The 110,562-nt window shown below is 42.7% G+C and overlaps 1 protein-coding gene and 2 long non-coding RNA genes across 13 annotated transcripts; 2 read left to right on the plus strand and 1 right to left on the minus strand.

Moving 5' to 3' along the window:
- LOC110435379 lies at window positions 2,337–7,230 on the plus strand. Of its 4 annotated transcripts, none has more exons than XR_002453039.1 (7): window positions 2,337–2,946; window positions 3,067–3,255; window positions 3,353–4,528; window positions 5,041–5,105; window positions 5,168–5,405; window positions 5,786–5,863; window positions 6,005–7,230. It is a non-coding gene; the product is annotated as an uncharacterized LOC110435379 (long non-coding RNA). The 4 variants fall into 4 exon arrangements; XR_002453038.1 differs by lacking the exon at window positions 5,041–5,105 and having other exon boundaries at window positions 2,341–2,946; window positions 3,353–3,832; window positions 4,309–4,528; XR_002453037.1 differs by lacking the exon at window positions 5,041–5,105 and having other exon boundaries at window positions 2,338–2,946.
- On the minus strand, window positions 32,454–34,765 carry LOC8079720. Its single transcript, XR_002453651.1, has 4 exons — window positions 34,522–34,765; window positions 34,258–34,426; window positions 32,996–33,576; window positions 32,454–32,841 (listed from the first exon to the last, which is right to left on the minus strand). It is a non-coding gene; the product is annotated as an uncharacterized LOC8079720 (long non-coding RNA).
- LOC8072760 (G-type lectin S-receptor-like serine/threonine-protein kinase LECRK4) lies at window positions 36,421–79,164 on the plus strand. 8 transcript variants are annotated; one of them, XM_021461070.1, is made up of 17 exons: window positions 36,421–36,604; window positions 36,684–36,775; window positions 45,835–45,893; window positions 45,977–46,049; window positions 46,136–46,287; window positions 65,281–65,545; window positions 66,234–66,450; window positions 66,545–66,692; window positions 66,818–67,036; window positions 74,166–74,223; window positions 74,506–74,672; window positions 74,760–75,021; window positions 75,131–75,326; window positions 75,423–75,573; window positions 75,686–75,865; window positions 76,669–76,761; window positions 78,534–79,164. In XM_021461070.1, exons 3-17 carry the CDS (start codon window positions 45,882–45,884, stop codon window positions 79,071–79,073), a joined length of 2,733 nt encoding a protein of 910 aa, XP_021316745.1. In that variant the 5' UTR covers window positions 36,421–36,604; window positions 36,684–36,775; window positions 45,835–45,881; the 3' UTR covers window positions 79,074–79,164. The 8 variants fall into 8 exon arrangements, with proteins under 8 accessions (XP_021316745.1, XP_021316743.1, XP_021316747.1 ...); XM_021461068.1 differs by having other exon boundaries at window positions 36,422–36,604; window positions 66,228–66,450; XM_021461072.1 differs by having other exon boundaries at window positions 36,422–36,604; window positions 66,228–66,450; window positions 78,552–79,164.

Genomic DNA, 110,562 nt, shown 5'->3' on the forward strand with positions numbered 1-110,562 from the left:
AGCAGGGATGAAAACGATGATCGAATACGGACGGATATTATTGATATCATATTTGTTTTCATATTTTTGGTCCGACTCGGATTCGAATACAGATAATATCAACCATATCAGATAAGATAGAATTGGATATCGACATCATAAACGATTTAAGTATTCGGATACGGATACAGTATCGAATGTTGAATATTCAGACTCAAATACGGACAGATCTAAAATCTCTCTAAACGAATTCAATCTCGAATATGATCGGAAGATATCCACACCGTTTTCATCCCTACCTAGAAGCAATGATTAAAGAATTCACTCACGGGAGAATGTGATGGGTAGGGAAGAGGATCGATCGATTTTCCTTTTCCCTTTCGATATGGCTAGCGTCCGAACGTTTGGGATGGACTCATGCATCCGCTGGCGCCTGCTGCTAATTTCGAGGTGCAGGAACCCGCACCCTCCCTCCAGTCCGTTCATATGCTCGTACTCCTTGCACTTCCAACACCTGAGCCTCCACCCCATCAACTGTGTCGTCCTAGGAGGTAGGAGGGGCTGAACAAAAATTCAATTTAGCTCTACTATTACTCCTCGTAAATATAGATTAATGATAAAATTCACAAAATATATCTAAAAAATAAAATGTTCAACCCACCCTACCTTATAAATTTGTGTCTAAAATTAGAAGAATAGCACTAAAAATTCCACTAGACCAGTAGCGGTAGGGGGGGCTGGAGCCCCCCTAGCTCCCCTGCTGGCTTCGTCGCTGGTAGTGGCTAGCCACCAACACCATTGTAATGCGAAACATTCAAATAAAACATTTACAACATACGTCATGAAACACTCGAAACATGTGCTTGAAACATGTGTATAACCATTGCAACATGTACAACACTAAGGCCTTGTTTAGTTTCGAAAAGTGAAAAGTTTTCGGTACTGTAACACTTTTGTTTGTTTGTGACAAATATTATTCAATCATGGACTAACTAGGATCAAAAGATTCGTCTCGTGATTTACAGCTAAACTGTGTAATTAGTTTTTGTTTTCGCCTATATTTAATGTTTCATGCATGTGCCACAATATTCGATGTGACGGGGAATCTTGAAAACTTTTTGGTTTTCAGTGTGAACTAAACAAGGCCTAAGGTCTACTTTTGCAACATCTAGATAAAATAAGAGCACTCCCAATGCTAAAAACTACACATAGTTTCTATACCTATTAATTTTTATAGACACTACATATAGAAACTATTGTTCCAATGGATAGTTTCTATAGAATATTTGTTTATCCAATCACATTCATTCTCTCTCCATTTTCAGCCAATAATATCACTTCATGTCTTAGATTTCGTGTAGACATGGTTTCTAATTTAGACTCAGTTTCTATGATTTTTGCTCTATCTCTTCAATAACTACCTTACCACATCAATGGTGCAATGGTGCTAGCCACGTAGTTAGCTCACATAGAGGTAAGAAATAAAAGCAAAGATTATTTTATACAATTTTATTTTTATACTCCCTTCGTACCCAAAAAGAAAGTTGTGTAGGACAACGACACGATCTCCAAAGCCTAACCTTGATTCTTTATTTTTATAAAAATATTTATCAAAATATGGTATATGTATATTTTTATGAAAGTATTTTTCAAGATAAATCTATTTATATGATTTTTATATTTTCAAACTGAACAACTTAAAAGTTATTTATGATTTGTATTGCCAATGTTTGATCTAAACCTTATTCACAACGACTTTCTTTATAGATATGGAAATAGTACGTACTATTATAGACCTACATGTCATTCTATCATATTTTTGGACTATGTGAAATTAAGATAGGCTATGTACTTGTTGCTAGTGATTACTTCCTTCTACTTTTTCTATGTCTACATCAGAAAGCCAAATATAGTTGTTGGAGACGCCTAAGGACACTTACAATACAAGACTCTATTACAGAGTCCAAAATAATTAATTATATATTATTTATGGTATTTTCCTGATGTTGCAGCATATTTATTGAAAAAATAGATAGAAAAATAAGACTCTAAATCCTATTTAGACTCTAAATATATATCATTCGAGGTAATAAATAACTTTAGACTCTATGATAGAGTCTGCACTGTCAATGTCCTAAGGGCTAGAATCCTAGTACAGTTATTAACAAGCTTTATTGGTCAAGGAAAAAGTGGGTTTGGTGGTCAGATCGATGCAAATTGATTGGCGTGTCCGCTGGCATGACTACTTCGGTTAGGCCTTGTTTGGTTAGAGTTATTTTTTTTACCGTTTATCACATCTCCTATACATTACAACTAAAAAGACTAAAAGATGGACATCGTTTTGTTGCGATATTTTACCCTATCGTTTTTCGTCCTGCCTCCTGCGACGCCTCCCTCCGCATCCCGCCCGACTCTCTCTCTTGCAACGAAAAAAAGGAAACAAACTCGCTCAAGGAAAGAAACCACCGCCACCCCTCCCAGATCCGCCTGCGTCTTCCTCCTGATCCGCCTCCTGATCCGCATCCCGCTCGGCACCTGCTGGGATCGCCGCCGTGCGGATCGCCGCCCCGCCTGCGCCTGCGTCTTGCTAGGATCGCCGCCATGCGGATCGCCGTCTTGCGCCGTCGGTTCGCTCCCCCGGCTGCGCTCAGCCGGCAGCTGGCTTGCGGGCGTGCGCGCGGCCTTGCGGTAGGTCCCGTGGCTCCCGGCCTCGGCGAACGACGTGGAGGGCGCGCGCGGCCCGCCCAGTGGAGGCGCACGGTGTCGTCGCAACGCGGATGCCTGGCCCCGACGTGCGAGCGGCTCGGCCCCGATTGGAGCTTCGCGGGCTCGCAGTCCGTGCGCGCAGAGGAGCAGCGAGCGGGTGAATCGCGCGACCACGAGGACGCGCCGGGCTTGGAGCATTCCGACCCCGCGCAGATCCTGGTGCGGCTCGGCTTCGAGTCCTCTGGTGGCGACCCGGCCAAGGTCCGATACGAGCTGCTCTCTCCTGGATCTAATTGGATTTGGAGAAATTTTTTGGGCACAGTTTGCATTTGGGGAATTATTGAAGAACAGGAACTTATAAATCAATTTGGGTCACTGCAGGTCCCCAAGGCGCCTCTTGGGCCACCAAGCTAGCCCCACCGGCAACTCACGCCGCCACGCATGGCCACTGTCGTCGGTCGTCCGTGCCACCGTAGGCCTGCCCTTGTGGAGGAGTACGGCCTTCGGCGACGATGAGGCGAAGAACGGGTTGCAGCAGAGCGATGCCGACGAGCCCGAGGCCAAGCGCTGGTACGTAAGCCTCAGATTTGCTACTCATTCGATCACAAGTTGAGCCGTATTTTCTTGTTTCTAGAACTCATATACATGTATTTGCCTGATCTGGAAGGAGGATGTTGCATCTGTGCCCAGATGGATAGCGATGCACGCTCTCCTTCGATTTGGCGCCTGTGCAGAACTGCAGATGAGATACTGCTATTTGTCTCTTTACGAGTTGATTGTCAATATGTGTTTGCACTTACGTCTGCACTAACTACTTAAAAATGCTCAATCTCTGTTAATTCACATCAATGTGTTTTTAACTGAAGTAATTTTTTATTAATTTGATGAATTTGGGTTTAAATTTACACTGCAGGATAATGGAGTTTATGCAAAGTTAACATATTCTCTTTAGCATGTTTCAGAGTAAAACGATGACCATAAGACATGATATTCATTGATTGGCCATGAAATTTGACATGACTGGAAAATTAAAAAATCTAGCTGGTCCATAGATTTGAGAAAATGATATAAATAGTTACTTTCCTGCAACATATATAGATGATCTCTTTGTGTTCATCTTCATGCCCTGGGCATTGAGATATGGAAGGTATGACTGGCAGCTTGCTTATTCTCCCTATGAATACATACATCAGTTTATTTTCAACTATGTCAACAAGGGTGTCATTCTGCTTTTAATTTTCCATGAGTGTCATTCAGCTTCTAATTTTCCATGAAATTAGCTTTTAGCGCTATGCCGCTATGGTCGTTTTAATTCATGCTTCATATATATATATCTTATACGTCTTATGTATATCTTTAGCATGTTTTTATGCATGGTTATGAGATGAACTTGTCCTGCTTTCACATTGGACATTGGGTGCTCAATTATGTTAGTGCCAATGCCAGCTTTGTCTTAGAAGCATTCATTTTTTTCTAATTACTGTTCAGTATTCTTCCTAGCTTACGTGTTCCAAATAGATCAACCTATTCTGCTGTGAATTTATCCTTTTTAAATTTTGCACCAAAAATTAGAGGATGATGGCTTAGATAAAAATGATTGCCTTCTGTTTAAATGATGCACAGCTTGACCAGTATTGTTGAGTCCATAGTATGGCCACACGACAGATTGATGGCGATGGAGGGACCCGTTTCATTTTTTGGACGCCTGCAATTGCCTTCCAAACTCTATCCTGCTGGCTTTTGGAAGAGCAGAGATCTTGGAGTTGTTTTGCAGAAGTATGAATCCTCACTATGCAGCAAAGTGTCGTGTTGCAGCCGCAGCCTACTCGATCCACTCTCTCGGGTGAGTCCCAAACCATTAATGCTTATGGGTTGGGTTTGAGATATTATTATGTGCCTGAACTATTATTCAAACTCAGAGATTCCCAAACCATCGATGCTTATGGGTTGAGAGTTGGGATATTAGGCGTCTGGACTATTGTTCGATGCATGTTGTCTATTACCTGATCATATAGCTTTTAGATTTTCAATCACGCCAGATATAAAAATATTGAAGATTCAGCAAATATCCAAGTTGTGTTTAGGTATAACTTGAGCTCTCCAAATATACAAATATTCAAGTTTCAACAAATTTTATGCCATGAATTGAGAAACATGTGTGATCTTCTTTCTGGAAATTCACTTATTAGCAGTGGATTTAGAACTTCAATTGGTGTAGGTGTAATAATAATAGATACTATGTACTGAGGTCACCAATCAAAACCAACATTTTGCATCAAGCTTCAGATTCACACATGTACAGTCATGTTTTATTTTCTTTCTTCCTTAGCTGAAATTGAACCCTACTTTTGATAGGCATATGAGAAGAGCCAGCAAACTTGTGTGCTACTGCATTATATGTGGTCATTACTTCGATGGTGGTATGATCCCACATTTTGCAAGTGATATATTAATTTATATTGCTTCTAAATTTTAATTTCAGGAAAACAAAAATTTATCACATTTAAAGAATTAACCGGAATTCGAGTAGAAGCCTGGCAATAACGGCAAGCAGGAGATTGTCACACTCTAGACCAAGCCAGTGTTGAAGATGCAATCCTTCCTCTTCCAAATCTCCAAACACATGAAAATAAAAGGAAACATGGTACAGCACACTCAATGGTGTCATTGACCTTGCGATTCATAGGGACCTCACCACTATAAGGCTATTAATAAAAGAGGTGAAATAATATGTCAGCAGTTCATTGTTCATTTTTCGTATTGTATAAGTAATGAAACACAATAACTTGTGTTTGTGGGTATGCCTTACATAAGCAGTTGTTTTCCAATAATTTCCAATAAGTAATAGAAAACTAGAAGATGACAAGATTGACAACACATGCATCAAAGATATGATGAGAAATCTTCTCTGCAAACATGAAAACAACTTAAGTATGAAGTAAAATATATTTTTTATATGTGTTTCATCGTATGTCAACTAAAGGTCAAATAATAATTTATCATTAGTTGCTGATAAGCTTTTAACACTCTGACCATTCGGGATCTATTAGCATTTTTAATAAACTATTTCACTTTCGATACTTTATTTGGCTCTTTTCAGATGGTGCTCCGCATGAATTTTTGAAGCTCCATGGTCATCATGGCTTATTTCAGATTGAATGAGGATGGCGACAACTTGGTAATCTTGTTAAAAACTAGCTCTGATTCTGAAAGCAAACATATGAAATTATGTTGGCTCATATTGTAGAGTGGCCAGTTTTCAAAATCAGAATTAGTAATGACACTCCAATTTGACATTTGCACTGCATTCTGTTTTCAGTCTGGTGTAAGGCCTGCTGGACAAACTTCTTTTCATGCTAGAAGAGCGGTTGCTAAGGGACTACCATTCCTAGAACTGCAATTATCACGTTTGTTTTTTTTGTTGTTTCCGTTTCAACGCACGGGTATAATCCTAGGCAGTGCTGATGGAGTTGATTGTATTGTCAAAATAGAGCTAAGAGAGTGTGTGCATCTGACAAACCACTTTGGGCTATTTATTGTTGCTCTATCTTAATTTGTAAGTTTGGTTAACCGTGAGAATTGGCCTAAAGTTTTAGAGATATTTTCAATGACTACTTGATGATTCTTTTTCTTTTCCTATTCATGGTTTCATTTTTTTTATTTCTGTATATTTAGATTGCAATATGAACAAGGGAATTATGTCATATACAGAGGAACTCGAATTATGAACTTATGTCATGTGATTCCTGTTCATTGTTCCAGAGTAGAGAGCTAGGATCAGCACCCTTGTAGTTGTATATGTTTATGCCTTTCTTCTATTCTTTTCCTCACATTTACTAAATACTATTGTTCTTCCCACATTTTCTTGACCTTTTAGGATTATTTATTTATTTATTTATTTATTTATTTATTTATTTATTTATTTATTAGTATTCAGTAACATGACCCCCTTGCAATTTAGCTGTGATAATGAACCTTTAACTTTTATTGGATTACATGTTCAAGAAATTGAAAAATATTACAAAATTATCAAGTTAATTTCATGTTCACCCGTCACCACCTATCCAGTTCATGCCTTCTATTTAGATCTTTTATTAGGTTTGTTGTTATTTTTTTGTTATGTCATGTATGCAATGGAATTGCTGAAAATTCCTTGACATAGCATTGTTCTACAGGATGCCCTTGCTATAAAATCTCATGTTTGTTTCTTTGTGATTGTTGATGGCAGAAGATAAGAAGCACTCAGATCATGCTTTTTATTTTCCTATACAATAGTTGAAACTAATTTTGTTTAATATTTCTCTATTATATGTTATGGAGCTATCATTTGTATTTAAGAAAACAAAAATACCAGTATATTGGTGTATATTCTCTCTTATGTTCTTGTTAGTTGTATAGAATGTGAACTGTAAAATAGAGACAAGGAATCCTCAACATACTCAGGTAAAAATCTATTTATGGGATGATAGTATGTGTGAAGTCATTTGTATTCAAACAACATTGGAATTCGAATTTATAGTCATCAGAGCTTTGAATTTGATTTTACGAACTTTGTCTTTTGGATTAAATGTCACTTTAACATCGGTATTTAATTTCGTAGTATTGTTATTTTATCGTGTGATCCGTGTGTCTTTTGCTTAAAATTTTAGTTATCCCGTAGCAACGCACGGGCATACTACCTAGTTGAATATTAAATATTTAGATACATATATAAAATATTAAATATAGACTATTTGTAAAACTAAAAACATAGCTAAATAGCTAAAGAATAATTTAAGAGATGATCTTTTAAGTCTAATTAGTTTATAATTGAACATTAATTAACACCCCCAACCCTACAGACATGAATTATCTACAATAGTCTTAAATCTGACATATAAATAGTTAACAAGATATTAGCTAGTCTTAAATCTAACATATAAATAGCTAAAAATATATTAGGTCGTACAATAAAATTATCTGCAAGCTGTTTAATATTGCGCATACAGTGAAGATCAATCTATTATATCTATGTTGCTATTGATAGAAAATAGATCAAGAAGTAATTATGTTTACAATATTTTTTTAAAAAAAAAATCATCAACCTACACCAACGAGAAGCAAGTAAACAACTCATAATCCAAGCAGTAAACGCCTGATCAAGTGTTGTCATCTCACAAGCCGCAATCCGTGAACTTCCACTACTACACATTTGGTCTTCACCGTTGGCTTCGTCACTAACAGATTTTAAAAAACCAACAGTGATAACCCGTCATCATGACACATCATTACCAGTTTTTTGGCCTAAAACCGACACTGATAGGTCCAACCGACAGTGATATTCGAGTCTTCACTGTTCGTTCACATCACTATAGGTTTTAGCCAAGAACCGACGGTAATAATGAGTCATCGCTGTCGGTTTTAGCCAAGAACCAACATTGATATTATCACTGTCAGTTTGTGGCTTCAACCAACAGTGATATTGCAAGAAAACTTCATAAGTTTCTCATATAATGTTTGATGAAGACAAACTTTATATCAAAGTTATAGTACTCGACGAGATCTACAACTTTGTAATTTAAACCTTTTCAATTTAAGATCGTTTGAATATCAAAATATTTTTATTTGTAATCATCTATCTAACAAAAATTAATTTTGATATCTAAAATTTAAATCAATTTTTAAAATGATCTCGGATGGATAAATGCCCAAAATAAAAATTATAGACCTTAAAAAGTTACACAAGTTTATAGTTGACAACATTTTCATTTGAAATTATTTCTACTTCAAAATATTATTTGAAATTAAACTTTGAAATTGTTGAAGAACTCTGATTTGTTTTTAATCTCTAGCTAAAACTTGTAACTAATTTTTCCTAAAAGTTTCTAAAATTGTGCTCTAGCAATTTATTGTGTTCTTACAGCTATTATGTTATCTTTCTTTTCATGTGACTGTGTTTTATATGTTTGAATTTTGATTTTAGAAAATGGCAACTTAAAACGTCATTTTGGAACACTAAATGAATTCAGTTGAAAATGGCATGAACATAGAAGTTGTAGAACTTATCAAAATCTACAACTTCTATTTTGGTCATTTCTTCATCTGATAAAGTGATGGTAACATTGTTCACAAAATTTACATATCTCGCTTATAGTTTCATAAACTATGAGAGGGATGTGTAACATTTGTGAACAATGATATTACCACTATATCGGATAAATAAATAAATCAGAGTTACAGATCTTGAGAGGTTATATAACTTTATAGTTGATAACTTTTTTATTTGAAATCATCTTGTCTTGGAAAACTAAGTTTAAATTCCTAAAAATTTTAAATTTGAACTTTATAAATGATATCTTGTATGGAGAAACTTCCAAAATAAAAGTTGTAGATCTTGGAAAGTTACGAAACTTTATATTTGACAACTTTTAAATTTGAAATCATCTTGTCAAGGAAAATTACATTTGAATTTCAAAAAAAATTTAAAATTTGAATTTTTTCAAACAATCTCAGGTGGACAAACATCAAAAATAAAAGTTATAGATCTCAAAAAGTTATGAAACTTTAGTTGAAATCATCTTGTCAAGGAAAATTATGTCTGAATTTCTCAAATTTAAAATTCAAATTTTGTATATTACCTCGGATGGAGAAACTACTAAAATAAAAGTTATAGTTCTCCAAAAGTTTTAAAACTTTGTAGTTGATAACCTTTTTATTTAAATTTTTTTAGGGTCCCAAATACTTATTTTAAAATCAAATAAACATAAATGGCTAGAGCAAAAATATCATTTGGACACAAACAAGTTATGTAGTGTTAGGGGTTGAAGACATGAAGTAGAAGGTTGGGGGTTCAAGCACTGGTGCCAATGAAGTGTTTTCTATTTTTCGTTGTATTTTTTGTTTATTTTCTGAAAACCACGTCACTGCCGGTTCAACATCAATGTGGGTCCTGGTTCCAATGGCTAGGGCCCGCAGAGGAACCTTTAGTCCCGGTTGAATGGCTAGGGCCACAGACTTCAATCTCAGTTGGTGGCTCAATCCAGGACTAAGGGGCATCTTTAGTGTCGACCATTTTTTGCTTGTGCAATTTTTGAAGAGTCATCCATCCATTTCTAAAAGGTTAGCAAAGTTTTCATTGCTAGTGTAACTCATTTCATGGTTTAGAAATAGAAAATTTGTAGTTTTTTAGATTGGAATAATGGTAGAGTTTTTTTAATTTATACACCATTTCTACATAACCCTAAACATTTTTAATGATTCTTAAGATCTTTGTTGTTATCTGGTTAGTATTTTTTCAACATTTGTCCGTACTTACCATTAGTTTTTGATGAGAGTTAACAATCGATTAAAGTAAATTCAGAATTTCTATTATGCGCCCCATGTGCCAAGGAGAGGAAGAAGGAGGCCATGTCAGTGCCGGAGAGGAAGAGGGAGGCTAGGTTTTCATGAGGATGTTATCAACGTTAGGGTTAACTTCAGTGGGTTAGGGAATCTATTCTCGACGGGCTTAGAAGGAGGATTTTGGGGTCCGACAACCGTGACATGCTAGTGGAGGCAAGCCAGGTCAGTAGGAGAAGGTAGTTGGGCGCCGTATCGCCCACCACACATGTGTCGCACGCCTAGCGAGGCGAGGCAAGCGACATGTGGTTTTTCTTCCGGTCTCCTACACTAAACTTGAGAAGTGGAAAGGCCTTCTGAATTCAAGCATGGCAAACCTCCACTTTAGACATGACTAAAGTTCATCCCTCTGCACGTGCAACACGTGCATGTTTCTCAAAACTATTTTAATTACGATGAAATATTAATTGAGTTGTCGATATAAAATAAAGGTAGATGATAAGTTCTTGATCGATTTGATTGGGTCATGTAGAACAAGGTTCAAATCATTTATTTGTTTGGATGCCTCAGCCCTCAGCTACATATATCATTGCACTTTGATTTCACCATTTAAAATGGGTCTTCTTTTTCCTATCTTATCCTATTTCTATACTTTTATTAATCCATCATCGTATGGGTGGAGAATCCACATCCTTGTATGGGTCGGGTGGAGAAGTCATCGTAGTCTTAGTTTGCTATTGGAGGCTCTAGGGAGGTCGATCTATCCTTCTCACGTGTGAATTGTGTTTTTATGTGCGACTTGATCTTATTCCCACCTTGTTGACATTTACTACCGTCATCACTAAAAATAAAGATAAACCCTACTCCTAGTAACAACACCAAAAATGCACGGTATTTAATTAACTTGTGAAATAGCAACTAATTAACCACTCAAATATTCCTAAGCACAAAGTAGGTTGTCATCCCTAATTATATTGCTGAAATTTAATATAGATTCACATGTTCTACTGTAAAGACAGAGAATAACATATATGAATATAATTATAAACTAAATGGGTTCTACAAGCGGACGATAATTATACCATTGTATCATTTTACCTAGGGAAGTATCTAGGTTATCGATTTATATTTATACCACTGAGAAGGCTAAGGGTTAAACTATATCTATTATATTGATAAGAATGAATAAATGATATTACCTAAGTCTTTTAGTCTACTCATAACAAGCAGAGGTCATAAGATAAATAATAGTGATAGCATAATCACCAAGTATCATAAATAAGGATAATCATCAGAGCATCTACTAGTTATAATAATAGTTAGCCAATGGATAAACTAGGGAGTTGGATCTAAGGTAATTCTATAACTACGCCAATGAATAACTCCAATTAGTGCAATTACATCTAGGAATCATCGTTAAGTCAACCATATATCATAATTACATGTAAAGAGGCATCAACTAATGAGGGTTTTAAGACGCAACCATCACCCCCTTCGCAACCGCGCCCATGCTAGCATTACATACGGAGGGTGGACTACAGAGGAACCAACGCAGCTGTCACCTACGCGGACTACCACATGTCTGGACATGTCAGGGGGCACTCGGAGACAAACAAGATATCTATACACCACGTCTACATATTGTCTATCATCTACCCAACGATCGATTAGGTAAACGCTATACGAGCAATTACATGAATTCAATAAGATCAAACCAACTATCCTAGATATATAATCAAAGTAGACAATGACTAATGTAATTAAGAACATATAAATCTATTAAGAATAAAGTCTCCCTAATATACAATGAAATACTATAAAGTAGAACTAGAACTATTACCGAACTCTTGTGTTCCAGACCAACGCCAGGGGCTCCAGATCCCGATGAAGAACTAGATCTCATCTACTTCTAATCTAACTAACTAGAACTATGAACTAGAAGGCTCTTGATGAACTTGAAGGCGCTTGATGCTTGATGCTTGATGGCTTGAGGCCTTGATGAATAATGAGCTCTGTCTCCAGGGGGGTTTGCCCACATATTTATAGTCCGGTGGGAGTCGCGCGCGTGGTTGGATCAAACCGACTTAACCAAGGGCCGAGATGACTCCTCAAAGGCGGTGGAGGAAGCTTCCGAAAGGGGGGCACCAAACCCTAGAGCAGGGGGCCGACCGGCGCTAGGGTGGGGCTGGCCGGCCCCATCTGGCAGCCGCTGGCTCCCCCCTCGCATCAGGTGTCTTCTAGAGTGTTCCTGAATCCTCTCGTGCTGTTTCCCGTGGCGGATACGTTTTCGTGTTTGATTTGCATTAAAGTCCCTCTTTTGCAGCTTTCCTGAAATTCACCATGGAAAATACAGAATATACAAAACTCGTGGAAATTGTTAGTTTCAACCCTATACTAGTGCGTATTCATGGTCTCCTTTAGGTTTAAAGTAATAATAAAAGTTGACGCTATCGACCGTCAACACACCTCCATGTTGCAGGTATTGTTCATTCATAGTGTGGTACTATAAGTAATGCAAGGCATAGAAGGTCTTGTGCTCTATTGGGCTGCCTCATGTGACTAGTGAAGGGCCGAGATGGCGGACTAGAGGGGGGGTTGAATAGTCTTTTCTAAAACTTAAACGTGTCGGCTAACCAAAACAAATGCGGAATTAAAACTATCGGTCTAGCCAAGACTACAGCCCTCTATCTAAGTTCTCAAGCACCTTATAAAAGATCCTAAACAAGAGAACAAGGTGCTTCTTTAGCAAGAGCTCACCTAACCAATTCTAGGAGCAAGGTCACACAAACCTATGCCACTAGTACTTTGCAAACTGGGGAGCTCCTATACAACTAGTAAGCGAAAGCACAAAGCTCCTAAGCTTACTAGCAATGGTCAATAACAAGGCAACCAATGCCAAATTAGAGAGCGCAACTTACTTAGCTATACAAACTAAGCAATGTGACTTACAAGGTTACACAAACCAAATTAGCCATGCAAGGGAACTACTTCTAGCTACACAATCGAGAAGGTAACTTGCAAGCTACACAAGCTAACTAATTACAAGAGCAACTACACAAGCACAAGTATATAAAGAATGTGAATACAAGCTTGTGTAAGGCGAATGCAAACCACCGAGAAGAGTAGACAATATTGACACGTTGATTTTTACCGAGGTTCACTTGGTTGCCACTAAGCTGCGTTCTCGTTGTGGCGATACACCCACTTCATGGATCACGAGCTAATTGGTAATCTAAAGCCAAACCTTCAGCAGGTGCCGCACATCCACTCTCAAGATGGGGATCCTCCAAGCCACAAGCAATCCACTAGAGTTGCTCTTCGTAATCCCCGCGGGGTGAGCACCGTACCCCTCACAATCTCTTCTCCAGAGCACCGCACAATCTCCTTGCGTGCTTCGATAGAGTCACAAGCCACCAAGCCGTCTAGGAGGTGGCAACCTCCAAGAGTAACAAGCACCACCGGCTTGCAACACGAACACCTAGTGCCACTCGATGCAATCTCTCAATGCAACGCACTGGAATCGCTCACTCACACAATCGGATGATCACTATCAAGCATATGTGAGTTAGAGGCTTCACTAGCACTCCCCAAGTATGGACACTAAGTCCCAAGGGTGCTCCACATCAGCCAAGGTCGGCCACCACTTCTATTTATAGCCCCACGGGCTAAACTAGCCGTTGCCCTTTTACTGGGCAAAAGTCATGAGCATCGGACTCACTGTAGGGAGCCATCGGATGCTGGAACAGTGCGTCCGGTGCTCTAGAAATAGCCACATGTCACTAGCCGTTTGAACTCGACCATTGCTGCCAACGGCTAACACGCACGCGCGTCTAGAACAGTAGCACCGAACGCTCTGCTGCTTCACACCGAACACGTCCTGTGCACACCGGACGCGTACGTAGAGAGCAACACGAACTCGCAGGGCACCAGACTCACACCACCGAACGCGTCCTGTGCACACCGGACTCGTCCTATGCACACCGGACTCGTCCTGTGCGTGCAGTTTAACTTGTTAGGTTGCTAACTTCTAGCTCCAAACTCCGAATTCGATGATCTTGGACATTTTGGAAAGCTTATTCAGAGTGCTATCCAATACATATGAATACTCAATCCAAATCAAAATGGATCAAAGCAGTATTCCAATCTAAATGCCATCATAATGTTCGGAGAACACCAAAAGACTTCTCTCTCTTCTCCAAGTTGATCAAAATTAACTCCAACACCTTTTCCTTTGCAAATGTGCCAACACCACCAAGTGTACACCACCATATGCAAGTGTGTTAGTATTTTCAAAAATATTTTCCCAAAGGAGTTAGTCTCTCAACTTGCCACGCCACTCGATCCTAAGATGTATGCAAAGTTAGATCGCTATGGCACTAGATGACCGATATACAAACAAGTTTTCCCCTCTTGATAGTACGGCCATCTATCCTAAGTCTGGTCATAAACTTCTCTACACGCCTATGACCGGTGAAATGGAAATGCCCTAGGTTATACCTTTGCCTTACGCTTTCTATTCCATCTCCTCCAATGTTGATGCAACACATGCACCAACCAATCACCAAATAATATGATCCACTTCATATTGTCACATGACCGTATTGGTTCATTGATCTTGACTTCACTTGCTCTTCACCGTTGCATCGGTCCACCGGCGCCATGTCTTGCTCAAGCTTCACCGTCACACGCGATTCCTTGCTTCAAAGCCTCCAACTTGCCCTTCACTCTTCCAACTGGTCCATCAAGCCAAGCCTCATCTTGACCTTCTCCACCTTGGTCACATGACTCTATGTCATGTCTCATATGCAATGAGCTCCTCCATCATCACATAATCACCTATGGACTAATCTCCTGTGTATCTCATATAAACACTATTAGTCCACCTAAGTTGTCACTCAATTATCAAAACCAAACAAGGATCTTTTAACTGGCCTAGTATCCAAAGAGAAATTTAATATGTAGTTTTTAATTATTTGAAAAAACCAAATCCAGAATATCAATATGTTATTCTTGGATCTAGAGCACCATTAGAAAAGGCTTGGTAGTCGTCATCTTCCTCATTTGTTAGTTTTTTTTCTTTTTTATCATATAACAAACAAAATAATGCATGTTCAGATTTTTATTATTTTCCTTTTATAATTGCTAATACATATACGAGGCTAGACTTAAAGCTTATATAGTACTATGTAGCTAACCGTGCGTTGCTACGAAGAGAATAAGTAAAATTAAATAGTAAAATTAAAGTGATATTTTAGACCCCGTTACAGATCTAAAAAGCAAAGTTTGTGAAATTAACACAATCACAAAGAGCGAGGCGCCATAGACTCACAAACTCTATTATATATAGATCTTTTCTGTGATGCGGCTAAGATAATGTTTTATACCACCAAAAAGAAATCTCCGATATCTATTTCTTTCGTGTATCAATAAATCCATAAATAAGTTCATATCATATCTCTATACTATCATTACATAAGTCGAGTATATATATGTAAATATTAATGCCAGTCATATTGGTAATATTGCCAACAAAGATTTGAAAACCTTAAGAAAGCGACATGTTGTCCTGGCTTTGTGCATTGCTTCGTAGCAAGGGAAAAATAAAAAGTCGAACAAATTGATATGGCCTGCACCTGATATTTTCAAGTCTCCATAAGAACATATGAACATTTTTTTAAAAAAATGACGAGACAGCTCTGATTGCAACCAACATATAAATGTTGCAACCCAGTAAACATTAACCAATAACTTCCAGGATGGACTAACTTGCATCATGAAACCATATTTTTTTCCCAGATTTTAACTTTCACTATATCAATAATGGAAATGGAACAGAATTTTGGTCTAACTTACATCATGAGTGAATGAAGCACCCTAAAAATATCAGTCAAACTCGAAACCATGTCGCAGTCATCCTCGAATTACAGTGGCGTTATTGAAAAGGCTTGCACATTAGGGCTTTCACAACCTCAAGGAACAACGAAAACATGCATGTCAATCCTCACAAATGCAACAGCAGTATGCATGATGGTACAGGCCATTCTGTGATTCAGTGATTTGATCCCTTCTAGATTCAATGATTTATTTAATTTTAATAATGCTTTTTTTAGATCATTTACTTGGACTTCAACTCCTGGGATTTACAGAACTGGCAAAGTTGTTTCCAATGATACCATGCTTAGTGAGTGAGCGAGTAAGAAATAAGGAACAGAAAAGAAAAAAATTATAGGTTCTATGAATATGTTCATAGATATAAGCTGATTTAGCATGGACAGTTTGAATGTAACTATAACAGTAAAGCATACCATTTTCCCCATTGGAGCCGAGAAACATGCCATTATATTATAAGAATTGGACAAACTCTCACTATATATTTGAATAATTTAGGGGAGAAATATTCATGTCAGACCACAAGACTCTGTTATGAAATTGCAGTAGTATCTGAGGGAAACACCAGACATACAAATTCAAGTAATTATTTCGGTCCTCCCTTCAGCTATTAAAGACATAAAACATAATAATAGAAAATGGAAGACGTCATCACTCTTTGGCTAGTTGCTTACACCATATCAATGTCACTAACACATTGAACTTCTAATGTCTGCAGTGATGTTTGATCCTGACTAAAACATTTTTCAGGTTTGAACCAGCCGGAGTGAAAATCAGTAGCCGGTATTTTTCAGGTCACATGACAACTCAGCAACTATTACTACTAAGATATAAATTCACAAGCCAACAACTGACCTTCGTTGTACTCACAAAGTGATGCTGCAACTACACACATCTCTTATATTCTTTAGAGATAAGATCCAACCCATCAAGAACTATTACTGCTAGAACTATGGGTGAATAAACTCATAGGTACTGACACCAAGGGACTCGCGCCTTTATCTAGGTGATTGAAAGAGCATCTAGGCCCATAGTGATTTCAGTGATTAATGACAATATTGATTACTATGACTAACGTGTGTTTTGCAGAGGCAAAGTCATAGGTAAGGTCATGGTAAATACGTACTCGATGGATAGGGACGTTCATGCCTACTTAATAGTGGAAATCGTTTCGGTTTTCAAAGGATGGATGGACATCGTCAAGACTAGACTAGGTCTAAGTGCCATATGGTGAAGAAGGGCACTTAGAGTAGTTTAGGACTTTGTTTTCCTTTGACCGTACTATTAAGAGGGGCTTTGATCTAGTAGCTTGACTTAGGCAAGGCTTTAGGTTTAGGTGTGGTGCACACTTGGTAAACCTAGCACCAGGCAGCTCAGAGATAGTCCTTAGATTGAGAGGAACCAACTTCGTTTTGGAGCGATCGTGTTTCGACGAAGTTAGGGTGCCCAAGGGGGCACCGGACGCTGCACCGGACGCTCTGTGAGTGCGTCCGGTGAGGTCCTTAGCCGTTGGCTCAGTGCGGTGCTTAGGGTTAGGCACCAGACGCTGGCACCGGACTCACCGGGCAGCGTCCGGTCCCATACCCAGGGAGGTTGTAAACCTGCCCGAGCACCGGACGATAGCACCGGACGCACCGGGTAGCGTCCGGTCCCATGCGCAGGGAGCATGTAAAACTCCCCGGAGCACCGGACGGTGCACCAGACGCTGGAAGTTAGCGTTCGGTGACCTGTCAGAAGCAAGTACAGTTAGCCATTGTGGAGCACCGGACGCTCGGTGCAGTGCGTCCGGTGCAACATATTGTGCGTCCGGTGACCCCGTTTTCAGTGGAAAACGGTTGGCTGACCTTTGGACTTCATGGATAGTATTTATACTCCTCCACCTCGTCCATGAGAGGTCTCTTGCCCATTTGAACATCAGAGAAACTTGTTGTGGAGCAAGAGAGTAGCAAGAGCCTAGAGAGGATTGAGATTTGAGTGATTTCTTGAGAGAATCCTTCTCTAGTGAGTTCCAAGAGTCAAGTGTGCATCCACCACTCTCTAGAGCCTTGTTTGGGTCAAGTGAGAGTTCTTTGCTTGTTACTCTTGGTGATCGCCATCACCTAGACGGTTCGGTGGTGATTGGAGGCACGAAGACTGCCCGGAGTTCTTGTGGGTGGCTCGTGTCAAGCTTGTGAGCGGTTTTGGGCGATTCACCACGACGGAGTGTCGAAGAATCAGCCCATAGAGAGCACTTGGTCCTTGCGCGGATCAAGGGTGAGCAAGACCCTTGCGCGGGTGCTCCAACGAGGACTAGTGGAGAGTGGCGACTCTCCGATACCTCGGCAAAACATCGCCGAGCACTTTCTTCCACTACTCCTTTACATTCTAGCATTTACTTTGTGCTTTTACATTCTTAGAATTGCCTTGCTAGAATAGGATTGGAACTAGGTTGCAAAACTTTTATCCGATAGCTCTCTTAGTCACACTAGGCACAAGGGGTTGAATTGGAGCTCATAGGTTGCTTAAATTTTTAGAGAAGCCCAATTCACCCCCCTCTTGGGCATCTTGATCCTTTCAATTGGTTTCGGAGCCTAGTGCTCACTATTTAGGCTTCAACGCCTAGAGAAAAGATGTCTAACGGGGATGGACCGCCACCCATGTTCGATGGGGATGACTTTCCGTATTGGAAAATACGGATAGAGTCATACCTTGAGGCATGCGATGTAAAGTGCCTAAAAGCCGCGACCGAAGGGTTTACCCCTCCGGCAAAGGACACCGCTCTTACTCCACAAGAGCAAGAAAACGAGAAGTGGAATGCGAAAGCCAAAAACCACATCTTTAGAGGCCTTTGCAAAGAGGTGTTCAACCGCGTTCGGAGCCACAAAACCGCCAATGCCCTTTGGAAGGAACTTTGTGCGCTCCATGAGGGATCAAAGAGTGAACGCGAGGAACGCTACCACTTAGTGATGAACAAGCTTAATACATTTGAGATGCTTCCTAAAGAAAATGCTAATGAAATGTATTATCGCTTGAATGTCATTGTAGAGGAGTTAAATGGACTTGGGCTCACTCAAATGAGTGCGGCGGATGTAGCAAGGAAGATACTATGTGTGCTTCCCATTGAGAAATATGGGCACATAGTAACGGTGCTTCATCAAGGAGATCTTTCCACCGCTACACCAACCGCCATATTGGGGAAGATCAATGCTCATGAAATGTACATGCACATGAACCCCCAAGATGGCTCCTCATCGGCCAAGAAGGAGAAGAAGGACTTGGCCCTCAAAGCTTCTCACAAGGGCAAGGCCAAGAAGATTGAAGTTGAGTCATCAACTTCAAGTGATGATGACACATCTATTGCCCTCAAGGTGAGAAGAACCAAAAAGATGTTGAAGAAGCTCAACAAGAATGGAGTCAACTTTGACTCCAAGAAGAAGAAGAAGTTCTTCACAAGTAGCAAGAGAAAGCCCATCTCCGAGATGGATTGCTACAATTGTGGTGAGCTTGGCCATCTTGCTCACCAATTGTGGTGATCTTGGACAAATACAAGAAGAAGAATAAAGAGCAAGATGACTCAAGTGATGATGACAAGAATGAGAAGAAGCAATACAAGAAGAAAGGTGGCAAGAAGAAGGAGCACTACAAGAAGAAAAATGGCAAGGCTTACATTGTTGGTGATTGGCTCATCAACATTGAAAGCTCAAGTGGTGACTCCTCCGGCAATGAGAGTGATGATGAGAAGGTTGCCGCCATTGCCATCGATGCTCCCTCACCATCATCTTCACGACCATCTACATCCTCTACACACCTATGCCTTATGGCTAAGGGTGACCGGAAGGTACAAAGTGAGGATGAGAGTAGTGAAAGTGATAGTGAATACGAATCACCTTCTTATGATGAACTTGTAAAATTGCTTAACAAGTACACAAAAGTCATAAGAAAATCTAGAAGTAAAAATGAAAAGCTTGAACTTGAAAATGAAACACTTCTTGCAAAGCTTAAGTCTAGTGATGAGCTTAGAGACCAAAATGAGATCATGACCACTAAGCTCAAGGAGCTCAAACTCTCTCTAAAAGATCTCAAAGAAAAACATGATAAACTTGAGAGTGTTCATGATGAGCTTATCACTAGATATAGAGCAATGAAAGAAGAACTAACAACTCTAAAAGCAAACTATGACAACCTTGAGATTGCTTATGAACTTGCAATTGATGAAACACATGTTGCTACTAACAATGTTGCTAAGCTTGATGTAGCCACATCTTGTGATGACTTACTTGTGGAGAGCACAAGCAAATGTGTTGATTACAAGGGCAAGAAAGTGGTAGTGGCCGAGAGCTATGAGGACACTATCAAGCTCAAGGATGAAATTGTCATGCTCAAGAAAGAGTTGCAAGACCAAGCCAAGCACAAGACCATTGCGATTGAGTCACTTGATCAAGACAAGAAGCTTGCATATGAGAACAAGTTACTCAAGGAAGAAAATCAATATCTCAAGCTTGGTTTGATGTATGACAAGCAAGAAGAGGATGAGACATTCATCTTGGATGAGTTAGCTAGCAACAATGACCCAATCATCAAGAAGCTAACTCAAGAGAACAACAAGCTCAAGAAAGAGAAGGAACACCTAACCATGGGGTTAGCAAAGTTCACAAAGGGGAAGGACCTTCAAAGTGAGGTTTTCATGAACACCGTCATGAAGATGGATAAGAGTGGGATTGGCTACAAGGCTCATCAAACAAAGCTCATCAAGTCACTAGCCACTCATGATCAACCAAGCAAGCCAAAGCCAAAGAGATGTTTTGAGTGTGGTCAAGAAGGACACTTTGCTCATGAGTGTAAGGCACCACTACCACCACCCTTGCCCAAGCATGCAAGACCATTGCCTTCAATGCTCACTACATTGTAAGGAAAGACAAGAGTGCAAGGTCAAGGTTAGCTTGGGGCCGCCCAACAAGCAAAGGCCAAAGAAGATTTGGGTGCCAAAGCAACTAGTAGAGAAGGTCAAGGGCCCTAAGCAAATGTGGGTCCCTAAATCTCAAGCTTGATCTCTTGTGTGTAGGTGAACTACAAGACCGGTGGATCACATTGGGTAATTGATAGTGGTTGCACTCAACATATGACCAGAGATCCCCGGATGTTCACCTCTCTTGATGAAGATGTTGACAACCAAGAGAAGATTACATTTGGTGACAATTCAAAAGGCAAGGTTAAGGGACTAGGAAAGGTTGCTATATCTAATGACAACTCCATCACCAATGTGCTCTATGTGCAATCATTGAGTTTCAACTTGCTCTCGGTTGGACAACTTTGTGATCTTGGATTTGAATGCCTATTCAAGAAGAAGGAAGTGATAGTGACCAAGGAAGATGACAATGAAGTGATATTCAAAGGCTTCCGACACAACAACTTATATATAGTTGATTTCTCATCCGATGAAGTTGATGTCAAGACTTGCTTATTCACCAAGACTTCACTTGGGTGGTTGTGGCATAGAAGGTTAGCACATGTTGGAATGGGAACACTCAAGAAGTTGATGAAGAAAGAATTAATTAGAGGCTTGAAGGATGTAACATTTGAGAAGGACAAGCTTTGTAGTGCATGTCAAGCCGGCAAGCAAGTTGCAAACACTCATCCAACCAAGGCCTATCTCTCTACTTCAAGAGTGCTTGAGCTACTTCACATGGATCTATTTGGACCAACCACGTATGCTAGTCTTGGAGGCAACAAATATTGCTTGGTCATAGTGGATGATTTCTCCCGGTACACTTGGACATTTTTCTTGCAAGACAAGGCCGAAGTTGCATCAATATTCAAGAAGTTTGCAAAGAATGCTCAAAATCAATTTGATGTCAAGATCAAGAAGATTAGAAGTGACAATGGCAAAGAGTTTGACAACACCAACATTGAAGAGTATTGTGATGAAGTGGGAATCAAGCATGAGTTCTCCTCAACATACACACCACAACAAAATGGGGTTGTAGAAAGAAAGAACCGGACATTGATCACCTTGGCAAGAACAATGCTAGATGAGTACAACACATTGGAGAAGATGTGGGCCGAGGCAATCAACACCGCATGCTATGCTTCAAACCGGCTCTTTCCCCACAAGTTCCTAGAGAAGACACCATATGAGTTGCTCAATGGGAAGAAGCCCGATGTCTCATTCTTTAGAGTGTTTGGATGCAAATGCTACATCTACAAGAAGCGCCAACACTTGGGAAAGTTCCAAAGAAGATGTGACATTGGCTACTTGGTTGGCTATTCATCAAAGTCCAAGGCATATAGGGTCTTTAACCATGCCACAAACATGGTTGAAGAAACATTTGATGTTGAATTTGATGAAACTAATGGCTCCCAAGGAGCAAGTGATAATCTTGATGATGTAGGTGGTGAACCATTGAGGGATGCCATGAAGAACATGCCGGTGGGAGACATCAAGCCAAAAGAAGATGATGATGATGTGCAATTTATTGAGCCACCATCCACCTCACATGGTCCATAAGATGAAGACAAGGATGTGAGAGATGCTCATGAAGACACTCAAGTCACTCATGAACAAGCGGTGGCACAAGCACAAGATGTTGATGCTCCCCAACCAACCCTTCAAGTGGCACCTAGAAGAACATCACATCTCCTCCAAGATCACTCTCAAGATCTCATTATCGGGAGTCCATCACGTGGTGTAACTACTCATTCTAGACATGCTTTATTTATTGAACATCACGCTTTTGTGTCTCTTGAAGATGAACCAAAGACTATAGAGGAAGCTCTTCGTGATGCGGATTGGATCATGGCCATGCAAGAGGAGTTGAACAACTTCTCTCGCAATCAAGTATGGACACTTGAAGAGCGACCCAAAGATGCAAGAGTGATTGGAACAAAGTGGGTCTTCCGGAACAAGAAGGATGATCAAGGCAAAGTGGTGCGCAACAAGGCAAGGCTCGTGGCAAAAGGCTTTTCACAAGTGGAAGGTCTTGACTTCGGTGAAACCTTTGCACCGGTGGCAAGACTTGAAGCAATCTATATCCTACTTGCATATGCATCTAGTCATGATATCAAGTTATTTCAAATGGATGTGAAAAGTGCTTTTTTGAATGGATATATTAATGAGCTTGTCTATGTTGAGCAACCACCCGGTTTTGAAGACCCTAGGTACCCCAAGCATGTCTACCGGTTGTCCAAGGCTCTCTATGGTCTCAAGCAAGCTCCTAGAGCTTGGTATGAGAGGCTTAGGGACTTCCTCATTGAGAAGGGCTTCAAAATTGGGAAAGTTGACACAACACTCTTCACCAAGAAAATGAATGGGGAAATCTTTATTTGCCAAGTTTATGTTGATGATATTATTTTTGGCTCTACTAATGAAGATTTTTGCAAGGAATTTGGTGATTTGATGTCCAAGGAGTTTGAGATGTCCATGATTGGCGAGCTATCCTTCTTCCTAGGATTTCAAGTCAAGCAAATGAAGGAAGGAGTCTTCATCTCTCAAGAGAAGTACACTCAAGATCTTCACAAGAGGTTCAAGATGATGGATTGCAAGCCAATCAAGACTCCCATGGCATCAAATGGGCATCTCGACTTGGATGAGGGAGGTAACCCAATTGACAAGACTCTCTATCGATCCATGATAGGAAGTCTACTCTACCTCACCGCATCTAGGCCCGATATTATGTTTAGTGTGTATATGTGTGCAAGATATCAAGCAATGCCTATGGAATCTCACTTGATTGCGGTCAAGAGAATTCTTAGGTATCTAAAATACACACCTTGCCTAGGTTTGTGGTATCCCAAAGGTGCAAGATTCCAACTTGTAGGCTATTCCGATTCGGATTATGCCGGGTGCCGGATTGATAGAAAAAGCACATCCAGAGGGTGCCATTTCCTAGGTAGATCACTTGTCTCTTGGATGTCAAAGAAACAAAATAGTGTTGCCTTGTCAACGGCCGAGGCGGAATACATTGCCGCCGGTGCTTGTTGTGCACAAATACTCTATATGAAACAAACTTTGCTAGACTATGAAGTAGTACTAGACAAAGTACCTTTGTTGTGTGACAACGAAAGTGCTGTAAAACTTGCAAACAACCCGGTTCAACACACCCACACAAAACATATTGACATTCGCCACCATTTCCTTAGGGATCACGTTGCTAAAGGTGACATATCTCTAGAGAATGTGGGAACGGAAAATCAATTGGCGGATATCTTCACAAAACCCCTAGATGAAGCTAGGTTTTGTATGTTGAGAAATGAACTTAATGTGCTTGACCTCTCCAACTTCACTAAAAGATAAAAGTTGTGTGTTGAAACTTGTAATTAGTTTTTGCCTTGCATATCATGCATACTAAAACTAAAATACAACTTGCATGAAGGGCTTGTCTAACATGGTTAAGATAACCCCCTTGTGTGTGTGAAAAAGCATAACCTTGGATCAAACTTGACAAGCATTAGTTTACTTTCAAGTATTGCATTACAACTCATATCATGTGCATGCTTGTTAGTTGACCGTTTCTTTTCAGTTATTCTTTGAGCATCCGCTGTGTTCGTCCATAGATAGGGGGAGCATTCAAAGCTCTTTGAGATTCAAACCCCTAGCTTTATGGCCATATGATGCTCCTTGGTGATTTCTCGAATTATTTTCATAAAAACTACTAAGCCTATGGCTAAATAATTGTGAAAACCTAAGGTTTTGAGAGAAGTCACTCATACCAGTTCCATTTGGTGTTTACTTGTGTGTATTTGAAGATGGAACTTGGTTGGGTCAAAGTCGGGCGTAGTGCTAAGTTGAAAAAGTGCTCAGAGAGGCACCGGACGATGCACCGGACGCTGTCTCGGTGCGTCCGGTGCGGTGAGTGTGCCAGACTGCACTCACCGGACGCAGGAACAGTGTCCTTGTAGCGTCCGGTGCTCACCTTGCGTGCCATAGGGCACCGGACGCTAAAGCCAGCGTCCGGTGGCCATCGTCCGGTGCAATGCCGATTTGCAAACCTCTCTGCGCATGAGTCCGGTGGTCACCGGACGCGTCCGGTGCCACATTAAGAGCGTCCGGTGACCCCACAGACGGCGCATATAACCCGCGCCCGTGGCTCGGTCTCGGGCAGTTTTTCTTTCTCTCTGCCCCGACTCCATCTCCGCCCCGTGCCCTAAGCCGCCGTGGACAGCGCGGCCGTCGAGATCGGCGTCCTCGGCGATCTCTGCTTTCTTCCCCGCGCTCAGATCTGCTCCTCGGCTCCCTCTCTCTCTCTCCTCGCGCAGGAACCCGTGAAGACTTGGATTTGGGGTGAGCCCTAGTTTCTCGCCCTCTAGGTGTTTGATTTTTTGTGTGAATGAATTAGATTGTTGTTTTCGACAGTGATTTGATTTGTTCCATCTCTACAGCACCTTGAGGAGAGGTTTCGTGTTCTCCGGCAGTCTTGGATCGCAATATCTCATCCGGAACGCGTCTCGTCCTTGGTTCGTAAGCCGTTTACGCCCGTTCCTTATCTGTTCTTGCGTTTTATAGGTTTTTCTCACCTCTAGCCTTTACGTTTGCTTATGTATACCCTATCTTGTCTATATTCTGCAGTGCGTTGATCTCCTTTGTCAGTTGTTTTTTTTTGTCGACCGTTCGTTCAGTCGTTTGTTCTTGCGATGGCTCGTTGCAAGAACGTCAGTGGTCCGGCAGCCAGCGCTGGAGGTTCCCCAGGAGGTGATGGTGGAGGTGATCCTCCCCGTCGCCTATCCACGGCAGAAAATGGCAAGGGCAAGAAGTTGGCCACCAAGAAGCATAAGGCCAGCGATAGAGAAGCAGAGGTGGCAGAGGCAGTTGCAGGAGCAGCAGAGGCAACTGAGAGGGGTGGACTGTCAGGTGCCCTGAGGATTGGGGCCGATCTCACGCCACGTCAGAGGCGTGATGTTCTTGAGGCCGAGGCACGTCATGGATCACCTGCAGGCACCATCATGTTAGGAGGACAGCGTGTCCGGATCAATGTCAGAGATCCCGCTCAGGAGGACCAGGACCTAGACACAGAGACAGAGACAGAGGCTCAGGCAGAGGGTTCAGCAGAGGGACAGGAGTAGGAGCAGCCCCTTAGGAGGTCGACCCACACTCGTACTCAGCCCACTCCTCGGACGGGTACGCAGGGCCAGTCTACCTCCGCTGCTCGTGCCACACCAGCTAGAGGCACACCAGCTTCTCGTTAGAGACCAGTCAGGATCCACAGGGATCTCACTCTTGTGTCAGCCAGAGAGATCCAGCAGCTGTGGTTCGTTCCATTTCCTACCTGGTTTCCAGCTGCTAGGGATCCTCGAGCCGATGCCAGGTTCTACACGGTCGTCCAGGAGGACATCTATGAGGCACTGGTTCGCTCTCAGTCTCAGTTCAGAGATCGCAAAGTTATTGACCTTGAGATACTCGGGAATGTGGTTGGGGCAGATATTCGTCAGTACTTCACCTACCTCCACGGCCTCCCAGAGTTGCTAGCTCTCCCTGGTACTTACTGTGAGCAGTGGGTCAGAGAGTTCTACGCGTCAGTGTGGGTGTCTCCAGATCACAGCTATATCCACTATGCACTGGCAGGGACTGACTATAGAGTCACAGCACAGAGGGCCAGAGAGGTGCTTGGGCTGCGAGCTTATCCCACAAGGATTCACCAGCTGTGCTACGGGAACTTTTTGAGCCTCCCCGACGTCCTCACGGTGGTGAGATACCACCAGTTGACTTTGTGGCTCCTTGTTTCCGTCCACCTTTTGGAGAGGGCTCCAGCAGGACAGTGGGAGACTTGACACGTCCAGCCAGGATCCTCGACTTTGTGTTGAGGAAGACCCTTCACCCCAGGACAGGCTACAGAGATGGATTCACTCGTATCCAGCAGTGACTCGTTGCTCACCTCATCTCACAGACTCAGTTTGACTTGTGGGATCTGATAGTCTCAGAGATTGAGGACACTATCTCAGAGAGCTTCAGGGGACGGCGTCAGTTGCCGTATGCACATTGGATCACTCTTCTTATTCTTCATGCTAGACCCGTGCCCCTGCCAGCTCACTTACAGAGGGAGTTGACAGAGTCAGACACCGTCTTCCCCCACTACGACCCCAGGCAGATGCTGCGAGCACACCACAACCTCCGAGCTACTGCTCCTCCTCATGGACCACGTGGACCGGTGCCCCCTCCTTCTCCTAGGGGCACTCGCAGTACAACAGCAGTACCAGAGACCGAGGAGCAGCAGGACATAGCCATTGGGGCTTTCGCAGATGCTGAGGCTGAGGGAGAGTTTGACTTTGCTTCAGATAGCTCGGATGATGACTATCAGCCGCCAGTGTCAGACCTCCCCCCTAGAGCACACGACCACGAGGCAGGGGGCTCCTCTAGTGCTTCAGACCCCACTTTACTTGCTATATTAGAGGGTATGAGGGCAGATCAGCGCCGAGCAGCTGAGGAGCAGGCGAAGAGAGACAGGGACCAGGCTACCATCAATACAGCTATGCAGGCTAGGCATGATGAGCTCCAGCGATAGTTTCTCACCTTTCAGGAGCAGCAGCTTGCGTTCCAGGCCCAGCAGACAGCGATGATGGCCGCCTTAGGGATTCAGATTCCACAGATACAGCTTCCAGGCACCTCGACTGTCAAGCCCCCCACTCCAGCGCCTCAGCCTCAGAGTCAGTCTCAGCAGCCCCTCCAGCTACCCGCTCAAAGTCAGCCGTTTTCGACGCCTCAGCACCAGGTCTCCCAGGGTGCTATCTCCTCTGGCTTTGAGCAGGTACCACAGTTTACACCTCTCCGCTCTGGATTCACTCCACAGTCAGCGTCACAGCTAGTGTTGGACTCGTCGACAGACCCGCACCTCAGCTTCACTTACAGTGCTCTGACTGGTGACCCTACGCCTCCACCTCTATAGGCTCCTGCAGCTTTTACGGCGCCAGTCACCACTACTGAGCGTCTGTCGTCGTCCGTAGCGTCGTGTGAGCAGCTAGCACCTTCGTCTACAGTGCCAGAGACGTCAGCTACAGCGACTGAGTCCGTGCCAGCTTCGTCAGCAGGACTCGAGCAGCCCGCACAGCCAGTGACAGCTTCAGCGCGTCCAGAGCAGACCCGGACTGCTTCGCCAGCTTGTGCAGCTTCAGAGGGTCACTCCACCTCCTCCGCCTCGACGGCCGACGGCTCAGACGATGCAGCTCGCTTTGAGGCCGTGCCGAGGGACTCCGCTGCTTCGCCTCCTCCACCGTCTTCTTAGGTTTTTGGCTGAGTATGAGAGTTAGGAGTTAGGGGGAGCCAGAGAGGGTTTTCTATTCTTTTGAGATACTCTTATGTGTGCTACTCCATCATGCATCACATTTACTTTTATGCATTGCATTTGTGTGAGATACACTTTGGTTGTGAGACATGACTTGTGCTTAATGTGATATCTTAATGTCATGTGCTTTGGCTCATATTACCTTTGCTTCCGCGTCTTACTCTGATGTACTTATGAGCCTTGTGTTTATATCCTGTTGTATATCACTCACATATTTGGATGCAGGATGTTGGACTTGGTTGATATAAGCATGTCTAATCCCTTTGCTCTTATTGTATCATGCTTATTGAAACCAAGTCATTTGAAAACCTCAACTCTTTTCTTACTCGAGGTTATTGTCATCAATCACCAAAAAGGGGGAGATTGAAAGAGCATCTAGGCCCCTAGTGATTTTGGTGATTAATGACAATATTGATTACTATGACTAACGTGTGTTTTGCAGAGGCAAAGTCATAGGTAAGGTCATGGTAAATAGGTACTCGATGGACAGGGACGTTCATGCCTACTTAATAGTGGAAATTGTTTCAATTTTCAAAGGATGGATGGACATCGTCAAGACTAGACTAGGTCTAAGTGCCATATGGTGAAGAAGGGCACTTAGAGTAGTTTAGGACTTTGTTTTCCTTTGACCGTACTATTAAGAGGGGCTTTGATCTAGTAGCTTGACTTAGGCAAGGCTTTAGGTTTAGGTGTGGTGCACACTTGGTAAACCTAGCACTAGGCAGCTCAGAGATAGTCCTTAGATCGAGAGGAACCAATTTCGTTTTGGAGCGATCGCGTTTCGACAAAGTTAGGGTGCCCAAGGGGGCACCGGACGCTGCACCGGACGCTCTGTGAGTGCGTCCGATGAGGTCCTTAGCCGTTGGCTCAGTGCGGTGCTTAGGGTTAGGCACCGGACGCTGGCACCGGACTCACCGGGCAGCGTCCGGTCGCATACCCAGGGAGGTTGTAAACCTGCCCGAGCACCGGACGCACCGGGTAGTGTCCAGTCCCATGCGCAGGGAGCATGTAAAACTCCCCGGAGCACCGGACGGTGCATCGGACGCTGGAAGTTAGCGTCCGGTGACCTGTCAGAAGCAAGTACAGTTAGCCGTTGTGGAGCACCGGACGCTCGGTGCAGTGCGTCCGGTGCAACATAATGTGCGTCCGGTGACCCCGTTTTCAGTGGAAAACGGTTGGCTGACCTTTGGACTTCGTGGATAGTATTTATACTCCACCTCATCCATGAGAGGTCTCTTGCACATTTGAACATCAGAGAAACTTGTTGTGGAGCAAGAGAGTAGCAAGAGCCTAGAGAGGATTGAGATTTGAGTGATTTCTTGAGAGAATCCTTCTCTAGTGAGTTCCAAGAGTCAAGTGTGCATCCACCACTCTCTAGAGCCTTGTTTGGGTCAAGTGAGAGTTCTTTGCTTGTTACTCTTGGTGATCGCCATCACCTAGACGGTTCGGTGGTGATTGGAGGCACGAAGACCGCCCGGAGTTCTTGTGGGTGGCTCGTGTCAAGCTTGTGAGCGGTTTTGGGCGATTCACCGCGACGGAGTGTCGAAGAATCAGCCCATAGAGAGCGCTTGGTCCTTGCGCAGATCAAGGGGAGCAAGACCCTTGCGCAGGTGCTCCAATGAGGACTAGTGGAGAGTGGCGACTCTCCGATACCTCGGCAAAACATCGCTGAGCACTTTCTTCCACTACTCTTTTACATTCTAGCATTTACTTTGTGCTTTTACATTCTTAGAATTGCCTTGCTAGAATAGGATTGGAACTAGGTTGCAAAACTTTTATCCGGTAGTTCTCTTAGTCACACTAGGCACAAGGGGTTGAATTGGAGCTTATAGGTTGCTTAAATTTTTAGAGAAGCCCAATTCACCCTCCGTCTTGGACATCTTGATCCTTTCAGTGATGAACTAACAACAAGGGAGAATCAGTACTGATCTATTTGCTTCAACTTGAACAAAGAAGATATAAGCTACCTGATTAGGTACTTACATGTTCAACTAATGCAATACTGGTGTCGATGTGCTTGCCTGAACTGAGGTCCTGAACTCAGCTCTCTGTACTGGGCATCACCTGGTTCAGGCATATGAATTATGTCAGCTATGCTAGAATAATAGGATTCAGTATCCAAAAAGGCTAGTTCGACAAAACAACAAAGCATATCTCCAAATATTCAGGTTTAGAAAGAATGTTTAGGATCACAGCATGCTAACAGCAAAACCATTACAGAAAAATTACTGGATCAGAAAAAATGATAGACATAATAGGGCTAAAGATCCTTTCATGTTTAGAAAGAATCTTAGCTCATAATATTCTTAGCTCACAATATTCTTCAGAACTCTGGCTAAGATTCTTCAGAACTCTGTTTACAGAAAAATAAACCATTACAATTATGGATAATACTCACCGTGAAAGGAATAGGGCTAAGATTTAGGTATTTATTTGTCCATGATCCCCAACTTTATGTGAAGAGTGCATACATCCACTGTTTGGTGTCTACAGAATGAAATGCTTTATTGTGTACTCTTTTATGACAATGAGTGTCTTGTGAAATACAGAAAATAGTAACGGTCATGATTCAAGAACTATGAACACAAATGTGGGGGAATATACATTTGGGTGATAAATCTTATTTATGAAGCCGATGGACTGGGATTTGTATGGTTATGCATTAGGAGGTTCTACCTTTGAGAACCACCTTGGTAGATACCTACCAGATTGAGTACGAATTCATTAGGCAAAATCCTATGATAAACTATGACCGGACAACCATCTAGATTGCCAGTTTTCCTGAAACTAAACTTCCCCCACTACATCTAGATTAGAAACAGGAGCGTGGATCATCAGTTCAGAGGAAGAGAGGGGAGAAATTGAGATTCGATGCGAGGGTTATTACTTTCGGCTAGCCCCTTGAATTCAGCACAGAATTCCCGTCACTCATCGTCTCCACCTATCATCCTCTACACTAAGAGACCAAGAAAGCTTGCAAGAATGGCTAGATCAAACAGCCAGGACATTTTGAGGAAAATTGGAAAACAAATAGAGAGGTCCAGATCGTCATAGCTTCAAGAGGTCCATTTTGCGATGCATGCTCGAGGACGACATCTCGGAAAGCAGGGAAACAAGAAAAGTAGCAAAAGGGCCCTCCTTTCCTATCCGCTCCGTTCATTGCCTTGGGGATAAGAGGAAGAAAGGGATTGTAAAAACTCTTTTTAGTTGTGAGAGTTGATAAAAAACACCGATACGGATCTTAATAAAAATATATAAATTATAGGTGAACTATAATAATAATTATTATAGTCCATGCATGGACTCTAATTATTATAGTTCTGATAATAATCTAAATCAAGGAGCCTTGCGAAAAAAATTAGAATCACACTCGGTGTTGTCGTGTTTAGATTTCGTGTCTGAAACAAATTCCAAACGCATAGAAAAGCACCTAATAAACATCTAAAAAAGAACAGTACGAAGAAAGAAGACATGACGGTCTGACGGACACAAAAAGATCCAGCAAACATAGCAAAGTGCTCCAGCAAACATAGCAAAAGTGCTGCCGGGTTATTAGGAGGCCACTCCTCCATGGCTCGATGGCGACACCAGCGACCATCAGCATCTCTCACGACGCGGAACCCGCAAACAAGCTGAGCGTCGGTGCAGCCAGCCTGCCCCTGATGTCTCCCAGACTTTGCGCCTAATTTTGGTCACGGATCTAACGAGAAGCACGTCGCATAGGGAGATCTTGGTGCGGAGCTTTGCGGGAGGCCGACGATGCCGCGACCGGGGCAGTGAAGCCTCCTCCGCCTTTCCTCACATCCGTCTCCGTGCCCTCTCCAGTCGCCCTCGTGAACTCCCCTCAAGGAGCCACGCGACAGCTTCTACCACAACAGAGTTCGTTGCCAATGGCACGCGAGCCCACATAGATCCGCGGCACGGAGAGGCCGCGTGGTACGGTCATGAGCAACGCACCTTGTGGTTGGATTCGAAGGCAGAAAACAAGTGCGAGCAGGGCAGCGATGGTGATGGCGAGGCCGAGTAGGAGATGGCGGACGTGGCTCCGGCTCGGGCGCAGCGGATCTCGTGCTCACTCGCATCCAAGGTTTTGGGATTCAAACTGCAAAATATTTCGGTGCCCACCGAATTTGACGAATTTCGGAAATTTCGGAAATTTCGGACTGGTTTTCAGTTAAGTTGACTGGTCAAAATTTTCATGTTTGACCGAAATTTGACCGAAATCTGACCGAAATTTGACAAATTCTATCCGAATTTTTTTAAAAAAAACATAAAACAGCTTAAAACATGTAACATGATATCAATCAAGGCTTTAAAGGCTATAGCTATCATAGATTCAATTTCACAATAGCCCACAACCAATATTTAGACAACAGTCCTTAGGAGTTTGTTCATAGAACTCCATGAATAGTTCAGAATCCAAATTTAATACAAAGAGGCCAAATCAGAGGCCACATGAAGTCTAGTTCATCACTCCTCAAATAGTCCAATGGAGTAGAACTTTAATTACAGTCCAGCCAGCCATACATACACTAACAGAATCAAGTCGCCCACAAGTAAGCAACGCAAAAGAACATGTCAGCAAGCATTGTCAATTGCCACTGACACCTTTGTGTTTCATGGCAGTCATCCACCCATCACCATGTACACACCAAAAAATTACCTCCAGAACCATTGTTGGAGAACCGCTGCTAGACTGTACCTAAATAACATGCATGAAACAACCATTTATCAAATTTCAGATGGTTTTATTGACACCTATGTATTGCTCTCCAGCGAAATAGAAGATTTATCATTTAGGATAATAAATATAGAAGCAGCAACTATTATATATATAGGTACCAAAAGCATATTACCCTGACACAAGAGTCCTACTACTCTCTCTCATAGAGAGTAGATAGGCTCTGGGTCCTCATCCTTTTCTGCTGCAGTCTTCCAGATCTACGGCCATTAGGATTACCATCTTCCTCATCTAAAGCTTCTAAGTCAACTATTGGTGCAGCTACCACAGGCTCATCTTCATCACCACCATTGTGTCAACTTCCTTGTCCTTCTGTTGGTATCCACTATCCTCCCGAATACGCTCCTTCAAGTTATAATGCACATAGACAAGTTTATGCAACTTGTCATAACCAAGCTTGTTCCTAATTTTTGTATGCACTAGTGCAAAAGTGCTCCAGTTTCTCTCACAACCACTAGATGAAACACATTGTGAAACAATACGCAATGCATACTTCTGCAACGTAGGCACTTCTCCTCCAAACTGAAACCACCAATCAGCTACCAAAATAAGAATGGAAGTCAGCCACAAGATGGTCCCTAAACCTTGTTGCACCTCCACCTTTGTTTGTAGTCCCACAGTACCCACATTTGAAACCCTGACCAGCAAGCTTTGAGCCATGCATCCACACCTTGTTAATGTCTCCATCATTATGGTCTACATTCCAGAAGCAAAAATACCAGAAATTAAAAACATGGAAACTTAATTAACAATTTCAAAATTTTGTCTAGAGCAATGCAAGTTTTTCTAATCATAGCAATCCACAAACATTTAATAAAAATATAAACCTAAAGAACAGATTTATATACAATCAGTATACTAAATAGGCAGCTAAGCCACTTAGCAGTTTTGCAAAAAATAAAAAACAAAAAACAAAACCTGATGAAATATAAACTTCACTAATTTATCAGTCATCAGTTCATGAAAGAATCACTTAAAAAAATAACATGTCCATTGGACCATTAGTCATCATTTCATCACAAGAACACTGCCTGCAGAACATACTTGGCATACACTGAAATTCTAGATAGAACACTGCAACGGTCCAAGACAACAACAAAAAGGTCCATCAAAAAATTATAGCCTACAAGACATATCTAGCAGAAAGTAGAAGTCTAAACATGGCTGCCAGAGATACCTCAACTTTTATGATATAAAATAATAAATCTAACTGGGTCATGCTTAAATTTGATGATACAATATTAATAGAACCACCACGCTAGCTATAGCTTCATGAAGTGTATTGTACCACAAATAAACTGATCTATACATACAAATCAGAGATATGCAGTTATGATTTCTATCAATATAAAACAGGGTACTCTGTTTTACATATACCTTGACAAGCTGCTGCTACTGCTGGTCCTGCAGGTGGCGGCGGCAGTGGTGCTGCAGCCCTTGGATGGCCATCTGTAGCACCACCAAGGCCAACGCTTGCACAGGCCCTCATCTAGGTGATGCTGCTGCTACTGCTACCCACCCCGCGCCGGATCTCCATGAGCACCACCTGCAGCCAAAATTGATGAGCTTCAAAAATATCAAATGGTTGAAGCAACGTACAACAGAAATTGCACAACATTCATCACGGACGAACGAACATACCAGAGCTCAGTGATTTGGTTTCGATGACACCACTGAATGAAGAACTACAGCAGCAATGGAGGATTGGGGATTTGGGATATGCCTGTAGGGGAGGAGAGGAATGGAAGGGGAGACGATGGGGGAGGAGTGGAGTGGAACGGGAGATCCGGCGCCGTCTTCACCTGCTGGTCGCTAGGCCGCACGCCCGCGCTAGGCGAGCCGCCGCCGCTGCTGACCAGAGACGAAGAGGAGGAGGAAATATGAAACCCTAGGGTTTCCAGGGTTGTGTTCGTGCTTTTATAGTTACAGGGGATATCAGCAGGGACCTTGGGCCGAGCCGAAAATTCAAATTGGGCCGAAATAATTTGGCCGGTTCAATTCTTTCTCGGGCTTGTCCGAATTGGACGAAAACCACTGAATTTCGGGCCTTTCGGGCCGAATCCCAAATCCTTGCTCGCATCCTCCGCTCTTCCCGTGTCCTCTAGACGTCCGAGGATGGCCGGCAGCGGCAGTGACGTCGAGGAGGTAGCGGCAGTCCTCGTTCTGCAGGGAGAGGTCATCAGGGATGAGGGAGGTGAACGCGTCGTCGTTGTCGCCTGACTCCGTGGTGTGGAAAATCCCCTTCTCCAGCGAGCGGGAGGTGTAGCACAAGTGAGATAGGCGGCGCGATGCCTTCCTTTTCTCGCTGCAATTCTTTCCTTTATCAGTCATAGGCTTGCGGTGATGGCGGGCGTCTTGTGATGATCGCATGCGTGGATGGAGCATGGGGAGCGAGCCGAATGATGATTTATTTTTTTTTAGCGCTTGTTCCTTTCCTTTTCTCGCTCGTTCGTTGGACAGTGGAGGAGGTGGGTCGCACATGGTGGCACACGGACAAACGAAACAATTGTCGCACCAAAAGTTATCCACTCTTTAGTCTTTTTAGTTGTATGTGTGTCTTCAGGACTCAGGAGTCCAAGGAAAAAAGACGGCACAGATCGAGAATAGAAGTCATATTTGACTGATGTACCTAAAATAAACGTGACTTTGAGTAAAAATATCGCTCGAATACGGATATGACTATCGGATATGATACATATCAATCAAATACTTGATACGTTATTCTCAAGAAAACAATGAGACCGTGATACGCTATAAAGATATTAATATTATATTTAGTAACTAAATAACAATCTAACTGCAAATTTAGGGATTTCAGTAAATGGCATTATTTAGGAGGTTCAACTTAAATTAAAGATATTTTAATATTATATTTAGTAACTAAATAATAATCTAACTGCAAATTTAGGGATTTCAGTAAATGACATTATTTAGGAGGTTCAACTTATACATATGAAAAAGATAAGAAATAAAATAGATAGAGGATGTACATTAGTAATAAACATTTAGTGAATGATGCACGTTTGTTCCTGATCCCTGAACATATGCGTGAGGTGTGGGAGAGCTCATGGCGGCGCATCTATGTAGTGTCTGTTTTGTTTTCTTTTCTTTTTTTTTTCAGAATCATCTATGAAGTGTCTAGTGTGTCAGCGCCTCTGCGGGGCGACATAGCTTCGTCGGACTGTACTGTGCGCTAGTCACGGGGGAGGAGTGGGTCTGGCCTTCTAGGACGACGTTTAGATAGAACGGTTATTAGAGAGGGAGAGCTCCTTCAAAAAAACTCGTTATTTTATAGTGTGAGATGAGATGATGATATATATGAATGTGACTTTAATATTAATTTTTTTTAGAATTATTTAGAATTTCTATTCTATTGTGGTGCATAAACAGAGGGCTCCTGCGCCTTCACCGTTCACACTCCATCTCTCCACTCGTGGCGTCTAGAAGCAGTACGGTAGTGTAGACTGTAAAGATGCTGGTGGCGGTTAGGTCGGGGGCGTCCTCGCGCGCGACTTCGTTTCCTGCGGTCTTCGCCTGTGAGGGTCCCGAAGCGACAGCAAATTAATTACTTGCTCGTCCGTGTCCAGTGAACGCGAAGTTCGTTGGCTGCTGCCCGTTTATTTCCTTCCCCGCGCGCAGTCCTCGGTGCTCATTCTGCAGCCCCTCGCTCGCTAGATCTGCCGACGTACGGCGCCACACTGACGGAGGCGTTGTTGTAGGTGAGGTGAGGATGATCGTCGACGTCTTGTCCTACCATGTCTGATGTCTCTCACCTTCCTTCATTTTCCGTTCCTTTGGTGCAGTCTCGATCGATCTCTGTAGTCTCGGACTGTCAGTACTCAGTACAAGGCGCCGCCGGCCGGATCTGTTCTGGTTGCCGCCGGCGCCACCACAGGTGAGGTTCCATTTTTGGCAATGGTTTTAGATCACATTAAATTTTAAGAGACTCAAAGTCTTTCTCAAAGTTTTGAGAGAAAAGCTGTTTCTCCTCATTCAGCAAAAGTTTCTCAAAGATTGATTTTTTCGTAGAAAAGTTTTCCGATCTCACATTAGTTCCTTCAGCGAGAGAGAGAGAAGAGATTGCCTGAACTTCTTTGACCGTCAATATAATTTCGTTATGAATTAACACTGTTTTTAGTATGGCACTTTGACCATTAATAGTTTAAGAATATAGCAAGACGCGAGTGTCTAGCCGTCTCACGTCGCACCGCGCGGTGACCCAGATTCGAGCCCGACGGAACGCATTTTGCTAGGTAGAGATGTATAAGAACCCCTTTATGCTGCGTTCGGTTGCTATGATTTTGGCCCAGAAAATATTCCATACAAATTAGTCAAGTAAATCCATCTGTAATCATTCCAGAGACCCAAACCGGATCAACAAAACGAGGTCTTACCTAGTCCACACTAAAGCACGTGTATAAGACCAATCGAGTCTCACGTGATCCGTGCCACTGTCTATGGGTAGGTAGAGGAGCCCCGGTGACACACTGTGTATGGGTGGACAGAAGTTCAAGAGTTTTGTCTGACTTGCGTAAGAAAGTCTTCTTCTTAAGACCCGTAGGCTGCCATACCTCCACGGGTAGTTTTTTTTACTTTAAGAATATATTATTGTTAATGAAAAGAGTCATGATTATCAAAGTATTTTTCTCAATGTCTGAAGTGGTGCTAATCCACATAATTTTTTTAATATATAGTCATAGTCCAAAAATTTAACTAAATGCAAATCTAAAAGTGACTATATTTTCGACTAGAAAAAATAATTAATTAGGGTCCACTCGTTAGGCGTACCTTTAAGCTCTAGCCTTTGTCTTCTCACCAATGACTATGCATCGGCTAATGTATGTGACGAAAACTACCTCAAAACCATTTTTTGAGTAATATAAATACTTCCTCCATTCAAAATTTTAGTGTGTTTTAGTTAGTTCAAAGTCCTCTCTAAATATCTGTTTGGATCGCTAGAAATTATGATTTATCCAAGCACTAGTGTACGAATCTATCTATCTACTACCTCCACTCTATTCTTTGGATATAGGAGGTATTTCAGACTGCTCTGCTCCACGTTTTTCATCACCGCTCCACGTTTTCTAGCCAAACAGTTTCAGCTCTACGCACTCAGTTTATGGAAAAAGGGTGGAGATGTGAGAGCACATAAAGAGGTACTCCACAAACTCTAGTTTTCTATGGAGCTACTCCATGGTGGAGTTTATGGAGCAGTCCCAAACACCCCCATAATGTGTGTAAAACACCTTCAACCACCTATAATATAATCTCAGTCTATAATCCGTGGACGAAAATAGACCTTATTTTTTGTATTAAGATTCAGAATTCAGATTCTCATCATCTTTAGTACATCCAAACACGTCCCTTTGACCAAGTCATAAAAAATATGTATTAACATCATTATTGCCAAATAAATATACTATAAAAACATATTTCTATGTTGGTGTAATGAACATAATTTATTATAAATTTAGTTAAAAATAGTGAAAGTTTTGCTTATATTAAAAATAAAATGATCTACTACTTTTTAAAATAGAGGGAGTGACTCACGAACCTATTACATGCATGGGCCATTGGGCTGGAAGTTCCCTTTTGGTCTTAGCATATCTAGGGCTCCACTCTAAAGAACATAGATAGCTAGGGGCATAAATAACCTAAAAATTACCACTACAAACTCAAACACCAGACCAAGGTGGTTAGTAAAATAACAAGTCATAAAAGTCACTACTTCCAATAGTTCTAGTTCACCCAAGGAAGCCCCCTAAACAATAGTAGTAGCAATTGAATTATACACTAGTTCACTTCACCACACAAGAGCTACTAGAAAGACAACTCTAGTTCTAGCTAAACTAGTGAAGCAACTAATTAGCTACTTCTACTCACTAAAACTACAACTAACTCAAGAGCTACCCCAGAAGCAATTATGCATCCAAGCTCAAGATATGGTTTATTCCAAAATGGGCAAGAGATGAACCCAAAGATTTATCCTTGATGGTTGGCTGCTTGCAACAATCTATGTCCTGGTTGTGGCGAGTCTTAATGTGATGATTCATGCACTCACTATCCACTCAAGCTAGACCCACAACTTAGGTGTTGCAAGAATCAAACACAAGAAGAAGCACTCCAACTAGCCACGAGCATTCTAATAGAGTTGCTCTTCGCGATCTCCCGCTAGAATGAGCATAGGATCCCCTTTCAATCAACTCGATTAGATGCGACAAACAATCACCATAAGCCCCTCAACAATCCTCCAAGCTCAAAGCTAGCTAGGAGATGGCAATCACCAAGAGTAATAGGAAAATCAAAGTGACCACACTCAACTAGTGCTGTGAGATGCAAATCATCGATGCAAATGCACTAGAGCCTCTTTAATATCACCCAAATGTGATCCAAAGTCATGCAAATGAGTAGAGTGTGTTTCTTAGCTTTAAGTGGATGTGCATAAGTGTATGGAGTGCCAAGAGAGTGGCCAAGGCCAACCACAAGGGCTATTTATAAGCCCTTAAAAATTGCAACCAATACGCTCAACTTGTGCAGGCTACGGGTGCCCTAGAGATCTCAGGTGGTGCACTGGAGGTCACACCAAAGAGCCATAGAATATCTAGTTTCCAATGCTCAAAAGATAGCCATTGGCCGGACAACTTGAGCTCTAGTAACAAATCTGGTGCCACACTGTACAACTTTGTTGAGCATGACTGGTGAAGCCTCAAGGACCACCCTCTCCCTATACCAGACTCAGTCCAGCCCCCGATGGCAAACCAGAGCGATCCGATGAATGTTAGCACTCTAAGTCATGTTTTTGCAACCTCTATGGTAAAATGCACTGATGCCAACTTTGATGACCACACTGGATGGCTTTGATGGAGCTTTTGAATTCTCCCACACATAGAGCTAAACCAGCATTGGATCCCACCGGTGCACCTCTCCGTCTTGCACATTCCCTGGTCCTACACCGAAAGGCAAGGTGTGGGCACCACCATGTTGACGAGGAGCTCTGGTGGCACCTTCAATGCAAAACTGGAAAACTACGGTGAATGCTAAACAACACCACTGAGTGGCAAGCATGCCAACTCTCAACTCTTTTGCCAAACATCTAAGCCATGCTTTACCATTCTTCATCGTGTTTTAAAAAAGATTTATGCGTGCTACTCAACACGCACTAGATCTAACGCATATGCATGTAAATCAACACCTAGTGGCACTAGATAACCATGTCTGCTTTACAATTCCCATCTTAATACTACAACTATCCTAAATTTGACCACGCACTCTATTTTGTCTTGGCTGGTGAAAGCAAAACCCCTAACATATACTTTTGCCTTCGGCCTGTTTTCACCTTTTCATCTTCTCTCCAAGTGTGATCTTGCTCCATTTGGATTGATCACCCCTCATGCATCTCCTAGCCTTGCTCACAATCTTGTTGTGGACTTCACCTAGCTTAGTTAACACATAGCAAAACATTAGTCCACTATGTAATATAACCATCCAAATTATAATAGATTAAGCCTAATAGCGACCATTTGCGCAGTCGAACTATCGAGCTTAAGCCTATATACTCCAGGTAGTTTGTGAAATGTCGAGGGATTTCAAACATTTCTACACACACAACTAAGATTGGAATAAGTTTAGCAGTCACCATCCATAAGTTACATAGAGTTCGCATCATTCCAGAAGTACATCAGAGTTCAAATATAGTTATTACAAACTAGGTTTAATGTAGCAGAAGCATTCAGTTTTTGGAAAATCACACACACTTAGTTCATTACAGCGCCAGAGTCTGATCATTCCCACAAAAGTAAAAGATGAGATTGAGTGACCATGCCCTTGGTCTAGTCGTCACCCATCACTGGGTATAAGCAGTTGATGCAATACCCATAATACATCTGCCCATCTACAAAACAACATGGGAATAGAACCCTGAGTACGAGAATATACTCAGCTAGACTTATCCCTCATAAACCAGAAATAAATGACATCTAAGGGATCATGAAAGGTTGTATAGTGGGGTAGCTAGACACACTTTTGCAGAAAAATCTTAAGCTACTAACTAGGTAACCCTTTCTTTTATTTAGCGCAAGTTAAGTAATATTGTTGTCATCTAGGTTAGCACCTATGCTATAGCAATCAGTTGATTCAATATAATAGTACCAAATTTGCATAACATTCTCACTTCATCATATACCATAACCACATTGTTTTATAGTCCTAACCACGAGGATGAAGCTCAAGTCAAGTGCTCACTATCCAGGAGCAATGGCGATGCGAATCGATTTCTAACCAACTGGCGAGTTATTCCCCACACAAACCACACTCATTGATTAAGTGAGCTACAGGTCACCATATTGCACTAACCAGGACCAATTCGTGGGTTTGGCAGGCACCGCCCGTACCCGAGGACCGTTCTAGCGATCGATGTACCCAAGGTATACCAAGGTTGTGTGCCGTGTCCTCGTCATTCTCCTCAACCATCACCAATACAGCGCATGGTGGCTTGATTCCTGGCCTGGATAGTGTTCAGGGTTCATGATCAGAACGACTTATCCTTAAAGTTAAGTGTGGGGCATGCGTTCAACATGACAGGAGGGCCGTCAATGATCGGTCCTTAATCAACACAGGCAGAACCACTATGGTCCAACACCCCCATAAGACTCTGCCCGGTCTCCACTTCCTTTCCCACACTTGGTTACTTCCCATGATAGCATCAAACAACTACACCTTTTGGTGTCCACCTATATCTCACAGGTGACAGGGAACCACTCGACTTGTATCGTGCTAAGCAAGCTCAGCATAGACTTCGAGCTTACACTACATAGGACAAGGTAAGTAGATAGGTGGTAATCCAAGGTATAACAGTGCATCAACGGTGTCAAGAAACTCCTATAACTTAATGCAACACAACAACCATCATGATATATCAATATAAGTTAGCAGAAGTTAGGGAGACTTAGAATGCTTCGGGGCTTGCCTTTCTCAAAGGAGCTAGGCTAGTGATCGGGCACTCTTGAAGCTCTTCTTCTGGCTCGTGTCCTTCCGGAAGCTCCTGCACCGGGGTCTCCTCCTACTCCTCGGATCCGTTCACGATCTCATTCTCCTGCGAGCCTGTATGATGCGTATGCATAAGTGAGCGGAGGTACAGGATGCTCGTGGTGCGGGATCATGCAGATGATTGCTGGATGGCCATGATATGACATAACGTTTATGAAGTAAGTGCATACTTCTTCTTCGGTAGAGAAGAGCTATGACACTTCTACCAACTAGTCAACATCATCCAAGAACATGTAACCTAGGTAGAGAAGAGCTATGACACTTCTACCAACTAGTCAACATCATCCAAGAACTTGTAACCTAAGTAAACCATCTATTGCATTCTCTTCTACAAGCTACTACTAAACTAGCAAGCCACTAGAATGCTTTGAAGATACACCAAACTTATTTAGTTGTATTAACTTCCATGCATAGCAATTATTTAATTATTTATTAACTACTAGGCCTATAACAGCAACATACATTTCTACCTTTCTACAAAAATTATAGTAAGTTACAGAGAACAATTTAAGCCTACCATAAAATTTTCATGGCATTTGGGCAAGTATCATGGTCCACACAGAATTCACAAACATATTACTCTCTATGATGGAAAATACCCTACTCATGGAAAAGTATCAAACAACAGATTTCATATTTTTCTAAATTACTTACTAACATAAGATAGGTCCACAAAAATTCCCAGATTTATTGCATGTACAGATTATTTATTAAAAATCATAAACCATTGACATGCAAGCATTTAATTCACTATAAATCTTTTTACACAACAAGAATCACAATTTTCAGACTTATATCCTATTTTCTATGCATTTTCCAAGAAATCAACAAATACATGAATTAAATAAATCTACACAGAAAACATACTCAAACATGACATGCAACTACACCAAACTGTAGATCTTCTTTTATGGAGTACAACAAAATTTGTTTCAACCTTTTTGGAGCCTTAGAACTCAAGTTATGGATTTTTCGAGCTTTAAATCATTTTCTGAAAACCTTTATTTAAGAAAATCGAGAGGAAAATGCTAGGTGTACCCAGATCTACACCCGAGGTGACACTGCCGTGGGACCTAGGGTCAGCGGCCCCACTCGTCAGCCACCCCAGTGCTCCGGCGGCCGTTGACCGGCCGGATCTCGCCATCGGCGAGGTTTTCGGCGGTGCAGTCGCCACCTAGGGTTTCGTCTCGGTGAGGCGAACGTTATGCGCTAGCTAACGGGGTTCGAGGAGGTCCATGGCGGTGAAAATGACGCACAACGGCGCTCGGTGGCGATGCTCATCGATGGCAAGCCGTCTTCGACCAAGAGAATGAGAGCCGAGGTGCGCACAAGGTTCGTGGGGGTGCGGCGAACATGATGCGCACGTTACTGAGTGGGAAAGGGGGTCGGGGAAGCGGACCGACGCGAGCCAAGAGCTCACCGGAGCTCCAGCCATGGCGCGGTGGCGGAATCCGGCCAAGATTGGCCTCTCACCTTGATGTGGATGTCGGGAGAGGGAGCATGGGGAAGGGCTTGTCGAGGTGGAGCCATCGACGCACCCAATCGAAGGTGGGTGCTCGAAGGTGCGTGCGCGGCTCGCTCCAGCAATGGCACGTGGCCGGGCAGTGCAAGTGGCCATGCAGCACTGCTGCCGTGGCCGGGAAGGAGAGGGGAGTGGCGAGGGGGACAAGTGAGGGTGGGCGAGTGCCACGCGGCAAGCGACAGCGCGAGCAAGGCGGGAGGAGGGGGAAGCCACCCCGGGCTAGGCCGAAAGGACGGACGACCGGCCCAGCTAGGCGCCCGGCTGTTTCCCCTTTTTCTTTTTCTTCTTTTTTAAATTTCTTTTCTCAAAGATTTTCAAACATATTTTTGAGCAGTTTAAAATCATTTTCAGATGTTGCCCCAGAAATAAAAGTTGCTCCAAATAAAATTCTCTACAACTTTACTTTAAGATGCAACCCAAAAATCCAAACAGATTTTGAATTACAACTTAAAGCTAGTTCTAGGTTTAAATAAATCCATTTTGGGGACTTTTGGAATAAATTTAAATTCTTCAACTCTATTGCTCCAAAAATTTTACTAAAAATTTATTAATTCAAGTTAGGGACAAAGCAATCAAGTTAGGGCATTACAAGCAATTTAAAGCATAACATAGTAATTAGCATAATTGAATCCATATTTTAATTGCATATAAAATCATAGCACAGATGCAATGCACATGGGGTAAGATGCTCAGGCATGATTTATGAAGCCCTAATGCAAGCTTAACACTGGAGTGGTACACACTAGTTGTCTCAATTACCAAACCAAACATGAGGCTTTCACACTCTAGCTGATTTCTTATGTACATGGCATCAAACCTTTCTCTTGGTCTAAATGAGGTGCTAATTTAACTCTTCAGAATTGATTATTAACTTAACGTCAAAGCAAGGCACCAACTCAAAGTAAATAATAAGCAGTGGATGAGGGACCTGTACTAGAACTAGTTTTAGATAAAAAGGGCTAAGCCTTGACTAAACTACTTTGATCTAAACTTAGAATAATGCAAGTAAATTTCCCAATGTAATTGCTCAAATTAAATAGATGATAACTAAATTTAATTATCAATCTCCTAGGAAAGAAAAGATACAATAGTTTTACTAGAACTCCTGAAGACCTCTTCTGGAACCCTGAGACTAGCTCATCTAGGATGATGGAAGTGTCAAATAACAAATTTACCCTTTCTGTGGGTCCAAATTATGGTGCCTGATCTAACTGCTCTCAGATGATGGAAGTTATGAGAATTGTTCATATCATATCTTGTGTGTATATTTATTTAATTTGCATACATCTCTTGTGCAATCATATCGTATCAGGGGTACTACTAGAGGGTGGTATATCAATCACACATTATCATTTGTCCTTGTGTGTTTTACCAGGTACAGGTAGTTAGATATTTAATGCTACTCTTACAAATTAAAAACCTTATTATTTATTTTATGATGTTCAAAAGATCTTTTCAATCTTTTTGTATTGTGTGTTTTGATAAATGCTACCCTTTTATGTGTTGGCATGTTACACCTACGTTACACGAGTACGGGTACGAGTATCGGATACAATACGTATCGGATACGCGGATACACACTTTCTAAAAACAAAACTCACTAAAATGGTGTATCCGAGTATCCGTATCCGCGTATCCGACGAGTATCGGATACGGATACGTCACCCCTCTTGGAGTATCCGTGTAACATAGTGTTACACTTAAGAAAAATTCAAAATAATTATGTTAGGTAAGACCACCATATCTTAAAATCCTAGCTAACCCACAGAATCAAATATTTGTGGTTACCCGTTTAGATAAAGAAGGTTTGTTTGCTCGCACCATCCACGTTCTAATTTCCTAGCTTTAATGATGGGATAGATGAAGACCACAATATTGCTACGTGTTGATATTTATCTTGATTTATTTGTTAATATAATTTCCCTGAAAAAATCATATATATATATATATATATATATGGAAATTCCTTTCTGCACGTACGTGTAGTTACTCTCATCTTCAATAAACCACATTGTGTATATGTTCATACTTGTTTATCGGTTTGAGTATGTTTATATACTCATATTAAGATACTCTAGATCTTACCACGCAAATTTTTTTCAAAAAAAAAAATCATATTTTTAATATATTACTAAAATGCCACTACTATATTATATACTATAAGTATAACCATATACTCTATGTATGCATGCATACTTAACATATATACCACCTTAGATGGTCTAGTATGATCATATACTTCGTCTATATACATTTCGTCCGGTCATATACACCTTAAATTTAGAGATATATACATGAGCACGTGCGAGTAGAAAAAACGCGTAGTTTCATCACCTTCGCACCGGCCCCATCGCTGCTGACACAGAAGCTGTTAAACCTCATCTCAGCTGCTGCACTATTGTCTGTTTGGATTGGAGCCTAGCAAGCTTGTCCGATGGAGTGTTTGGTAAAGTTCTGTCCTTCATGTTGTTCGTGCTAAATATATATATAATCCGTTGTTGTTGTTGCTCATGAATGGTTTGTTTGCAGGAACCTCCAATGATCACGGTGCCAGCTTATGGTGGAGGACTAGGAGTAGGAGCAGAGCAAGTACTGCCTGCTGGTAAATCGAACACCTCTGTCTCTCTCTCACTCTCCCTTTTCCTCTCCTTCGTCCATGCTTATGGAGCACCACTTTTCTGTTACCAGCAGAGACAGTAGCAAAGATATCGAGTTACATATACAGCACGGCAGCAGCTATGACGCCAACGGATGTCACTCTCCCAGTGTTAAGAACAATCACTAACAATTTCTCTCTGGAGCGAAAACTTGGTGAAGGCACATTTGGACAAGTCTACCTGGTACTCCATTTTACACAACACGCAATTGCATTAATGAGGATACTATAAGGTCTTCGACATAATAATTTAACTAGCAAAATCTATGATAATATAATTTCCTGAACGAAAAAATGTATACATTTTAAGTAATTTCCATAACGAATCTTTATATAAAATATAGGAGTATATGTCAACCTTTTCAGTTTCCCAGATTCAATAGATATCCCTAAAAATATTTAACAAACAATAGTTTCTAATAGATACGCTTATATTTGGTACGGGAGGTACCACTGTAGAAGTATATATACTGAGCTAATAAACTGCATAAAATTTTGTTGGTAATGGCCTGAAAACCCACATGAAAATTGTAGAATCCCTAGATCCATCATACATCTGCAGGACCTCTGTCTGACCCTGGCCTAACCGTTGTCATCTTCCTGTTGCTTCTACTTCAATCCTCTCTGGCTCCCCAGCTCCGTACTCTGTTCTGTTTTTTTCTGGCCTATGTTGTTTACATGGGAATTTAAATGTAATGGTTATTATTAGGGTTGGATAAAAAAGCTTGTAACTCGTTAGCTTACTTGGTTTGCGGCTGCCTCATCTCCACTTGTCTCTTGTATATTCTTTTAACAAGCCAAGCTCAAGTCTCAGCTCATAAATATACAACCACCGAAGCAGCCAGTTCATGAGCCAAATAAGATACTCCCCACGTTCATTCATTTATCGGAGTCATTTTAGGATCGTACGCAGTGATCAAGAAAAAATTAATTCGGCCAGTGAAATAAGTTGTATGTAGACGGTGAGAGAAGCCGCATATGTGCTTGGGAAAAAGGTGAAAATAGTTGTCCCTAACTTAGATGACTCCGATTCTTAGAGAATTTTTTTTAATAAGATGACTCTGATAAATGAGCGGAGAGACACAATAGCCAACAACCCAAGCTATTAGACAATAACGGAGCAGCTCCAGTGCTCGATCTGCTGCTTAGGGGACAAGCCCAACTCATTTCCTCTACTAGCCCTATCGAGAAGAGGCGGCCTGCGTCTAGACATTAGCTAGACTCTCTCCTCCTTCTCATCACTCTTGCGCCGCTGCAACCTGTGTTACCTTGAGAATTGAATGGATAGAGTATTAGCATAGGCGGATCGCCTTAAGACGACCACCTCTATTAATCCATTAATAGACGTGGTCTACCTAACATGACATCCTTTGTTAATGCTTCATTAATAGAAGCAAACACTTTAGGACAACTATCTCAGAGGTGGCATTTTTAAGGAGCCCGCTTCTGTTAATGATTAAAAGAGGCAGTTGTTTCCCCCTTGGCGCCCCTCCGCTAATACAGGAAAAACCCATTTGTACCCACCTATGGATGCAATGGTACGTACCCGACAGTTAGCATCTTGTACCTGTATGTGCTAGGTTAAATTTTACATGTTGGGTTACCTATATCCACATGTGGGTTAGCTATACCCATACCCACACTGACAATACTACCCGACGGATAGCCTATACCCGGGAGCACACCCAATGATCATCAGTTCAGACATTCATTAATCATACATGCCAAGCACAAAAGTATCTAATGATCAAAGTTATTACATCACATACGTATACTTGATAAGAGTGTGTCATCATCTGACAAACAGCAACTAGATAATAAAATTAACATTTAGGATGGATAGTCTTCTAATGTGGGTATTTATTACCTACATCAGTAGTATATATCGACACCCACACCAACATCCGCCTACCCAATGTGTAGAGGATTTCGTCCAAGATCATTCGCCTGGGTATGTAAATTTTCCATATCCCCTTTTTTATCTGCTAAAACCTGTTGAGAACTTGGGTATTGGGTACCCATTGCCATTCCTATGCTTATCTCTATTAATCTGGAGGCCAGTCTCCCAATGTTTTTTGTGGTAGTGTAGTATGCTATTATGTTCAAGATCTGGGATGCGAAAGTCTTTTGGTTGGTCCAATGGAGCACTCTTGGGACTGGCTAATTATGCATACACATCCCTTAATTTTTGTTTTGGATTTGGAACAAGTTTTAATGTCTCTCAGCTTTGTTTCCTCCTGGGATGCATAATTTTTTCTATTTTTTAGGATAGCTATTCTATTGGGTGCTTAACCCAACTATTGATGCCATTTGATTTGAGGTGAGGATTATTGCTACAACTTGCGAGCCGAGCTAGACTTCAAGATCTTGTTATCTTATAATGAGCCAAACTAATCTAAGGCAAGTCAAGCTGAGCTGGTTGGATATTCACCCCAGGTTATGATCACCATATAACCATAGGTATGAGAGGGGGAGAGAGATGTTACTGTTGGTGCAAAAGCTGATCTGCAAACACAAAGGGCTAATACCCGATTTAAACGTCAAGGCGTGCCAGCCGATTTGACCTTACTATCGGCAAAGGTGGTAACTCGAATACTTTGGTCCCGACAACAGCGATGCGCCCGGATGTCACGGCCAAGAGGTATTCACGTGGAACTCGAGAACACGCCGAGCTTAAGTCGACGAATTCCTAAGAACTCGTAATGAAAGGAAAAAGTATGACGAAGTCGTCGAAAAAGTAGATGCTGAAATATGAGTAAAAACTTGTGTTTGATTGATTGATCGATAGATATCTCATTACAAGGCCCTAGGGTCTATATTTATACCCTGCTCAAAGAGCTACAACCAAACACGACTAGAATTCGAATTCCAAATTACACAGAATCCGTATATAAAACAATTAAAATAACTAAGGAAAACATAAAACTTTTTTCCCCCGTGGCAAGCTGGAACACCTCCACAAACCGATCGGCAACTTCCAAACTCTCCTTCTGTATCATCGGCAGACTCCCCTGTCATGGTCATCGGCAGACTCCCTTGCCATAGCCATCGGCACAGACACATCATCTCCTATGGACTTAGTCCCGTCCAATTCCTCCTTCATCGGCAACCATCCTCATCGGCAACTCATCCTGTAGATAAAACACCGCCATCTTATCCTGCCGGCCTGTACTCTACCAAACATGGACACGTGCCCAAAAACGGCGTCAACACATGCCCCCCAATTTCGGAGTATGAAATCGTTAATGCTCCGAAATTCTCTGTAGTAATGATGCCTTTTCCCGCAATTAATGCTCTTAATCTGGTAACCGACAACCTCAATCTGAACAACTCTGATCCTGTTCTTTTGTAAATCCCTCGAAATCCTCAACTTCCCAAACGGACATTTCCTTTTTAGTCGCACAACGGCAATATTACCGTTACAAGGATTTGTCGATGGACTGACCAGGATGCTCGTACCTTATCTTTCCAAACGGCTATCCCCACTTTATTCGGCCATCGGCAATATGACCGTTACAAGACGCTGCCGATGGACCGACCAGGAGATCCCGCACAGTGAAATATCTCTGAATAATGACCGCTTCCTGTCAAATCACCTGCACAATCCCTTGATTACCGTGCGAACAGTTACCATATCTACCTGAGCACCCTCGGATTTCTCGGATGCGGCAAGGAGATAAGTCAGATTTGCCCTTGCCCGTTCTGTCCTATAAATAGTTCCTTCTCGGGTACTCCTTCTCCATCACATCATTCCACAACTCCAACTTCCCCTTTCCGGTGGCGGCGCTGTCCAAAAGCTCCAACATCTTCGACGAAGTCCCTTCTTCACCAACTCCGAAGCCCTCGCTCATCCTCCTCGTGACAAGATGGCCGTCAACTTCATCATTCCTGAGGTCAGTTCTTCGCGCCATCCCTTGTACCTTTTCTCACACCCCTGTTCATCCGCAATCTTACTGAGCATTTTCTTTTTCTTTCTTTGCATTTTTCTTTTCCACTAGGAATTAGCCAACAAAATTGTCATCCCCACCGATCAGCCACACCTTCAATGCCTTGGCCCGCTAGGGGCTCCAGATCCAACCGACCTTATAAACGCAGAAACCAACAGGATCCCTTTTAGAGCAGAAAACTTTTCCTTGGATCTATGGAAGGACACTTTTCGTTCCTAGCCCAGCCCTACCGTGGGGTGGAAGGATTGGTTCTTGAAGTCCAATGAAGTCCAGTGGGGCGAGAGAAAGCTAGACCAATGCATTAGGTTGTCCATTGCCGATATACATAAGAATGAATCACTGCTGATAGCCGCATCATACTTTTGGTCAGACACCCTCAATGCCTTCGTCTTTGGCCATGGCCCTGCTTCCCCTACACTTGCCGATGTAGCCATGCTCACTGGCCTGGATGTATCTTCTGCCGATAGCACCCACTTCTTCGATACTAAACCCAGTGCTAAGGTAGAAACCCGCACCATCGGCGGCTGGTCGGGGTATATCCAGAAATACCGCAAAACAGGCCCTGTTGACACAAAAGAGCAGACCTGCTTCCTGAACATGTGGCTAGACAAATTCGTGTTTTGCGGCCAATCAGCAGGACCAACTTCCGTTTATCTAGCAGCAGCAGAAAATCTGGCCAATGGTGGCCGATTTCCCCTCGGCCGATACCTGCTTGGAGCAGCCTACCACCTCCTCCACCAAGTAACCAAGAAGCTCTTACTCGGCCAGTCCATCGGTAATCTGGGAGGCCCTTGGTGGTTCATCAACATGTGGCTCAATCTCCATCTGCACAAGCGTCTTGAGTTTAACCTTTTTGCTCAGCGTTTTCCAAGGGACATAGCCGAGAACAATGTGTTGGGTGAAGAAGAATCGGCAACACGCCCTCCCTTGAACTTCGGTGAAGCTGTCATAGCTCTGCCTGGTACAGGGGGTAATCCCGACCAGATTAGCCGATTCTTTCAAACCTTGTACGAAGGTTTGGCCAGAGATGAGCGAGCATGGTTGGCCTATGATGATCCAGATACTATGTTTCCTCTGGTTTTCAACCCGTTCGATGAGGCTCTTGACAAGGACAACGAAGTAATGATGGCATTGGTGACTCCTAGAGCCATACCAGTGAACTTCTTTGGCAGTGGGAAAACATCTCCCCAAACTTATGAATTCTACAATCCATCAGCACTAGCTCGTCAGCTAGCTTTCGGCCAGCTGCCGATTGCACTCTGTTATGCCGATGTCATAAAGCCCAGGGAAACCACCACCAGCCTCCTTGAATGGATTCGAGTAGCCCAGCTGCCATCAAGCGCCGATACAGATGTAGACCTGTCAGAGTGGGTCCCGGCCGCCTTTATCACTCAGGCATACAAGCAGTGGTGGGCAGAATGGAAGGAGCACCTATTCTGTAAATCAGCTCTTTCGTATCGCGGCATGATCGACCCTGAATATGAAGTCCCCACTGACACTGTAAGTATCTTTAAACCGATGTTCCAATTCTCTCAATTCTATTTTCATCGGTAACTGATTCTTTGTGTGACTTTTCAGGTCGATAACACCCCTCCGTCGGTCAATAGAAGTGGCAAGCTGATTGATCTGTTTGCATCGGGTCCAATCTCTTCAATCGGCCACAATGCTCCTACCTTGGCCGCCATCGTACATCGAGGCATACGCCTCAAGAAGGTTACCACCAAGAGAACTCAGACATCACCATCGGTAGCTGCTTCTACTCTGGCACAGGCTTTCAAGGTAATTGCCAAACCTTTTCATTTATACCGATCTTCCTTTTGCATCTGCTACATTGATACTCACAAGTCTTTTTTTCTGCATCAGCAAACCAGCGCATCGGCAAGAACCAAAAGCAAAGGTACCGATGCCCCCCAGTCCAGCCAGCAAAAGAGAAAGGGTACCAAAGGTACCAGAGCACAGGCAAAGCGCCAGAGAGTAGCAACTCCCCCTCCTCCTCCGGCATCTCCAATTCCGGTGGAGTCTTCCCCTTCTTCTCCAGAAGTCCAGACGCAACAAGTACCCTCTCCCCCACCAATGCAAGAAGCACCACAGGTGGAAGAACCTCAACAAGAAGTACCTCAGCCAGAAGACACATCGACTGATGCACATGAACCAACTGCCGATCCAGCAGGTTCTATTATAGCATCAGTAGTCTCTTCTATCCAGACAAGAACTGCCCCTCCTCAAGGTAACACATTTTAATAACATTACTGCCGATGAGCTTATTTCTTTTTGGTCTTATAACCCCTTCTGTTAATTTTTAGCTGACGTAGCTCCATCGGCAACTCTGGCCGATCAACCCGTGGTCCCATCGACGTCTTCCAGTCAAAGGCGAGAGATTGCCTTGAAGCAGGTAAACTATCCAATCTCCATCAATATTATTTGCCGATGTTCTGACCATAGAATGACTCACTTTGTCTTCCTTTTTCAGGAACAGGATTCCCCCGACAGTCTATTATCCTTTGCCATTGATATCTCTGAAGACGAAGGTGAGGAAGCAAGTTCCTCCCGGGCAGTTAGGATCGCATCGGCAGAGATCAGGGCAAAGCTAGAAGAACTGTCAGCTCTCCTCCATCAAGACACGGCTCAACTGGTCGATGACTCTGACCCAGCCAAGGTTCTGTTCAAGGCCCTCAGAGGCCAAATTCCTGCCGACGCCGAAGAAATTCTCTTCCAGGCTGCGCATTTGGAGAGTCGTCAGCTGCAGTACCAGAGGGCCACTCGGCGCCTTGCCGATAGAGCTGCTCAGACCCAGCTTTCTGAGGAGATGATGAAAGAGAAGCTCCTGACCGATGAGAAGCACAAGAACATCGGTGCCTTGAAATCTTCAGGAAACGCATTGAAGCAGAAGATCTCCGACCTATCGGCAAAACGAGAAGCCCTGTTGGCAGAACTCAAACAGGTGGAGGACGCTCTATCCCAAGCCCAACAGGAAGAAAACCAACTGCCAGAGACCATCAAACTCCTCGAGCAAGAGCGAAACGCCCATGGTCGCAAAGCACTGCAGTTGAAGAAGAAACTGAAGCCGATAGAAGGCTCTGCCGATGAAGACATCAAAGAAATAGAAGCAGCCGACCAGATCCGCCTACACGCTATATCAACCATCCAAGCGCTGCTAAGCATGTGAGCTCTTTATCGGCAACACACTTGCCTCTTTCTGCTCTTCAGCTTTCTTGACGTTTAGTCTAGCCGATAGGACTGTTATCGGCATCCTTTTGAAACATTAAGTCCGGCCCTAGATACATTTTAATCCAGCCGATAGGAGTGCTATCGGCATTTAAACTTTTATGCATCGACCCATATGCTGGGGTAGTACTTCTTTAGATATTTGCCGTTCAATGCTCTGGGAAATTCAACTCCTTCGAGAGTTTCTAAAATGTAGGCGTTACCAGGAGCCGATCGACTTATCCGATAGGGACCCTCCCAATTGGGAGACCACTTTCCAAACTTCAAACTTTTAGTCCCGATCGGTAAAATCAATTTCCACACCAAGTCTCCATCGGCAAACTCCTTAGCCTTTACCTTCTTATCGTACCATCTGGCAACCCTTTTCTTATTCTCTTCTATGCTCATCAAAGCCCTTAGCCGATGCCCTGCTAGATCATCCAATTCGTCTGTCATCAGAGTAGCATAATCATCGGCAGCCAACTGATCTTGAAAAGATAGTCGCCTAGATCCAGCCTTAATTTCCCAAGGCAACACTGCATCATGTCCATACACCAACTGATAAGGTGAAACCTTGGTTGATCCATGACAAGCCATCCGATAGGACCATAAGGCTTCATTTAACAATGTGTGCCACCGCCTAGGATTTTCTTCAATCTTCCGTTTGATAAGCTTGATAAGTCCTTTGTTAGACGCCTCGGCCTGCCCATTAGCTTGAGCATAATAAGGGGAAGAGTTTAACACCTTAATTCCCATACCGATTGCGAATTCATCAAACTCCCCTGATGTGAACATAGTACCCTGATCGGTAGTAATTGTCTGAGGAATCCCAAATCGGTAAATAATGTGCTCCTTCACAAAATCAATCATATTGGCCGATGTGACTTTCTTCAAAGGAATAGCTTCAACCCATTTAGTGAAATAATCGGTGGCTACTAGAATAAACTTATATATGCCCTTTGCTAGATGGTGGATAAATTTGGCCGATCAAATCAATAGCCCATCCCCGGAACGGCCAAGGTTTGATAATGGGATTCATGGCCGATGCGGGTGCTCTTTGAATATTGCCAAACTTTTGACATCCTTGACATCCCTTGAAATATTTAAAGCAATCCTCAAGTATGGTCGGCCAGTAATACCCATTCCTTCTAATCATCCACTTCATCTTGAAAGCCGACTGATGTGCTCCACATACCCCTTCATGGATTTCTCCCATCAAACTTCTAGCTTCATCATCACCCAAGCATCGGAGAAGAATCCCATCAATAGTTCGGTAGTACAATTCATCTTCGAGGAGCACATACTTGGTGGCCTGAAACCGGACTCGCCTTTCAACTCTCTTAGACGGATCTTTCAAATAATCAACGATTTCTTTCCTCCAATCATCGGCACCAATTGCCGATATTGCATCAATCATAGGCTGATATCCCGAGGCATGCTGAGCCAACCGATTGGCCTCTTCATTATGCAATCGAGGAACATACTCTAATCGGAAATCCTTAAATTCCTTCAATAATTGCATACTCCGCTCGTAATAATTTATGAGAACTTCACTTCGGCATTCATAACTTCCAGCCAATTGATTTATAACCAGCATAGAATCCCCGAAGACTTCGACAGCATCAGCATGGACCTCCCTCAACAACTCTAACCCTTTTTATTAAAGCTTGATATTCAGCCTGATTATTTGTTGATGTGGCAACAATCGGCAAGGAAAACTCATACTTCCTTCCCCGAGGGGAAATCAACACTATACAAATTCCTGCCCCCCGGTCACACGTAGATCCATCAAAGAACAGCGTCCAAGGTACAATTTCCAAGGTTTCCACCGTGCCGCAATGTTGCGTTACCAAATCGGCCATAATCTGTCCTTTAACTGCCTTAGCCGATTCATAACGCAAATCGAACTCTGACAACGCCAAAATCCATTTACCGATCCTGCCACTCATAATCGGCATGGATAGCATGTACCGGACCACATCATCTTTGCAAATAACGGTGCATTCGGCCGATAACAAGTAGTGCCTTAACTTGATACAAGAGAAATATAAGCACAAGCGCAATTTCTCAATAGCCGAATACCTAGTCTCAGCATCAATTAATCTCCTGCTCAAATAATAAATTACACGCTCCTTTTCTTCAAATTCTTGAATTAAAGCCGAACCGATGACCATCCCATCAGTAGACAAATACAATCTGAAGGGCTTCCCTTGCTGAGGTGGAATTAGAACTGGAGGATTTACTAAATAATTCTTAATTTTATCCAAAGCCAACTGTTGTTCCTTCCCCCAAACAAACTCTTGGTCGGCCTTTAGCTTAAGAAGAGGACTCAAAGCACGAATTTTACCAGACAAATTAGATATGAATCTTCTGATAAAATTTACCTTGCCGATCAAGGACTGGAGCTCGGTCTTGTTGGTAGGGGCCACTATCTTATTGATGGCATCAATGGATCTTCGACTGATCTCAATCCCCCTCTGGTGCACTATGAAACCAAGAAATTGCCCTGCCGATACTCCAAATGCACACTTATTGAGATTCATTTTCAAACCATGCTTCCTTGTGCACTCCAACACCTTTCGTAAATCGGCAAGATGCTTTGCGAAATCTCCAGACTTAACCACCACATCATCAATATAAATCTCCACTATCTTGCCGATGAACTCATGAAAAATAAAATTCATGGCCCTTTGATAAGTAGCACCAGCATTCTTTAAGCCAAAGGTCATGACTATCCATTAAAACAACCCAACATGGCCAGGACATCTAAATGCGGTCTTTGGAATATCTTCTTCAGCCATGAATATTTGATTGTAGCCTGTGTTACCATCCATAAAGCTAATGATCCAATGCCCAGCCGCGGCGTCAACCAACAGATCGGCAACAGGCATTGGGTATCCATCCATCGGCGTAGCTTTATTGAGATTCCTGAAATCAATGCATACCCGAAGCTTCCCGTTCTTCTTGTAGACCGGAACAACATTGGAAATCCATTCGGCATACCGACACTGCCGAATAAACTTAGCTTCAATAAGTTTGGTGATTTCGGCCTTAATGTCAGGGAGGATGTTAGGATTACATCGGCGAGCTGGCTGCTGATGTGGCCGAAATCCAGACTTGATAGGCAACCGATGTTCAACAATTGATCGGTCCAAACCAGGCATCTCAGTATAATCCCAAGCAAAGCAATCTTTATATTCCTTTAACAAATCAGTTAACTGTTGCTTACACTCAGAATCTAACTTAGCACTAATAAAAGTGGGTCTAGGTTTATCACCACTACCTATATCTACTTCTACTAGATCATCGGCCGATGTGAATCCCTGGCCTAATTTTCCATCATCGGCGAACCTATCCATTAAAAACCTTCATCAGAACCGACTGCTTGGGTCGGTGGAATTTTGTAATCGGCAACCTTGAGAAAATCTTTTTCCCAAACTTCTCCTGAAATACACCTAGTCCTTTCATAGGTGTCTGCTTCTGCCGATGCAATGATATAAGAAGAATCTCCTGGGACAATTTCAATCTTGTCACCTACCCACTGGACCAAGCATTGGTACATTGTAGATGGGATGCAACAATTGGCATGAATCCAATCTCTTCCCAACAGTAAGTTGTAAGCACCCTTTCCACTGATCACGAAGAAGGTTGTCGGCAAGGTTTTGCTGCCGATGGTCAACTCTACACATATTGCCCCCTTGACCGGAGACACATTACCTTCAAAATCTTTAAGCATCATATCGGTTTTGGTTAAATCTTGATCCCCTTTTCCAAGCTTCTGATACACTGCATATGGCATGATGTTGATAGCAGCTCCTCCATCAATTAGGATCTTAGTCATCGGCTGCCCGTCAACCCTTCCTTTGACAAACAGAGCCTTGAAATGTTGCCTTTCATCATCAGCAGGCTTCTCGAAGATAGCTGTCATCGGATCTAGAGCCAACTGAGCTATTTGGTCAGAAAACTCCACCTCATCATCACTGGATGGCGTAAGGAACTCCATCGGCAACATAAAGACCATGTTGACATCTGCCGATGGGCCTTCTCCCTTAGGATCTGGTTGTTGCTGATCTCCAGGCTATCCAGAGCTCTCCCCCTTGCTTAACTCTTCTCGCCTTTCGCGCTGCAGCCTTCATTTCTGTGTGATAGTCAACCCTTCTGGACACCATGGAGGAAGTTGCTGCTGCCTTGCTGCTGGACGACGATGTCCCCTTGACTCCATCCGATGCGTGTTAGCATCCCTGCAAAATATGAACTCATCGGGAATCCGTGCATTAGCCATCTCCTCAAGTTCTTCCTGGTTCCTGGGAAAATATTGGACACGATCACCAAGCCTGTCGTGCACACTGAGCCTGCCCCCCAGCCGATCATGGATGGATGCTCTCCTTCCAATCGGCCCATCGAAACGCCGATCATTATCCCGATAGTTTCGATCGGACCTGTCGTACCGATCATAACCGTTGCACTCAGGGCAATCTCTGACAGTAGGAAGCTTGATATTCTCCTCCCAGCAATGGATGAAGAACGGACAATTCCAGTGATCCCTATGCCGATTCCACTCCTGTCGGCGTCTTTCTTCTTCCCGTCGATAGTCCTCCTGCTGGCGCCGATATCGATCTTCCCGTTGCTGCCAATTCTCCCGAGGCCTTCTGTGAGTTATCACAATACCAGACCGGGGAGGCCTTCCTGGGTTAGCTCTCTCCTGAATCAAGCCTTTCCCTTTGGCATCAGCAGTAGTGATCTGATGCTGAGGATCCACCGATGCACTTCTTTCAGCTGCCTCTGACGTCAAGACTTTGGCCTTTCCCTTAGCATCCAACATATTCGTTGGGAAAGGATGTTGATCAATCTTCATTGGCTTCTGGGTCTTGGAACTGTCAAACTTGATTCTCCCAGACTCTATAGCCGATCGCAGCTGCTGTCTGAAAACCTTGCACTCATTGGTGTCATGAGAAGTTGCATTGTGCCACTTCCAATATTTCATTCTCTTCAATTCTTCAGCCGATGGGATCACATGATTAGGAGACAGCTTGATCTAACCTTCCTGAAGTAGAAAGTCAAATATCCTATCGGTCTTAGCGGTATCAAACGCGAACTTTTCTGGTTCTTTATGTCCACAAGGACAAGACATCGGCTTCTTATTTTTCACCCATTCTGCCAAGCCGATGACTGGTTCTTCGTCAGAGTCTGAGCTTGCCGCTTCATCCACAAACGACACCTTTTCATTCCATGCCCTCTTGGGTTCAAACGGCTTGATGTCTTGATCAGAGATTCTCTGCACCAGATGACTTAAGCTTTCAAACTCCTGAGATGCATATTTGTCCCTGATGTGTGGCAACAAACCTTGGAAAGCCAAATCGGCTTGCTGCCGATCATCCAGAACTAGGCTATAGCATTTGTTCTTGACTTCCCGTATCCTCTGCACAAAACTCTCAACCGATTCATCATTGCGTTGCCTCAATTTGACCAAATCGGTGATCTTCTTCTCATGGACCCCAGAAAAGAAGTATTTGTGGAATTGTTTCTCCAGACGGCCCAAGTAATCACTGAATTGGGAGGTAATGATATAAACCAGGTGAAAGCCGATCCAGACAATGATGACGAGAATAAGCGAACCCTTAACTCGTCCCTGTTACCAGCTTCCCCGCATTGGATGATGAACCTGTTGACGTGCTCCATGGTCGACGTGTCATCCTGCCCAGAAAACTTAGTAAAATCCGGTACCTTGTACCGATGCGGAAGCGGGATCAAATCATATGCGGGAGGATACGGTGTCCGATAAGAGTAAGTATTGACTTTGGGTTTTATCCCGAATTGGTCTCTCATTACTTCAGCAATCTTATCGGTCCAATAAGCATCGGCATCCTGCCGATGGTGCGGCTGCGGATCGGGCACTTGCTGGTAAGCTTCCACGTGTCGGTGTGGCACACGATCTGCATGAAACATCGGGTTAATCATCTGGCCCCCAATCTGTGGACCACCAAGCTGTTGCGCGCCAATCTGTTGTCCGCCGACCTGCTGCCCAAGATTTATTGGCTGGTTGGGAATCCCCTGATTCTGGAATCCAGGATAGATCTGGCCTTGTTGGAACCCTGTAGCCTGATGACTCGGTTGGGGCGTTTGCGGAAAGACTTGCTGTCCAAGCCATCCATTATTAGCATTCATCGGCATAAGCCCTGCCGATGACTGGTAATTGGGCATTATCATTGAATTGACATACCCTGGTTGAGTCATAGACCTCTGTTGCACCAGCATTGAGTCTGCCGATGCGTTGGGCATCTGGAACATTGGAGCTTGAGAATTCCCAGTGTAAGGTCTTGTAGTAGTAGTTGTAGTATACTGGGGACTCTGGTTCATCGACATATTGGGAGGTGCCAATGCCATAGGAGTCTTGCCTCTCATATCAGTTGTCTGCGACGTACCCGGTGTTAGCTCTGGAGGCATACCTAACCCCACCAGTTAGGAGGAGGAGTTAATCCTGTCATTGCCGATGCCAACAGGTCTGTAGCGAGTTTAATCTGCGCATCTGAAGTCGGCGGATTGGTTGTCATCGGCGTAGATTGTGCATTAGTAACTCCCAAAGTACTTGGAGGAACGGCAGTTTGTGCACTCGCAGCGGCTGTAGCAGCCGATGGAGCCGTGACCACCGGTGACCCCGGCTGGTGATAAGTTCTTGCCACGGCATTGAAAACCGTATTAGACAGTACACCAGCTTGGTTGATCAAAGCACGGTTGATAGCGCTGTCAACCATCTCTTGAAGTTTGCCAGGATTGGCTTCAAAAGTAACCTGCCGAGGTGCCGGCAGTGCATCCTTCTGAATCACCTCACCACTCCTGTTCATGCTGAAGGACCTTAGGCATTACTGCTTGTAATCCTCCATGGCTTTAGCAATAGCTTGCTTCTGCTCATCCTTGAGATTGGCTTCCGTCACGGGGATGACGTTTTCTTGATCAAACTCGGAAGTCGACATGTTGATCTTGATCTTGAATCTGTCCCACCGAGCGTGCCAAAAGATGTGTTGGTGCAAAAGCTGATCTGCAAACACAAAGGGCTAATACCCGATTTAAACGTCAAGGCGTGCCAGCCGATTTGACCTTACTATCGGCAAAGGTGGTAACTCGAATACTTTGGTCCCGACAACAGCGATGCGCCCGGATGTCACGGCCAAGAGGTATTCACGCGGAACTCGAGAACACGCCGAGCTTAAGTCGACGAATTCCTAAGAACTCGTAATGAAAGGAAAAAGTATGACGAAGTCGTCGAAAAAATAGATGCTGGAATATGAGTAAAAACTTATGTTTGATTGATTGATCGATAGATATCTCATTACAAGGCCCTAGGGTCTATATTTATACCCTGCTCAAAGAGCTACAACCAAACACGACTAGAATTCGAATTCCAAATTACACAGAATCCGTATATAAAACGATTAAAATAACTAAGGAAAACATAAAACTATTTCTCCCGTGGCAAGCTGGAACACCTCCACAAACCGATCGGCAACTTCCAAACTCTCCTTCCGTATCATCGGCAGACTCCCCTGTCATGGTCATCGGCAGACTCCCTTACCATAGCCATCGGCACAGACACATCATCTCCTATGGACTTAGTCCCGTCCAATTCCTCCTTCATCGGCAACCATCCTCATCGGCAACTCATCCTGTAGATAAAACACCGCCATCTTATCCTGCCGGCCTGTACTCTACCAAACATGGACACGTGCCCAAAAACGGCGTCAACAGTTACACAAAAATTCTACAGTCAAGAATCTTTGCACAAAGAATGTACTTTTGTTATATGATCTTTAAACACAAAGTTTCTTGCCCTCTTATAAAGGTCTATCTGGATAACCACTCCCAATATTCCAAATTATAGCTGACTTTAGCCTTGTCCTAAGAGCAGTCTCAACCAAAAAACTATTGGATAGTTTCCGTATCTTCCATCTAGGCACTGCACTTAGGCCAACCTCAATGGGGTTTCAGTAGAGCTTTCATAATTTTATTATGGTGCCGCATCAGCAAAATTAATGAGGCCACATAAAAATTAAGAGGGCAGAGAGAAGATGTGTTTGGTCCCCATGAAACCTACTAGGTATTGTGTCCTAGTGAATGGAACACCATCAAAATCTGCACTGAAAGCTCACAACTTCATCCCCTTATGTTTTGGTCAATCTCGTGCCGCTCAACATCCTCATTGCGCACCATGCCTCATGTTTATCATGCAATTTATGTAATTTATTTTACATCTGAAGTAAATTAAACTAGTTGTATTGACATTTTATGCTAGTACTTAATTCAGAGAATAATGTAATCGGCTATATTGTTCATAAAAAACTCAGCCAGTGGGGGAAAGATTGCCCCATAGTTTTTATACTAAGAAGCTCTTAGTAGACCGTCCGAGAAAATCCCTAAACCCTGGCCTCACCTAAGAACATACCATAACATGGGCCGAGATCACTGCCACAACCACCCGGGTGGGTTGCACCAATAACTAGGCAGGTGACCAATAACACAAACCCTAATTGGGCCACACTGTTACCTAGGCCGGCAACCACCGTCACAACCCCTAGTTGGGCGACACCATTACCACATGCCTGGGTGTTCATAGCATGGACGCACGACGAGGGAATTTCTTTTTATTTTTCAGTAATTGGGGAGGCACGGCGAGGGATTTTTTTTAATTTTCTGCAAATTGTGCAACACCCAAAGATTGAAACCCTGGGTGTGGGAGCTCCCTAGCCGGTGGCCTTTGCCACTACACCGTGAACCCCTTTGTCGGCTATATTGTTCATATATATGTCATATGTCATCACAACATCATGATAAAAATTAATATTGCAGCTAGCCTATAAAATAATAAATTGGAACTTTTGATTGAGAGAGGCTATTTCATGTCCTAGATTCCAAGAGTACCATGTCTTAGAAATAGGGACATGAAACCTCGCATTGAGATCGATTGGCCGTAGAAATTATATATTCCCCATTGATGGTTTGTCCACAAAATATTTTTTTCAGTGAATCCACTGTCTTCTCTATCCTATCATTTACCTATCATATATATCTTTCTATCTTGCATTGGTCCTCATGTAGGCAACGTTCTTATATAGGAAACCTTTTATTCTCTCTATTACTTACTCAAATGTCACATCACCATTTTGCCTACTTGGCACCGTAATTAACTTCATAGAAACAATCATAGTCATCCCCATCAGGACAGCCATAAGTCAAACTTCTCTAATTTTAACCACACTAATAGATGAATGCATCGACATCTATAAATCATTTTGTTTCATTAAGTCCTCCATGAAATCTTGATGATGCATTATTGAACCTATAGATGTTCATATATTTTTCTACAAATCTAGTCAAATTTAAAAAGGTTTGGCTTAGGTTAAAGCTGAAGTTAATTATCATATGGACCAAAGGGAGTTAACTAAGCCACGCATTGCCAAAGTGGATACCTAAACACCTATGGAAGGGGGCGACTCATTATCAGCAACAATGTCGCCACCTTCCTTGAAATCATGTTACCCGCTTCATCATCATGATCCTCTAGCATGCTGGTCTCCAAGATGTGCATAGTTGATGCCTACTGTCATGATCAGGCTACGCGCATTCATAGCTTGGGCTAATATGTCCATTGCCATGCCACCATGTGCCTATTGACATCCAAGCACTATGTTCATGTGTCATACTCCCCTCCAACCACACCTTAAGTGCATGAATCTAGGTTTGTGCTAGCCTCCCTTATGCCACTTGCTCTGTTGTCACAAGCTTTTAGGCTGAATGGACTTAGGCAAGGGCTTTGTAGAGGATGTCCTTGTTGGATGCTCCTTGTCATGATGACATTAATGTTGACCTTTGCATTGATCTTGGAGTCAAAATCACCCAACAAGCATGCTCCTCTGCCTCTCCTCTTCCTCACCTTCTTCCTCATATATATTCCTTCACATATTCATACACCTTACAACGATTATATTGTCCTTTATCTCTTCCTTTGCCTCGTTATGATAAAATGATTTTTTTATTGACACCACTATTTTTGTTGTAGAGGCGGTCTATAAATACTAGTTTCTAGAAATCACATGATGGGCCTAACTGTCTAGGATGGTCTCTAGAAATCACATGATGGCCTCTGCCTCTTCCTCACATTCTTCCTCCCCATATATATTCCTTCACACATTCATACACCTTTCAATGATTATATTGTCCTTTATCTCTTCCTTTGCCAAATTACGATAAAATGATTTTTTATTGACACCAACATTTTGTTGTAGAGGCAGTCTATAAATACTAGTTTCTAGAAATCACATGATGGGCCTGACTATCTAGCACGGTCTCTAGAAATTGATTTCCAAAGGTGTGGCCTACAATGGCCCACTAGAAGTGAGCCCATTTTTGAGGTGGTCTAAGCAACCGCCTCACCAAATACCATTTATATACCAAGGTAGTTGCTATGTGAACCTCATGTAGAAATTATTCAATTTTCTTTGCTTACTTTTTAAGTAAGTTCAGATTCTCTATAATAGTTATATGAAGGGATAGCTGTGCCGTGGCTGGCATGGCTGTGGTTCATCCCGACCCATCCCACCAGGATCCAAAAAATTCATGGCTGTGGTGCGGCTCGCAACGGTCCATCCCGACGGGATCTATGTGTGAGTGGTTGGCATGGCTGTGGTAGGGCATGACACTATGCAGTTGGTGTGATTGTTGACTACCTTTGTTTATGGAACCTACTGCTGAATTTTCAGCTGCAACCAGAGGTTGAGGATAAACACCTATGGAGACTCTCTTCTAGTGGACAATACTTGGCTAAATCAGCATAAGAAGGTTTCTTCTTAGGTCCTACTCTTTTTGGCTCGTGAGGAAGGATATGGAAATCATGGGTGCCACCAAAATGCTGCTTCTTTGTGTGGCTGGTCGCACACAACAAGTGTTGGATGGCTGATCTTCTAGCATGCTGCGGGCTACCTCATCCGAGTTCTGCCGCTTTGTGACCAAGAAGAGGAAACTATCGACCGCCTCCTTGTCTATTGTGTGTTTGCAAGAGTTTTTTAGTTCAATCTGTTCAGACAAGTCGGTCTTCAGGCTTTGTCCCCCTCAGCCTACAGACTTATCCTTCCATGCTTCGTGGGAGAAAGCTAGCAGCACTACTGATGGGCTGATGAGGCATGGAATTAATTCTCTCCTTATGATCGGAGCTTGGACTATATGAAACCATCACAGTGGTTGTGTCTTTGATGGAGCAGCCCCAAACCTTGTTGGCACATTGATCTTAGCTGTCGAGGAGCACCCTGACTACCCTCCTCCCCGGTAGTTAGTTAGAGTGTTTAGCTCAGTTTTCTGGTCGCCTTGTGTGTTCCCCCGGGCGCGAATGTAACTTCTTCAACTGGTGGGGCGTGAGTGCATGCGTGTGTATGCTGTTTGTGGGGTTATTTGTGCTCTTGCCCTTTTCTCTTCTTAATATAATGATGCATAGCTCTCCTACGTTATATGGAGGGATGTATAAATGCATTTCAATCTGTAGCAAAATTATAAAAAATTGCTTGCAAACTTTTTTTGTAATACTTGTTTGGAAGCCGTCGGCCTTTGAAATTGTTTCCACCAATGTTCAAAATGACAGGTTATCATAGTCCTACCTAGAATGCAACAACTATGTGGTTGGAGGGTAGGAAACCATAACCTAAGAGGGAAGATTATGGTTTCAAAAAATCATGTGAATTGTTACTTGTGACGTGTGACCGTGTGTGTGTTCTTCGCTGGGTTGGCCTTGGTGTGAATTTATGTCCCTGTTTTTTGGAACCTCTTTCCAAAAACATGCATGACGGATGAAGGATTAATTGTTGGGGTTTTAAAGAGTGAAACGAGGGCGTGCTGTGGATTTGGAAAGACGCAGGAAGGATGAAGGATATAAGAATGTAGCATTTAAATCTCATGCTAATATCCTGTTGATATTTCTTAGTTCAAATATTAGAATTATTTTACAGCTGAAAACATAATTGTAAATATTATATGTATTCTAACAGGGAGAGTATGAAAATGGACAAAAGGTTGCTGTGAAGTTGCTTTACAATCGTGAACCAGACACTCAAAGTAAGCAATTCCAGAATGAATTTGACAACCTAATGAAGCTCGAGCACACAAACATTGTACGCTTGATGGGCTACTGCTATGAAACCAAACATGTAGCTATACCGTACAATGGAAATGTAGTTCTAGCTGAAGTGGCAACAAGAGCACTCATCTTGGAATATTTGCAGAATGGGAGTCTTGAAACGCTTCTTTCAACAAGTACGGTGTTCCTTCACACCCTAGCTTTGAATTGACTTATTTGAGAAAGAACATGTATTATTGTTATGTTCCTTTATTGGTGGTTTGTCCAACTTCAACGTGTACTATAATTGTATAGATTACAAGGTATGTTTGAACATAGCACGACGTGGTTCTATATATAGGACAGCTAACATCCAATAATGTAGAGTTAGAGGATGCTGACACTTATGTAGTAGAGAGAGAGAGAGAGACCACACTGCTCCCAGCCCCTACCGGCCAACCCATGGCTTCTTTGGGTTTTGTCTTGGGGGAGGCAGAAGATAGGCAGGGGAGGGGGCAATGAGAAAGGGAATTTTGCAGCTTGCAGGGATTAAGGGATGGATAAAGGAAGGGTTTAATGAGCAGTTCTATATATGGAAGTGAGGGAGAATAGAGATAAGGGAATCCGTGGCAATGAATATATGCCACACCAAAGTCCATGCCATCCAAAAACAGCCCACGCGTGAACTGGCATGATTTTGGGTTAATTCACCAATTTTAAAGTACTTAGTGAATGTTGGACCAAGAGGAACCCAATATCTTTTTTGAAGCATAGTGGAGGAACTAATATGGATTTTTCCTTTCTCAATGTAGCATGTCAATAGAAATAGTTCTGTGTAATTCCATCCAATTAAAGTGTATTTGTTCTGTTTACCTTAAGATGCAGATGAAGAACTTGACTGGCATACACGCTACAAAATTATCAAGGGAATTTGTGAGGGTTTAAATTACATGCATGAGGAAATAAGACCACCTGTCCTTCATCTAGACCTAAAACCTGATAATATATTGCTAGACAAGAATATGGTGCCCAAACTTGCAGATTTCGGTTTGTCCAGGATTTGCGAAGGAACTCAGATCACAAGTTGTCTGATAGGAACACGGTAAGGTGACTGGTTTTTGTGCAAATGCATCATTCTCTAATGAAACAAATCAAGACCACACCAAATTTATATGTGTCCCATTCCATGTATGCAGTGGATACCAGCCACCCGAACACATACACAGAAATCTTGTTTCAAAGAAGTTTGATATATTCAGCTTGGGTGTTATTATGATAAACATTATTGAGGCGCGGCATAGTGACTACTACACATCTGATGACTCTGATAATTTTGTTGATACTGTAAGGAATGATGGTTTTCTTTTTACCAGGAATAATATATGCTTTGCTTTTCCAAATGCTCCTTCCATGTAAGTATTTGCGTACACAGTATCCATCTAGATTGAATTGCATTCCTATTTTATCAGGTACAAATGAAATGGAGGAGTAAGTTGAATGGAACATACCATGGTTCTTTACTGGATATATACTGCAAACAAGTGAAGATTTGCACTGAAATAGCATTGAAATGCATGGAGCAGAAAAGAAACAGAAGGCCCACGATATTGGAGATCATTGATAAGCTGAACGCAATGGAACATGAAATGCGAATGTTTGAAAATAATCAAGGTCGACATATAGAAAGGGTATGTATATGAATTAAATTTAATGGTATGCACTTCTATTTATTTGTTTGGAAATATTTTATTAAAGGCATAAAGTAGAACTTTTAGCGATATGCCATATTTTCCATCCCTGTGTCTCAGAAATGTTTGAACAACTTATAGAGTTTTGACATCTGTTTCTTTGATACAGTACATGTAGATCCTGCACACCACAGTACCACACCACATACACACACACACACACACATATATATATATATATATATATATATATATATATATATATATATATATATATATCTTCCCCACGACATGCACAGGACTTACATAATTTTGTCACATACCTTTTGGTCTAGAGGCAAATAAGATGGGTACTCAGATTGGTGCACATTACTTATTAGTGTCGATCATGTCTATCTAGTATTAAAATAGTTACCAGACTTAGCAAAAATCATGTAGTTAGTCCAGATTTAGCCTTGATGTATACCATCAGAAAATGTCCATAGATATTTCTTAGGGAGGGTGGACAAGACACGTGCTAAGGAACAATCCTCCTAACGAATAAGATATATATCAATAGGACGCTGAGGTTGAGTTGGAGTAGGGCAGGTTGTGTTGATGAGCAACAAAACTCCCCTCCCCTCATGTCATATCCAATTAGCTCTAAAAATACACAAATGCTAGCCACATAGCTAAAGTTACTTATATCTATATTGGATATATATACATATCTAAGGCTCTAAGTTTTTCATTATATTTCAACTCGTATACTGGCAAGGAAAATATAGGAAAGGAAATCACAAGAAATTAAATTGTTAATAAGCAAACTTAGGAATAAAATATAAATGAAGTGGTTGGAACACTTGATTATTCCTGAGGTATTGAATGGTTGGCATGCTTCGTTAGTACTCGTTGAGCCCCTATGTAAGGGTGCAACTCTCCCTTGGTCTAGGGCTATCTAGTGTTAAACTAGCTATTCTCCACTCTGGATTGGCTAATTCCAATCGAGCAACCTTGTTTTGGATTCCATAAGTCTCCTCCATGGGGATGTCAAGAACAAATACCACCTATCCTTATTTGTGATGCAGATATCCGAGAGTAAGAAATAAAGAGTCTAACATTATCTACACAAGCCAAAGATGAGGATAAGAAGAAATGGTGAGACATTCCTGCATGCCCACCCGCATGGGTGGCTCAGGCATCAAGAAACCCTAGCTGTTGCTAGCCTAACTCCACCTCCTCCTCTCCTCTCGCCGCCGCCATGGGAGCTGCCAAGAAGCCCGCGTGGCTCCCTAGGATGGCAACGACGAGGCTGTTCGCCCATGTGTGAGTCACAAGCTCTCCATGCGGGGAACATGCATGGAGGCCTAGGGCTCCTCTTCCCTATCTCCAGCATCTACTGTGGCTGGTGAAGTTGATTTGGCCTCCCCATGTCTAGATCCACCACTTCCACCTCCGGAACCGGCACTCCTATTACTTGTCTTGGCACCATCCAAAGGTCGGTGAGGCAGACTTGGCCTCCTAGGCCTGGGTCCATTGCTTTCTCATCTGGATCCGTGTCCCCAAGCCATGATCCACTAGCCCCGGCCAGCATGGCAAACCCGTGGTCTATGCGGCGAGGAGGTAGCTAGCACACCATCATCCTAGCGCAGTGCACCTTCCCTTGAGTTTGGATTTGTCGACATCTAGCAAGCGTGGGATGGCACACCGCTAACCCCCCTTCGATCCCAGCGCCCCACACCACAATCTTTTGGCCTAAAATTGGGTGTCTGGTCGGTTTTGTTGGTGCCCTCTTTGCTGAAGCCCCTCCCCTTTCTGCATTGGTGCTGGTCATGGGCGACTATGCCGAATCTGCAGAGCTACCGCTCACTATGGCTTTGGGTCTCTTGGCTAGTGCAGCTTGTGATGGCGCAACATCTGCCTGGTGTGCTCAATCGCGTAGCGAAAGCATCGCTTCCGGTGCACGGGGAAGTGTTGGGTGGTCTATGCTCATCCATGGGCTAATGTGCAACAAAAGTGTCACGCCAGTTGCACGGGGAGGTGCTCCACCTCCGCACAAGCATCCTCTCTTGCAGAACCTTGCCCCATGTTGCCTGTGTGGGGTACCTTGTGTTCCCCCTTCATTTGTTCATCTCTTGAGCATGCCTAGCAACGTACATGGCTAGCATTGCGAGTTCCAACTCCTACCATGGCCTGGTGAGTTTGTCCGTCTTCGGTGCCTCTACTCTATCGATCGGCGATCTCCTGTTGGTGGTGTCATTATATCTTATGCCAAGCGGTCCACCTCCATCACCCCTTTAAGGATTCCTCGCTCCCCATGTTTTGTCATTGGATTATGCTATGTGGATTCTTGATGTTCTGCGAAAGGTGTTGCCTTCAGCTTAAAGGGAGGTCATCATGCCTTGGTTGGAGTGTTTCTTAGCACCCTTAGTCCCCTTTCCATTGTGCTCCATCACAAAGAATGGCCGTGGATCGATCAAGGTAGCTACGAGGATTGTGTGGTTGCACAATAATCGTGGTGCATTAATGAGTGTGTTGTTTGGTGGTGGCCTTCTTCAGTGATTGGTGGTTGTCTTACGGGTGGTGCCATGGCTTGCCTGTAACCTGTGCTGAATTGTTGTAACGAATCTTCAGTGGCTCTCTCTATTCTACCTCTCCACACCCCCTCTCCTACTCTGTGTGCACCTTCTAGTATGCCAGAAGTATGATGTATCTATTCAAGCTTTTAGCTCCTTCGATTCAATATAAGTAGGTGGGAATTCCCCCTGAATTGATCAAAAAACAACAAGCCAAAGACATTAATAGATGCACACTTGCTACTTTTTAAGAATGAGTGTTGCCGTCGTCTTCATTTGGCTAGGAAGATGCAAATTAGTCTACTACCAAATCTTGCTCACACTTTGAAGATTGACTATGATCATAACTTGGAAGCAAGAGACAACAATTAGAAATGGTGATTTTTTTAGATAATGGATAGTTCATATCCGGCTTCATCTACAAAGGTAGACTCAGGCCAATTATTACAAAGAAGAACCACACACCAGCACACACGCTGTAAAGAAAAAGCATCTCACAATAATCACTCAAGCAAACGAAATATAGTTTAAGAACTAAACAAGACCAATGCTCCTAATTGACAACCAACCATTGGAGCCGAAGAAATGCAAAGCAGACGTCTCAAGGTATTGTCCTACTAGGATCAGCTGGCCTCATAGTTCGTCACACCGCTGCAACTTTGCCCATTGACATAGCTAGTGAGTTCCCCTGAACAGAACCTGCAAAAAAATATTTTGGTCTACATTTGTCAAAAATCACTTCGTTTCTCGTGAGCCAAATTGTCCAAAGCAACGCTGAGGCCGCAGTCAATAACAATTTGTTATGTTTGTTCCCTCCCAATTTTGACCATCTATTAAATATGTCTTCTATACTGTGTGGAGGCGAGATCCTAAACAAAAGGTGTACAACGCTCCATAAGAATTTGGCGTAGAAATAGTCTAAGAAAAGGTGTTGAATATTTTCTGGTGAGTAGCAAAAGCTACACCTCGTGTCTCCAACCCAATTGCGCTTGGCCAGGTTATCTTTAGTTAAAATTACACCCTCTTTTAGATACCACAAAAATATCTTTATTTTTGAAGGAATTTTAATACGCCAAATATCTTGTGAAACTCTAACTCCATTGTTAATCAACGCAATATACAAAGACTTAACTGAGAAGCTCCCTGATGAATGTAAAGCCCAAATAAATAAATCTCTTCCCTCGTGAAGGTTTACATCAAGTAAAGAATTAACAATTCTATGCCAATCCCTTAGATTTCTTCCCACTAAATTCCTTCGGAAAGAAATGTTCAGTGGAACTGAATCTTAGCTACAGAATCCTGCTTTCTTCTTACTATGTTAAACATAATAGGGAATCTATCTTTAAGTGGGTGATTACCTAGCCACATGTCCAACCAGAATCGAGTTTTCTTGCCATTCATGATTCTGAACGATCCGAAACTCATAAAAACCTCCTTAACATTCATCAGGCTTTTCCAAAATGGGAATTGTTGCCCTTTTTACACAACCCCCTAATGTCTTGTCTTTAATATATTTGTTCCTCAAAAGTTCTTGCCACAAACCATCTTCATTTAACAATTTAAAAAGTCATTTTCTTAACAAACACTTGTTTTGTATGTCCAAGTTCTGAATACCTAAACCTCCTTGTATTTTTGGTTGGCATAGAATTTCCCATTTAACTAATCTGTATTTTCGTTTGTCTTGGTCATTCTGCCAATAAAATCTCAACCTAAAATAGTCTATTTTTTGTAATACACCTCATGAAATTTCAAAAAAAGACAGCATAAACATCGGTAGGCTGGAAAGTACCGAGTTTATCAGTACTAAACGACCACCGGTGGAAAGTATCTTACCTTTCCAACCACTTAGTCTCTTCTCAATTCTGTTTTCTATTTCTTGCCAATCTCTATTGCTTAATTTTCTTGTGTTCATGGGTAAGCCCAAATAGCTAAAAGGATACTTTCCGACATCACAACCGAATAATTGCGTATAAAACTCTTCATGTTCTTTTGCCTTCCCAAAGCAAAAGATTTCACTCTTTTGGAAGTTAATCTTGAGCCCTGATAGTTCTCAAAGGTAGTTAGTATCAATTTCATATTAATCACCTTTTGGATATCATGGCTCATAAAGATCACTGTGTCATCCGCATATTGCAGTATAAACAAACCATCTTGGATCAGATGAGGAATAACCCCTTCCACCTGTCCTGCTTCCTTTGCTCTAGCAATGAGTATGGCCAACATATCTACCACTATATTAAATAGTATCGGCGACAATGGGCCACCCTACCTCAAGCCCTTTTTTGTTTGGAAATAGGATCCTAATTGATCATTTACCTTAATGTTAACATTGCTCCCTTGCGTGAAGTGTTGAACCCAAGCACACCATTTTTGTGAGAACCCTTTCATCCTTAAACTTTATTGCAAAAAGCTCCATTTCACATTATCATATGCCTTCTCAAAGTCTATTTTAAAAATAATACCATCTTGTTTCTTTGAACTCAACTCATGTATAGTTTCATGTAAGATTATCGCTCCCTCCATAATATTTCTAGCTGGAAGAAAAGCTGTTTGGGTAGGGCCTTATAATCTTATGTGCAACAGATGTTAGTCTATTCAGTGCCAAATCTTGAAGGAGACATTCAACAAACAGATCGATCTATATTGTTGTATGACTCTTGCATCATCCTTTTTTGGAAGTAAAATTATATTACCAAAGTTTAAGCTATGCAGGTGCAACTCGCCTTGATGGAATTCCCTAAACAAAGCCATCTGATCATCTTTTATCAAGTTCCAAAAAACCTAGTAAAACTCTGGTGGGAATCTATCTGGCCTAGGCACCTTATTGTGCTCCATTTGGAAAATTGCAGCCCTGACCTCATTCTCCAAGAATTCTTCTATGAGGTACTCGTTTTCCAATATAGAGACCTGAGGGATATCCTCTATTTGGAGCTCATCAAGAGACACCGTATAGACACTTCTGGGGGACCAAACAAGTTTTTATAATAGCTGGTAATATGCTCTTTAAGCTAGGCATCACCAGTTATTATATTTGATCCATCTTCCAGCTGGAAAATACGGGTTTTCCGATGTCGACCATTTGCAAGCAAATGATAGTATTTTGTATTTGCATCGCCCTCCAGGAGATGTTTTACTTTTGCTCTTTGGTACCATTTAATTTCCTCCTCCCTAAGTAATTCGGACAATCTTTCATTTAGAACATGTTTTAGATTTAAATCTAAATCTCCTAGAATAGAACTTTCTTCCTTTTTGTCTAACTCATCTAATTTATTCAACAAAGTTTGTTTCTCTTTCTTATATGCCGCCACTTATGTTTTTTGCCCACCCTCATAGGTATTGGTGTAGCCTCCTGATTTTGGCTTGCCACCTCTCCAAAGGAGTGCCAATGACAATCACACTATTCCACACATCTTGTACCATGTCACAAAAACCCTCTCTTATCAACCATCCTAATTCAAATTTAAATGGGGGCTGGTAAGACGACGATGGGTTATTAGTATTCAAGAATAAAGGAGTGTGATCGGATATCTCTCTAGACAAAGCATGTAAAGTAGAATGCGGAAATTTAAATTCAAAATCGTTGCAAACCATCCCTTGAAAAGTAGCCACCACAGTTGAGCAAACTTTCCATTACTCTATGGTTCAGCAGTAGTGCTAGTGTCCAGTGACACCACCAAAGCATTGTCACTCAGTCAAGTCTCATATTGCATGCCCTTGTGACAATTACTCTATTACTAGCATTTGGTGATCCCACTAGAACATCTTGTGAGTATCAATCAATACGATACTTTGTTGAGCTCATTCAGTAATTTTTTTAGGATACACAATAATTCAATCCTATCAAGTCCTTGCTTTGTCTTTGTCTTTGTCTTTGCACCTTAGCATTTCATCCAATCCACCTAATGCAAGATTTCAGTGTGCACAACACATAACTGCTAGGCTCAATATCATACTCTTGAACGCCAACCACACCCCATGGCTAAAGGAGAACATAAGACTTAAAGTGATGTACTCCCTTCGTCCCATAAAGTGTGTCATTATCACTTATTGAGAAGTCAAACATTATCAACTTTGATGAAATATATATAAGATAGTATTAAAATATTGACGATTCATAACTATTATCATTAGATTAATCGTTGTATATATTTTCTTAATAAACTTCGAAGATACAAATGCTGCTAATATTTTCTACAAATCTAGTCAAACTTAAGAAAGTTTTACCAACATGAACCCCAAGTGACACTCTTTTTGGGATGGAGGGAGTATGTATCAACTCAAAAAATGACACATAAGTCCATCCAAAGTCATTATGCATATCCATTATTGAACCTATCCATTTAACAACTGCAGGAAAAAATTAGCAATAAAGCCATCATTGTGACCTCACTCAATATCATTCAACAAAGCATATGTTTGTCATGATGATCACAATGTCATTAATTGACAAAACAGAATAAGAGGCATATATTCTTTCGAATGTTGAGTGCTAATATGCTTAGGAAGACAAAGTGAAGTAATTTTCTATTGGTTGCACATAATTCCTACATGTGTGAATGATTATTTGATTGCAGGAGCCTCGAATGATCATGCCAACTAGCGAAGGACCAATAGCAGGGCAACTGGTTGTTGGTACATGGAAAACCCCACTCTCTGTAGATGCATGCCATGGCTTACTATCAACACTTCCTTGCAATTTCTACCAACATATTAATCTAGCACTAGTCCAAGCCATCATTCCCATTTCAATTTTTTAGACAAGGCAATGACTAAAGTCTAAATCTTTTTAGTGGGTCAGATTGTCAGAATGTGTGGGTTGCAATTAGCTAGCTCTAACACCTCTCTCTCTCTCTCTCTCTCTCTCTCTCTCTCTCTCTCTCTCTCTCTGATCTTATAGCATGCTTGCTTATGCAGCACACAATTTTCTGTTACCAGCAGAAACTGAAGCAAGGCCACTACGTTACAGCTACTCAACAACTAAGGGATCAACAGGTCTCATGCTCACAGAGTTAAAAAGAATTACAGATGATTTCTCCGAGAATCGGAAACTTGGTGCAGGCTCATTTGGAAAAGTGTACCTGGTATAACATACCATGGATAAGCATTATAAGTGTAGTAAATTTGCATCTTTCACTAATGTAAGTTGATTATCGGTACATTTTCAACAGGGGGAGAAGGAAAATGGACAAAAGGTTGCAGTGAAGATACTTGATTTTGACGGGCTAGGACCTGATGCTGAGAATTTCAAGGATGAGTTTGACAACCTTATGAAGGTTGAGCATCCAAACATTGTGCGTTTGATTGACTATTGCTACGAAACACAATATGAAGCTGTGCCATACAATGGAAGATTAATTATGACTGAAAAGACAACACGGGCACTCTGCTTGGAGTATTTGCACAATGGGAGCCTCGAAAGTCATCTGCCCAGTATGATGTTCCTTCACAAATAGCTTGTATATAGTTTGTTCTTCTTAATTCTGAATGTGTTAGTTGGGACAGGCCTGTTCCATATTGATAATGTTGACGCAAACTGTAGATGAAGACCTGTTTGACTGGCATACAAGGTACAGGATTATCAAGGGGACTTGTGAAGGTTTAAAATATATCCACAATGAACGTCAAGCACTTCATTTGAACCTCAAACCTAGCAATATATTACTCGACGAACATATGGTGCCAAAACTTGGAGATTTGGGTATGGCCGAGATTTTCAAGGGCTATATAGGAACACGGTAATTATTAATCGGTCTGCCTTTTTCTAATGCATCACTTTCTAATCATCCCATACTTGCGAACTACAAATTTCTTTTATGATATATTGGATGCAGTGAATACCAGCCACCAGAGTACATAGAAAGAAGATTGATCTCAGAAAAATTTGACATATTCAGCTTGGGAATTATAATATTAAAGATTGTGGCTGGAAAAAGGGGCTACTCAAAATATCGTGGCATGAATTCTGAACAGTTTGCTGATGACGTAAGAAATAGTATAGTGTTTGTCTTTAACAGTATCAATGTATCTATATATATGGAAATATACAAACTGCATATGCAGTGTTTCTTAACAGTATACATATCCGTATTATCAGGTACAACGCATCTGGAGGAATAGGTGGGATAATGGAACCCTCGTTGGTTCCATACTGGACACACAATGCAGACAAGTAAAGCTTTGCACTGAAATAGCATTGAAGTGTGTGGAGCATAAAAGAATCAGAAGGCCCAATATAGTGGAGATCATCAATAAGCTGGACAGGATGGAAAACAAGGTACTATGATCATTTTATATATATATATATATATATATATATATATATATGTGTGTGTGTGTGTGTGTGTGTGTGTGTGTGTGTGTGTGTGTGTGTGTGTGTGTGTGTGTGTGTGTGTTTCTGTGGAAGTTCCCTCGTAGCACCAATCAATAAATATGGAAATAATTTTTTCTGCCGTTGGAATTTTGGATAATGCCATATTTGCAGCACAGTCAATGACACGGGTGAGCCCCGCTGCCCCCGCAAGTCACTGGGACACACACAAATACCATTACCAGGGACAACCGCATGTAATTGTTGTTTTAAGCAGCTGGAGTATGAAATAATAATTAGATTGTTATTCAATCTATTCTTGCATACTTTTAATTAATTAAATTTGTTTGCAATGCGCTGCACATGTCATTGCTCAGTTAAGTACATGTTTCGATTTGAAAATCCCTTCTATTTCACAACTATATATAGTGTAAATATTAGGAACACAAGTCATACACCTTAACTTATAATACCTGTTTCACAGTATATATACATACAAATTAAAGCTGGTACAAGACTAAACCGTGCATGTCTTGCTAGATAGAGATATATAATGCTATTTTTTGTGTGTAAGTATGGTAGATTATATTATTGAAGCATCTGTGTCCTCTAAATGTTATATTACAAAGTGAAGACATGCAAGTTCTTTATATAAAATGCATTTGTATCTTTTGACTTGGTTAATAAGAGAATAAATTCCCTAAAAAAAGAGAATAAATTTCTCGAGGAGAGTTTACATCACTAACAACTTGTATTCATATATTCATTAGCCGTGCCCACCTCCCCCACCCGGATGTGTTTCTGCAAATGCACCCCAGGAAAGTACACATGAACCCGAGGGTCCAGAAGATACCAGTGCTGAGGTGAGCTCACTTAGTACTATTACCAATAACATATTCAACATTTCCAGTCTGTTTTTCTAAAATAGCCAGGGTTATTATTCTTGTCCATAAGGTGACCTAAGGAGAAAAGCAGATTAGCAAATAATTCTAGTCCACTTAGTAAATAATAAATCTCGAGAAATGTTCCAATTAGACTAAATTAGAACTTCACTATTTGAGAAAATTCTAAAGACACCTTTAACCCTCAACCATTCGTTATATCATCCAAATTAATGAAGTAGGAAAAATAAATAGTATGGCAACAATGGAGCATGGTCCAGTTTATATGGCCTTTCACGTACGTCAAGAGATAAATTTTATAATCCTTCATCAATAATTTAGCTAACAACTTTCAACTATTGTAGTACAACCTAGCTACTATTAAATTTGTAATCAGATAATCAGATATGCTATCCAATAATCAGAAACAATATAATATAAAATAACTTAATGGTAAACGTGTAATTTAGGAGAGGGCCATGTCAGAATATGCATTATGAACTAGATGACCACTACATGCTATTTAAGATTTTCTCAGTGTGTTTCTCCAAATTAACGGATATATAGGCATTATTGTTCACCATTTGTTTCTCCATTGTCTGTGTAAAAAATCAAGGAAGAATCATAAAACTTGAGAGATTTTTAAAACCTTGTAGTACTTTTCTTTAAAACAAATTAAACCATGCATGTAGTACTAACACCACCTCGGTCATCTCATAACATCACCCAACATATATTTACATGCATTGATCACTATTATATATTGGAAAAAGTCTACATAACCCCCCAAACTATCTAAGGTGGAATACTTCATCCTCCAAACTATAAAACCGGATATTCTACCCCCTGAACTTTCAAAACCGGTCAAATAACCCCATCGAGTGGTTTTAGAGGGTGGTTTTGTCTTTTTCTTTTTTATTTATTTCCACTGAATCTTTGAAAATTCATAATAAATCACAGAAAAATCATAAAATAAAAAATCCAATTTTGTTGGACTCCAAATAAGTAGATCTACACAGTGAACATATATATGATATACTTTAGTACAAAGTTTTTGCTATATCTTTAAATCTATATTTTTCTATAATTAATTTGAATAATTCATATATGTAGTTCCTATGGTCCAACTGTGGTTAAATTTTTATGGTAGGCTCACTATTGTATGCTTAACTATGGTAAAAATTTCATACTCATTGTATCACGTATAACTTAGTTATATGTAAACCATAGATTTAACAAGAATAAAGCCAAATAAATATATAACTAAGTTATACGTGATCCAAAAGGTACGAAAATTTTATCATAGTTTAAGCATACACTAATGAGCCCACCATAAAAAATTTACAACAATTGAACCATAGGAACTACATATATGAATTTTTCTTATTAATTATATAAAAATACAGATTTAAAGCTACAACAAAAACTTTGTATTAAAGTATACCATATTATATATTCATCGTGTAGATCATATCCAACAAAATTGAATTTTTCATTTTATGATTTTTCTGTGATTTATTATGATTTTTCAAAAATTCAGCGAAAATAAATAAAAAAGAAAAAGACAAAACCACTCTCTAAAACCACTCTAGGGGTTATTTGACCGGTTTTGAAAGTTCAAGGGGTAGAATATCCGGTTTTATAGTTTAGGGGATGGAGTATTCCACCCTAAATAGTTTAGAGAGTTATGTAGGTTTTTTCCATTTTATATTAGTATATGCTCCGTATTAAGTTAAAGTTAATTGAGGCACTAGCTCCACCCTCAGTTGCAGGTAAGATGCGGCGGCCCAGGCAGCAGCAGCGAGCTTCTCAAAGTCTATCCTCTCCAGCTCCGGTTCCCCTCGACGCCAAACGGAGGTTCACCGATCTCCTCCAAGCTGCACCTAACCAACGACACCGATGGCCGCGTCGCCTTCAGACTCGTAAGCAAGGGTCATCCGATCCGGGACTTCGAGGGGCTGACATGCGGCGTCGTGCCTCCCAAGTCCAAGCTCACCCTCGCCGTGGCCCTGCGCAGACCGGTGAGCAGCGGCGAGTGGTTCGAGCTCGTGAGCACCAGAGCAGGTGACGGTGACCTGCTGCTGCCACAGGACCGCCCCCCTGCGCTTGACTTCCTCTACCAGCACAGCAGTTTCATCAACAGAGCCAAGGAGGCCGGCCGTGAAGTGCATACGGTGAAGCTGGCTACAATTGTCGTCTACACACAAACTGCGGTTTGTTTTGGACCATGGTTCCGCTTCTGCAGAGAGAACCTCCATCGCCTCTTCGTGGATTGTTTTCTACCTGCTTGGTGACCCAGTTATGGCCTCGAGAAATTAAAGGGCCTAATAAAATGTTGAAATCCAGTTCTGCATGCATATATGAAATCTAGTTCGACTTTGGACATGCATTTTGTGAGATTTGTTAAAATTGAATTTCATTTCATGTTTCTGGATGAAATTATATATTTAATACTGGGAGATCTGTATTAATTAATAAATATGATGATGGCTACTACTTTGAATAAAGAAACAAAATATTACATCTCCAGTTTGATTACACCAAGCGTGGTTTTATTGGATTCTTTGACGCAACACGCACTACAAAAAGAAAGAACTTTGGAGACACGTCCATCTTATTTTTAGAGGCAGACATAAAAAAGCCGTCTCTATCAATAATACCTAGAGACCCATGACAATCTTGCCTATGTAAATCAATTTTTAGAAATAGATAGCTTAGGAACCATGCACGTCTCTATGAATTGGGCCATTTTTAAAGGTGGCCTTTTTATTAAGTCTTCCACACCTATGAAAATATGGCCGAGGCTCACTATTGACTCATTGAACTTGGTTGTATATATACAAACACATCCTAGGGTGTCATCTTAGCTGAGCACTGCATCTTATTCTTAGCTGCCACCAAGGCCTCGCACTCGAGCCCCTACGTCTCTCTCTCTCTCTCTCTCTCTCTCTCAAATGTGGTTGTCACCTCAGAACTCCATCTCCTTGCACCTCGGCCTCCTCCATGGCTAGCAGTGACGACATGCATGCTTGTCGCCAGCTGACCTTTCTTACGGGCTACGGCATGTGGCTCTCTTGTAGTCCCAAGCGGGTGGTGATGGATCCAGTGCGGGTAACCATGGATCCCATACAAGTGATGTTGGATCTAGTGCTAGTGCAGTAAGGGATCCCATGTGGGTGTCAATGCATCCGACCGTTGGTAAGTAGAGGACGATGGACTAGGACATGGTGCTATGTGGATCTGCCGATGGTGGACTAGTTAGAACCATAAAGGGGAGGCATCGAGGCATCATCGCCATGGTGGCTAGCTTGGTCAGGTGTGTGGGTAGGGAACTTCATCATTACAAGTTGTCACATATCCAAATCCCCTTCGGGTTCGCCTTGTCATGCTCACCTCTTCTTCCTCTCTCTTTTGCAGATCGATGGTGGCACGACGGTATCCATGGCTAGCAGAGGTTCCACGGCGCTAACAACCCACTTATTCTAAGATTCCAAATATTTATTTGTATTATCATTGATTTTGTAGATTTAAAGATACATAAAAACCAACCACTATTGTTGTTAACCAAACGTTGTGCTTCTTGTTTTGGTTTGCATGGTGGTTTGTAACATGGTATCACTTTACTTGCTAATCAAATATGCTCGTGTAAATGTATAAACTGAGTTCTTGTTGCTCAAACAGGTGTGGCAGTGCTCCAAACTATGCCTTGTGTTGTTTGCATCATTGTTCTATTGCAAGTAAATTTGGTTTGGTTTATTCTACCTACAATCTGTCAAATGATTAAGCAAACCAATATGATATGCCTAAATAATTAGTAACTTATTACTTCATGTAATTCAGTTTGTTCTTTAATGTCAAGTCTTGTGGAAAGTATTTCAGTGAGGGGTAAGTGATATGTTTAAGCGTTTGATATGTTTAAGCATGTGGATGTTTGTGGGGTATGTGGTAAGTACTTTTCTCACAATTGCAGCATATATTTGCATCATATGCATTCATGTCATGAGAATCTGGATGTGAGCTAGATCATTGAGAAAAGTGATATAACAATTCCAGAGTGTATTTGAGCTGGGTCAGTGAGAATGCTATATTACTATTGGGTCGGTGATAATGTTATATGACTATTCAAGGGTGCCATTGTGCTTTATGTCATCATCTTATGGCTGTGACTGTAAGGGCCATATAGCTTCATACCTTATTCGGTATGGAGATAGTAGACATGTGAGAACATACAGTGGATATGTGCCCATGTGTGAGCAATGAGTGATTAGCAAGGTGATGGTCAAAGCTTTGGTTTAGTGTGCTGAGATTAACTATATGGCATGAGTAAGTTATGTGTGTTAAAGCCCTAGTTTGGTTTTGGATAATTGATGAAACCCTAGTACTAACCTCTATACTAAGTGTGTGTAGACTTAATGAGGTTGGTACATGCCAAGTGATGGAGCAAGTGATGATCATGGTGATGACCACAAGATGATCAAGTGCTCAACTTGGAAAAGAAGAAAGAGAAAAACAAAACCCTATGGAGATCAAGGCAAAGGTATTGCTTAGGGTTTTGGTTTTGGTGATCAAGACACCATAGAGGGTGTGATCACATTTAGGATAGATAGCCGCACTATAAAGAGGGGAATTCTTTGGCTAAGCGGTTATCAAGTGCCACTAGGTGTCATTGTTCATGTGCATGCATTTAGAACCTAGTGAGCTAACTTAACTCCTTCGAAGAAAATGTTTGTGAAAATGCTAACACACGTGCACTTGTTGGTACACACTTTGTGGTGTTGGCACACTTTAAGAAGGAGGTGGAGTTTGGAAGGTAGAGAGAGGATGGGTTCCTCTCTCTCCCTCCCGCCGAGCTTGCGAGGCGGGATTCACCGCTTTTGAGAAAATGAAGTGCATATTTTCTATTGCGCCGGTGGGAAAATTTTGGAGTAGTCGCGGGAGTGTTTCTCGTTGAAAAACACTCACCGGACGCTGGCCACTGAGGCACCGGACGCTAAGTCTGAGCGTCCGGTGCAGACAGTGCCTGGCTCAGCTAGGGTAAGGCACCGGATGATAGGCACCGGACGCTGGCTTGAGCGTCCGGTGTGCGGGCGTTTTTGCGACCCTCTCTGCGCATGGGTCCGGTGAGCACCGGACGCTTCCGGTGCTTAGCGTCCGGTGACCCGCAGGTTTGCGGAACTCTCTGTGCATGAGTCCGGTGTGCACCGGACGCGTCCGGTGCTAACTTGCTCAGCGTCCGGTGCACTGCAGGTGACCGTTAGACTCTGACACGCGGCTAACATTGAAGCACCGGACGCAGTTGTTGAGCGTCCAGTGCCCCTTTAAGAGCGTCCGGTGACCCCGTTTTCAGCCCAATGAAAGAGCCAACGGCTCTATTTGTTTGAGGGGCTATAAATACATGTTTGGCCGGCTTAGGGCTCACTCTCTTGGCATTCTAACATACTTGACATCCTTGTGAGCCTAAGCAAACCCCTCCCACTCATCTCCTTCATAGATTATACATCTTTGTGAGATTGGGAGTGATTCCAAATGCATTTGCTTGAGTGATTGCATCTAGTGGCACTTGGGGATCGTTCTAGCTGCGGTTTTCTTGTTACTCTTGGTGGTTGCCGCCACCTAGACGGCTTGGAGCAGCGGAGGAGGATTGGCACGAGTTGGTGATTGTTCGTGGCCATCTCCTGGTGATTGTAAGAGGTTTGTGCCTACCTCGGCGGAGAGCCAAAGGCAACATTAGTGGATTGCTCGTGTCATTGAGCTACCTCACTTGTGGGTAGGTTCTTGTGGTGTCCTAGTGAGGATGAGGTTCGTGCTACACCTCTTAGTCACCGAACCACCAAGTGTTGGTCGACACAACGGGGACGTAGCGTGCCGGCAAGCACGTGAACCTCGGGAGAAAAACGTGTGTCTTCATTGTGATTGTGCTTTGGATTTCTCCCGGTGATTGGACTTCATATTATTGATTGGTTCATCCCCTCTACGCGGCGGTATAAAGATCAAACCTTCTCTCTTACTTTCTTGCAAACTAGAGTAGCTTACATACTTGTATAGAAACTTTAGGTAGCTCTCTAGTGTAAGTAGAGACATAGCTCTTGTGTGCCTAGTGTTCATATCAACTAGATTTGTTGGATAGGTGGCTTGCAAACACCCCTTTAGAGCTAGAGCAAAAAGCTTCGCTTTGTTTTTTACTAACCTCTTGCTCTAGTGAATTTGTAGAATTTTTAAATAGGCTATTCACCCCCCCTCTAGCCATATTAGGACCTTTCAGTGTGCAACATGACTCTTGGCTTTATGATGTGCAGATATTGATGAGCGTGAGACAATCGACAATAATGGAAAAGGTCAAGTGAGGAGTCCATGTATGATGTACCGGGAGTGGTGAAGGGCACACACAAAGGCTTGGATAGAGGAACTAAGTGCCGAATTCAAAGGATGGGTCATGGATGGCTAGCACTTGGACACCTCGACAAGCAAGTGTACATATGCGAGGATAGTGATGGAGATGGTGTTGACCAAAGTGAAGACGACAATCGGACAATGTCAAGGCACCATACTTGGTGATTGGATGGCCAAGGACAAGCAGGACACACATCAACATCATGGAGAAGGTGTAGCTACTATGCAACTCCAAGTGGGTTTGGCGGATTTGGCCCTCAAAATGGGGGAGGATCTCACGGCTGCATGTGGTGTCACTAGAGAGCTTTTGTCGAGGCAAAGCGACTTAATGAAGGGCTCGTGGCCATCCAATGTATGGAATCTGATTTGGACCATTTCTCCCTCGTGGCTAAGTGATTAAAGCCTAAACCTAGGGGCACTCTTGGAATTGTCTAATAGCCCTATAAATTAAGTATAGTGGCTTCCCAAGACAGCTATCTCTTCCACCCCAAGTTGTTTTGTTAGGTGGGCCTAGTGTTTTTCTTGTGAGGGATATTAGAAGCAGAGATAGATAATTAAGCACCTCTTACTCAAGCCAGTTTTTGCGATGGTTTCCAAGTTTGCTCATTCTGACCTCTATTTTCTTCCCTATCTTCCCATTCTAGTTTGTAGGTTCAGTAGATCTGCTGTGGCTATATGATATTGGCTAACGGTACTCGATGGGACTGTAGATTAAGCCAAGTTCTTACAAAGAATTTAAATTGCCTCATTCACCCTCTCCAATTTCGGTCCTTCAAAATAACATACACATTGCATTTGTACTCGTTAAGGCTATTATATTTCAAGTATTAATGTTAGCAAACATTAAGGTGAATATAAGAAGTGTTGTTTCTCATGAAATTGATATGCAGTCGTGACATAGTTATTACTCCCTCTAGGTTGGTAAAAGAAATCATTCGACATGGTTTCCAACGGATAACTTTGACTAGTTATTTTTAATAAAAGAATTTATTAATAAGTGATATTTGTGTATTTTTATGAAATTATCTTTCAAGATAAATCTATTTATATAGTTTTCACATTTTCAGACTCAACAAATTAAAAGTTATTCATGATTTACATTCCCAATGTTTAACTCAAGCCTTGTCTAAAATAACTTTTTTAGCAACCTTGAGGGTATAAGAACGTTCATTAGTATTTTTCTTTATGGCCATGATATTGGATAATAACTTAATCATGATTCTTTTTATCCACTATCCTATTTGTTACTTGTTTAAACTGATGCCTATAGAACTTGCTGTTGAAATGACTTGTCCAAATAGTTTGCATGCTAAGATTTACTCACACCCTTTTATCTTGCATGCTAGGTGCTTGAATGCATTGCTTGAAGGTGTTGTCAACAAAACTGTAATTGGGGATGTTCAACTTTGCGTTCGCAAAGCAAGGCCTTGTTTAGTTCCCAAAAAAAATTGCAAAATTTTTCAGATTTCCCGTTACATCGAATCTTGCGGCACATGCATGTAACATTAAATATAGATAAAAAATAACTAATTGCACAGTTTGTTTATAATTTGCGAGACGAATCTTTTGAGCCTAGTTAGTCCATGATTAGACAATATTTGTCAAATATAAATAAAAGTGCTATAGTGTCCATTTTGCAAAAAAAAAAGAACTAAATAAGGCCCAAATACTTTCAAAAGAATCAAATTTGGGCAAAATTGCATGAGAAACCCAGTAAAAACCGGCCCAAGCTGGTGTAGAAACCAACCCACCAGGCCGGTTTGGGGTGCTAGCTCTGAAGAAACCGTTGCGGACCAGTTTTCCAAACTGGCCAGTTCTCGTTTTGGTTGTTTGTCGCCCAGGCCTGCCCTCACTACTACACTGATACGGAGTACTCCTACGTGTCTACGACAGCGACAGAAGCCAGCAGCGTGATGCTCGTGTGACAGAGAAGCTATGCTCTGGTCATCTGGTGCTCGAGCAGACAACATTTGCTTCAGCGTTACACATGAGCACAATCATCAGTAAGGATGAAAACGGTCGAAAAACACTTAAATTATTTTCTATTTCTATATTTGAAATACGAAAACGAAAAAGGTAAAGTCGGATACGAAAACGAACGCGAACTTACGAAATATCAAGAATTTTGAAAACGAACCAATTCGAGCGGATTTATATCTAACACGGACGATATACGAAAACTCAATACGAAATACTGTGCATGACTAAGTATATACAAGATTAAGTTCAAGTGCATATAATAATTTAAAAGTGCATGATCTTTGGTCTTAGGTATTTAATACAATAGCCCACACATAAAAATAAGTCCAAAACAAGCAATTAATAGCTAGCAGGAACACAGCTAGCCACTAGTAGAAAGAATGCAGATGTATGGTGAGTAGTCTCTAATTGGATTGTGTGACCATGCAGATGACTAAATTCGGTTTAAACCAAATTTTGAATTCAAAATATTTCAAATTAAAAGTAGAAAAGTAGAAAACGGTCGAAAAATGTCTAAACCGTTTTCTACTTTTACATTTGAAATACGAAACATGTAACATCCCCGATGTTACGGTTACTAAAATTTGGATCATGGCATCATCAGCATTGCACAGCATAGTTGTTAAGTATACCTTGAGGCATCAACTTAAAATGAGTTTAATTTGAGGTTGAGTTCAAAAGAAAAGTTTAGATCTTGTCAAGATGTACAACTTTGGTGTTTTGAGTTTTTGAAGTTTCAATACAAAATTCAAAGTAATTTTCAAAATACAGATTTCCAGAAAGTGTCCCCTTTTCCAATTTGAACCTCCAATTCAAAATCTATTTGGAATTTTGAAAAGTGACCAACATCAAAGTTGTAGAGCTAAAAAAGTTGAACAACTTTCATGTTGGGAGTTTTTCAAGTTGTTATGGAAAATAAAAAGTAATTTTAGAAATTCTGATCTACCCCAATTCAAAAATTTGAATTTCCCCAAATTGGATTTTGAATTTCAAACTGTTTGGTCAAAATCACCATGTTCCACTCAAAATTTGCTCTGGTCACCAAAATGTGATCTGTAGCTTATAAAATTTTGCACCACTTTTGTTTTGGTGGAATTTTGGCTCCAGTTCAAATTTTGGGCGAATTTTGCAAAACTACAAACTGATTGGATTGGGCTTGCTACAGTGTTCGGGCAGGGGGGGTGCTCTGCCGCCGGGGTAGAGCCGCGGCGTCCAGCGTCGCCACGCGCCTGGCCACGCAGCTGCTTGCTGCTGTGCCTCGCCCGAACGTCCTCATCCGCTGCCAGTTCAACGCTACAAGGATAAAGCCTCAAGCCGCCGTGGAAAATTTCTTTTCCCTCTGCACTCCAACGCCGACGAGCTCTCTGCGCCCATCAAATTCGCGTTCCTTGCTCCCTTTCCAAGCCACCCGAACACGCCAACAGCTTCGCCAAGAACTCCGCCACCGATTGCACCCCCTAGCGCAAGCTCTAATCCCCCATAGCCGCAACCGAGCCGTTCTCCTTCGACTCCGGCCGAAGCACCGCAGCAAGCACTTCACCGCGGCCAGCTCATCTCCGGGCTCCTCAACCGTCGCTTGCTACCTTGTCGAAGTCGCGGTGAGCCCCTGGTACTTCCACGCCCCTTCCCTCGCTCTCTAACGGCTCTGGATGCTCGGGGTTTGGCGCCGAGGTGTTTCCGGCCGCCGGAGCTGTGGCCGGGTAGCTTAGGAGCTCTCCGTGACCACGTTGAGCACGCTAGGCCACTCAAGGGGTCAAGGCGAACCTACTCGAGTGATTGGTTAGCGTCGGGGAAGACTCATCGGCGGCTGGGCGATCGCCGGAGCTGCGGCGCGAGGAGGAAGACGAAGCTGACGGGCGGGACCCGCCCGTCAGTGGCTGTGTGAGACAAGCAGCGCCCGCGCGCGACGCGGGAGAGCTCTCGGGCCGACTTGGGCCGGGTCCAAGCAGGCCACCCGCGTAGCAGTGTGTTTTTCTTTTTCTTTTTGCTTAAAAATGCTTGATGTGTAGAATTGTGTAAAAAAAATTGCTTACTGATTCAAAAATCATGGAAATTTTTGTATAGCTTCCATAAAATGAATAGAACATAGGAAAAATATTAGGATCTGTTTTCTAGTAGTTTGCAAGTGTATAAAAATTACCTCTTTTATTTAATGAATAAAATGTCTAGGAATTTTAGTAATTTATTAATATGCCCAAAAATCACCAAACTTTGTGGGGAGTCTCTGAATATTATTCCCTGGCTCCACACAAAATTTGGTGGCTTTTGGATAATGTTTGGATAAAACACTAATAAACCCTTATTTAGTATTTAAATAATAATTCTAGAATAATTAAATAATAATTAGTAATTGCTCAAAATTACGATTTGAGTGATTTTGGGATTATGTGATGACCTGAGGTCATTAACCCTAATAACCTTGGGATTATGGGATTATTATGAGCATTCATCATTTTGCGTATAGTGCACGTGACCGAAGGAGCGCCCGTTGAACCGAACCCCGAGGTCGGTGCTCCGTTCGAGGAAGTAGGACCCGAGACTTGGGAAGTCTCTGAGGGACCCTCTCTGCCCTGCAACCAAGGCAAGCCCCGGATGCATTAACCCCTCCTTGAATGTTTTAAATCTTTTATCACTTATGAATTGAAAATGCTGCATTAGGTAGTTGAGAATTGGGTTAACCTACTTGCTGCATTTACTACCTTGATACTTGTTATCTTGTCCTTGGCACCTATTTTATTTTTTTAAAACTGCGTAGTAATGCTTAGCCCTGCTACTAGATAGATTTTTAAACAAAGTTTGAAGGGTTGTTGTGGAATACACTTATGATCAATGATGTTTCAAGTTGAGACCGGTCGGTGGACTTGCTTTAAGAATGGAGTCTTAAAGTAGTGTCTCCAACTGTGTCAGTTAAGGACCGGTCCATTGATGGCCCGCTGGGTTGAGAATTCATAGTACTAGCCACTTGCCCTCGGTAAGCCCGGTCCTGTGATCCCTCGACGCGAATAGCTACTCGCGCACTGGGCGTGGAGCGATGGCGAGAGTAGTGTGTACCCACCTTACGGATCTGAGATGACCGGGAAACATCTAGATCGGCTGTAGGATGGTGGAGTACTATGCTCTCGGGTGCCGCAAACCTGATCAAATTTAGGGAGAGCTTGATTTGGGTTGATATATGCAAGATTTGGTTCTACATATGTCGGGTGGTTAGGAACTCCAGCTGGATTGCTAAGCGGTTCGAATCGTCGTTGCTCTCCGATTGGGAGACTCAATCCACTGACCCTCATCGTAGTTAAATATGCAACTAAGTGGTAAAATGAGAAAAGGGGAAAATGTCTCATGAGGTTCGGATCCCAATTCCCGGACTCAGAGTGACATGAAGCTATGGCCGTTGGATAAATAATACTTTAATTTAGGACTAAAAACTCACAGACTCGTCTGTGGGAGACAACTAGTTAGACTGTCCTCGAACTCCTCGGCCTCTTAAGGAGAGGAATTCGCGGGTAAAACTTGAAAGTAAGGATGCACTATTAGTAAGCTTTTCCGCAAAACACTTTGGCTCCTTGCTCAGCCACTCCTTGTCTACCCTCAGCCTGCATTCCTACCTTCTTCTCTTTTTCCACCGGGTAAGTCTTGTTGAGTACTCCCGTACTCAGGGTTTTGCAACCCCTGTTGCAGGTGAAGCGCAGGAACCGACTTGTTTCGGACCCTGTTGCGTGACCGTCGTCAAGGTTGACGACAAAGAAGAGTGAGTGTGACCCATGGGCAGGGTCTGTAAACTTGTAATCTGTGTACTAAAGTTTAAGTTGCTCCGCTGGACCTGGCTTGTAATAACACTCTGCTATTTGGAAGAACTCCTCTTGTAAAATAAGTTATGTAATACTTTCGCTGTTTTACTCTGAGATATTATTTTGGTCTTATGTCGTTTGTGATACTGCAATGTCTTCGCAACGAGTGATCCTGGTGTTAAAGTGGCCACTTGCTATCCTGTAAGGGCGAGAAGAAGACATTTTCGTTAAATGACCATTGCTGGTGGTCAAGACGAGCTTGTGTGATACGCCCCAGGTAGCGGTGGAATGAGCGTCCAGAAGTGCTCATCGGACTTCTAGAGTGGGAGGATCCCCGACATTACCGTCAGAGGTCTTTGGGACAATGACTGGTGCCGGTGGGCCCAAACACTTAGGAGGTTCTGCCACAGCTGGTATCAGAGCATTCGTTGCTAAGATGACTGTTGTATCCTTTGAAAAACTTCAAAATCATTTGGATCTAATGCTATAAACTGGCCTACTTTGAGTCCAAGTGCTTTAGTCCTAACTTACCCCTGTCTGTAGGCCTTCTTAGAATTTTTGAAGTGGTATGGAGGAGCAACATAAAGTATTGCCCTATGTTGTAAAATTTTGAGTAATATCGTTGTGAATTGTTGTTAGGAATCGTAAGTTCGTGCATGCATCATGATGTATTAATTGATTAAGTTCCTTCCTCCTTGTTTGGGTTGGGTGAATAGAATCAATCCTATTCTTGCTAACCTTTAAGGTCTCTCTTACTAATCTAAACTTACCCTCTACAGGATGGCCCGTTGGAAACAGACCCCGCGCAAGAGGACAGGTCCAAAAGGGGTCCCCAGACATCAGTTGGCCCCGCGCAGCGATCAAGCAAGCAGTAGCCGTTCACCGCCTCAGCAGGAGGTGGACAGGTTGTCCGCCGAGTTGACCGAAGTGATGAGAGAAAGGATGTACAACGTCATGGAGATCGGCGAACTTAAAGCTCAACTAGCCAAAGAAAAACAAGCTACCGAGAACTGTGAGGCCATGTTGTCCCGTATGGTGGAGGAGAGGAATGCCGCTATTGCCTGAGAAGAAGAGGCCAGGAGCGCACACAGGCACGAGCTGACTAGGATGAATGCGAAGCTGGGCAAGGCCAGGTACCTTAAAGATCTGTACGTGAAGATGGCGGCCACGGTCAACGCGCTGCGGGATGTCGCGTGGCAGCGGGAGGACCAGCTTCAGTTGGAGAAGCTGGAGCTGGCACATCATTTAGATACTGTCAATGACTTGGCAATGCAATATTGTGATGTTGCATTCGACCTATATCACCAGCTCCATCCACCTCCAGGCGAAGGAGCGATGGATACGGATGGAGAGTTGGCGGACGATGGGGAACCCGATCAAGGCCTCAGTGATGAAGAGGAGTCCGACCCCGATGACAACAACCCGGGGGGTAATCAGGATGATGGCAATGACGACCTGGGCTACAGCTCTGGCCACACCGACTAGTTCGGTGAAGCCGCGGGCAACGTCGTTGTAGGATTCCTAGTTTGCCGTAGTGGGGTCGGGTTTGTAATATAAAGTTTTCTTTCAGTTTGAGAAGTTGTACTTGTTTGTTCCTGGTGTGCCGAACTAATGTTTAATAAATAAATGGAAGTATGTAAGATATGTTCTAAGTTATGAATTTCATGTGGTAACAAGTACCTATGACTATTGTAGCAGATGCCGATGCATACACGCGGATCTGATGGAGCTGGGACATCTCAGGGAGGGGATGATATCCCCAACCCTCCACCTGCTCCACCTTCTTTGGCTGATGCCATTGCTGTTCTTTTGAGTGCCACTACCGACAACGCTCGCTTGCTGCGCGAGTTAGCACAACGTCAACCACACCCTGCCCCAAACTTCAGGGCACTGCACAATGGGGACGGAGAAGCTCGGTACGTGGACTTTGCCGAGACAAGGCCCCCGGTATTCACTAAGGCTGATGAGCCGTTAGAAGCGGATGACTGGCTCTGGACCATGGAGCACAAGTTCAGTTTGATTCAGTGTTCAGAAACTCAGAAGCCCCTGTTCGCAGCTCAGCAGCTTCGGGGAGCTGCAGGTGCCTGGTGGGAGAACTTCCTAGCTATCCAAGCTCCGGGACACCAGGTCACCTGGACCGAGTTTAAGGACGCGTTCCGCGCCCATTACATCCCTGAAGGGCTCATAGCCATGAAGGCCGAAGAATTTCTCGCCTTGCAGCAAGGCGATAAAAGTGTCATGGAGTACGTGGCAAAGTTTAATCATCTCTCTCAATATGCCACAGACCATGTGAACCCGGATAGAAAGAAGAAAGCCTGCTTCATGCGTGGTCTAAATACTAAACTTCAGACCATGATGACCACCTGCCAAAATGCTACCTTCTACGAGGCGCTAAATATTTCCATCGCCTCAGAAGAAAAGAATAGAAAGCACAAAGAAGCCAAGAAAAAGGCTGCTTCTTCCTCCTTCTCTGGTCGCGGTCAAAAGCGCTAGAGAATCATTTATCATCCGCAGGGCCACGGACGCTTTCAAGCGCCGTCACCTTATCGTGGTCCCTTTTTCCCACCACAATATAGACCAGGGCAGCAGGTATACCCTCGACCTACTGCCATCGCCCTTGCACCACGCCAGCCGAACGCCCCAGGTGTTCGCCCCACTGCTCCGCCCAATCACAATTATCCTTGTTTTAATTGTGGTAAGCCTAGGCATTTTTTCAAAGAATGCCCTTACCCCCGCCAAACCAACCCCACCTTCCAAAGGCCACCTATGGGCCAACCCTAGCCGGGCCAATTCAGGACTGGGGTTCAGAAAGGACAAAATGTGCAAAAGGGAAAACCAGCGAAGAAAGTGGGACAAGTCTTCCATACAGAGGTGGAGACGATCCCGGAGGGTGAACCAGTAATGATGGGTATGTTTCCTGTCGCGAAACATCCTGCTTTAATGCTTTTCAATTCTGGTGCATCTCATACATTCATCAATCGCACCTTTGTGTTAAAGCATGGCATACCCATTGGGGAAACACAAGATCATTTTTATATATAGTCGCCAGGAGGGCGGCTGAGTTCTAAAGAAATGGTTCACCAGGTACCCATCGAATTTGGTGGGCATAGTTTTCCCACTAGCATGATTGTTCTTAAGGACCAGGAGATTGATGTCATACTAGGCATGAACTGGATGGCACAACGAGGGGTTGTGCTAGACACTTTGCATCGAACCATTAAAATCCCATTGCCCAATGAGAATTCTTATTTGCTAATTCAATTAGTTACTCCCAAGCGGGCAATTGGGCAAGTTCATGCCACTAATGTGTCTGCAGTCAAAGATATCTCGGTAGTTCGAGATTTTCCGGACGTGTTTCCTGAAGACCTACCAGGTCTGCCACCGGACCGGGACGTACAATTCAGTATAGAATTGAAACCAGGGACAGCCCCAATATCTCGAAGGGCCTACAGAATGGCACCGAAAGAGCTGGCCGAATTAAAAACCCAACTACAAGAGCTGTTGCAGAAAGGTTTTATTCAGCCTAGTTCTTCTCCATGGGGTTGCCCAGCCTTGTTTGTGAAAAAGAAAGATCAAACATTAAGGCTGTGTGTCGACTATCGTCCCCTAAATGAGGTGACGATTAAGAACAAGTACCCATTGCCCCGTATTGACTTATTATTTGACCAGCTAGCTGGGGCCAAAGTATTCTCAAAAATTGATTTAAGATCAGGGTACCACCAAATTAAAATTTGGCCGGAAGATGTGCCCAAGACAGCTTTTACAACCCGTTACGGGCTGTATGAATACTTGGTAATGTCTTTTGGGTTGACCAATGCACCGGCCCATTTCATATACCTGATGAACTCTGTCTTCATGCCAGAACTAGACAAATTTGTAGTCATCTTTATTGATGACATCTTAATCTACTCCAAGACTAAGAAAGAACATGCTGAACATTTGAGAATCGTGCTGACCCGTCTCAGGGAGCATCAGCTATATGCCAAGTTCAGCAAATGTGAGTTCTGGCTGGACAAAGTTTGTTTCCTAGGTCATGTATTATCAGCGGAGGGAGTCGCTGTAGACCCAGGCAAGGTAGAAGATGTGTTGAATTGGAAACCCCCGACTACGGTACATGAGGTCCGTAGTTTTCTGGGTATGGCGGGATATTACCGTCGTTTTATCCCGGACTTTTCAAGAGTCGCCAAACCAATCACGACCTTGCTCAAGAATCAAACAAAATTTGTTTGGTCACCTCAGTGTGAGCAAGCCTTTCAGACTCTGAAAAGGTTATTGACAACTGCACCTGTCTTAGCCCAGCCAGATATTGAAAAACCCTTTGATGTGTATTGTGACGCATCAGGGATTGGGATAGGCTGTGTGCTAATGCAGGAGGGTCGCGTAATTGCATATGCTTCCAGACAACTTAAACAACATGAGGAGAATTACCCGACCCATGATCTTGAACTAGCCGCCGTAGTACATGCATTAAAGATCTGGCGCCATTATCTGTTGGGGAATACATGTCATTTATACACCGATCACAAAAACTTGAAGTATATTTTTACTCAAGCCGAGCTTAATATGCGCCAACGAAGGTGGCTAGAACTAATCAAAGATTACGACCTTGAGGTGCATTATCATCCTGGCAAGGCAAATGTAGTAGCTGATGCCCTCAGTCGTAAGGCTCACTGTAATTGCTTAACAGTGACGCCTAGAGATATAACTTTGTGCCAAGAGCTAGAGAACTTGGGGATAGAAATGATTTCCCAAGGAAGCCTTGCTAATCTAAAGATTGAGTTTAATCTCGAAGCTCAAATCATAGAGGCACAAAAGGAAGACAAAGGCATGAAACATCTTAAAGAGAAAATTTCTAATAGAGCACCCACAGACTTTAAGGTGGATGGTGCAGGAGTAATCTAGTTCAAGAACCGGTTAGTGGTTCCAAAGGTACCTGAGCTACGTCAACAAATCCTGGATGAAGCTCATACCACGAGGTATTCTATTCATCCGAGAAGCAATAAGATGTATCAGGACCTAAAGCAAAGGTTTTGGTGGACAAAAATGAAGATAGAAATAGCCCGCTATGTGGCCCAATGTGACACCTGCCGAAAAGTCAAAGCTATTCATCTCAAATCCGCTGGAGAGTTGCAACCTTTGCCTATTCCAGCGTGGAAATGGGATGATATTAGTATGGATTTCATAGTAGGATTGCCCAAGACGGCCAAAGGCTTTGATTCTATTTGGGTCATTGTGGATCGTCTCACCAAAACAGCACACTTCTTACCTGTAAAGACATCGTATCATACTTCCACCTATGCTCAGATTTATTTTGATCGTATACTAAGTCTGCATGGGGTGCCAAAGACAATAGTGTCAGATAGAGGCACACAATTTGTCTCCCAGTTCTGGAAATGCTTACATGAATCCTTGGGCACCAAACTTTTATACAGCACAGCCTACCACCCTCAAACAGGTGGGCAAACTGAAAGGGTGAATCAAACCCTAGAAGATCTATTAAGATCTTGTGCCCTGAATTTTCCAGATAAGTGGGATGACTGCCTGCCTCTAGCAGAATTTTCTTACAACAATAGCTACCAAGAGAGTATCAAGATGGCTCCCTTTGAGGCACTATATGGCCGTCGATGTCGAACTCCGTTACACTGGTCGGAACCCGGAGAAAGATGGTTCTTCGGGGTTGACTTAGTGAAAGAGACTGAGAACAAAGTTAGACAAATCCAAAATAACATAAAAGTTGCTCAGTCCCGACAGAAAAGCTATGCCGATAAAAGACGTCGACCATTAAGGTTCGCCAAAGGTGATCATGTATATTTGAAAGTGTCCCCAATGAAAGGAGTAAATCGTTTTGGTGTTAAAGGCAAGTTAGCGCCCCGTTACATTGGTCCATTTCCAATCATTGACCGATGTGGACAGGTAGCTTACCGCCTTAAACTGCCCGAACGATTATCCGGGATACACAATGTATTTCATGTGTCTCAATTGAAAAAGTGTCTTCGAGTACCGGACCAAATCCAAGATATTGAAGATGTGGAACTTGAACCGGATTTAACTTATTCGGAGTATCCTATCCGAGTATTGGACCAAAGAGATAGAGTTACTCGAAGAACAACTACCAAGTGGTACAAGATACAGTGGAGCCAGCACCCTGAAGAGGAAGCCACCTGGGAATCTGAAGATTACCTAATGGAGAATTTTCCTGAGTTCCACGCTTCTCTTCAAGAAACATCTGATAAATAGGGAGTGTACTCTAGTGGAGAAAAAGAGTGGCCAAAGTAATGTACTTAGTATACATATATGTGTATAATTGAGTAATCTTCCCCAACTTCTTGCTTTATGAGAAAGTTGAAGATGAAAGAGTTTTGACAAATTTCCTTTTCCATTACTTACCCTAAGGCTTTAAATCTCGGGGACGAGATTTCTTTAAGGAGGAAGGGCTGTAACATCCCCGATGTTACGGTTACTAAAATTTGGATCATGGCATCATCAGCATTGCATAGCATAGTTGTTAAGCACACCTTGAGGCATCAACTTAAAATGAGTTTAATTTGGTTGAATGTGCTTAGGGAATTAAAGTGTGTTTATCTTGTATATTGATGCTTGAGTTGGTTGCTAAAACCCTAGGGTAAAGGTTTTCCGAAGGCTTAGGGGGGGAAACCCTGATTTTTTTTGAACCCTAGATTTGCCCCCTTTTGCACAATTTGAAAACTAAGCAAAATTTGAGGTTGAGTTCAAAAGAAAAGTTGTAGATCTTGTCAAGATGTACAACTTTGGTGTTTTGAGTTTTTGAAGTTTCAATACAAAATTCAAAGTAATTTTGAAAATACAGATTTCTAGAAAGTGTCCCATTTTCCAATTTGAACCTCCAATTCAAAATCTATTTGGAATTTTGAAAAGTGACCAACATGAAAGTTGTAGAGCTCAAAAAGTTGAACAACTTTCATGTTGGGAGTTTTTCAAGTTGTTATGGAAAATCAAAAGTAATTTTGGAAATTCTGATCTACCCCAATTCAAAAATTTGAATTTCCCCAAATTGGATCTTGAATTTCAAACTGTTTGGTCAAAATCACCATGTTCCACTCAAAATTAGCTCTGGTCACCAAAATGTGATCTGTAGCTTATAAAATTTTGCACCACTTTTGTTTTGGTGGAATTTTGGCTCCAGTTCAAATTTTGGGCGAATTTTGCAAAACTACAAACTGATTGGATTGGGCTTGCTACAGTGTTCGGGCAGGGGGGGTGCTCTGCCGCCGGGGTAGAGCCGCGGCGTCCAGCGTCGCCACGCGCCTGGCCACGCAGCTGCTTGCTGCTGTGCCTCGCCCGAACGTCCTCATCCGCTGCCAGTTCAACGCTGCAAGGATAAAGCCTCGAGCCGCCGTGGAAAATTTCTTTTCCCTCTGCACTCCAACGCCGACGAGCTCTCTGCGCCCATCAAATTCGCGTTCCTTGCTCCCTTTCCAAGCCACCCGAACACGCCAACAGCTTCGCCAAGAACTCCGCCACCGATTGCACCCCCTAGCGCAAGCTCTAATCCCCCATAGCCGCAACCGAGCCGTTCTCCTTCGACTCCGGCCGAAGCACCGCCGCAAGCACTTCACCGCGGCCAGCTCATCTCCGGGCTCCTCAACCGTCGCTCGCTACCTTGTCGAAGTCGCGGTGAGCCCCTGGTACTCCCACGCCCCTTCCCTCGCTCTCTAACGGCTCTGGATGCTCGGGGTTTGGCGCCGAGGTGTTTCCGGCCGCCGGAGCTGTGGCCGGGTAGCTTAGGAGCTCTCCGTGACCACGTTGAGCATGCTAGGCCACTCAAGGGGTCAAGGCGAACCTACTCGAGTGATTGGTTAGCGCCGGGGAAGACTCATCGGCGGCTGGGCGATCGCCGGAGCTGCGGCGCGAGGAGGAAGACGGAGCTGACGGGCGGGACCCGCCCGTCAGTGGCTGTGTGAGACAAGCAGCGCCCGCGCGCGACGTGGGAGAGCTCTCGGGCCGACTTGGGCCGGGTCCAAGCAGGCCACCCGCGTAGCAGTGTGTTTTTCTTTTTCTTTTTGCTTAAAAATGCTTGATGTGTAGAATTGTGTAAAAAAAATTGCTTACTGATTCAAAAATCATGGAAATTTTTGTATAGCTTCCATAAAATGAATAGAACATAGGAAAAATATTAGGATCTGTTTTCTAGTAGTTTGCAAGTGTATAAAAATTACCTCTTTTATTTAATGAATAAAACTTCTAGGAATTTTAGTAATTTATTAATATGCCCAAAAATCACCAAACTTTGTGGGGAGTCTCTGAATATTATTCCCTGGCTCCACACAAAATTTGGTGGCTTTTGGATAATGTTTGGATAAAACACTAATAAACCCTTATTTAGTATTTAAATAATAATTCTAGAATAATTAAATAATAATTAGTAATTGCTCAAAATTACGATTTGAGTGATTTTGGGATTATGTGATGACCTGAGGTCATGAACCCTAATGACCTTTGGCATTTAATTATTGTTTGGCCTTAATGCTTAATTACTGTCATTAGTAATTAATTAAGAATTAATTAAGGTAAATAGGATTAATAATTAGTTAATTTAAGATAATTATGAATTAAGAGAAGTCTTAATTTACAGATGCAACCTCTTGGGTAAAGACACTAAGATGTTAAACAATTTTAATGATTGTTTATTCTGTGTTGCACCGAGGAGGCCAATATACTCAACTTGGTCCTTTTTGCATAGTTGTCATACACATATCATGAGCATTCATCATTTTGCGTATAGTGCACGTGACCGAAGGAGCGCCCGTTGAACCGAACCCCGAGGTCGGTGCTCCGTTCGAGGAAGTAGGACCCGAGACTTGGGAAGTCTCCGAGGGACCCTCTCTGCCCTGCAACCAAGGCAAGCCCCGGATTCATTAACCCCTCCTTGAATGTTTTAAATCTTTTATCACTTATGAATTGAAAATGCTGCATTAGGTAGTTGAGAATTGGGTTAACCTACTTGCTGCATTTACTACCTTGATACTTGTTATCTTGTCCTTGACACCTGTTTTATTTTTTTAAAACTGCGTAGTAATGCTTAGCCCTGCTACTAGATAGATTTTCAAACAAAGCTAGAAGGGTTGTTGTGGAATACACTTATGTTCAATGATGTTTCAAGTTGAGACCGGTCGGTGGACTTGCTTTAAGAATGGAGTCTTAAAGTAGTGTCTCCAACTGTGTCGGTTAAGGACCGGTCCGTTGATGGCCCGCTGGGTTGAGAATTCATAGTACTAGCCACTTGCCCTCGGTAAGCCCGGTCCTGTGATCCCTCGACGCGAACAGCTACTCGCGCACTGGGCGTGGAGCGATGGCGAGAGTAGTGTGTACCCACCTTACGGATCTGAGATGACCGGGAAACATCTAGATCGGCTGTAGGATGGTGGAGTACTATGCTCTCGGGTGCCGCGAACCTGATCAAATTTAGGGAGAGCTTGATTTGGGTTGATATCTGCAAGATTTGGTTCTACATATGTCGGGTGGTTAGGAACTCCAGCTGGATTGCTAAGCGGTTCGAATCGTCGTTGCTCCCCGATTGGGAGACTCAATCCACTGACCCTCATCGTAGTTAAATATGCAACTAAGTGGTAAAATGAGAAAAGGGGAAAATGTCTCATGAGGTTCGGATCCCAATTCCCGGACTCAGAGTGACATGAAGCTATGGCCGTTGGATAAATAATACTTTAATTTAGGACTAAAAACTCACAGACTCGTCTGTGGGAGACAACTAGTTAGACTGTCCTCGAACTCCTCGGCCTCTTAAGGAGAGGAATTCGCGGGTAAAACTTGAAAGTAAGAATGCACTATTAGTAAGCTTTTCCGCAAAACACTTCGGCTCCTTGCTCAGCCACTCCTTGTCTACCCTCAGCCTGCATTCCTACCTTCTTCTCTTTTTCCACCGGGTAAGTCTTGTTGAGTACTCCCGTACTCAGAGTTTTGCAACCCCTGTTGCAGGTGAAGCGCAGGAACCGACTTGTTTCGGACCCTGTTGCGTGACCGTCGTCGAGGTTGACGATGAAGAAGAGTGAGTGTGACCCATGGGCAGGGTCTGTAAACTTGTAATCTGTGTACTAAAGTTTAAGTTGCTCCGCTGGACCTGGCTTGTAATAACACTCTGCTTTTTGGAAGAACTCCTCTTGTAAAATAAGTTATGTAATACTTCCGCTGTTTTACTCTGAGATATTATTTTGGTCTTATGTCGTTTGTGATACTGCAATGTCTTCGCAACGAGTGATCCTGGTGTTAAAGTGGCCACTTGCTATCCTGTAAGGGCGAGAAGAAGACATTTTCGTTAAATGACCATTGCTGGTGGTCAAGACGAGCTTGTGTGATACGCCCCGGGTAGCGGTGGAATGAGCGTCTAGAAGTGCTCATCGGACTTCTAGAGTGGGAGGATCCTCGGCATTACCGTCAGAGGTCTTTGGGACAATGACAGGTGCCGGTGGGCCCAAACACTTAGGAGGTTCTGCCACAAAACATCTAAAATACGAAAACGATAACGATAAAGTCGGACAAAAAATATGAATTCGATCGGATCAAATATAGAAAGCGGTTCAGTTCAGTTCGAGATATTTCTGTTCTATTTTCATCCATAATCATCAGTTAGTATTATCCGAGTTAGTTTATTTTTTTAATCTCGTCAGAGATTGTTTAGTGGTGTGATAAGAAGAAAGGGCCCTTTTTTTCTATTTTTTCTGCGTGTTAAGTGGTGAGAAGAGATTTGCAGACACTGACCGATGCTGAACAATCGATGACTCGTCCTACTGTGCAACGGTTAGTTGTACTGAATGCTATCAAAAGATGGTATAGTGTGCAACGGTTAGTTGCATTAAGAGCCTTGTTTAATTCTTCGCTTCTGGATTGGATCTGAGGGATGATTGAGTTGTCGCCAAAGAGATTGGGTTCACGTACACCCTAGACTGAAATACTGATTCAGCACGTGCACTTGGTCGATTTTCAGGCGTTGCGTAACAACAATCTGCATCACACGTTGCCCATATATGAGGAGTTGCTTGGATCATGTGGCTGGCTGTGCGTTTATTTGAAAGCGACAGGAACCTGCCAAAAGTAGCTAGAGAGAGGCTACAAAGTCAAACAATCATTTGAGATGTGGATCCATCCATCTCGCGGCCACAGTGCATGGGAGATCGTCAGAATGCTGCTGGTCATGCATTTGCATGCCGACACGGCAATGCAGCAGGCCAGCAGAGCTCATGAGTGCGATCTGATAGTGTTTAGGGTAGCTCTCTACTAACAGTATCCAAACATGACGCATGGTTAGGCTCTGTTTAGATTGCTGATGAAATTTTTTTAGGTGTCACATCGGATATGTCAGAAAGATGTCGGGAGGGGTTTTTAGAAACTAATAAAAAAACAAATTACATAGCTCGTCAGAAACGGCAAGATAAATCTATTAAGCATAATTAATCTGTCATTAGCACATGTGGGTTACTGTAGCACTTAAGATTAATCATGGAGTAACTAGGCTTAAAAGATTCGTCTCGTGATTTTCAACCAAACTGTGTAATTAGTTTATTTTTTTATGTACATTTAATATTCCATGCATGTGTCCAAAGCTTCGATGGGATGGATGAAAAAAATTTTAGGTGGGAACTAAACAGGGCCTAGAGCTAGGAGATGTGGGCACGACGAGCACGCGTAGGGCTTGTTTACTTCCAAAAAACTTTGCAAAATAGGAATAATAGTATTTTCGTTTGTATTTGATAAATATTATCTAATTATAAACTAACTAGGTTTAAAAGATTCGTCTCGTCAATTCCGATCAAACTGTACAATTAGTTTTTATTTTCGTCTATATTTAATACTCCATGCATACGTCTAAAGATTCTATGTGACGTGGAATCTGAAAAATTTTGCAAAATTTTTAGCATGGCGGGAGAGACAGGCGTGGCTAGAGTACCACTACCACACGTGTTTATCTGTTGCATGCCCCCGTGGTCCTGCGGGACAAACATGGAGGGAGTACTATATACTAAGTGGTGTTTAGGCCTTGTTTACTTTTATCCCAAAACCAAAATTTTTTAAGATCTTTCGTCATATCAAATCTTTAGACGTATACATGGAGTATTAAATATAGACGAAAATAAAAACTAATTGCACAGTTTGGTCGGAATTTACGAGACGAATCTTTTAAGCCTAGTTAGTCCATGCTTGGACAATAATTATCACAAACAAACGAAAGTGCTACAGTGTCACGAAATTTTTTCCAACGGAAACTAAACACGGCCTTAGTTCCCATAAAATCCAAAATACAAAATGACAATTATTTTGGAGTGATGAAATACAAAATGCTAAAATATTTAAGGTCATGTTTAGTTCCATCCAAAATGCAGAATTTATTGCTCTCATGAAAGCCTCTTGAAACTCTTTTTGGTTTTTTTTTGCCTCTTGGGGCCAAAATCTAAAATGAAGAATAACCATCTTTTTGCCAAAAAATTTGCATGGTGTTTAGTTCTATTTTGCAAAATAATGGACCAAAACCTAAAAATTTTTTTGGAAAAAAGTGGAATTAAACACCTCCTAAAAGCTAAGATAGTTTAAATTGCACAAATCATATAGTTACATCATTTTTCTTTTGACAGAGGGAGTAGAATCGTCTTTGATGAAATAATTTCTAACATAGCTGGAACCTTGAAGAAAGTTGGCTGACGATGAGCATCGACGGTGGTCATTGGCAGGGGCTCATGTGCACTTGACTGCCCCCGCTCTAGCTGGTAGGGTGTCCATAGTTGATTCCTAAGATCATCCCTGCTTTTTTTTTCGTACCAGCACTACACCACCGTAGCTACAATCACTTTGGTAAGTGGGATCGTTTTGCAGTACATGCTAGCTACGTACCACTGATCAAGCCTTTTCCTTCCTTTTGTATTCCAATTTGGTTTGCTGTTTTCGATAGTTCAGTGGTTGAGCTTTTAGCCATGCATGAAAGCAGGACAGAGTAATGGCAGTCACTAATCACAAATTAGTTTCTGTGACAGCGACAGATGTTCTACCGCGGCCAATTCCAGTTTCACTTCATGAGCTAGCTGCCTAGCTAGCTAGTGTGACATGCTGGTGGAGACGAAGACGACGCTCTCTTGGATTCTACGCAATAGCACAAGCAATAGTATCATGGTTTAGTGGAGACAACAAGTCTTTAGCTTAAGCTAAAACCAGTGACAATATTCTGAATCTCTTTCACTTGCCTCTCTCTCAGCAAGCTTTTGGACAGTTAACCCATTTACAGCATGACCTGCAGCAAATTACTCTGAATGACAACAATGATTTTGGACATGTTTATGGAATTCTGGGAAATTCACGGTTGCCAGATCTTATCGACACCTAAGGCCACGTTCGGTTGGCACGAAATCGACCGCCGGAATCGATCCGGCCAGGAACGTTACTCTATTTTATATAGAAAACCATCGGCAGGAAGCATTCCGTCCGGAATTTAGCCTAAACGAACAGACCCTAATGGGTCACAGGACAGTCCACCTGGGTTTCATATGGATTTGGAAGAGATCCTGTCAAAACAAAACACAAGGTATTTGCTTGGCTGATCCTGAAAGACTGACTGAGCACCAGAGAGCTACTTAGAAGAAAACACATGGAACTGCAGGATTACAACTGTGTGCTCTGTTATCAGACAACCGAGGAATCAGTCTTCCACCTGCTCTTAGGATGTCCTTTTGCAACAGCTTGTTGGAATTGGGTTTACAGATACCTCATCAAGCAAAGTCTTGCCCTGCCGTTGTACATTGTGTTTGTTGTTTTTTAATATATTTGCAGTAGGAGCCTCTGGCTCTTCCTGATTCTTCAAAAAAAAAAAAAAAACCAGCTCCAAGTCCCTTTCTTCATGGAGAGAGGTCATCATAATCATGTGGTGGACAATTTGGCAAATGAGAAATTGGACTCATTTTCAATAGCAGGCCCCCTTCATTGCAGCAAGCAAAAGGGACGTTCAAATCAGAGTTTAATTTGCACTGTTTTTGTTCCGCGCAAAGCGAACTTACTTTCCGAGAGTAGAATTATGGTTAATCTGTGTTTTGGACCTCATCTTCTTCATTTCCTTTTTTGTTTCTTGAACCTTTTTTCTTAGGCTCTTCTAGGCTTATTAGGCTACTGTATTGTTTTCCTGTACCGTACCTTTTTTTTCAATATTACCAGTAGGGGTGCGCCCCTCCTGTTTAACGTCAAAAAAAAAAACAAGTCTTTTAATCTTGTTTTGTGGGTACAAGTGGCCACAAGATCTGCATAACTGAATCTCAGGGCCGAGCGATTCAGTTCGCGTACAGATTTCTGCAACGTGTCCAAAGCGACGTGTATACAATACATTCACCGTTTCAGGTTTGGAGTCTAGCTAGATCAGCAGCAGTGTGCGAACAGGAATACATTAGTCAGTCCAACGTCAAGCTGCATCGCACGCGTCGCCCACAAAAAGATGCTGCAAAGTACAGGATCAGAAACGAATATGGTGAATATGGTACTTGGTCCTAAGAATTAAACTATTTTAGATGAGGTGGTGCATTATGTATAACTTCTAATACACTAGGGCAAATTAAGTTAGTCTTCTATGCATCAAATAGCCACGGACTCATCATGGAGTGACTTCACTCTGACATGAGTTCGTCCCATCCCGAGATTCTCTCTACCTTTTGCGGTTTAAACCTGGGAACCACTTCACCTACAATTTTGAGGTTGAAAACCGCTAAACCCTGGACTACACAACCGGTATGCAACCCAGCTGATATTATTGAATTATGGCTCTGAAAACATCATTACAATAGATCTGTACAGGGGGTTTTCGTTTCTTAGAAAGCCATTTTTTTTAGCAAAACTGCTAGCCATCTTGGTTCACCCTCTGGCGTCTTGGTCCAAGACTATATTTGGTTGACACCCTCCATGGTCGACCATCGACCTGAACCCACCAATTGACCTTCTTTTATTTTTTTACAACACATTTATTCTTGTTGAGCACCTTGATGAACTTAACATTTGCTCATTCGTAAGCCAAGAAATATGTAGCACAACACACACACCAACTAAACTTCCAATTCGCGCTAGAACCAACTCAAGCGAAACTTGATCCTCTCGCTTTGACAATCACTCTATCATCTATGACATGGGCACATATCTACCATTTTTATCTCAGAGTTATTTGGTAGAACTACCGGTCCAACCTACACCATCCAGCTGCCGCACACTGAGTGACCCTGCAACCTGCATGCAGCTTCTCCAACAATTTTTTTTTAAAAAAAAAATATAATCCAGAGACGTACTAGCAGTACACAACTGTAGCTAGAATCACTTGTTAAGTGAGGTCCATTTTCAGTGCCCATGCTACCTTTGGTTGGCCGCCACTGATCTGGCTTTTCCCTTCCTTTTCCGTTTCAGTTTATTTGTTCTTTCGGAGAGTTCAGTGGTCGAGCTTTTAGCTCTAGTACATGAAAGCAGGGCGCACCAATGGCAATCCCACATTGTCTGACAGGGACAAAGGATCTACCGCCGGCAGTTCCAGTTCCATTTCATGAGCTAGCTAGCTAGCTACCTAGTGTGACATGCATGGTGGTGGTGGAGAGACGACGCTCTCTTGGATTCTACGCAAGACAACAAGCAGTAGTATAGTATCATCGTTTAGTGGGCACAAGAACTTTCTTTATTTTCTTATTCCGGTGTAATAAGTGGCCAGAAGATTTGCGTTTCTGAATTCGAGGCTCAGGAGATTCAGTCCGGGTGCTGGTTTCTGCAACCAAAGTGTATACAATGACCGCAGGTCAGTCAGTCAGTTTCAGGTTCGGATTCGGAGTCGAGATCAGCAGCACTAGTGTGGGAGCAGGAATACATTAGTCAGTCCACTCCAGCGGCAAGCTGGATCGCACAAGTCGCTCACAAAAAAAGGCGGTGTAAACGACAGGGAAGGAAGTGGATTATCGAGGAGTTCCACATTGTCTGCTGACTGCTGCCTCGCCCAGAAAAGGATCGGTCACCAAATCGCTTGGAGCTTACCTATACGATCACGATCTGAGCTAGAGTGCCCAGACAATTTTAATCATTTGAGCTAGATCATCCATGAGACAACAACAGTAGCAGGTACATATACTGAAAAGTCAACTGACGTTTGGAGTAGCAATTAGCAAACATCCCACTGTTGTTTGGAGTAGCAAACACTGTCTGATGTAGTGACGTGAGCACGAGAATGCATGCATGCTTCCAAACGAAGTAGCCCGATCCGCAGGTACAGATACTGTTAAGGATGAGTAGCAGAAGTTGGTTAGTGACAGTGTGGTTGCTCGATTTGGTCAGCTTAGCTGACGATAGTAGTACTAATAGAAACAATTTGTGTCCCTGTTCATCCGTGTAACCAAACAGAGTGGCTCGCCTAACGCTAACAGAGGGATTTCTCGTGCGCCAGGGATCGGAACAGATAGGACAGGAGCACGAAAAATCTCCCGGTGCCAATCCAATCAAGCACGGCTGACGCCTGACGACACGGACTCCTGGGCTGTCGACTCGTTAAAAAAAATGCATGGCCGCGGGCAGCAATCGGATGAACAGGAGTGGCGAGATGGGAAATCGATGTGCTTCAGGGTTTCGTCGGAGAGACCATGATGCCGGCTCCAAACGGGTCGAGGAGGACCGACGATCGACACAGCCAGCTGTCTGATTTCTGATTATATTGGACCCAAATCGCTGCATGCATGCACTGGACGAGCACGATAAGACAGAGAGCGAGAGGCTGTACGATGTGTGTGCAACTGTGGATCGTGATTGGTATAAAGTGAAGTGAAGCTGATGATTTGTTGAAAAGATAATATAGTAATAATATTTCCGCTTCTACATGGACCAATGCATATAGTTATTATACACACCAACACAACAAATCAACGTAAGAGTAGCTACCTCAAACGCTTACCAAACGGATTTAATCTGCCAAGATCCACACGCACACACCACGGCTCATCGCCACAACGGTGACGACCATTACAGATTGACAGGCATGAGATCCAAAGCGACGCCTCCAAGGAGGAATGCGACGCCACCGGCACATGACCACAAGGTCAAGACATTACATCCAGGAACAACACGCTACACAAGGGGGAGAGAATCGATGATGGATCGACCTCTCCTCAGATAAATCTGATCTGCGATTGTGGTAGAGTTTGATATACGAAGTATTCTGTACTGACATGTGGCCATTTGTCACCTACTCCTTCTGCCCTTAAATATATGTAGTTTTTATTTTCCGAGAAATAACTTTAACTAAATATACTTCATCCCCCATCTTCCTCTTAAAACTTTCCCTAGACCTCAATCGCCAGCTAGATCCATCCTCTCGGATTGGAAGGGATGGAGATAGTGCATCTCTCTCCTCCCCTCCCCCGGCTACTACAGCCTACTGGCAACCACCCCGGTGCCTTCTCCCCCTCTCCTCTCACTACCTCCTTCTTCTCTAGCTGAACATTGGCGGGCAGATCCATGGCCCTACGATAGGAAGCAGATTCATTCGTTGGTGACTCTACAAATCCGACGCACGTCCCCAGCTGCGTCCTACCTCAAAGCTGCTCGCTAGGCCCAGTTGAGACCGCTTCCATGGCGGCAGTTCCAAGCAACGTCAGCCCTGCTATGGTGCAAGGCTCCGGTCTGCCCCCCATGGAAGGAGCTAGCACGGTCGGCGCAAGCTCAGGCACCCCGTCGGTGGCCCCATCCTTGATGGACCTATTGCCCCTCCACCTGTTGGCCAGCGGCTGCCCATACAACAACAAACTGGGCCCCTGCACAGGGCCTCGACCCCTGATGCCAACAAGGGTGTACCCATTGGCGCTAAGGGGCAGCATAGGCAACACAAATGTCATCGAGCATGACCACAACTCCTCTATGAGATACATATCCGCAGAGGGGCATGGGCGGCAGAGCCTTCATGAGGGATGTCAAACGACACTTGTCAGTCCATCAGAGGCTCAGGCCATGTGGCCTTGTCGGCAATCACCACCACATCTCTGTTAACCACCGTTGTATCTCCACCTCAAATGTGGATGGATGGCGTGAGGTCCTACCACAAGGACCAACAGGTGGCGGCGTTGGGACAGGACCTGAGCGGGCAACGAGCAGTCGACTTCTGAGACGCATCCCGATGGACCTACACGGCAAGTTCCTCAATTGCCTCTTTTCCGTGCATCGGGTGGCAACTTGCAAGCTACCCTAGTGTTGTCTGCATTGCAAGGGGTTTCGACACATTGCGAGCAACTACAAGTATCCACGACATGTGGGACCACGATGTGTAAGGTGTCTAGCGAGATGATCCTTGTCGTCCTTGATCTGTTGATGCTGATGCCGTATCCGGACACCACCCATGATCATGACATCACGGAGGATCCAATGCTGGAGGGGTTCACAGTGTTGCTCACCGACAAACAAATCATCAAGTGGCCTCCACTTGAGCGTCTGGTGTCAACTCTGATGGCCTCCTAGCTGGAGGATGAGGCCCAAACGGTGGTGGACGCACCTGTAGCCACTCAGGAAGGATGTCCTCCCATCATGCTAACTTAGAGCTACAGACACCACCCTCATGCCCACTCAATGGGCAGCGACACCACCCACACACCTCAGCAGGGGCAGGACGAGGTGGGTAGTCTGCCTAGCTTTGGTCTGGCCAAACCCACAGCAGATGCAGACATGTTCAGTATGCTGCCTCAGAAGAACCACATAGTCAATGTCAACGATAGCTCTACCGCACACCACCTCTAGAGATTCACCACACGTGTGCTAAAGAAAAGACTCTGCTTATTCGTGAGCCTCCTAAGCAGCCTCCTACTAAGTCGATATTGTTGTAGCGGAGCAAGGGATTGGTGCTTAGAGCCACTCTCGAGTACCTGCTTCAAAACAGGGTGGGGTGGTGATCATGTAGCGTATGAGCTATACCAAGAGCCCATCAACACCATCTTCATTGAAGATGGAGGCCTTGGATGGACAGGATCTTCGACGACAACCTGACCGCATCCAACGCCAAAGCACTAGACGCACTCTTCCCGAATGGTGGAAAGGGCTTGTCTCATCATCCATGAAGGCGCAAGGCCGCCTATCCTAGGTCGCATCGCTGCGTCGATTTTGGCTGTTTTTTTATTTTATATAATATCGAAACTAAAGGTCTACGATTGTTTTATATTGACCCCCTTTGATTGTGTATGTTTAAACTCTTCTACTTCATATACTGATATGCAAATATCTTTTACGTATTCGAGAGAAATATATCTATATCTAATAATAAAGGCAAAATTTCAGAACTTTTTTTTTCATTCAGCCCATTCTTTCGCCCAACCGTTCGTGTGTGTGTATATATATATATATATAAAGGTGAATGCACTCACCATACACAGCAACACCGTACACACGCACAACGATGAGACGTAAAGATGAACATCGTCCAATCCTAGGAAAGCGAGTGGGTAGCTACGTAGTACGGTCTACGGAGAAACGGACGGGAAAAGGATGGGAAGGAAGCGCGGCCTACGTCCGTCTCCGAGATTCCGTCCATTCAGATTTCAAGCCGGATGCGCTGCTCGGCTACTCGCGAAGCAATCATCCATCCGCAAAAGCAGCAACTCCGATCCAATGGCGCGCGGGGGCCGGTGCGGCGCCCCTCCTGTCCGGCCAACGTCCCCCAGGCCCTACCACTAACCACCACACCTGCACGGGCGTGGCCGGCGGCCGCATCAGCAGGGTGTGCATGCTATGGCAGTTGCAAATTTTTTTTTAATTATATTGAAAAAGAACAAGATCAGGAGCTGAGCTAGCGAGGAATCCTCCAAGAACAAGAAGAGAGGCCAACGCATCGGATCAGGAGCTGAGCTAGGTGACGACGAATAATGACCGTCCTATATATGTCACTTGCTTCTACTCTTTGTTTGTTCCCCAAAAGTAAAACAATATATATGTTGCTTCTACTTGTACTCGTGCTAGCTAGCTATATACGTACGCCATTGCCGAAAGCTACCTATACTGGTCAGTGTACACACACATGCATACATATACGATTACTCGATCATGCATAAAAGCCATATGCATGCATGGCTGGCAGGCCGAGCACGGCAGGATGCAGGAAGAAGCTAAAGCAACAAAAGCCGGCCTTTCCTTGCGTCCCACTCGTCCCCATAGGACTCCATTGAATTGGGTGCGTGTATGTATGTACCACGCTGCCGCAGATCGTATATCCTTAATACTATACTACTACTACTACTACTACTACTACTACTACTACTACTACTACTACTACTACTACTACTATACGTACAAATTAATTACAATCACTCTGAAACTGTGCATTGCAGTGCAATTAAACTAGCATAACTAAGAAAACCTTACAAGTTACAACTAGCTAACACGTGGTATATATACTAGATTAAGACCACGCTGTCTAACTGTACAAATTAAGCAAGCCACACTGTGCAACTGTGTTGCTCACGTGGATCACTACTGGAAATCTTGTTTTTGCCGACTGCTAAATTGTTTGTCAATTGTAATATTTCGGGCACTCTCGGCAAACAAGCCCTTTACCGAGTGCAAAAAGAAACACTCGGCAAAATCTTTGTCAAGTGTTTTTTTACTCGGCAAATAACTTATTTGCCGAGTATTTTTTTACACTCGACAAAGAGCTACTTCAAAGCATATTTTGAAGCAGTAAATTAATTCAAATAAAAAAGTTTTCTACAACAAAGTTGTATAATTTTTATTTTGGTTATTTCTTCATTCGACAAAGAGATAGTAGCGTTGTTCACAAAAACTATATCTCTTTCATAAATTTCATGAAACTATAAGAGAGGTATATAAGATTTGTGAATAATGACCATGTTAGATGAACAAATGACCGAACGACCAAAATAAACTTTATAGATCTTGATAATTATTTCATTTGAGTTCATCTTGTCATGCAAAACTATGTTTGAATTTAAAATTTTAAAATTCAATTTTTTCAGATGACCTCGGATGAAAAAATAACCAAAATGAACATTGTAGATCTAAAAAGTTATGAAACTTTGTAGTTGATAACTTTTTTATTTGAGTTCATCTTATCATGCAAAACTACGTTTGAATTTTAAAATTTTAAAATTTGAATTTTTCAAATGACCTCAGATGGAAAAACAACCTAAATAAAAAATGTAGATCTTAAAAAGTTATGACACTTTGTAGTTGATAACTTTTTCATTTGAAATCATGTTGCCATGCAAAACTATGTTTGAATTTATCAAATTTGAAATTTAAATTTAGTAAAAGACCTCAGATGGTGTTTTTAGATCTCAAAAAGCTATGAAACTTTGTAGTTGATAACTTTTTTATTTAAATTTTTAGGGCTATAAACAATCAAATTTAATTTGATTTGGTATAATATGTGGGGAACCAAAACGGAATATAAAAATAAGTCATAGTGTGGTGCAGTGGTTAGAGGGTGAGATACACGAGAGGGAGGTTGTTGTCTGAATCCCACCAGTCGAGTAGCGTGCAAAATATGCCGCGACATGCCGACTTCGGTTGAGACAGGTGGGCGCTGGTCAGTGGGGCCTCCCCGGTTATTTTTTAAAATTTTTTTAGTTTTTTTATTTTGTTAAGTGTTTTTTTT

Source organism: Sorghum bicolor, chromosome 5, assembly GCF_000003195.3.
Source record: "Sorghum bicolor cultivar BTx623 chromosome 5, Sorghum_bicolor_NCBIv3, whole genome shotgun sequence".
In the NCBI taxonomy this organism is placed as follows: Eukaryota; Viridiplantae; Streptophyta; class Magnoliopsida; order Poales; family Poaceae; genus Sorghum; species Sorghum bicolor.

Coding starts and splice junctions, on each gene's coding strand:
- LOC8072760 (XM_021461068.1), top strand. Junction 46,050..46,135: donor AGAGCAAGTACTGCCTGCTG/GTAAATCGAACA, acceptor TTCTGTTACCAG/CAGAGACAGTAGCAAAGATA. Junction 46,288..65,280: donor CATTTGGACAAGTCTACCTG/GTACTCCATTTT, acceptor GTATTCTAACAG/GGAGAGTATGAAAATGGACA.